Source organism: Pseudochaenichthys georgianus, chromosome 9, assembly GCF_902827115.2.
Source record: "Pseudochaenichthys georgianus chromosome 9, fPseGeo1.2, whole genome shotgun sequence".
In the NCBI taxonomy this organism is placed as follows: domain Eukaryota; kingdom Metazoa; phylum Chordata; class Actinopteri; order Perciformes; family Channichthyidae; genus Pseudochaenichthys; species Pseudochaenichthys georgianus.
In genome coordinates this window covers 10,511,099-10,633,827 of record NC_047511.1, presented here as the reverse complement: position 1 = coordinate 10,633,827, position 122,729 = coordinate 10,511,099, and the positions used below count along the sequence as shown (strand labels likewise).

The 122,729-nt window shown below is 41.6% G+C and overlaps 3 protein-coding genes across 3 annotated transcripts; all 3 read right to left on the bottom strand.

The window, feature by feature from the left end:
* Nucleotides 1-8,997: 8,997 nt before the first annotated feature.
* prkg2 (protein kinase cGMP-dependent 2) lies at nucleotides 8,998-54,141 on the bottom strand. The gene is made up of 19 exons (XM_034092070.2): nucleotides 54,031-54,141; nucleotides 52,300-52,814; nucleotides 42,101-42,267; nucleotides 33,896-34,009; nucleotides 32,121-32,226; nucleotides 31,265-31,328; nucleotides 26,803-26,880; nucleotides 25,081-25,175; nucleotides 22,945-23,013; nucleotides 22,547-22,645; nucleotides 22,293-22,443; nucleotides 17,284-17,420; nucleotides 15,978-16,067; nucleotides 15,543-15,684; nucleotides 12,358-12,521; nucleotides 12,023-12,145; nucleotides 11,375-11,437; nucleotides 10,431-10,497; nucleotides 8,998-9,543 (listed from the first exon to the last, which is right to left on the bottom strand). The coding sequence occupies exons 2-19, from the start codon at nucleotides 52,812-52,814 to the stop codon at nucleotides 9,448-9,450; spliced, it is 2,340 nt and encodes a 779-aa protein (XP_033947961.1). The 5' UTR covers nucleotides 54,031-54,141; the 3' UTR covers nucleotides 8,998-9,447.
* A 10,562-nt stretch (nucleotides 54,142-64,703) lies between these two features.
* rasgef1ba (RasGEF domain family, member 1Ba) lies at nucleotides 64,704-100,489 on the bottom strand. The gene is made up of 14 exons (XM_034090444.2): nucleotides 100,215-100,489; nucleotides 90,202-90,384; nucleotides 89,740-89,862; nucleotides 89,413-89,550; nucleotides 82,656-82,871; nucleotides 81,496-81,570; nucleotides 80,323-80,418; nucleotides 79,529-79,631; nucleotides 76,049-76,128; nucleotides 74,861-74,956; nucleotides 70,372-70,467; nucleotides 69,503-69,626; nucleotides 68,606-68,678; nucleotides 64,704-66,500 (listed from the first exon to the last, which is right to left on the bottom strand). The coding sequence occupies exons 2-14, from the start codon at nucleotides 90,376-90,378 to the stop codon at nucleotides 66,476-66,478; spliced, it is 1,422 nt and encodes a 473-aa protein (XP_033946335.1). The 5' UTR covers nucleotides 90,379-90,384; nucleotides 100,215-100,489; the 3' UTR covers nucleotides 64,704-66,475.
* Nucleotides 100,490-105,431: 4,942 nt separating this feature from the next.
* LOC117452031 (uncharacterized) lies at nucleotides 105,432-110,193 on the bottom strand. The gene is made up of 3 exons (XM_034090446.1): nucleotides 110,075-110,193; nucleotides 108,412-109,035; nucleotides 105,432-107,266 (listed from the first exon to the last, which is right to left on the bottom strand). The coding sequence occupies exons 1-3, from the start codon at nucleotides 110,121-110,123 to the stop codon at nucleotides 106,776-106,778; spliced, it is 1,164 nt and encodes a 387-aa protein (XP_033946337.1). The 5' UTR covers nucleotides 110,124-110,193; the 3' UTR covers nucleotides 105,432-106,775.
* Nucleotides 110,194-122,729: the final 12,536 nt, after the last annotated feature.

Below are 122,729 nucleotides of genomic sequence, written 5' to 3'. Positions count from 1 at the left end.
AGCTATGCAAATGGTGATCGAGGCAGAATAGAGGCAAGAACTGAAGGAAAAGTCTCTTTTCAGTTCAAACTGATGCCTCCGTCGTGGATCATTCTCATCTTTCTCTCCTTTACAGCTTGAAGTTGTCATTACCACCAAGTCTATGCTCGCACTTGCATGGTTTTTGTTACTATTTGTATCTATTTATGTCTGTACTATCACTGTGTTATTCACTATATGAGAAGTTATTGTATAATTATTGGCTTGGCTGCTATAGAGAGATATATTAGATTCCAAAGCCAGAATTGTGATGTAGACGGTACAGTAGATAGCCGTACATATTTGTGTTTAGCTCCGTTGTTGTACAGAACCCACATTTTTAAGAGTTTATTATATTCGGAAGTGTAAGCTACTTTTCATTCGTGGTCTTCGTTAACAGTTGGAATTGCAAATCATTTTCAAAGATATAAAGGGATACAGCATATCAAAAGGATACACATTGAACAAGGGATGTCATCGTGTGTTTTTCACAAGTGTGAAACCACAGGACTCAATGCTCAGAAAGAAGAGTTGTAACATCTTGGCAGACATAAGGGATTAATAAAAAAAAAGGTACATTTGAGTCTTAACCTATTTGTTGTTGGTATTCAGTTTAGAACAATATGCCTTTGCATTATTTTTAAAAGTATTTACAGAGTAGGATAACATTTATGAAAAAAACGTTCGTAAACTGCCAGAAACTACGTTGGCTGACCCATGCACGCGCGCTACAACGGCCCTATACACTCACACTATTAGAAAACGCGCTGCACTTTCAAAAAATATACAAATAAAAAATCACAAATACGCCAAAAGACGTGCAAATGAAGACAAATCTTCACCAACTCTACAACACTTGCCCAGTGTTAAGAACACATTTGCCAACTTGATGTGTTATGAGCACGGTTTACTCCAAATAACTGCATCAACGAAATTCTGTAAATTCAAAACGCTGGAAGAAACTCAACACACAACGTAAACCAGGGGACAGGAACAAGTGATGCACACAGCTGGGACTCAAGCGCTTGTTGATGGTCGGGGATTCTAAAGTTGGCCAACTGTCAATGTCAATGACTACTGTAGGTTAGCTACGTTAGCTAGCTAGCTTTCAGCAGATGCGAAATAATATCGGAAGGAATCGCACATTGTTAAAAAAAGGCAATAAAACTTATATTTTAGGGAAGCCTCCAGTGACACTGACAGTTGGCCAACTTCATAATCCCCGAAAGTCAACAAGCGCTCCGGTCCCAGCTGCGTGTCCCTGTTTCTGTTTGCTTTTGAGCTTCTTGCTGCGTTTTTATATATACCGCGTTAAGTTGGTGAAGATGTTTCTTCATTTGCATGTGTTTTGAGTGTATGTGTTTTTTTATATGCATAATATTTTTGATCTTTCAGTGCATTTCTCCTAATGGAAGTGTTTTGGGCTGTTATAACGCATTTGCACCCGTCGGCCACCGTAAGAATCCTTCTAGGAAAATCGATTTATAAATAAAAAAGTCTGTATCAAGTCAACACACACACACACACACACCGCTGAACTTTACATGACCTTAAGGATCCTTATTTATGGGTTGGGGTTAGATTTTGACCAAAAATCATTAAAAATGTCACTTACAAGTTTGAAATATCATTGTTTTTTCTGCTACCAACAAATTGAAGCGATCCTGTTTCTGCTAATTAAAAAGTAAAGATGACTATAAATACAAATTATGAGTAATACCTATAATATATTGAAAGATCAAGAAGATCTGATCTATATCTTTCTTGGTAGCATAAGCCTTTAATATTACTGTATAGAGCAGATTTATATAAATCATTAAGGGGGTCTTTTTCTATCACATGTACTTTGCTTCAGGTCAGCATTTGAGACGAAGAGCAGTTACTGTGTCATAATGTTGCGTTGGCGTGTGAATTATCTTCAGAGTTCATCAAACCAAATATTTATTCAGAGCAAATAGACTGAAATATAACAGCAAACCTTTTTTTCTATAGACTTGTACATTGTCTTTGTATATAGCTCACAATATGATGATGATATTCCAATGTGTCTTTGAGATAGAAGTGCCTTTTGAACGGGTGGATTCCTGTTTTCAAAGACTTTGATTTGATTCATGGCCTTTTCAGAGCTCAGTTTGTAATGACGCTGAAGTCAAAGCAAGCAGCCTGGAATAGTTATTTTTGATGGTACAAAATAGTCTACAATGAGTGAACATAGTGCATATTCTTTTGAAAAGTATGAAGTAGAATTTATTCCAAAATGTATTACAATAAATTCACTATTTTGATATTTCAGAGACATTTATTTTGTGTCAGGCAGATTTTGTAACCTTATATATTTTGTAATGACGCCTTTTCCAGTTTGTGCTTCTTCATCTTGTGCCAATACAGATGTTATCAAGGTGTGTTAGAATCAGATGGCTTCCACTGGTTGTGCCAGTACAACATTGCAGACTGCTGACAAGTCGTTTTCGGGGCCTTTCTTTTTACGTATTTGAACCCGTTTCTAAACCTCACTAATGTATTTTGGAATACAAATATGGAAGACCCTTATATACCGTACATATCAGCAGTTTATAAAAGCTTGCTCAATCAATCAATCAATCAATCAATCAATCAATCAATCAATCAATGTTTATTTATATAGCCCAATATCACAAATGTTACATTTGTCTCAGTGGTCTTCACAGTGTGTACAGAATATCAGTATGACAATACAACACCCTCTGTCCTTAGACCCTCACATCGTATAAGGAAAAACTTCCGAAGAAAACCCAGTTTAAAGGGAAAAATGGGAGAAACCTCAGGGAGAGCAACAGAGGAGGGATCCCTCTCCCAGGACGGACAGACGTGCAATAGATGCCGTGTGTAAATTGAAAAGATAATGCATTTGCAACATAGGTAGTCCAAATGTTTGGAAATGCATGTGTGTATAATAGGAAGATGAATCCACGAGGATATTCATCCAGGACCTATGATCCAGGACCACAGCCACGACTCAAGATCCAGCGCTCGCGATCCAGGACACAGGACCGCAGGATCATCCATGACTCCGGATCCCGGCGTATATAGACACCAAAAAGAAAGACATTTGGGGAAGCTGGGTTAATCGGAACATGAGAGTACACAGGTATAGACAGAGAGAAGGAAGAAGCAAGATGTCCCCCGACAAACTAAGCCTATATCAGCAAAACTAGGGGCTGAATCTAATCAGCCCTAACTATAAGCTTTATCAAAAAGGAAGGTCTTAAGCGCACTCTTAAAAACGGATAGGGTGTCTGCCGCCCGAACACAAACTGGAAGCTGATTCCACAAATGTGGAGCTTGATAAGAAAAGGCTCTGGCTCCCATTGTACTTTTAGAGACTCTAGGAACAACCAACAACCCTGCATTCTTGGAACGCAATGCCCTAGTAGGACAGTAGGGTATAATGAGTTCTCTAAGGTAAGATGGCGCCTGCCCATTAAGGGCTTTGTAGGCGAGAAGAATAATTTTAAATTCTATCCTGTGTTCTATAGGGAGCCAGTGTAAACCAGAACAGGAGTAATGTGGTCCCTTTTCCTAACTCTGGTTAGTACACAAGCTGTCTGAAGCTTGGGGATTTTTTGCGAGCAACGCGACCAACAACCAATCACATGAATCTCCCGCCCCCGACATACAAAGCAATAGCAATGTTAAAACGAAGTAAACTGGATATAAAATCCCCAAACAGGCGAAACCCTACCAGTTTCACCCACTGTCTCTGCCACCTCCCTCCATGCCTCGCTCCTCCGGTTTGTATCCCGGTAGATGAACAGAGACCGATCATTCAGCACCGGGTGATTCTCTACCGCTATAATGAATTTTCCCTCCATTTTTTGGAATATGACGAAAAGACCTGCGTAGTCTCTCCCAGCATAAACGGGATTTCATTGGCTGACGCTTCTGCCGAGGCGCCAAAAGTTGAACATTGCTCAACTTTTGAAGCCAGCAACGCTCCACGTCGTTTCCCAAAATGCAGTTCTGCTAAAAGTGACGTCACCCCATTCAAAGTGAATGGGCAGAAGCGTTGGGAGCTTCAACGCGCGCCGCTGTGTGGACGGGCATACCGTACATATCAGAAGTTTATAAAAGCTTGCTCACCGTTCAACACTATCTTGTAAATGTTATGCTGTAGGTAAAAAAATAAATGCTTGTACAATAAGCTTCATAAAATATATTTGTATATGGAAAAGACCTTTAACATGCATCTATTTATTTTCTGTATGTTGCATATCTTGTACAGGTGTGGCCTGGCCCAAGGGACAAACGCTCTGATATGTCGATGGTCTTTATATCTGTGAGGGACATCTGTCACCACTAAAGTGTGGTGAACCGCTTTAAAGGTCCCCCACCTGCGCTCTGACCATCCTTACAAAGCATTCAAAGACATGAATAAAAGTATGCAAGACTCAAATTTATCATACATTTTTTATTTCGGTTTTCAAACATGATTTGGAAGGTAGTCGCATAAAACAACGCACAATTCAGAAATTGTAGTTTATTTTTCTCTCCTATTTTACCATTCTGCAATGTTTCTGAATTCACTAGCAACATTAAGGAGCGTGCTCAATAATGGCCTTGGCTAGCCTGGTACCATTGAATTGCTACCCAAAAACCTCATTTATTTTCAAAATGAAGTCAGACATGAGTTCCCCATATAGTGGTGCAGTATTAAAATGCTAACATTACTATAAAATAACTACATCAAAGCACTACATCCGGGTCACATGACTGCGTGTCACCAGCGCTAAGCTAAAGGCTAACTCATGTTCTGATTGACAATGTTTTGTAGTCTTATTTAGAAACTTGTTAGCATCCGCCATTTTTGGGACACAGAAGTTTTAGACATTTTCAAAAACAATTGACAGGACGTGTTCGTGCACCACTTTTGAAAACTAAAGTGGTGCACGAACACGTCCTGTCAATTGTTTTTGAAAATGTTTCACCTGTTGTAGATTCAGAGCTTTGTGGGAAGGTTTCAAAATGTGTATATCATTTTTTGCTAAAGCTAGCACTGGAAATTACCATTAGAAAACATGTATTGATGACATTAGGGCTGTACCGAACAGCTTTGAACCTTCACTTATTAGCATTCGATATCCATATCAGCATGTTGATGTTGCAGGGATTTGTATTCTTTTTTAGCACGTCAATTCATTTTGTTTGCGTCTTGTATTCCTGCAGATAAATATAAGCCTGCACAATGGTTGCAGAACTAGATTCCAGTGGTGTCTGCGAGAGGATTGTTCCCAACTCGTGTGATACAAAGTTTTCCAATAACTGTCAAGTGGAAATGTATTGAAAGATGCTGTCTCACTAAATATTCTGCTTCAACCCATATGTGTTGGTTCTATCGCAAAGAAACCAAAATGTTTTATTATTTCTCTCGCACTCGAACCACACAAAGACTGACACGCACTGATATGTTATTTCCATTAAATATTTATTTATTATTAACCGTGGTGTTGTAAGTGATAAGACATACGGAGCTTCATTCTAACAACCTAAATAGAACTTTAACATTATAAAAATGACATTCGGTTTGGCTATTGCAAAACAAAACATAACATAACTTTCTGCCAAACATACATTTGCTTACATACATTAACATGACGTCATGATTATTTAGGTGAATTGAATACAAATATAATTTGATTGTCAGGCCTTGAACTGCAGCAATTATTAATGTCATTACAAACCTCTTTATTTGGCAAGTCAAAATGTCTATTGGTATTACATTTAAAAAAAACGATAATCTGTTGTGGCATAAAATAACATTTAAATGACCACCTAAAACCAAAGAAAGTCAAATAAAAAAAAACGAACTTAATCTGAAATATTAACAAACTTTCCTGAAGTAGGTTTTCATTATCTTAAGGCCACAGCTTACCCAGAAACGTCAGGCATCCATACACAGACATTATAACACACTGTACATACTGTACACACACATTCACCAGTGAATGTATACATATATGCGTTATTTACAAAACTCACTCACCCAGTTTTTACATAAAGGAACAAGTAGCTTGGATTGTATAAATTGTGTATTTTGTATGCTTGTGCTTTACAGTATATACAGTATATATATATACAAAGACACGTGGTACACAGTTGATTTACTGTAAGCCTCAATGTGTTGAAGGTTTACAGTAAATCAACTATACCCGTATTTTTAAGCATAAACTCGAGTTTGACCTCTTTGCTGCTTCTCCTCACGTCATCAACACCTCAGGCCGAGCATTCTGCTTAAGGAGCTGGGAACCACAGAGTTGACTCAGCATTGAAAAAGGTAAATATTTCTTCAGGTCTGCCACGGGTTGCTCACACTCTATAACTTAAGTGGGAAAGGTGTTCATGTTTTTATGGGTTCGAGTTTGGGCCGTGGAGAGACTGTTGGAACAAGGAGCTCTTGTTGCTTCGTCGCACAAATGTTTCATCATGGGAAAGTAATTCCTTCTGCTTAGATGCTGTCTCAGTATTTGAGTAGAATATCTTCTCCACAAAGTGTTTGTTTGTATCATCTCCACATATATCTCTTCCCCACATTCCTCTCAAGCCATACACAAACTGCACCCGTAATCACAAATTCACTCCGCTGTAAGAAATAAGAACTTTGCAGCTGCATCACAGATTTCCCTTAGGCCTACCACTTCTGGAGAGAAATAAACTGAATCTGAAATCAATATATTTGAGGTATCTGAAAAAGATTATTATATGGGCGTAGATTGATTAAGGAATGTGAAAACAAAATACTGTGACATGGTACCATGATCTGTTCCAAGACGTACTCCTTCCAAAGCAGTATGAGATGAAGCCTGAGTAACGTAGCCTGCCGGCTAGCTTAGCAAAGCTAAAGCTGTAACCAATAACTCTGCACACTTTGAAACTACAGCCAAGATAAAGCATCTATGTTGCATGTCTTAAAGGTCCCATGTCATGCTTTTCCGGTTATCACCCGTCCCCTTGCGTGTTATGAAGGTTTTCTGCATGTAAACGGTCTGCAGAGTCAAAACCCTCAAAGTACACCCTGTAGCGAGTAAAACTCTAACGCACAGATAATACCTGTCTGTGCTGCCCCAGAACGCCTCGTTGGAGATTTCTCTTTTTCTTCCTGGGTACAGTGACGTGCCCACACCCAAATGGACCCATTGGTCCAAATGGACCAATCCGCAGAGCCGTTACGTTAAGTCCGTGGATTAGTCCACATGGGCCAATTGCGGACTCCCACACACACACACACACACACACACACACACACACACACACACACACACACACACCACACACACACACACACACACACACACACACACACACACACACACACACACACACACTCACACTCAATATTTTCTCAGCTGCAGCTCCACCGATTTCTCCTCCCTGAGACAGCGGGACGCGGCGAGGCTGTGAGCACACACACAAACTCCCAGCCAGGCTGCGGGTGTGTGTTCGGGCTGGTTTCGGGCTGGGTTTAGCTGTGTCTCGCAGACGGCCACTGGGCTCATAGGGAGGGGGGGGGGCAGGAGCTCCAACAAGCCGTTTAGGACAGAGAGTGAATACACATACTTTACAGAGATGCTGTGAGAAACCAATGTGAGTTTGGAACATTGAACAGTATAAATATATTCTAGTAGACCTCAACGATGGAATTATGATCAGTAGAAATGACCATGACATGGGACCTTGTTGCTTCATTCTGGCGTTGGTCCAGTTTGTTGTAAATGTATTCTTGATGTATCTCTCTGTCCCTTAAGGGATTACATTGTACAGTGTTGGCCTTTCAATTGTCCTCACTTTTCCACTATTGCACCATTGCAAGCTAGCTCTCTTCTTGGCAACAAGTCCTCCAACAACAAACGACCAAATAGGTCGATTGTTCAAGCGAAAACAGTATTTCCGGGCCTCGAAGTTTTCATAATAAAACCGGAAGTATTCCCCTCACTGTCAAATGATTACACAGTGATATCTGCATTACTCATCCACTAAAAACATCAGTTTATCCTTGTTAATTACACAACATTTATTGGTTTAAATTGTGTACAATGCTTTTGTGTTTTTAACCTTCGATTCGGAGAAACAAATAGTTTTTTTGGTGTTAAGCAGCTACTCTCTTTTTGTGTGGACTTTGAGCTTCTTACCACCATATTGTTGACGCTGACAGAGGGTGGTTTCTATAACTGTAGACTAGGGTGACCAGGTGCCAACAAGCCACATGGACAAAGAGGATGTTTGTGTGGGACAAGTTACTGCGGTGCGAAGAGGTAGTTTAGATTTCAACATAATGTCCATCTAACCCTTAAACATTTACATTTTCTATTGAAACGTTTTGGTTTGAATTGGAGTTTTTTCCAACAAACAATCCTCCAAATGTTTTTGCAATCTCTAAGTCATGAATCATGAGTCACTGGAGCTAGCTTACTACCACTGAACCGTATGATTGCCATTGCCGCACAGTCTGGTAAACTTTTTGGTTATTTCCGCTGCCGTTACCTTATCTGTCTGATTATCCTATTTTGGTTAAAGGAGGAATGTATATGGGCATTTTCTCTTGAGTCTCGCATCGAGTGTCGCTTCAAATCAAAATCACCTCAATGTGCGATGGAAAAAAACTGAAATGTCACAAAAAACTCTGGGACACGCGTAAATACATATTTGTTGGTTGATTGACATCTGACACAGCCAATGGTGATTGCCCTCGTTTGCATTCTAAACAGCTATTGAATAGAGGCAAGTTTTAGCAGGGTCACTGTCGATCAGTTCTGACACCTGGTCATCCCACTGTAGACTAAACCACTTATGGACAAACTTTGCTATTGAAGAATTATCTTTGGGAATCAAAATTGCATGGTGACGAAGCAACATGGTTCATGAATTCTAGGTCGTGTGGTTTTTGGAACTGGTTACAATGCAGAGCTGATTTCTGACCTTCCTACAGTATGCTTAGTGCCCCAACCATTCAGAAAAGGGTTGTTTATTCAGCAACAAGGACTTGATACCTCACTGGTTTCCGACCCACAAATACTGCCAGCTGTGTTTGATTTAGGTGAGTGTTTATCTGCAACTCACAGGAGCATCATTTCTCAGCATCAGATTTTGAAGAACCCTCAGTAACGTTCAGTTTGACAGATGTTAGCTTGCTATGCTAGCGGGCCACTTCTACGGCTTCTGGCACTGCATTGTCATACAGGTTTAACAACCAAAAGGAAAGTGATGGTATCACAACAACACAGTCCAATTTAAACAAGAATTCTCCTGTGACTCTTCATTTGTGTTGAGACGGTAAAGTAACCAGTCTGAGGACTTCCACCACGGCTGTCTCGGGTGGTGTGAGATCACCTTTTCCAATCCAGTTTCTTTATATAGGAAGCAACGGAAGAAAATGATGGAAAGTTATGGCAGAAGGTCTCAGAAGTCGATGTCCCAACCAGACAGTTCGTCAGGAGGACTGTCCTCATCTGGAGGGTAGACGTCAAAATAGCTGTGATCTGTCGGTCCTGACAGCTGTTGTGGAAGAGAAGACATAAGTAGAAAAAGGTGAAATATGGAATTCTTAATATGCTTCGAGACTAACAGTCCAAAAAAAGAGGGAAACCTTTTATGGAGCACCTACAAATTGAACTTGTTGCTCTTTGCTGCATTTATAAGGCAGTTTATGTTCAACTGATATCCTCCTCTGAGAAGCCTTGAGGGGTCCAAGATAACAACAGTCTGCTGTCGTCATTGACACGTGCAAAGCAGAAGTTAGCAGGAGAATCTTTTGCTTTCACATGTTTATTGTAAACCCAATTATAGTGACCCAGGATAAATGTGAAGGGGTCTAGCTGCTTGCTCCAAGACACACTAATGCAACATTTTAAAGCTCAATGCAAAAATGGAATCACTATTATTATATGGTTTGAATTCACCTACATTAAGCAGGGTTTTTTTTCTATGCATCACTATTAAATGTCTTTTTACTTGTTACTACTCACCAGTCAGAAGGGTAACGGACACAAACTATAATACCTACTTTCATGACACTTGGTATAGCATAGCATTGAACAAAAAAAAACTAAAATCACTTTTGAACAGATCCAAATCTCGGGGTGAATACACAAATGGTGGTGAACACATTGCAATAGGGCATTTGTGCTGCAAATGATATGAAAATAGGAAATATTTAAGTAATAATCTTCTCAAGTCAGAACACCAACTCGGAAACATACTGTATACAATATTATTGCACTTTTTTAAACACATCTGAACAAGATAGAACATATTTCCTTTAAAGCTCTTCAGCATTCCAAAGTCTGAAGAAGGACTTCGCAGCACGTGAGATGGGATCATCGGAGGAGCATGAGATTCAATATAGTATTTGAAGTATATGAAAAATAACTATCTATACTTACTTCTCTTTTCAGTGGAGATGGTAAAGTCCTCACTTTTAGTCCCTCCCAGTTGAAGCCACTAAACCACCTACACAGAACAAAAAGACACATGTGAGTACATCTATTAACGTTTCTGTCTCTACAGTGTGGGTTACTTTCCAAGCGTCATTTTAACTCAAACACATAGGGGGGGAAAACATCAAGCTTAACTTAACTTTTTATTGCTGAACAATTTGCATCTTGGATGTTACAATATAACTGTAACTATATGAAGAGTAAAAGCCTCATCAGACCTAATTTAAAGTAACCTATGCTAGCTGTAATTTTTGACCCTAATGTAAACCTTCCTGTATCTCTCTTCAAATTCATATTTAAAAAAGGTTAAGAGGACATATAATGCACATTTTCAGGTTCATATTTGTATTTCAGGATATGTTAACATGTTTCAATGTTCAAAAAGGTCTTGATTATTCTCATACTGCCTGTGCTGCAGCACCTCTTTCAACCCACTGTCTGAAACCAGAGCCCAGTCTGCTCTGATTGGTTAGCTGGCAGGCTCTGTTTTGATTGGTCCACTGCTTAGCGATGTGTTAGAAATGTCCCACCCAATAGCATATCACGTACAATGGGTTGAGACTGGCCAATAGAAGTTTGAGTATTACATAGTGATGTCTCTATGTTCCGAAAGTAAACAAAGGAGTCCAATGGAGGCGTTTAATGCAGGGGGGAGTGTGTGGGAGAGAAACTCCCTCTGAAGGGAACTTTGGGATGTATCCTTTGCAGACCATTTACATGCACAAAAACCTATATAACAAACTACTTGAAAGTGAAAACCCCCCCAAAAAGAATAGGGCCTCTTTAGGTGAAAATAATGCCACCAAGAAAACAAGCCTGTTTGAATATGTTTTGAACCCACTGATCGTGTACACTGTGTTCAATCACAAAATGAGTCAGTTGCCTCTCACCTGTGCTTCTTGATATCTGTTATTCCATTTTTTAGGTTGCCCAGTCGCTCTGAAGGATTCCGTCTGTAAAGTGAATCAGGATTGGACATTATTGTTTCCCCCAAACCAACTTGGAATTTATTTGTCTGTAACCATGCTTGCTTTGCTCAAATACTGGACAATTATAAGTATCATTGATTAACATGTTGGTTGTTTGATTATATTCAAAGGGCTTAGACACTTATAGATACTAATAACTATAGTTCAACATAACTAAATAATATTCCTATTGCAGAAGTGATTCCTAAAGTCATGGCTGTGTCTTATCCTTTCATACTTCCTATCTTATCTCAACTTAACCATTTTATGTTAGCCCTCTTTCTATTGCCATACAGACCTAACAATCGTGCTGCTGACATTTTTGTCAGTTTTCTAGAAATCATTAACAGGGTCTTTGGCCTAACCCCAACCTTTACCCCAACCTCAACCTGAAGTCAGTGCAGTTCTTTATTATATACATTCCTCTACTAAAACACACATTTTCTTAAATGCACTTACTAAACATGTTTCTGTAATACCGAAACTCCATCAGCTTCTGTTCTTACATATGTGCATACCAGTGGTAAACTGGAGGAGTCTAACTTTGTTTGTGCCCATGTGACGTTGTACCTGCACAGCTTGCGTATGAGGTCATCGGGTCTCTTGGTGATCTTTTTGGGGAAGTCCATCTTCTCAATGCCTTTCAGGATGAAAGTGTATGTCATCATCTGGTCACTGCCTGAGAACGGAGGACTGTAAAGAGTAGGAGGACAAAGGCAGACATTTAGTTTCTTTGATCGAGCTGAGGTCTGTTAGACGGAAGCTTTTCAGCAGCACTCTGTTCAAGCCAGCAGCTGATTAGCACTGGAAGGAAGGAGATTGAAGTGATATCAAGAGGAAGGCTGATTATATGATGCCTGACTATGATACAGCCTTGATAAAGACTGGAAGCACAGATGTCTGACCTGCCGGTGAGGAGCTCAAACACCAGGATGCCCAGAGACCAAAAGTCCACACTGAAGTTGTGGCCCTTGTTGAGGATGATCTCAGGGGCCACGTATTCCGGTGTCCCGCAGAAGGTCCACGTCTTTTGGCCACATCTTATCTTCTTTGCAAAGCCAAAGTCAACCTGGGTAGAAGAGTTGAGCAGTTAACTCAAATATTAAGTCCCCAAATAAATCCTCCTTAATTGATCTAATTTGAACAAATGTTCCACATAAATACTCATCTGTGGGAGTATTTGCTAATGATGTGAGTGACCACTGTACTGTAGCCACAATTAGGGACACTAAGGTCCAAAAGGTTAAACCACGTATCATCACAAAGAGAGACAAAAAACACTTTGTGGAGCAGGGTTTTTTACATGAACTGTTTGATTTTGATTGGGGTAAAATCAATCTGTGTGCTGATGTAGAAACTGCATGGTCTTATTTTTATCTTGGTTTTATGAAAATTATAGATAGACATGCACCTCTGCATACATTTATAGTGAAGGGACGAAACAATCCCTGGTTTTCTGCTAAGCTGTCCAGTCTACTTCATGAGAGAAATAATGCTTGGGCTAAGGCTAGGAAATCAGGCTCAGTGGTAGAATGGCTACGTTTTAGGCAGCTAAGAAATAGCTTCACATCTCAAATAAAAAGTGCTAAATCAAAGTACTATTTGTCGGTTACCACAGAGAACCTGAATAATCCTAGGAAATTTTGGAAAGCCATACAATTGATTTCCACTGGTGATATCCCAAATGAGCTACCTTCGTGCCTTACCAAGGCATATGGCACTATATCCGACAGGGCTACTATGCTAAATCGCTTTAATAAGCATTGTGTGTCCTGTGGCTCTCTGTTTGATTCTGTCACTGACTGTACTTCTGCTTCTGTGAACGCTCCAATCCTTGACTCTGAACAATGTGGTCTGGAAAATCCTTTCAGTTTTACTCCTTTAACTATTGGTATTGTTCATGAAGCATTATCCAAGTTAGATCCTAGGAAACCGGCTGGCCCGGACAATGTAGAACCTTTCTTTTTAAAGATAGCTGCAGATTGTATTGCTCCACCTCTTACTTCTCTTTTTAACCTCTCCCTCAGCACAAATGCAATTCCAAAAGTATGGAAGTCTGCTTATGTCCTGCCTTTACTGAAAGGAGGGGAGGCAACTATTTTAAATAACTATAGGCCAATCTCTAAATTGTCAGTTCTGGCTAAGGTTCTTGAACGCCTAGTGAGTGAACAGGTAAAGGAGTTTTTATGTATAAATGACATCCTGTCTAAACATCAGTCAGGCTTCAGAAAGAAACACAGCACCATCACTGCCACAATGAAAGTGGTAAATGACATTACTAGTATTTTAGATAATAAGCAGAGTTGTGCAGCTCTGTTTATTGACCTTTCCAAAGCGTTTGACACCGTTGATCATCGCATTTTAAAGCAGAGGCTACTCAGTATTGGCATATCCAGCCTTGCAGTGGGGTGGTTTGTGAACTACCTCTCTGAAAGTCCCCAATGTGTTCATTTTGATGGACTGTCTTCTGAGTGGTTAAACATTTCTAATGGTGTACCACAAGGTTCTGTTTTAGGACCACTTTTATTCTCCATATATATTAACAGCGTAGGTGATAATGTGGATGAAGCTACTTTACATTTTTATGCGGATGATACTGTAATGTATTGTGCAGGTCCCTCCATTAAGGAGGCTGGTGTTAAATTACAGGCTGTTTTTAACACTATTCAGACTCAGCTCTCTGAATTAAAGCTTCTTTTAAATGTTGAGAAAACCAAGGTATTGCTCTTTTCAAAAGCAAAAAGGACACCAGAGCCTGTTTTAGATATTGTAACTACGCAAGGAACAAAACTTGAAGTTGTTGCCTGTTACTAATACCTTGGAATCTGGCTTGATGATTGTCTCACTTTTAAACGTCATGTCAATAACCTGCTTAAAAAGCTGAGGGTTAGGCTAGGTTTCTTCTACAGGAACAAATCCTGTTTCTCGCTTGAGGCCAGGAAAAGGCTAGTCACTGTGACCTTTTTACCTGTGCTGGACTATGGGGATCTGGTCTATATGAATGCACCTGCCAATTGCCTGGTCAAGTTAGATGCTGCGTATCACAGTGCTCTGAGATGTGTGACAAACTGTAAAGCATTAACCCATCACTGTACCCTGTATGCAAGGGCTGGTTTGCTTTCACTAACTGTACGGAGGCTCAGTCACTGGTACATTTTTATATACAAAGCCATGTTAGGGAAACTTCCATCTTATATCTGCTCCCTGATCTCTCGGAGAATTGTAAGTGGCTACTGCCTGAGATCGAATGCTGTGGTTTTATTAAATGTGCCAACTGCTAGGACTGTCTTAGGGAAGATAGCTTTTAGATGCGCAGCTCCTCTGTCTTGGAATAGTCTGCAAATTAAATGGAAACCGAACAATCTGGTGCCACTAAATGTTTTTAAAGCTCGGTTGGATGCTACTCAATCGGAAGCTATTGGTACCTGCTCATGTGGATAGTTATGTAAATGATGCTGTATGATGTCCTTTTGTTGTTCTGTTTATGTTTTTATGTTTCATGTGGAACTACTTGAGCAGGTCTCCCTTGAAAAAGAGATCAATGATCTCAATGGGATTTATCTGTATAAATAAAGGTTTGAAATGAAATGAAATTAAATGAAGTAAATTAGGCATCATGGGGTTTACCCTTTCTTATATTGTGTTATATAGGTTTATATATGTGCATGTCAATCGTCTGCAAATGCTACAATTCCAAAGTTCCCTCTCCAGAGTGAGCTAAGCAGGGCTCCTAACAAACTTTATAAGGATCCTACATACATTTTCGAGAGAAATCACAGCCTTTAACAGAATATTACAGTACTGTATGTTTAACTCAAAATGAAACATGTAAAATGATGAAAGGTATTCAACATGGTTAAAGAATCAGAAACAGAGAAAAGCCTTGATGAAATGTGGGGTTTTCCCTTTCCTGTAGTGTGTTATATACTGTAGGTTTTCCTGCATGTAAATGACCTACAAAGGCTACAATCCCAAATACAGAGGGGGTATCTTTTTTTTTTATGAGGCAAAAATAAAGATAGCATAGGGTAGTAGAGTATTTGATATAAACATGATCATTTTGTGGGTGAAGTATTCATTTCAGACTCACCAGTTTGATGTATCCCTCAGTATCCAGCATGAGATTCTCAGGCTTCAGGTCTCTGTAGAGAACACCTTTGCGATGGAGGTAATCGAAAGCTTCTGTGACGCAACCAACGCAGAATTTAGCAGTGGTCTCATCAAAGCTCCCTCTAAACACAAGAAAGACACATTTGAACTTGTTTGCTGACAGGCAGCGCCAGATCGCCCACTGTTCAGGAGGCAGAGAAGCAGAAGTGGTCTTATTACACAAATGCCCCTGAACACAGGCTGCCCGTGTTCAGTGAGTTACGACCACTGGACCTGCTTATCCAGGAAAAGGCGTCTCATTATGCTAACCTTAAAGTAATACCTTTGCTTCATGCAACGAGCCAGATATAAAATGATGGTTTTTCACAGACTGAAAGTAAAATGTGGAAATTGTGTAAGTGTCACTTTCTCCTACCTGTCTCTGAGCAGACTCCAAATTTCTCCACCCAGACAGGCCTCCAGCAGCATGTACACATACTTGTCATCCTTAAATGTGCGGTAAAGTCTAGAGGAAGAGATGCAAGGAAAAGGTAAAGAGGACATATTCTGATATTTTTCAGGTTCATAATTGTATCGTGTGCCTCGACTGTGATGTGTTTTTAATGCTTTAAAGTTCAAACCGTGCTTTATTTTTCTCTGTATAAAACGAGAGCCACTTAGAGAATTGTCGGAAAGTGTCCCGTTAAATGTAATTATAACATTAGAAGAGGGTGGTTACATTATATAATAATTTGCCTAAAATGCAGAAAGAGCTAATGATCATTAACAGAAAGCAAGATGCCTAAATGATTGAATACAGCTCCAGTTTTCAATATTTAAATTCACTATAGTATGTTTTGGGGGTTTTAATGAATTTTCTTTTAAGCAATTGAACATTATAAATGCATTTATATATCACTTATATAAATGGGGTTAGGGTTAGGGAGTTAGGGTTACCTTTCTTCTAAAAAAGTTTATGCTAGGGAAATAAACGTGAACACAACCTAAAGTTCTTTAAATGCCCTGAGCAATACATTACAAAATAAAGTACTTGTTGCGTCCATAACAGACCAAAGTCAGAAGAATGAATTCCCAATTTGGGAACGGTGACCATCCGACGAGTGACACGAATGCACCATGTGCATCAGAGGTTTCCCCAATACATTTTTTGTCCTAAATGAAATAAGGCACGTCTGCGTGTTTTCAGCTTAAAAAAACATCACTGTACTGCACTCCTTCAGAAAGTATAATAGAAGCAATGACTGCTCAAATTATTGTTATTGTAAAAGTGTCAACTTTAATTGACCCTCGTGGTAAATTGAGTACATTGCTAAAACAACCTAAGAGATAATAGTTCAAACATATTTTTTTCAAAAGTGAAATAAATACATTGAGTGTGAAGAGGAGTTCAAAAGCAGTAACCTTTCAGAAGGTGAAAAATGGCTTTAATATCTATGCCTGTTCCACTGCGTACAGTCAAATTGGATCATTGTAATCTCACAAAAGGCAAGGAAAAGCTACTGCTGCAATATTTCATGAGAAATAACTACATTTTCAAAGCGGACATCTTAATATCCCCTGCCATTCTACCCCGTGGAGAGGATGTCATCTGCTCGAAGCCTACACTGTGATCTCATCAAAAACTAATAAGCGGGGCACTGTTTTCCCGACTAATGGAGAAGAGCTTTATCCTGTGGGATAAAGAATGGAAATGTGTTCGGAGGCTGAGCGAGGGCACTGACTTGACGACAAAGGGCGAGCGAGCCTCGGCGAGGATCTTCCTCTCCGAGTGGATGTGCTCCTGCTGCCTGTTGTCCACCACGTGCTTCTTCTTGATGACTTTAAGAGCGAAGGTGACGTCCTTGCCCTGCACCTTCACCTGTCGATGGAAACACAGGGTGGATTGTCACAACAGTGATCTTTTTCATTCATTTGAACAATAAAACAAGTGTTGCTTGCTATCAAAATATGCTGATGGTCTTTTAATGTTAGGGATGAGGGTCCAAATCTACCAAAAAAAAATTTTCTGTGTAAAAATATATCATTACATTTTCAAAAAGTCATAATGAGGCCTTGAATACAGCTGATTTGGGCCAGTGTATGTAAATAAACACAACTGAGTCCGGGGAGGGGGTTATATTCTGGCAATAAGTTGGAGACATAAATCGACAAGCGGAAAATTACATTTGCAGGAAAAAGTCAGTAATTCTGTAAGACTGTAGTCGAAGTTATCCGCATCTTTAATGTATGAGTCATTCTCTGGAACAATTGTTTCATTTCTCTAAGCGCAACAAATATTACAAAGTCCTACTACTCACTTGATTTATAACCTGAGTAAAAATTGTCCTTGCACGTCTCAACCGCACATTTCTAGTATTTTTCAATACAGCACAATGTATTTCTTTGACTTCTAATAATAATAATATAATTATTTTGTTAGCGCTGTTACAGGTCCTCAAAGTCGCTTTACAAAGATTGTGAAAAGAAAAGAACAACAAATAAATATAGATAAAGTCAAATTAAATTCAAGCAATACAAGAACAATCACACATTAAAAGCCAGATTGAAGAGGTGAGTGTTTTGAAGGTGGTGAGGTCAGGGCAGTCTCTGATGGGTTGTGGGAGTGAGTTCCAGAGGGAGGGGCAGCGACGGAGAAGGCCATGTCCCCCCATGTCCGGTGATTGATGCGGGTGGGGATGGATAGGAGGTTGGCTTCTGATGAGCGGAGGCAGCGGGAAGGGTTGTGGTGGTGGTGTAGCAGGTCTGTGAGGTAGGGGGGGCCTGATTGTTGAGGGCTTTGTGCGTTTTGAGCAGGACTTTGAAGTGGATTATTTGACGGACGGGAAGCCAGTGGAGGTTCTGGAGGACGGGAGTGATGTGGTCTCGGGAACGGGTGTGGGTGAGGAGGCGGGCAGCAGAGTTCTGGATATGTTGGAGTTTATTGAGGAGGTTGGATGGTATACCGTAGAGCAGTGGTTCTCAAACTTTTTTCAATAATGTACCCCCTTTGAAAAAAAGATTCAGCCAAGTACCCCCTGATCAGCGCAAAAACAATTTGTTAGGGAATAAATGCCTATATAAAGAGGTAGAGCACAGCGCTGCACCATCAGTGTCTGATTTATTAAAACAACAACCTTGTAACTGAGAAACACTTAAATGCTACATTTCAAATGTTAACAATCCATCACTAAATTCACGGCAAACCAATTTTAACATCATGCAATAACACTAAGACGACATTAGTTGCATTGAACTGATCTTTTTAATAAGTTGTACTTACAATGTAGTGAGAAACATGGGCTTGTGCTTCACTGAGGATCTTTGTCATTCTGACAGGGAGGCAAACTGCAGTTATTACACTTCGCGTTTTGAAATGTGTAACTCTGTTCATATAAAACCCACACTGCTCAAACTTCGTTACTTTTCCTAAAATTGGTATATTTATTTATTTATTCATTTTGGGGTGTGGGGAATGAAGAGGAAAAAATATATTAGCATTTTATGAGCAAGGGATTTTGACCCCTCATATAAACATATGCATAATGCTGCGCTATACTTTGCGGCCACACGCCGTTGCCAAGCAACACTTATTGTTTAAGCAGGCAGCCATATCATTAGCTAGAACTAGCTAGATCTGATAGAGTTGGACATAAACGCAAGTGAAGTATAACTGGACGCGAGAGAGAGAGATCAGAGATCAAATCAGCTGCTGCTGACGGAGAACACACAGCTCTTCCGGATCAAAGCTCCCCCGCTGTGACAAACCGTTGAGCGGAGCAAAATACACTAATGCTGCGTTCACACCGGACGCGATGCGATGTTTGGGGGCGGCGCGATTACATGTAAAGTCAATGCAGAGACACGGACAGACGCGAATTCGCTCCGACGGCGAGCATGAAGCGGTAGACGCGACGCGAATCACGCGATTGAACTGTGCCGCATCAAACGCGAGAGTTCAATTTTTTAAACTTGAGCATCAAATTCACGTGACGAGTTCTCGCGGAAGCCAATCAGCGGTGAGGATCTCAGCCTGACGTTCAACCAGAAAACATCAGCCGTTAGCTGTTAGCAGTTAGCATACAGAGATCACAGCTCCTCATATCTGTTCAGAAAACACGCATTTTAAAAGGTTTTTCGCCTGCCGTCTGTCTGCAGACTTGTCAAGCATTCATTCATGGTTTTTACTAACCGGTATCAGTATGTTGTTACTTCGGCATCATTTAGAAACGTGTATTACAATTTAATCACGGTAAAATATGTTCATTTTGTTGTAGTTGTAGCTCCCCAGCCAGCGCGTCTTGTTTGAATGATGCGAGTAAACACAGCTGGCAGCCGCGGTGAAACTCGAGCTATTCGCATTGCGTCCGGTGTGAACGCACAATTAGACTAGAGCGATGCGATAGGAGCGATTAGAGCGAAGCGAATATTCGCATCGCGTCCGGTGTGAAAGCAGCATAAGAGTTAGACCTAACACACTTAGCTAGTTTATCTACTCTGGAACTAGCTAAACTAGTTATAAATATATGTATTTTTTACTGTCGGGTCACTTATTACAGGTTCAGCGAGCTGCACGAGACTGTCGGGCTGTCAGGAGAGGGAGAGGAAAAGAGAGCACCCCGTTTATTTTTCCCATTTTATTATCCAGAATTACTGTAAACTTTTGAATACAGTGGTTAATCTACTATTAGTAGTTTGTTTAAATGCATTAATTATGCTTTTTTTTCATTAACATAAAAACAAAATCACGTACCCCCTGCAGTACTCAACGTACCCCTAGGGGTCCGCGTACCCCCATTTGAGAACCACTGCAGCGTAGAGTATGCTATTGCAGTAGTCGAGTCGTGAAGTGATGAATGCATGAATGCATGGTTTCAGCAGCAGAGGAGGAGAGTGATGGGCGGGACGGGCAATGTTTTTGAGGTGGAAAAAGGCGGTCCTCGTGATTGATGTGGTGATTGAATTTGAGCTGTCTGTCGAAGATGACTCCGAGGTTGCGGATGTGAGGGGGGGGGATAGAGTGTTGCCGTCAAGGGTGAAGTTGAAATTCTGGATGGATTTGGTACGGGATGGGGGGCCGATGATGATGATATCTGATTTGGCACTGTTCAGTTGGAAATAGTTTGTTTGCATCCATGCTTTTATTTCTGAGAGACAGTTGGTGAGAGTGGAGTGTGTTGTGGGGGTGATGCTTTTTGTTGAGATATAAAGTTGGATGTCATCGGTGTAGCAGTGAAATTGAAGGTTGTGGCGACGAATGATTTTGCCAAGGGGGAGCATGTAGAGGATGAAGAGGAGGGGGCCAAGCACCGAACCCTGGGGGACGCCTTGGGACAGAGGAGCAGTGGAGGAGGTGCAGTTGTTGATGTTGATAAACTGATGTCTGTCGGTGAGGTAGGATTTCAGCCAGGAGAGTGCAGTGTCGGTGATGTTGAGTGATGATTCGAGGAGGGACAGCAGGATGGTGTCGTTGATGGTGTTGAATGCTGCGGTGAGGTCGAGGAGGATGAGGATGTTCAGGTTGCCGGAGTCAGAAGAGAGGAGGAGGTCGTTTGTGATTTTGAGAAGAGCTGTTTCGGTGCTGTGTTTTGATCGGAAACCGGATTGAAATGGCTCAAAGAGGTCATTGGAGCTGAGGTGGGATTTTAGTTGTGAGGCAATGACATGTTCAAGCATTTTTGACGGAGGGGAGATTTGAGATGGGCCGGAAGTTGGACATGATGTCGGGTGTTAGTCCAGGTCTTTTGAGAATGGGTGTGACAGCAGCCAGTTTGAGAGTGGGGGGAACTGATCCAGATCTGAGGGAGGAGTTAATGATGGTGGCGATGAGTTGGGAGATGTCAGGGAGGCTCTCTTTAACACATTTGGAGGGCATTGGGTCAAGTGTGCAGGTGGAGTTAATTCCAACTTATGGTCACATTTATAATAATTTATAATAATATAGACAATTAGGGTGGGGCTACCTTGTGATTGACAGGTGGCTACTACAGTGCTCAAGTTACATTTTTGACCTAAATCGCACTGACTTTTTATATTTCTCCTCCTCTCTTTTTCAACCTATAATCAATCAATCAATGTTTATTTATATAGCCCAATATCACAAATGTTACATTTGTCTCAGTGGTCTTCACAGTGTGTACAGAATATCAGTATGACAATACGACACCCTCTGTCCTTAGACCCTCACATCGTACAAGGAAAAACTTCCGAAGAAAACCCAGTTTAAAGGGAAAAATGGGAGAAACCTCAGGGAGAGCAACAGAGGAGGGATCCCTCTCCCAGGACGGACAGACGTGCAATAGATGCCGTGTGTACATTGAAAAGATAATACATTTGCAACATAGGCCTATAATGGCCCTTATACCCCAATGTACTAGCTTTGACAGGGTTTTTAACAAAGGGATTAGCTTCCAATATGCGTTAAAGATTCCTGCTATAACATTACATTATATTACATGTTACATGTTAGACGCTTTTATCCAAAGCGACTTACATACTCATTACTGTGGGCAATCCCCACAGGAGCAATTTTGGGTGAAGTGTCTTGCCCAGGGACACAACGACATGCTGACTGCAGTGGGGTTTGAACCTGTGCTCCCCTGATCCGAACACTAATGCACTAGTCCACTGCACCATAACTATGATTTACTTGCATTCATTTGTTTTGACAACTCTGTCAGTGTTGGCAAGAATAATTCATTGTATAATAGTATAATACAAATAATCTAAAACATTTCTTATCTTCAGGTCTTACCAGTTCTACTCGTCCAAAGCCACCGACCCCGAGAGTAGCCACGACCTCCAGCTGGTCGAAGGGCGTGGTTGTAGGAAACGTGGAAACCATTTCCTTCAGCTGGATGACGTCTGGTGACAGCGGATGGCTCTGGTGGCGCGACAATGACCTTCTGAGGGGAGACGGAGAAAGGGCCTTGTCTAAACCAACCAATCACAGGTATAGATGTTTTAATGTTTTTTTCTTAACATGTTCAACTTCAGCACTGCAAGTACCTGGCATGTCTCTTCTTGTCGTCACGATCAAGTGTTGCCACGTAGCCTTGGAGGTACTTCTGCAGCTCATTGAAGGTGCCCACTGTCTGATCAAATGTCCTTAAAGAACAACAACCACATGATGTCAACGCTGCAATGTTGGCTTTGGTTTAACTGATGTGTCTTACTGAGATAAAGAGCATTTGAGAAGAGGGGAAGAAAGTTTTCACTGATTCCACATTGTAAGTTGTTCTAATGTTTTACTTGTTATTGGAATTAGACTGCTGGGTAATGGGAGGACATTTGGCCCTCTCATGTGTATCTCTGCCAAAAAGCTTTCGTCATGCTAATAGCTGTGGGGAGGGACAACACTTTTGTGAGTGTCCAGAAAACCACAGTTCAAATGTCAGAATACTCACTCTCTATCGATAACGAGGCACTCCACACCGTCCTCATCTGCGATAATATTAGCTGATCTGACATCATCACTGAAAAAAGACAGAAAGATGTACACACACATAAACACACACACATTTTTTCTTTTCTATGATAATGATTTTGGGATTAGTACGTCTTTTTGCATTTAAAGTCAACAAAGAATGGCTCTGCAAAACAGTCACAGCTGTGAATCAATATGTTCAACATCTTGTATAAAAAAATATATTAAACCTAAAATACAATGTAAATGTATATTTGATTGACAGCTGCAATATTTTACCTGTAATGATAATAAAGGTGCTTAAACACAGTTACAATTAAATTGCACACTTCTTTAGTTGTACGATTTTAAAGATTTTGTTGACCAATATCTGATTTGTTTATGTATTAACGCATATTTGGGAATTTACGGTAATATCTGGAGCTGTTAGAAAGTGCTGGCTGTATGAGTTTAACAACAGGGGATTAAATAAAAATGGTAAAATAAATTATGAGAGCTAACAATTTGGCGATAACTAGATAGATAGCTAACATTTGTTATTTTATTTAGATAGGTAGCGGACATAAACTAGTTAACTTGTTAGATAGATAGCTAACCGGTCGCTAGTTAGCTTGTTAGATAGATAGCTAACCTTCGCTAGTTAGCTGGATAGATAGAAGGTTTGCAAGCTAACTTGCACTGGCAGGTTAATTGAGTTTGGTTTACAGGTTTACTTGTTTTTATACGTATGTCAACACTGTGGCCCTTTGCAAACCTTTGGGCAGAGATAGTTATTATAAACTGTGGACATGAGCTTAAGTATGGAGCCTGACAGCCAAGGGTGCTTTGGTACTTTCTTAGTTCTTCATAACGAAGCAGTTTACACCAAGACACCTTACAGATTTATTAAAAATGTGCTCTTATGAGATTTTGAACCATTTCATATGTCATCCTGCCAGCCGATATTAGAAGATGGATGTGTTACTGTTTAATCCATTCCAGTTTAACCGCAGTGTAGCTGTGAATAATCCCAAATAAAAATCATAGTTTACAATGCTAAACCGGAAGAACTAACACACTGTGTTTGAACCAGAAATGGGAAAAAGGTCAGGACTGTCTAAAGTGAATATTGGTATGCATCTGCATGAGATATTGAAAATAAGAGCAAAATCTGAATGAATTATTCAATCACATGTTGTTCGAACCTAGGCAGCCCTCAACACAGTCTCACTGCATTTCGTGTTATAGTCACGAAATTAATCTATTGATTCGTGTTCACCAACACGAGTTTCGCATTTTTTTCGTGTCACACAGAACAATTTAAAAAGTAATGTAAATAATAACAAATTTGAAGGAAAAAGAGATAGAAAAAAATACAGATTTTAGTATTCTGACACAGAACAATTTGAGAAGCAATGTATTTATATTGGTAGTATGTTTCGTGCCTGCACCAAATAATAACAAATTAGAAGGAAATTTTTTTTTTTAAATACAGATTTCAGTATTCTAAGGCTCTGAGCCCCATTTATTTTCCTCGCGGACGGCAAAAAAACTCAGACATTATACCATTTTAAATAAAAGGGTTAGGGTTAGGCTAAGGGTAAGATATTGAGTAAGAAAATGTGTTTATGAACCCCACAGCTTCTGGTCTTCCAAGACCCGACCGGACAAAAAGATGTGGTGCAGGCACGAAACATACTACCAATAGAAATACATTGCTTTTAAAATCGTTCTGTGTGACACGAAAAAAATGCAAAAATCGTGTTGGTGAACACGAATCAATAGATTAAATTAATTTCGTGACTATAACACGAAATGCTGTGAGACTGGGTTGCAGCCCTGCAAAAAATTCACAGACTGACATTTTTGTTGGTACGCCCACTATACATGTAGATCCACATATATGTGCACAAGCACTGAAAAAGTGAGTTTTTCAAATATGTCCCCTTTAAATAAAGTAAGCTAGTAATGCTAATGGCTGGGTTGTGGATTTTTGGGTATTCATGTTATCTGTGATACTGGGGCAATACTAATAAACATGACTGGGCTAATGGAACAGTATCTCTAACCACCCAAAAAATATCTAGAGGCATGAAATAAATGACAATCTATGGTGGTGTGAGATGTTTGTTTTTACCTTATAAGTGCTTTCTCTCCAAAGTAGTCTCCCTTCTGCAGCGTGTTGATAATCTGCGGGAGCTTGTGGGCCTCTGTGCTCTGGGTCACTTTCACCTGCACAACACATGTCAGCTGGATCTTTAAAGCACACTTCACTTATTCAGTCAGCAGCTTTTACAGGTGCTTTCAATTTTCTCCAAATATTTGTACATGCAATGTAAAAAGTTAGAATCCTAAGAGATTGCAATAATTGACACATTCAATTATAGTAATTGGAACATGATGGCTACAAGTGATTAAGTGGGGTTGATGATATTTTAGTTGACATTCTGTCAGATAAAACACATTCGTTGAGGTTTTAATTAGCTGCCTCTGTTCTGCTGTATAGAGCAGCAGTTTTTTTTTTACAAAAATCCACCAGCAGGATGTTGTGAAACTTCTCCCTAATTTGCGAGGCTTTAAAAACCAGTGGTCCGCCCCGGTCGAGGTCAAACATGCCACTCGTGGCACCACCCTGCCGGTAAAACGCCGCAATGATATCACAGCCATAACGGCCGGGGTGTGTTTTAGCTAAGTGTCCCGTTCGACCCAAGTGACCTTCACTTCCCCTGTTTTTCCTGGTAGCAAGAGCTCTCAGAGTGTATCCCCTCCCTTGTCAGGGGGTACGAAGGGAGCAGGGGGGTGGAACCATTTCCTGTATTAGCCCCCTTTCACCCAAACAACATGTGTTCCTCTCTGGTTTAGTTAGCTTAGCTCAGAGGAGGTGCTGTCCCGCAAAGCCTCATAATGGCATTTTGAAAGTCCCCTGTGGACAACTCTGGCCTCTCTCCATCTCCCCGGTGTCAGGTTGCTGACTGATCAGACAGACGAGCGGGTGAGTCATAGTCCCACACCCCCCAAACTCACATACAGCTTGACCAACATATTGTTTTGTTGGAGTATTGACCAAAACTGGTCTGTTAAAAAAGGGTAAGCAATTTAGTCAATGAATCAATGAGTCAATTGTTTGAATTTGCCACAAGGAAATTCCTCTTCTTTGAATTGCAGATTTGTTGCAGGATGACATACCTGATGTATTCACTGTGGTTTGCAGTTTTGTTTACACAGATGCTGCAAATCTTCTGTAAGGAAGAATGAAAGCAGAAAGGGTTCCAGTGTCCAGCAAGAAAGACCAGCGGTATTGCTGTAGCTCCCAGCACTCATGCTCACTGATAAGAAAAGCCTTTAGTGCTGGAGCAGCATCCGTATCAGTACAATAGAGACGTCATACAGAACTGTCTAACTGAGGCATGAGAGGATTTATCGTACTGTTGAAAGGACAGGATTAAGGGCTTGTGTCTCCAGCCCTAATGAGTGCAGAGTCTTATAACGGCTTAGAAATCTCTGCTGCCCATGTGTAACAGGTTTTCACAACCAATGGGAAACACTGCAAAAAAGGTTTTTAAATAGCTTGATTTGACATTTGCCTTGTCATTGTGATTAATATAGCATATTGACATTAGCATTAATTCAAAGCACTGTTGTCATTCGCCAAATGCTGCCTCCACATTGGGTAATGTTGGCCAATATTCGCAAGTGCCTTTTCAAAAGAGAGAACATTTTCGGTTAGTCTTTTGTTACGGTTAGTACCATACTGTTAAAATCAGCAAACAGTGTTGCAAGGGTAGCAATTGAGGGTCCTGACATAAGTTATAAGCTCAATGATGTGCTTGTGTGTTTGTCTGTGAATAACATACATTACCTTTCCCTGTGCGATGATGTAGAAGGTGCTTCCCTCCTCTCCCTCCCGGATGACGTGCTCTCCCTTGTCATAGTATTCCTGATGGGAGAAAGGAGGGTAATAATGGGGAAACAACAGTCAGAGCTGAAGCATTACATTGATTTAACCATTGAACCGGTTGGTCTGATTCCTGGTAGCCAGTCCCCTCGGGGATGAGAGCTGGAGTTCAGCCATCAATACTGCTCCGTCATTCAGAGCTTCTCAGCATGGAGGGGATTTTGGGAACCTCATGGGATTAATGATACATGAAGTAAAGCTTGATAGTCTGTTGATTAAGATGTTTTTTAATATCTGTCATGATGTCTCCGATTATGGTGATCATAGGATTTGACAATGGGTATTATCTAGCAGAAATAGCAAGAAAGGTTTTCACAAGAATAGATGGGCTTGGATTACAGGGTTTTAAAATGCAGACCTTTTTGGTATCAGGTTGCCTTGCACATAAATGTCACTGGTTATCTGCTCTCAGTCATAAAGTATAGAGAACAGCACTTCTCCCCATGCTACATGATATTATAAAAGCTGGGGTAGGCAGAATATTATTGGCATCAATTTGCCATGACAACCTTTCAGCATATTTTAATATATGTCTGACAAACCTCTAGACTTCTGGGCTCTGTTTTCAGGCCTTAGAAAAGCTAGCCAGTGACTTTGTTCAATCACAGGAAATTTCAGAAAGAGTTCCTCAAGACAGCTTTTTGTCCAATGAAAGGTCCACGTTCCTATTGGCTTTGCTACTAAATGTAGTTTGATAAACAGCATAATATCGTGCAGGAGAGTTGCTTACCCAGCATTGGCAACAAATGACTTAGCTGCAAAACAACGCTGCAAGCTAGCCTCCTCAGCTACCTTAGCTACGTTAGTAGCACCAGGCTAGCAACACTGTCCCTCCATCTTTCTAATAGTTTACATTCCGTGTCAACTCGCCATGGCTACTACGGTTAATGATGGCAAAAGGCTAGCTATCTTTAGCAACATTTCTCTCCATCTCTGAAACCCTTTCCCGATATTGTAGCAAGCTAGACGCTCAAATACCAGAATCAAATCTCAAAGAGTCCGACAGGGCCTACATTTTTTCATCAAAGGTGTCCGTTGTACTGAGCAATACAAAAAAATGCATGCCAGCCGATATGACTGGAAAGTATAGGTGCCCATAGCGTAACAAGGGGTATTCTGATATATCATGTTCTGGTAAGTCATTAAATGATGTGAAGTGAAGACCATCGCATTGCAAAGTTGGAACAGATTCCCTTATTTTATATATCATATTCAAATAGTAAGAGTGTATTTTCTTCCTCGCACCACATACACTTATCTCAGGCAAAAAGAAAACCCATTTTTATTGTTTTAATTTCATCAGTAGGAATTCAACGGTAACATAGCCTTCGGTATCAGTATTGTTGATTCCTGCAGAATATACCCTTTTCACAGAATCTGAATGTTTGTTTAACCTCAAAGAGTCTTGATTTGATGATAACGGACACCTCTCAGCCAATCAGAAACAAGTGCTTCCAGTAGCCATGGTATAGGCTCAAAGACTTTGCAAGAAGTCCGCTCTCACTCAGACACACTCCAGTTGGTGCTGCTCACACTTGACAGAGAAAGACTGTCTCAATGTTTAGATAAGTCTCACAAGCATCATAAAACTGAATGAAACCTTGAAATACTCTTGAACATCGAGGTGTAGTGTGTTCTCTCGCTCATTCAGACACATATTCCTCCACTTTATGCCACCAGTCATACAGAACCTGACGCACCATCCACAGCTGACTCAGCGAGCTGCCAGATCACCTTTCCTTTTAAAGCTTTTAGGTGAAGAAGGTGGAAATGCACAGAATGAAGGTGACCAGGAGGATAAGTTCTCTGGGGCATATGCCAAATTTGCTCAACGGCTGTAATCCATTCGACTATAGAGGATTTTGGCCGAAAGTGAACAAACAAATCAGAGCAACCATGCGTAAACATTCCCGGGTGTTTACGGACAAAACTCTTGACACAAGTGCCATTTTCCTTGAGCGTCCAAGCTTTTATTCGACACATTTACGCTTTATGAGAGCCTTGTTAAACACCTGTCGGTTACAACGGAAACAACATGCCAAGGTTTTGTTTATAAAGACTGTCTTGATGACACAGTGAGTGTGCAGGAGAGCGACACCATTTGAATTGTGCCTCGGGCAGGGCTTCAATTTGGTGTACTGATGCAGAGAAAGCCACTTATGCTCAGCTGTGTGTGTGTTTTCGGTTTGGCTGCACTATTTTTGGAGACTGTCAATCGACCAGCCACATCACATATTCGACTGCACGCCTCTCACTACTTCCAGGGACAGAAACACTACAACTAAACTTGTTTTTAAGACCACCACAGTCTGCAGCAGCCCCCAGGTGGACTAGTTGTCCTGTATTGTCCTTGAAAGCATCTCGCTGCCTTCAAGGAGCCGTTCAGGAGCCGTTCAGCACACATGAATGATTTAAAAAGACAGTGACAGATAAGTGATATTTATGGACCAAGAAACAACATTTTAAATACAAAAGGATTTATACATAGGTCACAAGGTTACACATTCCATACTGTATTTGTGTTCCATTTTATCTTAGGGCTGGCCTACACTCTTCACAGATGTTACACTTCTGAGAGACCTAGCACATAATGATATCAAGTCGTATATTTAGTATTTGTGTCCTTAAGGTGTGTCAACATTGTCCTTTATTGTGCTTAGGGTTCCCCCAACACAACAGGATATTTAGAACATGTTAAATATTTGCGATTGATTGTTTTAAATCAGTGTGGCTGGGATGGTTGACTACGCAGCTGCACACTAAGTAAAAGCTGGCATATAATCTTAATGGGGCCCTATTATGCTTTTTGGGGTTTTCCCTTTCCTTCAGTGTGTTATAGTTTTTGGTCTGTAAAGGCTAAAATTCCAAAGTTTACTCGAGAGGGAGATTCTCCCACTCACTTGCCCGCTGCCTAACATTCCTCCATTGGACTCCTTTGTTTACTTCCGTAAAATAATGGCATCACTATGTAACACTTGTTCTTCTATTGGCTAGCCCTCCAACACATTGTAAGTGATAGGCTTAGGGGCGAGTGAAAACCTGATGGAGAATCCTAAAAACACCCCCCCCCCCTCTCACACACACACACACACACACACACACACACACACACACACACACACACACACACACACACACATACCATGTATACATCACTTCAGGGGACATTACATTGACTTACATGCATTTCCTGGAGACTTATCCTAACCTTAACCATAACCAACACATGCCTAACCCTAACCCTAACCCATACCCTTAACCTTAACCTTAACCTTAACCTTACCCTTACCCTTACCCTAAACCTAACCAAGTCTTCACCCTAAAATTAATGATTCCCCTCATTGGGACCTCCAATTTGTCCCCATAAGGGAGGCGAGTCCCCACACGTGACTATGTAAACAGATGTAGGTCCCCACAAGTATAGTAATGCTAGTCCACACACACACACACACACACACACACACACACACACACACACACACACACACACACTAAGATACTGTGCAGGCCAAAACACACACACCAAATACCAGGCCCTCACTGTTTGACAAGAAGCTTCAATATTATCTAGCCAATTCTCTATGAACATCTGCACCACTATTGGGTTACTGTCAACAACAGACACCAGAATCAGCTCCTTTAGAAATGACTGAATAAGTAAATGATCCCGTAGTGGAAAGTAATGGCAGTACCAATGATTGCCAGGAACGTCCTTGAAGTTTTCATTGTGAAAAGACGCTGAGAAAGGCTTTCTCTGAAGCTGACAAGCCCCGCTCTCTGCTTTCTCTTTCCCCGCTGAAATACAATGCTCATGGAGGAGAGCAGGGGCGAGCTATTCTCCTGGATTGTTCAACATATACACACATTCACACTCTCACACACACACACACACACACACACACACACACACACACACACACACACACACACACGCACACACACACACACACACACGCACGCACGTCACACGCACGCACACACACACACACACTTGTATGTTCTCACACCAAAAGCCTGTCACTCGCACATCTTTAAGAAATCACTCGTCCCCCAGTTGAATAAACACTTTCTGGGGCCTTGGTCAAATAATTATGGTAACAATATACAGCGCCCAGCGATGACAGGAATAATATCGGCTCTGTTCATCAACAAGGTAATTTGTGAGTTCTTGCCGACTGGAGGTAAAAAGAATATGCTGACATGCAGTAATGGTATATGGTCAAATGGTAATGATATTTTGACAGCAGCTATCTGTAATGCTGGGGCTCCCATGAGCTTCGAGAGGGTTGTGAAATAACGAAGCAGTACATTGAAAAGTCAAATTGTCCAAGCAACAGAATGAAGATAGTTTGACAGAATTACTTACCACCTCGAGGCAGTCCACAATTTTGCTTAGCTTGTCTTCTGGTAGATTAGTCAAGAGTGAAACACTGACAGAAAGGACAAAACACAGGTAATGAGCATTCATTTCTGAATGTAATAATACAAATCACCATACATAAGATGCCAGGAACCATCAAGTAATGCACAAGGAAAAAAAAGAAACATGATCTAAATTCAATCTAATATATTTGTTGAGTTTTCAATTTTTTAAGGTTACTCATATCAACAATCTTTTCATACTTGGACCCCTAAAAAGAGTTATATTCCGCAATGTTTCCTCAAGCATATATCTGCTGTCCAACTCTGCAGCTCTTTGCAGCTTATAACTTATTTTAGACCCTGGTTTTTGAGAAGAAAACTCAGTGTCGACAGGCCTTCACTAGTCACCTGAATTAACGGAGTTGGCAGTGTAGAAAGTTGAACATCTTGGCAAAAAGTAATATATTGTACAAGACTAACCACTGGCAAAAAAAGTAAAGTAAATATTTGACTGAGTAAATGTATGCAAACAAACAAGACATCTACATTTTATTTGTTTAGAATGAGGAATTTGATCTTGAACATTAAACTATAGTTTGTATAGTGATAAACTGACCAAGGGACTTGTCGAGTAACCAAACCAAACTAGTAATTTGCTTGACGTTGGTAGACATGTTGTACTCTAAACATCCGGTAGTTTGATGTTTGATGTTATGTTTGGATTTTCTGCTGGTATTTTTCTACTACGTCGTTTTTACTTACCCATTACTTTCATTAGAACATGTTTTGTGTGTGTTATCGGTTACAAGAACTATAAGAGTGATGGGATGCTAGCAGTTTTGCTACTGCTTGGGACAAACCTTCGGAGGAAGTTGCGGTACTGTTCATGTCGCGTCTCAGCCGTTCTCCTCATGATGTTCTGAAACACCTCCCGGTCCAGAACCCACACCTTCACTTTGTTCACCGCTGTAAAAGCAACAAAACATGAGACCTGAGACATGGTCCAGGTTCTGACCCCACAGCCAAAAACCTGTGCCCCTGATTACTAAGTGCAGAGCCGCGGCTAGTTTCAGAGGGTCTAGAAAAAGAACCAATTATTTCCTCTCCTTTATCTTTCATAGTATTTTAATTTAGTTTAATCAAAGCCCTCTATCACCACGTATAAATTACATATTGTTTTATTTTGTCACAAGGAGAAAGGAGGGGAGAAAAACACTGTAATCTGTCTTGCATCTTGGTGGTGAGTCACTCCAAATCTACAGAAACTCTGAGACGGGCTTTTGTTGGTCCAAGGAGGAAGTAGCTGTGAAAGATTAACATGAACCAGTAGCAAAGAAAGGGTTCCCCTTTGTCCCACTCAGAGACTTGTCGAACTGTCATGGTTTTTCCAGTTTTACCCCGAATATTGAGGTCAAATAAGTGTCCCTACCCTAAGGGCCGCAAGTCAATTACTTGTTTAAATATACAAACCTAGACAAAGAGCACTCACATGCTACATGGTATGCGCTTTCCAATTCCAAGGAGGTGAAAACCAATCAGAATGCAAAGCTGTGGATATCATGGAAAGCCTTTGTCAACACAACCAATGCAAAAGCTTGTTTACTCGGGTCTAATGACTTATCTGATTCTACTTCCATCACTATCAGGTGATCCATTTAAGAAGTCACTGCGAGTCAGATAAAGTGTCAGATTACATTCAGAAGTCAGGATTGGACTGGGAAGATACAAGATAATTAGATGCTAAATGGTACAGGACATAATGGAAAACAAATTCTTGTTGAATACTGTGGCTGGTATAATAAAACAGGTATTTCATAATCTAAACAATGCAACCCATGTCATAGAATCAAAATATATATATATTTTAACGTAGCTAACCTTAGCATAAAAAAAAAAGAAATTGAAAGATATTTTTCTTTTTGCTTATGTTGGGGTTCTTGGCAGTCTTCTTCTCCAAATAAAGATATGTTGTATTAGAATGCATAGTTGACATGATCTTTACCTTGTCATTTTAAACATTTGCGACCCAAACCTGGAGGGTCTGGAGGCGTCCTCCCTGAGTTTGATTTTGTTCCCATATACGGCAGCTATTTGCAAAAATGTTCAAGGCACTTAATAATACCATTACCATCACCTTGGCTATCATTTGGGGGAAGCATGAAGGTTGCAGGACAATTATGCTGTTGTTATCCAGCTGTCCATATGTTCATCATCTTGAAACCTCAACACAGCAAATGTTGGGCATATCTCTTTTTCAGTCCTGCCAAAGAGGCAACCTTTGTTTAATCTTACTATTTTCAAATGACGAACTATAGGAATAAGCATTTGGTGTGAACAGCGTTACTTATCTTGAAACACATTTGTACACGTTAAGTTGACAAATACACATTTCAATTGATGCCATTATATACTGGGCTGCACTTATTTTTAAATCAACGATCCCCAACAATGCCAAGTAAGTAAGTAAGTGTGAAATACAAATGTTAGGCCAACAGAAGCACATTTACTATTATTATTATTTATATTAGATACGGATATCAAAATATTTAGCATAATAGCTCATCTGAAGAATGGCAACACCATACAATACAAAACGTTAAGGTACAATCTAATCAGGAGAACTACAAATCGTTACCTCGCACTGATGCTGTCCGTGTGCTGTTGTACAGAATGGCTAGTTCTCCAAAAGTGGTCCACACCGCTATTGATGTGAGCAGCTTGTTGTGCTGAAACACATCCAGCTTCCCATCTGTAAACATAAAAGACAGACAATCAGTTGTATTTAAACACATATTAAGAACATACACATGCTACAGGCAGAACCAATGCCATTAAACTTAAATTCAATTCAAAATGTATATATTTTTTTAATGAAAAATCAATAACATTTCGTAAAACAAAAAAACGACAACAAATGTACGAATTTCCATGCACCTTTATTCCTGAATTACCAATCTTTTTTTCAGTTTTCTGTTTATAATGTTTATAATGTTCGACTTCTCATATGAATTCTTGAATGAATACTTCAGCCTTTTACTGAATCAGCTGATTCCTGCCTGCTGTTTAAAAAACTCTGTTTTGCTGGGGTGAGTATTAAATACTTATTTGCAAGTAGGCCTACTGAAAACTTCATTTGCAACCATGACATATCTGATTGCGTCACAGTTGAGTGAGTTACACGTCCTTGTCCAGGGTGAGACATCTAAAAACAGAACAGCATAACAAACGGGACATCTTGGGCCTTTCTTATTTCTCTAATTTCCCCTCCTCGACTCCTCGAATCCTCGGTCCTCCGGTAGTGACCCGGAAATGGTTTTCGGCGCGCCATGTTGAAGGACATCTAATTTCTCTAAATGCACATTGAGGACCGAGGATTGAGCGTCGGAGAGGCTCTCTGGAGGAGCTATAATCGAGGATACATTGATAGTCTTTCTAGTTGCGTATTTTTCATAGTCTTATATTTCAACAGTTTTACGACAAACTATGACTTTTTTGACATGGAAATTATTTTTGAAGATTGACTAACATCATATGTGTAATTCATGGCACAATTCAAACAGGATCGAAAGATACGTTTTCTCTCGCCATTGACTTCAATACATAATTTTTCCGAAAATAAGGTCCCATGAGGTCCACCGGAAAGGGAGGGACTTCGCCTCTCTATAGACAGATGTATCGGGGGCGTGTACATTGAGGACCCATTGTTGACTTACCAGGAAATAAACATTTTGATCGCCTCTTCTGTCGTTTACATTCATATTTTGCTATATCTGCCTCCATAGGATCACTTTGACGCACATTCAGTACTCGTATGTGAGGTTGTGGGTAAGATGCAAAGTGACGCGAGCAAAGTGACGCGAGCAAAGTGACGCGAGCAAAGCGACGCGAACAAAGCGACCTCGCGAGCAAAGCGACCTCGCGAGCAAAGCGACCTCGCGAGCAAAGCGACCTCGCGAGCAAAGCTCCCACAATGCAGTTCGGCAAAGTGTGACGTCAACCCATTCAAAATGAATGGGCAGAAGCGTTGAAGCTTCAACGCACGCCACCGTGTGGACGGGCCGTTACAGGAAGGTATCGAAAATTACAAAGTAGGTGACTGTGTGGATGCCTGTTCAAAACATTGCAAACATGAATAAATCATTTAAATTATATATTTGGGTCCGACTTTCATTTTTACATAGTTCTTAATGTGATAGTAGCTTTGATAGCTGTCTATACCTTCAGACAGCCTAAAAGTAAAACTCAAGTTGTTTATTCACAGCCCGAAAGGAGCATCGAGATGACTGGATAATCTGTGACAAGTTGTGATCAGCTCCGATTAAATTGTGATATAAAAGCTGTAGCTATTCTCCAGCGAGCAAGTTTTTTTATCAACCCTCCGGTATTCGATTGGACTACGCAAATTAGTAATTCGAGACAAAAATGTCCACTGCAAAAGACTTTGATAAAAACATTATATTAAAAGGTTTTTTTCACAACTTTTTTTTTGGGTTCAATCTTTCAAGCAACTTCCGCCCTAATAGAAAATACCAAGAATGTAATCATTTTCAGGATTTTAACTCTTTAAATACCATTTTGAATACATGAAACCGCTGTTTTTTATCATGATGAAAACAGAGAAAAGTTATTTTCCATAAAATACATATCTGGGGACTGGCTCTTTTTTTTATAACAGTCTTAGATATGTCAAAGATTAGCAACAAAATTGATTTGTTTGCATTATTAGTTTTTGCACAAAATCAGATTAAACAAAAAACTCACACATTAGTAATTCGGGACAAAAATGTCCACTTCCAAAAACTGCTCTAAAATAACAACAGATTAATATTTTTTTAAACTCTTTGGGGTTAAATCTTTCAATCAACTTCAGTCCTGGTCAAAAATAGCACAAATGAAAAACAAAACGCCATGAGAGCACACTTACTCCTGTCTCATTCTCACACACAATCACTCACACACATAACACATCCAGACACACAAACACACAACATTTCTCAGCTGATACCACTCTTCCACATCCATACCAACACACCTACATCATATTAGTTGCATACATGTATTCCAATGGCTGGTAGGGCCCCATTACACACAGGGACGCCCCTCCCTACAGGCAAATCACGCAGGCTGCATGGGGCCCCACCTTGCGCAGGGGGCCACGCCCAGAGGGCCTCAGCTGCTGTGCTCAGTTCTCTGCCCACCCCCCGCTGACACGCGAGAGTGAGAGGTGACAAGGGGAGCATGTCTGTAACCCGACACCGTTGCAATTAATCGACATCTGACCAATCACGGCTTTGATACGGCCACTAGTGCAGGTGAAGAGATGTCGGTGAAAAGACAGTTTCAGTCCAGGGCAAGCTAGAGGGGAAAAAAACAAAACTTGAAGAAACTAGAGCATCACTCGAAGGTGGGTTATTGTATGAGTCAAATGTACAACTTGCGAATGTTGTATAAGACAAATTGCCAATTGCCATATTAAAACATCAGCTGCAATTCACAACATGAAGAAGGCAGTCTCTGCATAGCATATAGGCTAATGGAGATGGAGTTATTTCCAGCATTCTTTATTTAACATTCATTCAAGTATGTTATGCCTTGTATCTGCTAATGTACAGGAGGAAGAGAGATAAACTGTCTGTCTAGTTGGCTTACATAACAGTTAAAGTTTACAGCCTAAAAAACATGGAGCATTTTTTCCCCTTTTATTCATTTTATTCAGTCAATTTACACATTTCATGGTGATGCTCAGCCTCTCCCCTTAACTCCTAACAGTCATCATCATGTCAACCATAACACAGAGAAATACTGATATAAATGTGTGTGTAGTTGTTGATACATTGCTGACAGAGGGAACTACATTTGAATACAAATTTAAGAAATATCAGTTTTTGAGCATGTCATAAGCATGTTTTGTCTTGACTATATTACAACTATATTATAATAAAATAATATAGTATTTATATTATTGAATTGATCATGATTATGATTATTATTATTAGTAGAAGTAGTATATTTGTATTAATTATATTTTAATCTTTTTGAGGCTAGTATTTGGCAGGAAATGCAGACGTATTCACCTGTAAACGCATACTGAATGACAAACATGCACATTTACCATTTACCTCACTGTATAAAAAAGTAACTGTGTTGATAATAATAATAAAAAGGCATTATATTTGCAAAGTAGCCTACTTTGTTTCCAACATTATTTTGTTCACTCCTGTCGGTTGGGGGGAAGGGGGCCTCATCTCACAATGTTGCTTGGGGCCCCAAGTTGGCCAGGGGCGGCCCTGATTATACAACAGGCCCAGAAACCAAGAAATTACAAGCATGTAAGCAATGGTAAAATGTCACATCTAGTGATATACAGTAAAAAGGACAAATTGAACTATTTTCCTCCAATAAAACCCTGACATTACAAAATGCATGATTATATACCGGTATGGCGGAGAGATCAAAAGATGTGGTTATAATGGGAGTGGACGGGACATTTTTGTCCGTGAGTGGCTAATGTGAAAAAAGCTGACCCCCCCAACATTTATTATATGGAAAATAACTGCCTTTTTGTGCATGTTTTTCATAGAAAATGCAAATTCATGTTTTCAAACTGGCAGTTAAAAGGTTAAAATCCTGAACATAATTTAACATTTGGTATTTTTGACCAGGACTGAAGTTGATTGAAAGATTTAACCCCAAAAAGTTTTTAAAAATATTAATCTGTTGTCATTTTAGAGCAGTTTTTGGAAGTGGTCATTTTTGTCCCGAATGACTAATGTGTGAGTTTTTTGTTTAATCTGATTTTGTGCAAAAACTAATAATCAACCAAAATCAATGTCGTTGCTAATCTTTGACATATCCAAGACTGTGATAAAAAAAGCCGACCCCCCCAACATCTATTATATGGAAAATAACTGCCTTTTTGTGCATGTTTTTCATAGAAAACGCAAATTCATGGTTTCAAACTGGCAGTTAAAGGGTTAAAATCATGAATATCATTTTACATTTTGTATTTTTGATCAGGACTGAAGTTTATTGAAAGATTTAACCCCAAATATTAATCTGCAGTTTTTGGAAGTGGACATTTTTTTCCCGAGTTTTTTCAATTTTGTTGCTAATCTTTGACATATCCAAGACTGTTGTCCCCAGATATGTATTTTATGGAAAATAACTAATTTTCTCTGTTTTCATCATGAAAGAAAATAGCGGTTTCATGTATTCAAAATGGCATTTAAAGAGTTAAAATCCTGAAAATTATTACATTCTTGGTATTTTTTATTAGGGCGGAAGTTGCTTTAAAGATTGAACCCAAAAAAGTTGTGAGAAAAACCTTTTAATATAATGTTTTTATCAAAGTCTTTTGCAGTGGACATTTTTGTCTCGAATGGTCAATAATTTGTTACACAGTGAATTAAAGACCGATTCGAAAAATAGAAATTGGAAATCCAAAATAGATCGAGAAAATAGCCTTGTTACAAAAAATCAGGCCATTGGCACCAACACAACCAAAGTTATTGCAAAATGAAAAGTGAAAAATTACCCATGGACAAAAACGTCCACAGTGATACCGGAGGGTTAAATACCTGTATCCCTCTCATCACAACAAGACTCTACACTGTGCAGGAAAACAAATTCAATGCATGAAAATAACCTTGATGCATAGCTTGGAATGAAACAAACAAACTATCTTCCATGGTTAATACTGATATATCACAGTAACGGTAAACGACGGAAAAGTAAGTCCAGCGAGGCACAAGTTGAATCCATATAATACGGTAGTTCTATTATGCCTTTAAGCCTATACGTTAACCCATAAGAACCCGGACCCATTTCTACTTTTGGGAAAATTAAGGGGAACGTAATTTAGACTAAATAGACCAACTAGAACACATTTCTGACAAGTAACCCCCCCTAGTGTCAGTAACCCCCCCTAGTGTCAAATATCTGCGTTAACTTAATTAACGAGGATGATTTTTTGGTTTACATTTGTTTGAACATACTTTGAATTGAGGAATAAAGAATATATTAACTAAATATAATTTAATCAGCTTAATTAACTTGTTGTGATGAGAGGGATACGGGTATTTCATAAAAAACTTGCTCGCTGGAGAATAGCTACAGAACTTATATCACAATTTAATCGGAGCTGATCACAACTTGTCATCTCGATGCTGCTTTCGGCTGTGAATAAATAACTTGTGTTTGTGTGTCTGAAGGTATATACAGCTATCAAAGCTACTATACATCACATTAAGAACGATGTACAAATGAAAGTCGGACACAAATATATAATTTGAATGATTTATTCAAGTTTGCAATGTTTTGAACAGGCATCCACACAGTCACTTACTTTGTAATGTTCGATACCTCCCTGTAAGCGTCACGATATCGACATCTCACCCACAACCTCACATTCGAGTACTGAATGTGCATCAAAGTGATCCTAGGCAGATATAGCAAAAGATGAATGTAAACGACAGACGAGGCGATAGAAATTTTTATTTCCTGGTAAGTCAACAATGGGTCCTCAATGTACACGCCCCCGATACATCTAAAAATAATAGAATGACGCCAGTTGCCACGACTCTAGTTAAACTGTAACACCGGCAAGTGAAACCTAACTTTGACTCTTGTCATAATTCTCCCCTTTTATCAGGTATGCACTAGATAGTACAAAAACATAGCAAATCGGGCCAAACTATAACATAACATGTGTAAAGAGTGTTTTAAAGCGGTTGTGTGAAATATTGAGTGTGTTATTATATGTTTTATCAGCTTGGGCTGATGTGTGTGATAGCCGAGAATGTGTTTAGTAACGTCTCCATGGTTACATAAACAAACACTGCGTAGCGCGCTTGCCGCCATCTTGTGTATTGTGTATGCACACAGTTATATGTAATATGTTGTCTTTATCTTTTAGTTAAATAATTATGTGAGGGTTTTGCTATTTTGTCAATTATATTATCTTATCAATGATATTGTGGTAATTAAGGAGTGTCATGATTGAAATACAGTGTTGATAGACAAGTGTATGTACTCTTACAAGAGGCTTTGTGAATGTACTATTGAAAGGTGTTGTATTTGTTGACTCACTCGAGTAAAGTACCAGCAAGTGAAACCTAACTTTGACTCTTGTCATAATTCTCCCCTTTTATCAAGGGCATAGCATATGCAATACGTTAAGGGGTAGAACATCACTAAGTGGTTGACCAATCATAACAGAACTAGGCTCTGGTTTCAGACAGAGGGTGAAAAGAGGTGCCGCAGCACAAGCAGTATGAGAAAAGTAAAGAGCTTTTTGAACATAAAGCATAAGTCACAGTGGAGGCACAAAATACTGATATGAACCTGTAAATGAGCATTATAGGGCCCCTTGACTGGATGATTAAATTAAAATCGACTTTTTGTTCTTTCCTGTTAAGAGTTGATAAACCAGAGGAATTTGTACATCTACCAAGAATACTTTTCACAGGCCAAAATAATTATATAATCTGCATTTTTCAAAGAATAACATTAGGCTAACCTCTCAGACTGACATAACGTGTTTGATGCAAAAGAAAGCTTGCTTGATGAAGGGCTGCTGTTCGCTTTGATTTGATTGGCTCGTGGTCAAAGAAGCTGAACATATTTGAGAAAGTGCCAAGACCAAAAAAGTCATCTGAAAAAGCTACATGCCGTTGTGGCAGGTGACTTGGCTTTTCCTACCAAAATCGTTTTTTCTTTGTTAATTTCTGACACTCTAGCGCTGCAGTCAGCACTATTCCAACTCAATAATTGGCCACTTAAAATCTAGTCAAATGTAAGATGATACACACATTTGGAAGTATCAACATAGGGAATAGACGAAAAAAAAATCCCTGTTTAAATCACAATTTTCTTCTTTCATTTTCAGGATTGTTAGTAACAGAAGGGAATACGTGACAATTACACCAGATGTAGCTCCAACAAATGTTGCATGCTGGTGTTTGATCAAATAAATGTCATATAAGACAGAAAAAAGTCAATATTTGGCTATCGATTTACATCAGGTTGTACATTTTCAAATCTGCTCTAATATTCTCCCCTCTTTCAGCTTGGATACAATTATTTTTGCAACGAATCCAAACTCTACGGTGGCCAACAGGGGCAAACGCGCTTCAATGGCCCAAAACAATTCCATTTGGAAAATACACTGCCGTTTCCAAAATGATGCAAACATCTTGTCACACTTGACAACACATGCACAGTATTTAGAAAACATTCGCCAACTTGACGAAACATGCAAAGGGTTCGCACTGCATAAACCAAACAATTCACCGTCACACGCTGCAAGAAACTCAACAGAAACCACGGGAGACAAAAAAAAATGGATCCACAAAGCGGAGACTGGAGCTTGTTCGGGCATCATAAAGTTGGCCAACTGTAACTGTTGTTGGAAAGTTTCCTAAAATGTAAGTTTTATTGGGATTGTAGCCTTTGCAATTAATTCACATGCACAAAAACCTATATAACGTATGATTTCAGAAATTGTGTTCAGAAAAATGGTGACATCTACTAGATTTTGTACACTATTCACCTATAGTGTCTTTCCTTATTGTAAAACTGAGATGTGCCAAGAGGATAGGGGCCCTAATCATTTTGCAGGACTTTCTACATGATGTGCTTGTTTTTCAATATGTTGTGGCAGATGAAGAGCCAACAGGTTTTAATTCATTTGATTACCACCCAGCAAGCAGAAAATGAACTCATCAGTCAAATCACCTGCTTGCTTCTTATTGGTCATTGCCTGTCAGCCACTTCAGGCCACGGACAGGAAGAGTGAAGTACCTTATTTATTTATAGCATTAGAAAACTAGTTTGGACGTACCTGCCAGAACAAACAGATGGTTCCCAGGCTCTCCCTGCTTGATGACGTACTCTCCCTGCTGGTAGGTGCGCTCGTACATACACTCCACCATGTCTTTGATCTGCTGCAGCTCCAGCCTCTTCAGATACTGGTTCTTGTTCAGGGCGTCCGTCAGCACCCTCTTTACACTGTCACCGACAACAACAGAGGAAGAGTTCGAAATGTGAGCTTTTACTGTGAAAATAAGTGGAGTTTTTTTAATGTTGCTAAGGTCAGTTTCCTTTTGTTTTTAGATTTGTTGTTTTGCCTTTTTTTGTCCCTTAGGCAAGACCATAAACTGTATATTGGATTTAGTCATTTTGTTGTCAGCCATTGATTTGTGGACCAAGGTTTTGAAGCCTTAGCTTCAGGCCATTTCAGGCAACCTAAACACAATTAACTTTGAATAACTGAAAACACACTGTAAAGGGGTAAAGTTGTCAGATGAAAATCAGACAACACACAAACCTGGCAAAACAATGAACACTAGCAATCAGAAGGTAGCCACGTCCTAAACTATAACCTTCATTTATACAGTATTTGCACGGCAGTGTTAAACTGTGTGCTTTGTATTCATAATATTTCGAGCAGAAAGGACACGGTTTGGGGTTTGACACATTTGTTAACCCTTTGAAGTTTTGAGTTTTGGGCAATTGAACTATAACACCAAACTATAACAAGTTTAAACGATTGGGGGAAAAAAACTGTAACTAAAGGACAGTTCTCTCACCACAGCCATGTGGTGTGTTCCTGGGCCCACTGAGCCACCAGGACACCCGCATCCACATTACTCACATGTTTTAGTCTGAGTGATAAATACTTCTAGTGTCTCCTGTGAAAAGATGACTATTTGCAACCTCTGGGCTCCTTCCGACGATGAATCAAGTAAAACAGAGAAAACATAAAAATCATTATGAGCTGTCAAAGTTCACCGCTTCACATTTTAACAGCTGCAGTGAGAAAAAGACATCAGTTCCTTTGGGGAGTTGTAAAGGGAAAAGGTTAAGAGCCATGGTTGAATGTAAACTATAGATCATGAGACCGCGTCGCTGCTGGAGGTGGGTGGTCTGTTTATCCACCTTATCGTGTGTAATAAATTATCACTTTAGGCTTCATAAAAGCAGAGCAGATGACATCCAGTCCTTTGTTTTGAACATTCTCCCCTCCCACCTGGCTGTGTCATTACTCTGCGTCTGAGTCTGCAACATGTTACATTATCATTCACAGAAGATGAGTCTTCTGTTTCAAAGGGCCATTCTGCAGGAGGGTACCAGACCTGCCTCATTTACATTAGTTTTGGTTATATAATACATGCTGGGCTTATTAGCCACACATGTTTTAAACATGAGGATCAGGTTGAGAGGGGTGGACTCTGCATACTCACATTTATTCACTGCAGAGCACTGTATTCGTGTTGTACAATATGAACAACACTGTGACAAAAGACCATCTGACTTTCATGTCTGAAGATCGAAGAAGACTGCTCTCTGGAAATAACCTTTTGTGTTGTTTTTTGTATTATTGTGATATTAACTGTATGTGCACTAAGGGTACATAGCGGGTTCATCAATTTAATCTGCTGATGTTGTCTAGTTTGAAGATAGACAACTAGTTAATCGATTGGCATATAAAATGTCAGGAAATAGTGAAACATTTCATACCTTTTGTTAAAAGTCAAAGTTGATGTCTTTACATTGATTTTTGTGTCTGTCCAAGACTTTAAGATGTTAACTTTAATATGATAGGTCGACAGGTGCAAACGTACTAGAACGGTCCCAAAGATTTCTGTTCAAATTAAAAACACAAATGTGCCAAACACATGCAGAAACATCTTCACCATTTAGAAAAACTCAACCTCTTGAAAAAACATGTGCAGCGTTTACCCAAACTGCTGAATAAAGGACACGCAGCAAATACGAAAGCTGCAGGAAGCTCAAGACACAATGGACACTAAAAAGGGATGCACACTGGAGCGCTTGTTGGCGTTCAGGGATTACAAAGTTGGCCAGCTGTCACTGTTGATGGAAAGTTATCTATAGGTTACTTACGTAACCCCAGTTCTCAGAGTAACATGAAGTGAGATGTCTCACTATGGGATGCGCCTCAACGCGTATGCAAACAGAAGCATCAATCTCATTATTGGCTGGTGATCTTGACGTCAACATCAGGGAATCCACCCACCCTTTAAGTAGCTTGCGCTACGACGCAGCGTCATTCAAAATAAGCACCTCTTCTCGCTTCGCCTTAGCAAGAAGGGCCGTCTGGTGAGACATCTCACTTCATGTTACTCTGAGACTGGGGTTACGTAAGTAACCTATAGTTCTCATTCATAACACTCCGTTCGATGTCTCACTATGGGATATTGAAACTCCCGTATTGCTAGACATGCTTATCTCGAAAATCACCAAAACAACCAGAACTTAACAGGTAGAACTCTGTCTCAACACGGGACCCAGCACTGCGCGGGCCACACTTGGAGCAGAGACATCTAGCCTGTAAAAGCGGACAAAAGTGAGCTGCTGCACAAATGTCTTGGATGGAAACACCCTTGAACAAAGCCCAGGATGTAGCCAGTCCACGAGTAGAATGAGCCCGCAGGCCCGTTGGTGCCTGCAAACCCTGACTCGTATAAGCCAGAGCAATCGCTTCCACAATCCAGTGGGAGAGCCGTTGCCTGGTAACGGGCTTGCCCTTCTGAGGGTTAGCCCAGGATACAAAGAGTTGGTCATTACAACAAAACTCTTTTGACCTGTCCATATAGATGCGTAAAGCACGAACTGGACACAGCAAATTCTGCCGCTGTTCCTCAGAGGAACACAGCGGCGGAGGAAATGCCACAATGTCAATGGGGGTACATGAGCCAACCACCTTAGGTATAAAGGCAGGGTTGGGCTTCAGCAACACTCTCGTTTGCCCCGGGGCAAACTGAGTGCATGAAGGATGTACAGAGAGCGCATGAATGTCACTGACTCGCTTGGCAGATGCCAGAGCCAGTAACAGCACTGTCTTCAGTGACAAGTGTTTCATGTCAGCTTCTTCCAGGGGTTCAAATGGAGGTCGAGTGAGCCCATCTAAAACCACTGCCAAGTCCCATAAGGGCACCAGTGACCTGGAAACAGGGAGGAGCCTGCGAGCCCTTTTCATAAAACGCCAGACCAAAGGATGTTGGCTAGCCGTCTTTCCCTCAAAGCCCACATGGCATGCAGCAATAGCAGCCAGGTACACCTTGATCGTAGAGAAAGCTCTGTGTTTATCCTGTAGAAATTATAAAATCACCCCGACAGGACATTGAAAAGAGATGTGTCCTTTTTGAAGGCACCACTCCTCAAACACCCTCTCCTATCCGTTTTTGCGCTTAAGACCTTCCTTTTTGATAAAGCTTATAGTTAGGGCTGATTAGATTCAGCCCCTAGTTTTGCTGATATAGGCTTTTGTCGGGGGACATCTTACTTCTTCCTTCTCTCTGTCTATACCTGTGTACTCTCATGTTCCGATTAACCCAGCTTCCCCAAATGTCTTTCTTTTTGGTGTCTATATACGCCGGGATCCGGAATCATGGATGATCCTGCGGTCCTGTGTCCTGGATCGCGAGCTCTGGATCGCGAGTCGTGGCTGTGGTCCTGGATCATCGGTCCTGGATGGATATCCTCGTGGATTCATCTTCCTATTATACACACATGTATTTCCAAACATTTGGACTACCTATGTTGCAAATGTATTATCTTTTCAATTTACACAAGGCATCTATTGCACGTCTGTCCGTCCTGGGAGAGGGATCCCTCCTCTGTTGCTCTCCCTGAGGTTTCTCCCATTTTTCCCTTTAAACTGTGGGTTTTCTCAGGAAGTTTTTCCTTGTACGATGTGAGGGTCTAAGGACAGAGGGTGTCGTATTGTCATACTGATATTCTGTACACACTGTGAAGACCACTGAGACAAATGTAACATTTGTGATATTGGGCTATATAAATAAACATTGATTGATTGATTGACTTACAGTCATAGAGAGACCTGGTGGAGGAAGCTCTTGCACTCTGAATAGTGTTTATCACCTTCTGAGGGAGCCCCACTGTATTCAGATTGTACCGCTCACGGGTCAGGCCCATAGTGCCAAGCACTCTGGGTGTGGGTGAAAGATCGCCCCCCCGCCTGAGACAGTATGTCCCTGTGTAGTGGGAGCTGCCATGGCTGCCCGCACAGCAGCTGATATATCTCCGCCAGCCAGTACATTGCAGGCCATTGCGGAGCTATCAGGATAAGTGTGTGGCGTTGTTCTCTCACACTGGCCAGAGTTGGGGGTATCAGAGCCAGGGGTGGGAACGCGTACAGAAGGACCGGAGGCCAAACGTGCGCGAGCGCGTCCACGCCTAACGGTGCGTTTAAATCGCGCATTGAAAAGAACAGCTGACATTGAGAGTTTTCTTTTGATGCCAACAGATCCACCGCGGCTCAGCCGTAATGCACCCACAGCTGACTCACAATCATTGGATGTAGAGTCCAGTCTGCATATAGTGGTGCACCTCTGGACAGCAGATCCGCCCCGAGGTTCATCACTCCTGGTACGTGCGTCGCTCTCAGAGAGAGGAGACGTCCACAGCTCCAAAAGATCAGTTTGCGTGCCAGCATGTGTAACTGGAGAGAACGCAAACCCCCTTGGCGGTTCATATACGATATTGTGGTCGTGTTGTCTGTCCTCACGAGAACATGATGTCCTCTGAGAAAAGGCAGAAAGCGTTTCAGGGTGAGGAACACCGCTAAAAGCTCCAGATAATTTATGTGTGACCGTTGGAGGTCTCTGCTCCAGAGACCCCTCACAGGTCGACCTTCGTATATATCCCCCCAGCCCGTCAGACATGCGTCTGTGGTGACCACCTTCCGCGATAGGACAGCACCCATACTAGAAAAGTCGGGTGTAGCCAGTGGCGCAGAGCCATTACGCATTTCATAGTGACCATCACTCTCCGCGCGCCATGACGCGCGGGCTCCAATCTGAGGGCAGCTACCCAGCGCTGAAACTCCCTCATGTGTAAGCGTCCCAGTCGTACCACCAGGATGGCTGACGCCATGAGCCCCAGCAACCGCAGACATGATCTGAAGAGAACATATTTGCGTGGCTGAAAATGAGCGAGGCAAGCCCTGAAGGCTTTCACTCTCTCCGCTGACAAACGGGCTGTAAAGGGCACCGAATTCAGGCGTAGGCCCAGGAAGAGTACAGTCTGGGCTGGAGACAACATGCTCTTTTCTGGGTTTATTACAAAACCCAGGTCGAGCAGGTGTTTTACGAGGACATTCGTCTGCGTAATAGCCTCTTGCTCCGACTGTGCGAGAAGGAGCCAATCGTCCAGATAAGTTGCCAGGCGAATACCCTGTTGTCTCAACGGGGCTATCGCGGCTTCCGTACACCGTACACACACTCGCAGGCTGAGAGACAGACCGAAGGGAAGTACTCTGTACTCGTAACAGACACCCTGAAAGGCGAACCTCAGATATTTCCTGTGTGGGTAATATACTGGGATGTGGAAATACGCATCTTTCAGGTCGACTGATGTGAACCAGTCGTTTTGGCGCACGAGACGCAACAGAGATGTGTGAGTGAGCATTCTGAATTTGTATCTTTTGAGATATTTGTTCAGAGCTCTCAAATCTAGTAGAGGCCGAATTCCGTTCCCTCCCCGTTTGGGAACGAGGAAATACTTCGGAATAAAAGCCGCTCTGACTCTGTTCGGCGGGTATTATCGATAGCCTTCTTTTCTAGCAGCGAGAAAATCTCTTGCTCTAGAATATGGGCCGACTCTCCCCGGGCCTGTGAATACAGAATGCCCGAGAAGTGAGGGGGGGTGACAGCGAATTGGAGCCTGTAGCCCCGTGTTACTGTCTTGAAAACCCAAGCAGAATCTGTGAGCATCCTCCACTTGTCGCTTCTCAAAGCGAGCGGAGATGTCACAGCTCTGTCGTCTGCCCTCAGTGTCTCTATTTGTTGTGTTATGGGGCCCTCTAGTGTCTGAACACGGTGGTACCCCAGGTTGACAACCCCGGCCGACACTGCGCATGCGCGTGGCGGTGGTGCCTTCACAAACCCGTCTATTGTCCGCCTTTTGAGAGAGGCCGTAGCTCCTCTCTCAAAAGAGGGGCAGACGACAGACTGTTTATTGTTTTTTTATTGTTTTTCTTTTCATTTTTATTGACTGCGCCTTTGGCTTCAAGCCTGGAAACGACAGTGGAAAATGATTTATTCTGAAACAACAATGATGACATGTGTTTGTGTAAACAGGCAGTGGAACTTGCTGTCTTTGATGTTAAGTCCATTTCCCTGATGGCGCGAACTTGAGGATGACGTTCTGGCATCACTCGAGGCGGCGGGAAGATGGGGGCATGGTGGCAACCCGAAAACACATGAGCATCCAACACTGGAACGTGCTCTGGAGCTGGGGAACAGGGAACTTCCAGCTCCTTCATCGAGGAGAGGAGAGGAGGCTGTCAGGCCGCCCGCTTCTTCTTCCTCGCCTGGTGGCTGAAAGCCTGGTTCGGCTGCGCCTGAGCGGCAGCTGCCGGGACCGGAGATTTTCTTGGCCAGCTCCCTCTTGCCTCGTGCCTGGGCTGGGGACCCGGGACGGCCTGCGGTCTCTGCTGCTTCGGTATTTTGAACCGGGCAGGACGTGAGACAGCTTGGGTGAAGGCCCGCCGCGGGACCATTGGAGGTGGCGGCTGGACCCTTCGGAGGAGACAGAGCTGGAGAGCCTCGTCTCCCTTCCTTTTTGACTCGCACCTCAGCTGCATTGAAGCTAGAGCGGAGACAAATATGCCCTCGGGAACAATAGGCATGTCCAGAACATCCTCTTTTTCCCGGTCTGGAAGGTTGGTCAGGTTGAGCCACCTGGCTCTCTCCTGTACCACCATCATTCCCAGCGCTTTGCCCGTGGCTTGGACTGCACAGCGCTGCACACGGAGGCAAATGTCCGTGATCGCTGTGATCTCGTCCCACGCGGCAGGCTCAGGTCTGCTCGATATGTCTTTGCAGAGCTCCGCCTGGTAGGCGGTCAGCAGCGAGGAGACGTTGAGAGCCCTGGCAGACAAAGCTGCGGCTTTATAGGCCCGTTCGGTCATCGCTGACTGGAACCGGTCTCCCTTTGCCGGTAGCATGGGGTTCCTGCTTGGTGTCGAAGCCAGCCTCGGTTGGAGGTGGGCTGCCACCAGCGGTTCCATGGGCGACATGCGGAGCAGGCCGAGCCTCTCTATACCGTCACAGTCCAGGGAGGAGGCACCCTGGATTGGGGCCTTGTTGCTGAAGGGACGGTCTCTCTACGAGACCGACACCTCGTCCAGCATCTCCAGAAAGACTGGAAGGAGCTGCCTCTTCGTCCTCACTGCTTGGGGCAAGATCTGGAGGTCTCCTTGGCCACTTCAGGCCATGGGATGTCCAGCCTGGACGCAGCGCGTTGACACACGGCCTGCAAGTCCATGCTGAGGACGGGCGAAGCTGGTGTGCTCTTGTCCGGGGGAGCGGACATCGCTCCCGGCTTTGCAGCCTGAGCCGATGAAACGAAGATGTCATCCCCATCCGAGTCAGACAGGAGGAACTCAGAGGTATCCTCTTCGTCCTCCATGTAGTCCACTCCAGGACATCCTCCGTGGGTGGAACCATGGTGAGGTCCAATTGGGAGCCCCAGCTTGACACAGCGCGGGGCTCCGCTCTCGCGGCTCTTGCCGCCACCGGGTCCCAGCCTGAAACGGCGTGGGGCTCCGGTTCAGCGGCTGTCGCTGTTGTTGAGCCCCAGTCTGACACAGCGCGGGGCTCAATCTCTGCGGTGGACGCCACCATGTCTTGATTGCCGGACGGCGAATCAGCGGACATGAGGGGGTCCTGTCCCGACAAGCTAGCTTGGCGTGCTAACCGTCGGCGGAGGCTCTTCATGGTGAAGCGAGTACAATGCCCGCACGAGCCGGGGTTATTGATAGCCTCCCAGGCGTGTTCCAGCCCGAGGCAGGACGAGCAGACCTGGTGTGAGTCTGTGCCTGAAATCTGAAACCTGCAGCAGCATAGCCGAGCCTCCGAGTCCCTGACTCCTCTGGAGAAGGGTCCATCTTCGATCGCCGGGGTGTCGGCGCGGAGTGGACACGCCAGTAACAGGTACGTTACTGAGCAAAAATCCAACCTTGCCGTTAGTCCGAAAGGAAAAAAGGCGACGGTGTAGATTTTTTTTCTTTAAAGAATATTAACTGGTGTGTTAATACCTTTTTTTATCTCTGTCTCCTCTGGTGTGAGAGAGAAAAGAGAACGTCCTCTTTACTGTGGAGGGAACTAGCAACAGGTATGTTACTAGCTTGAAGAAAAAATCGAACCTTACCGTTATTTCGACAGAAAGAAACGGCGAGGCAGATTACAATATTAACTGGTGTATTAATATTCTTCTTGCAAAGCAAAAAAGTAACCGGCAAGCGCCCATCGACCGAATGTTAGCTTTGGGTTCAGTCTGTGGACCGTTAAGCTAGCCCGGTTACTGATAAATCGAGATGTGCTCTGAAGCGAGAAGAGGTGTTTGAATGACGCTGCGTCGTAGCGCAAGCTACTTAAAGGGTGGGTGGATTCCCTGACGTTGACATCAAGATCACCAGCCAATCAGGATTGGCGTAATGAGATTGATGCTTCTGTTTGCATACGCGTTGAGGCGCATCCCATAGTGAGACATCGAATGGAGTGTTATGAATGAGAACTAAAATGTTCTGTTGTGACGTGGTCAGACATTAAAGATCTTTCAGTCGGATTTAATTGTAATATTTGTTAAACCGCCAAAACAATTGTAAAACAGACCCTTTGTTTGTCTGGTTTTGTTAAAATGAAAAATACGCTCAGTTCTTAGTACTTGTTAAAGCAAACAAAAGCAGCTCAGTGCCCAAACAGAGCGGTCAGTAGTATGAGCTGTGGGCAGCATGTGTTGACTGGAGTGTTAAGAGTCAAATTAAAAGCTATCACGATTACGTGTTTCAGTCTGCCTAGAATCTGAAGAAACTTGTATTGGTTATTGCAAATCCAATAAGGACATATTGTTAAACAACAGAGCCAGCTGAACCTGAACTGAATTTAATCTATCCTATCTAAGGCTTGTTTTCAGGTTAAGGATGTACAAATTGTACCATTGCTTAATCGGACACTAGCTCCAAACTGGCCCTGGAACTGCTGGAAAAGGGCATGAGTAATTTGACTTTGACCATACTTACTAGAAACACCTTTACAGATTTTTGTTTAATAAATGCAATATTTTTTGTATCTATCTATCTAAATGGAAAAAGGTGTACAAGCCACTAGGCGGCTTGACCTACACAAGCTTACTCTCTAATCTCTTCGTTCTTCAGAGTTCTTTCATTGTTTCAAAGCTTAGCTTCTCCAGTTATACTTGCCTCCATTATTGAGCATTTATCTTATCTATATCATTCTTTATGTCGTTTATTGAGGCATGAAGCTTTGCAGTCCCCAGAGGCAGCATTTTGAGATCAACTTACTTCCTTAATTTGATATTCATCCTGTCGGGATGTAACATAGACAGCTGGAAAATCAATAAATAACAGCTGGGAGAAAGGTAATTGTTTTTTTTTAATGGGACGGGTAGAGCTCTTACATTTATTTCGAATATCGTGAGAGAAAACACTACATGGTCAAAAGTGTTTTTACACCTAAAGGTAACTCCTTTCTTTATAGTCCTGGCTTTTGTGCACAGAGGCATGGTCCCATTGGAACAGGAAATGGGAAAACACAAATTATGCTTTAATATATCACTTACACTGCATTAACTTAAGCTCTTAAGAGCACATCCATAAAGGGATTATCCACATACTTATGGCCAAATAGCCTAGAGCAGGTTTGAGTACATTAGTTACCACATGAAGAAATGCATTCATTCACCCAGACATGAAGTGAAATAGTAATGTTTGATTTTTGTCAGTCAGTTGTGGCACTGACAGTTGTGGCACTGACCAGAGGCTGACCAGAGGCTGACCTCTGGTCAGCCTCTGAACATTGAATAGTTTTGTTTACAACACATTTCGACCACGTCATGTCTCGCCCACCTCCATCTCCCACGCACCCCTGCTGCTTGCACCAGGCTGAGACGGAGCCTGAGGCCATCTTGAACCTTTCATTTCATTCTCCCTTTATGTGTGTTCAACCTTCCTAAACAAAAACAACTCACCTCGCATCCTTTGATACCCGGGCCTTGTCGAAGGAGAACTTTGGCAGGCTGCTGGAGTCGTAGGTCCTTGATGTGGGTTCGGCCGACACCCCTGCTTTGGCCCCTTTCCTCCTATTGAGAGACTCTTTGATGCGAACACTGAGGTTGGGGCTCTTGTGGCAGGCTTTGATGGAGGGGGCCCTTGATGGCAGAGGTGCCGGGGCCCCGCTCTGGTTCTTCATCATGTCCTGCAGCTTGTTGAGCTGGATGCTCTTGTTCTGCAGCTCCTCGCCCAGATCAGCCAGAGCTCGGCTCTCTTTTGCCAGCTGCTCATTGAGATGTTTGATCTGCTGCTCTCTGGAACAAAGCTCCTCATCCTTCCTCTTGCCCTCTCGCTCCAGCTCGTCCACTCGGGCCCTCAGGTTGTCCATTGACGAGTATTTGAACCCATGATCTTTGTAGCATCGGCTGTTGGACGAAGAAGTAGTGCCGTCCGCGTGTTTGTAACGCTTTGATTTCATCGAACCATTCCCCATCTTGTAATCAAAACAAACAAAAGACATCAAAGTCAATATTAGCTGAATTGATTGGAAAGTCCTTCAAAGAGGAGTACAGTGACATTTAGCATGAAATTGTGTTTTTGAGGAAGATTGCTGGGGTGAGGTTTCACACAAAAGAGCTGATGCTGTGAGGAAAAGAAAACCAGAGAAAGAGAGGAGAAACGGCAAATCAGTATATGACGATCAATGAGTGTCGTCTTCATTTATTATTCAGAGGCAGGAAGTATTACATTACATCAACAGTCCCTCCCACCACTCATATGCAGCGAGGCAGAAGCTTGGGAAGAATAAAAACTTAGCAAATTGTAAGAAGATTTTATTTCCAATGTCTTTTCTCTTGATTTTAATAATTAATGAAAATGGGTAAAGTATTTTTTTCTGAATTTCCCATGTCACTAAACACCCATTGGACCAAACAAAACACACAGGCAAACCAGCTGACCAAAGATCTATTGTAAATGTTTGATAAATAAAGTAAAAACTGAGAACATTCATATAATACACAGTTTAATATTAACAAAAACGTTGTGAAATAATTGAAATAGAAAAATAATAAATACGATAGAAAATACTCAGAGATAACTGTAATGGGTTTGGTCAAAAATGTCAAGAAGGAGACCCACACTTTTTTAAATGTTCTCTCAGCTCCCCTAAGTTATATGCTCTAGATTCATGCAGAATTGAATGTCTCTACGCCATTGTGAGGTGTTATTACATTATTAAGTGATATTTAAAAGCATGTTTCTGTAATGAAAGCAGGGAAGAAATGTCAGAGAACAGTCCTATTCTTGTCGTGTGGGACTTATGCCCACTCTCCCATACAGTACACTTCATTCAAAACATTCCTGCTGGGATACAGTGAGTGGACGTCAGATCAGCCTCTTCTCAAACAATGTTCTGAATACTATTGAAAATGAATGACATCATAAATAAACCTATAGAGAAGGATTATCAGCAAAATCTCCCCTTTTTTAATCTAAACTCCTTTACTAGCACTAGATATTCAGTAACAGATTCTCTGACGTTTTAAGAATATTACCGGACTATTTTTGCGTGCAGGTGATTAAGAATTAGTTGTGTTAAGTTAGAACCATCTCCTAGGAGGCTCGTGCACCTGCTCCTCGCGCTGCCTCGTCATTCTCCTCCTGAGATAAATGAGTCCGTGTTCAGTACAAAGAAAATCGTTACTCACCTGAATCACTTTTCACCCTTCAGACGAGCCAGGGAGAGGATTTAAAAGAAGAAATGCCGTGTTCGCACACTCGAGCATCCGCAGAGAGCACTGTTTGTGTCCTCTCTCTCTCTCTCTCTCTCTCTCTCTCTCTCTCTCTCTCTCTCTCTCTCTCTCTCTCTCTCTCTCTCTCTCTCGTCTCACGCTCTATTTCCTCCGAGGCAGTGCGCGTTCACGCGAGCGCGGCAACCGGTATGATTGGCAGGTGTGAGCAATGTCGTCGCGGTTTTTTAAACCAAAATCAGCATTACACAAACATGTTATATATCACAAAGGAAAAAAGTATTATTATATCCTAAAAACAAAACAAAGGTCCCCTTAAAATAACCAATAGTTAGAAATAATTGTATTGGTGAAGCATGCCAGACAAAACACAGCAGGTTGTATAGGCTACACTTCATAATCTGAACAAAATAAGAAAAGCGTTACATTTGGACAGGATTACATGCGAGATTGGGGATAATATGGTGCAGAAATGTATGTGTGGATGTGATGCGTTTGAGGTTTCTTATTAAGGATTGACAGGTTGATTTTGTATTCCTGTTTATAAAAAGGAAATCATAAAATGGACATCCAGGCAGTCTAGTATGTATATAAATAAATTACTAACAGTTTAGCCAAAGTTGTTTTTTGCATTTCTAACAGGCATTACAGAGTCAGTTCACTCGTAATGATTGTTATCTCTGTGTGCTACTAGCCTCTGTGTTAGCATTTAGCATTATCCTCCATAATGTAGCATCTGATTTCAATAGACTCTCTTGCAGTCATGTCAACATTTCTTAATATTCTACCCTCCACGTTGCGTTTCTCCAAGCGCTGTGCTCAAAGTTCAAATTATTTGAACTTTGACCTCGATTGCCAATGACTATGACTATTTTGAGTCCAATAGCAGGAGAACTATCCCTCCAAATTAAACATAACTAGCTGTTTTGAATACATCTCCAAACGATATCTCCCTTCATCCCTTTTAGCCTATTTAAGCTCTGGTGCTTTCTTCACCAGCTAGTTGCTTACTTGTTAGTCTGCTGTTTGGTACTGGGCAAGTATAAGTGAGTTTGTTCAAATGTGTTAACTAAAAACATCTGTCTGCTGCTGGAAAAAGCGTGGAAACTGATGTGAACCATGGGTGGATTACGAGACAATGGGCCCCTGGACTTGCAAAAGGCCCAACCACATGTTATCCATAAGAGCAAGAAACAGACTTTAGAGTTGGTTTGCCTGTTTCTGTGGTTGTATTTTCACATATTTATAGTACATTTGCATTTCTTTTGTAGTTTTTCTGTCTCTTTTTGTGGTCTTTTCTGTGTCTTCTATCTATTTTCTGTATCTTTGTGGTCAAACTGAGTCTCTTCCTGGTTGTTACCTGTCTCTTTGGATTACATTGTGTAGGTGAAGGCCCCTGATGCTTTGGGCCACTGGGGCAGTGCTTAGGCCTGTTCAATCATCCATCCATGGCCTTTTTATGTTCAGGTCAGAACATTTAAAAAACAATGAGCCAAAAGACGGTTGCACTGGAGAGCTAGGAGGGGTGCCCTGAGTTTGCTGATAAAATACTGTAGGGTCACTGCTCAAATCATACTTATTATTATTATAATAATAAGAAGTGTAATGTATTTTAAGCGCAACGTTTTATGCGTTTGATTTTTTCGGACAATGTCTGTCCCAAAGATGCTGTCTTTTTCACTCAGAAATTATTAATTGGTTTTCCCAGTGCGTATGTCTGAGGCAGCCAGGCCCGCAGCAGGTTTTATTGACGGGCACAGAACAATAATGGCAGGTGGCCAATGCTGATTCATCTGCAGCACTCACACCACAACAAAGTAATAATCCAGGTCACTGACTCCCAACCTGAATCTGAGAGCAATCGGAGATCCTGGCAAATGATCTGAGGACATCCTCCGAATGAGCAAACATGTTCACACTCACAGAGTCTGCTAAAAGCCAACAGAGTCATCTTTTAGCAGACTCTGTTGTACATTCTCCCAGCCGTGGGTAAGGCTGCAGTAACTTGCTCAGAGGCACTCTGAGGCAGGGTGCAGCCAAATCAGCCAATTATTCCGATATGAACCTCTGCTTGTCAGCTTTTAACCCTGTAGTTGGTCCTGCCTTTGTGTTGTAGTTTGCATAATATCCTTGTGTTTACCTGGTTTTCTTTTTGTTGTTTTTAGCGTTTAACCATCCCACAATGCTGGCTTGCTGACAGGATGTTCCAGTAGATGGTTAGTTAAAGTTTAAGACATTCTTTATTAAAGTCAATTATTACACTTATGTTATTTTAAAAAAAATACACACCAAGGCCCGAATACACAAATGCATAAACAGGACCTGTACACATGCATTAGTGAAGGGGTTTTAGAGCAGAGGAGTTGCAGGGTTTGGTGCATTGCTTATCAAGAGGCGATCTGGAACCTCTCCAGTCCACTGTTCTTGGTGCTGCAACCATTTGGTTTCCAGCCAGATTGAGCTACTGCCGGCCCCATGTTCAGTCCCAGGGTAATATATGGAACCCAAATCATGTGTGATTAATAGTGAGATGTTGATGCCTGGTAATGTATTTTGGAAATACATACAATTGTTCATATTGCAGTCTGCTTTTCCATAGATTTCCATCTCCAGTTGCCACAGTGTTATTGCTGTAGCTGCATTTTTCTGTTTGTGAAATGCCTGTTTTGTTCCGGTGCAGCTCAGTGGTTCATGACATGTTAGGCTCATCAAAGTCTTTTGCTTAGTTGGGAACCCACTTGTGATTTGCGGTGTTTAGCAGGCTAATAGTTATTTTTACAATACTAAAGTAGTGCATGTGGTATATTAACTCGTGTATCTTGCAACAGAAGAATAATAAGGATTATTTGTTCATTGATGTATCATTTTATATTTAAGCAATCATACACGAGAGGCCGTTCTTGAACGTCATTATTGGTACGACAGTACTGCGGCGCCGAGGTCCGTACGCCTGTACTGGAGAATAGTTTTTAAACCATGAAGACTTGGATAGTAATAGGCAAAATGTAGGATTATTAACGATTTACCTTTTTCTTCAGTTCACGACTGACCTGACTAGAGATGCCTGTAATTAGACGGATGCTAGGACTGTCACTCAAAGATAGTTTTAGTTATTAGGGACCGAGCACCGACAGAGTTTTAGCGAAGGACCTATTGAAATTGCTAGGATTATTATTAGAGCCCAGGCACCTATAGAGTCGGAACGGAGGACCTATTGTAATCTGTCAGGTTTTTATTATTATTTTTCCAAATATAAAATCTCTATTTTGAAGTCCTAAACGTTTAAAAAATGTGGTCTGGTCAGGTCTGTTGAAAAATATGATATTTTGGAGGTCGCGTTCTCAGGGCGTCTACTAAAATCTCTACAGCATCCGATACAAAGTCGCTCAGGTTTAACCTAAACATTTGAAATTTCGTAGGCATATGCAGCAACTTGAGACGCACACAAATGATTTTTTTAAGCATGGGTTACCAGTTGACACATATGACACAATGACAAAGGAAAGCGTTTGAAAAATATTTGTGGTTCAAATGAATTTTTTTCAACAAAAAAAAACAGTTATCAAAGGAAGCTCAAGTTTTACAATTCTTATGGGATATGTTGCTTTACATTGCATCACACTTCTTGCAATACGTGATGTTTATTCATGCGGTTGGTCTCCAGCGGTCATGGCATTTCACTGCTGCATCAACTCCCATCCGAGAAGTACCCCGACGTGCATGGTCCGTTAAAGTTGTACCTAGTAAGTAAGCTTGTTATTACTATACATATATAGAGCTTAATGACAGGTATTTATTCCAGGAAAATATAAATGTTGAATGCCATGAAGACACTATTCGTAATTCTGTCTCCAAGATCACAGATTATCACATAGGAATCATGCCACGTGTAACTTTTAATACATGTTAACAAACAACAGCATGTTTGCAGGATAGAAAGCCTAATTTAATTGTGACTACCTACAAAATTGTCCTTTACAAGAATAATGTATTTTTTTTAACATATCTGTCTTACTTTTTATCACCTCAAATCTTTAAAAGTTGTAAGTGTCATAAGTGGAATTCAGCAGCAAACCTTGTCCATTGCATTGACTTAATTTGGTCACCTGATGGAGCCAAATATACATTCTTATTTTCTGCATCAGAGCAGAAAATTCAGCCCCAACATCAGCCGGAAACACGATGTTGTTACTCCACTCTCACAGAACCTATTAAATATTGATCGTAAAGAGACCATTTTATCTCCCATAGCATTTTGTAATGTATTCCGACCATACATTTTTTATTTACCTCTGAGAAGGCTCTGTAAATGATTTAAAGAAACATTTAAGTGCCTTTTTTATTTCTTTATAGTATTATGAGATTTTTTTATGCTCTGTTTTTGATTGAGAGAAGAACTATTATACCATCAATAACTATGTTTGATTTGTAATACTTTGTAATACTTTGTATTCCGTTGAACTATTTATGATTCAGAATATCACATTATATTTACAATATGTTATATATGATATTCTGAATCAGAAATATAAATGTATTATTTATAATATATTGAAATGGTAATGTAAGGTGAAGTATGGATATTTGTTTTAGGTTTTACAAAGTAGCAACATTATAATCAGTTGTCCCCACCAAATACAGATTTGTATCTCAGTTTTGTCAGCTTTTGTTGTTTTGATGTCCCAACCCAATCCATTATTTGCTCATTGAGCTCATACACTGCTGCTTTGACAAGTTTTGAATTGTTTGTATGGACATTGTCATTGTCAAACTGGCAAATAATAGTGGAAATATTTAGAAAAAAACAATGACATAGTATATTATGTCCAAAATGTCAGAAAAATCTGAATAGTATAATTTTTGAGTAATATGGGGAAAAAGGAAAAGTGAAAATATGCTAAAAAAGGCATAGTATGTCGAAAACATCTTTTTTTAAAAACGTAGTATAGTATGTCGCAAATAAAAAATAAAAAACACGACGTAGTGTAGTATGTCGAAAATATATTTTAAAAAAGATCTAGTAAAGTATGACGAAAATATTTTAAAAAAATACATAGTATAGTAGGCTATGTCAAAAGAAAACAAAAATAAGCCAAAGTATAGAACGGGAAAATATGCAAAAAAAGAAATAGTATAAAATGTCAAAAATATATGAAAGGTCCCAGTATGTGTATTCACTCTCTGTCCTAAATGGCTTGTTGGAGCTCCTGCCCCCCCCCCCCTCCCTCCCTGTGAGCCCAGTGTGCTCTGATTGTTCGGGGACGTTGCGAGGCTCGTTGCGAGGCTCGTTGCTGCGATCTGCTGTGATCTGCTGTGAGGAGCGGACAGGCTTCCGGGTCGGCGATACAGCGAGAACAAGCTAAACTCATCCTGAGCACACACAAACACTCACAGCCGAAGTAAAAAGAATAAGTGTGGCTTGATATTGAGTAAGAAAAAGGTTTATAACGCTGTGAGCATGGGTCTGTGGAGAGCATTTCTATCGCACACCTATTTGTCAAAAGCAGGGACGCAGCCACATAGTTCAACCAAAGTAGGTCTAGCCTTTTGCCCTTTCAGTCAAAAATCACAAGACAAAGATACAATGGATAAGATCCCAAGACAGTGTATGGCTCAGGAATACCTAGGTAATATCAATCAAAACCTCAGAGCAGCACCCCACTTAATGCCATAATATGACTGGCTGGCTGTACAAGAACATAAGGAATTTTATTAGTTACAAACATTTAGAGTTACAAAACTAAAATATGTAGTAAAATGGTGTGGTTCCTATGAGAGCTGATCATTGGCGCATGAAGGTAAAATGGGCCAGATTTTGAGAGAGCGAAACGTCACAGATTACCCGTCATGCCTGAGAAGTACCCGTATGTGCGCTCATAGAGCATGCGCAACTTTAACCACGCCGCCCAAAAGGCTTGTTCACATTAAGCACGTCAATTTGCGTACACGTAACAGCACCGCACGTTCATGACAGCATGGTACTGGATTTGTTATGATGGATTTGATATTAACGAGGCGGCCGCGGCACTTAGTAATTATGCTAAGTTCCACATCAATCGTTATGTACTTTTATATTACGCTGATAACAGGATCTAGTGATATCCAAGCAACAGAGCTTAATTTAGCATGATACTTGTGTGGGTTGTACATGAAACCACTTGGTAATATATAAAAATGTATGTATTTTGAAGCCTGTTATGATCAATTGTGAGTTAAATCTTATCTAAAAAGTAAAAAGCTGATGATGGATTACTGTGGTGGATTTAAAATAACAATAGCCTATTTCTCTTTGAAATGTGATGGATTAAAGGCATAGTAACTGTGACTGTTGACGCCGGGTCTGAGCGTAGGGCACTGAAGAACGATGCTCTTCCTACTTTGTTTGGACCAGCGGGAGATTCGGGTACACAACCTGTAAGTATTCACTGTTGTTTGTGTATTTATGATGTTTAAAACAAACAAGGTATCTACCCAAGGCCGGATTAACCATGTGGGCAACCTGGGCAAGTGCCCAGGGGCCCTTGAGCAAAGAGGGCCCTCAGTGACAAGATGAACAAAACAATTATTATTTAAATTTTTTTTTCTTTTTTCGGGCACAACCTCACTCATCATACATTGTTTTAAATGACACTCACTCTTCGCCATAAATAACACAGCTTTTCTATAGGGTCAAATTAATATATTTTCTAAACCGTCTCTGTACTGTAAGTCTCACTCAAGCCCCCAGGAAGTGCGCCGGACTCTGATGAGAATATTCGTTGTGGCCAAACGGCAGTACTACACCTCCGTTAGGTTGCTGGGCCCGGAAACACTTTTCCCCATTGACTTACATTGGGAAAGAGTGGTCTGTAACTCGTTGGAAAAAATTGTTCAACTACCCAGTATGAACGTTTGTATAGCCCTTATTAAAAATATTCAATTCAATTCAATTCAAAACCTTTATTTATCCAGGTAAAATCCCATTGAGATCAATGATCTCTTTTTCAAGGGAGACCTGAAAAAGTCCTCAAGTTGTAAAAATGTGCTAATAACATTATTCTGAGAGTTATTTCCCTTTGCATTATGAATGCGTATCTAACCCACGGGACCGCGCCGCCCGGCACGTTCATGTTACGTGTTCAGTACATAGCCGCGGGAAGTAGGGGTGCTGGGGGTGCTGCAGCACCCCCTGTTGGCGAGTGGTGTACATTTGAAAAACTGAGTGACCACCTAAATAAAAATTATTAATCTACATAAAATAGTTATGATTTTACTTAAAATAAAATTAGCTGTATACAGTAATAGTCATAGTATATATATTTGTATCAGTCAGGTGGCTTGAATTTATTTTCCAAATAAATAAAATCTGAGTCATCTAGGTCGTAGGTCGTGGGAGAGTGACGTAATTGACGCGACACACACACTGCAGAGTGACAACTTTCTAGAATGGCGCAAAAAAGGATTTTGGATTTTTTTCTCCAACAAACAACCCAATAAAAAGAGTCGACCACCAGCTACTCCTCAGCCACCACCTCTACAACTAGAGTAATATGACACAGAAGAGACTGACACATCTGACTTTGATGCATGTCCACAGTAACATTTTGGACAATGTGGATGTATCTGCTGTAATGAGGGTCTTCATGAGTGCCACCCCAGGCTACATTTGGAGTTTTGTGAAGCCCCAACACAAGGTAAAACGATATTTTTCCTTTAATGCTGCTGCCGCTGTGCAGTGTTTTGCCTTGTCAATCAGTTAAAATTGAATTCATAGTTTTATTAATATTGTAAATAATATTTTCGGACTATTTGTAATGTTATGTAGGTTTGTAAGACCCATAGTTAGCATGTGGGCATGTGCAGCTGTTGCTAAGTGATGTAGGTCTATAATGGTAAACAGTTAAGGCGAGACCCCCAGGTGAATAGGGTATTTTTTTTAAACTTAAAGATATCAGCTAGAAATGTCTCCAGTTAATTACCTACAATAAGGCAATTGTTTCTTGTATTACAAGTATTCTGAATATGCAAATGAGCGATTATATCATTAAATTTGTGCATATTTTAACAAATTTCAGGAACCGAAATCTGAACTTTGGATAAAGCCAGGTTCAAAATTCTCGTTTCATTTTGTAGTCATATTAGCAACTAAGGCTTTTACAGAAGGGATTTTGGATATCTCTCTTTATCACTCCATAAATCAGAAAATACTGTCAACAGCCCTAAAATATCAATTTCGCCATGTTTCCAGGTATAAAATCTTATATAATTCAGGCTATGAATGACATATGAACAAACCCTTCTGTAAAAGCCTTCATAATATTGATAAGAATATAACTGGAAGGTTTGGTGTCTCTACGTGCTACTGAAGTTGAAATTTCGAACTCAGAGTAGGAGAAAAAACTCATTTTGAGAAAACGACCTTTAAAGATTGCAGTGAGGCGCTAACTAAACCCTCCTGTTCTTTGGATGACAGCATGCGCCTCGACACACTCCGTGAAGGTATTTCATGCTCGGGGTCATTTGTTTTTTGTATAATCTTGCTTCGTGCAAGTGACAATTGTTGTCTTCTCTGTGAACGTTTTTTTCGCCGTTCTTTTGCCATTTTGAGATTTCAATGTCTAGCGGAAAGCTAACCAGGAAGTGTTTTAGCACACCATGTGACGCTTCTGAACGAATCACGTTGTCAGAAATTGACACCAGCCGAGATTTCGTTTACTGGTTTAAGACCCTTTTGTACTTTCACGATTGGTTGCTGATACAAAGGATATGACCATATTTGGATCTGATGAGATTGTGCAGGAGGGACGGAGCTTTCCAACGATATCTCTGTTGACATGGTGCACACAGCGGTCGCGGTACTTTATGTTACGTTAGAATGCTAACTTTTGGTGAATTTAGGAGAAATTTACAGACGCAAATAGACAAACTATAGTAACATAAACACTTAAATGTGTATTTTGTACGTTTTCCTTCCAAAAGCCTGAAAGAAAACATGTTATGGAATCAAAATAGCACAACATCTCAAAATTGAACAGTGCAAGAAAAACGATGTTTTTGCCTGCGGTGTCTCGCCTTTAACAAACAAGTTATGCGGCTCGTATCGCTGACAGCCACCTTTTTTCTTTCTTTTTTAAGCGGCCTCCTCCCCACTTTTGGCAGCACCCCCTGAGCAAAATGACTTCCCGCGGCTATGGTTCAGTACTACATGCGTTTATCTTTACCCATGGATGCACAACAACAACGGACCCATATCGCTTTACTGCCAGCTGTAATAATGGATATATTGCACATGTTTGCTGTAGGATTTAGCAGCCTGGTATATTACACAGTTTTAGCGGCATATATATATATATATATACAAACATGGTTGGTATTTAACAAAAAGGGGTGTTATAGTCTGTGTTGTAGTGTGTGATATTGGTATTTATGGAAACATTTTACACATTTCCTTCAAGTGTTATACGTTTTTGTTACTTGTGGGGTACTTAACATGAATAGTCACAATAGGGGCCGGCCCCATGCTGTTTTAATCAGGGCTGAATACAACATTTTAATTGTTTTATTAATATGTTTATTGTTGTTATTTGTAGGGCTTTGTCCTAATATTTATATTTGTTTTAAATTATGTTGAAAGATTATTTTAATATAATTTTTTTATTTTGCTATGACATTCTGAATGAAAGGCTGCGCGCGATGGTTTTTCGCTGGGTTGAGTCGTTTGGGTTTTTGAGTGAGATGCGGCACAGCAGCCTGTCAGTTTACTCTTGCTAGGTTAGTTTGGCTATTATCATTTATATTTATCTGCAACAATGGATATCAGGAAGTGGTTCATGAAATGAATATGGCAACTCAGCGCCAGATGCAGGCACATTAGATGACATCAGTTACGTTACCAACGAGCGAGCAAGCCAGCCAGGGACAAGGGAGGCTGGCAATCAATTATATTGTGAAGAGAAATTGACTCTCAAGCCGACTCTCTCACAAATGCCCACTGCCATAACTCTGTACAACAAATCGCCTCTGCTCCATAGTTTCTCTTGTAATAAAACCACGTTGTACATTTTACACATATATAATCTGTTCAATATTTAATATTAATATTCCATGTCATATATTTATATATATATATTTGTATATATAATATCTTGTCAAATTCAACATGTATATTTTCTATTTTGTTTATTTCTAGTTTTGTTTTATTGTAAAATGCCTTGTCTTTTATGCTGCTGCAACAAAAACAATTTCCCAAATTGGGATCAATAAAGTACCATCTTATCTTATCCAAATCTGTAATCAGGCCCTTAGGAAGGCTTCAGCCTGTCTCTCTTCCCTTCTTCTCTGGGCTGCAGGTATGATCAGTGTACCTTTTTTGCATTGTGTACTTTTATCAGTTTCCTTTGTGAGAAAGCTGTTCTTATTTTGTCTTTATTCTCTTTATTGGCTGGTGAGCCCTCTTTATTTTTGATTAATTAAACAATATATTTTAATTTAGCAAATCAGTTTCCTCTTTCTTGTTCTCTCCCGGTTATTTGATATGTTGTTACTCCCCTTTCCCCCATAGATTATTAAGGAACATAACATAAGCTAGTAGTAGATTTGTTTTCACATGTTAACTTCCATGCTAAAAACAGACACAAAACGCAGTCAGTTGATACTTTTAAACATTCTTTTATTAACTTTCTTCTTCTGAACACTACTAATTCATTCATCATCCTGTAATCCATTGTGTACAGTCCAAATACAAATGAATGAAAGCAGGGTGGAAAAACTAAAATAACAGTATGTACACAACAAACAGCATTCTGTGCTGAGGGAGGAGCAGTCAAGGCAATGCAGACATCCGTCATTTAACTTCATACTCTGAGCCAGTACACCTTGAAAAATAATTATCTCATACAAACGTTTATATAAAAATAATAGTTCAACCAACATCAGAGAACTACGGTATGTTATGTAACCAATGCAAAATTAAATAACAATAAAATAATAGTAAATATTAGCATGAGGACATAGTGTGACTACACAAATAGATTTATAAATAAAAACAAATATGGAGAAAAGTCCACATTTTAACAATATCAAAAAATAAAAAGATATTATTTAAAATGTGTAGGGTTCAAACAGAAATCCTCAGTTTACATTATTCAACCACAAAAATGCATTCAATTTTCGGACTGAACCAACAGGGGGAAGCACAACCACACACTCATGTTTTACATTGGAGCAGGAACAAAAGAGAAGGTAAGAATGGTAGTAGTCAACCCAGCTTATCCTCCCAGCAGCAGTGGGGCTTTTTTAACACTGGAACAACAGGAAACACTCCATCATCACACCTTCCATTTAAGTTCACTACTTAAGGCCTTAGTACACTTCCAAGAAAGTCTTTGTCCGAGGGTCCAACAGCAACTAAAAGCCCAAGTAGGGCTGGGCAATTTATCTGTATTATTTCGATTATGATATCAGCCAAGATATAGTCTTAGATTTTGTAAGTCTTAATATCGTGTGTTGACTTTTCTTGGTTTTTAAGGCTGTACCACATTAGAGTAATGCATTTTCCGAATGTACCAGACTCATAGCTCATAGGTCAACCTACACCCTAAAAAAGTGTTGGAATATGATTTTTCTTCATATCGCCCAGCACCAAGTGGAAGGTTTTTTTTTTGTATGCTGTTTGCCCATACAAAAACACGTTGGTTGAAGTTTACTGATGCCTAGGTGTTCAAGATAAAGGAAGGAAATGTTGCTTCCTGCATAAGGAAATCACAAAATGTATACTACGCAAACAAAAAAACAGATCAGTTACAACTTTTAAATGCAACCAGTGCATTCAATCTTACACACACAACAAGCTCCTTAGAAACATGAAGCAAGATAAACTCAGGTAATGTACAAAAGGAAGTAGACGAAACAAAACGACAAATAATAGCTAGCTTAATCATAAACACTGATGCGGGTACGTTTTCAGTTTGTACAAAGGATACTGGCTTGTGGAACCAGTGCGAGTAGCTCTTCCGTTGAGTTAGCCAACCAGCGGCTAACTACGTAGCTTCAGTGGAAAAAAACAGGTTGAAAACTGGCGGGGGAACAAACAACCCCAACGACTCCTTTACGGTCAGAGAAGGTCTTTCAGGGCGAAAGGCTTCAGACAAGAAACCTTGGCACCCTTTGGCATTTAATGGGAAGGTTTGTAGCATTTCTCTTTTTTAAAAAAGAATACAAAGTGATACAAAGAGAGGAAAAAAACAGCCGTCTGGAAAAAACAGCACAAATAGCAAGAGGGTATATAGAAATATGTAGCTAGGGGGGGAACACAAAAGATCCTTGCCAGCCAAAGTAGAGATTGTCGGTTCCCTTATAACATAGGGATACTTGGTTTAGACAACGGCTCATTTGTCAATGATTTGTCTCGTTTGTTTTTTCCAGTTTAGACCCTGCTTAGCAGAGTGGATCTGTGGAGATAAAGAGAAACAGCTGTTAGTCTCTGGTTTATCCTTTGATGCAAACAAAAATAATTATCTTTTCAGCCGATTTGACATATTTTATTTTGATAAACGTCTTACATTGCAAGACGTTGGACACAACATTGTAATACAAAATAGACAATGCTCAGATGATATATGTGCAGTGGTTCTCAACTGGTGGGTCTCGACCCACTTTTGGGAAACGGACCCGTTTCGAGTGTGTGAGTGAAGAAGAAAAAATGGGGGGGGGGGGGGGAAATTGGAATTTTTCTTTTTTTAGGGGGGAAAAGTAAAACTTTTATTTTGAAGGCCCGATTTTCTAACGCTGTGCATGCAGTCGGCGTTGGACTGGAATTACTGGAGACCATAAACGGTTTTGAAAACTTCTGTCACATAGTGATCATCTTCTCAATAAAATATCTTTGCTGATGTTTTTTCGAGTCTTCTGGCCAATCAGAATCAAGATTGTTGCCGGAAGTCCCCACAGAGAAGCTAGTAATAGATTTATTTATGTTCTCCTCAGAGTGTACCAGAATGCATAGTTTATGTTAGTATTTCTAAAAATCTCCTGGGGGAGAATCCCCCCCAGACCCCCCTGCTGGGGTTGGGTTTTCAGCATGCTTGCCTTTTTATATAGTTCAGCTTTGATTCCATCATCTCATTAAACCTTTTTTAAAAGCATACTTTAGTTCTGTGAAGGGATATAAGGGATATATGCACTGTACTTCACTTTTATTAATATTGTATGCTGAAAAGCATATATATTACAGCACGATTTTTTGTTGAATAGATTTGAATGCTTCAAAATGTTGGGTCACGATGTATTGACCAAGTAAAAAGTGGGTCCCGGGGCCTGACCAGTTGAGAACCACTGATATATGGTATATCATCTGAGCATTGTCCTACTGTTTTTTTTTTTATTAAAAGTAAACAATTGGTTGACGCAATATATTAAATTCCAACTCAGAAAAAGTCAAGAAAATAGCTGACAATACACTATCATTTAACAAATATGTTTTGCTTTGTTAGCGGCTTGATAAATTAGATCATATTAAAATGTTGAGCTAACAATTCTTTTTTTACCTTTTCCCTCATATTACAAACAATGGACAACCCAATTATTCACTTGTCCCTCTCCAGCCATAATAATTAAGAAATTGCGATGTTAAAAAGCAGCAACAGTTTGTTTGTTTTCACTGGAGGAAAGTGACAGATCGTGTTGCAGCAGAGGCAAAGCTCAGGGGGATGCAGAGATCAGGAAACCCACCCCCAAATATTGCTTTATAAACTAACATAATGTTCTTTCAAAATGCACAAAAATGTCTTATTATGTGAATAAATAAAATGTCAACTCTTCACCAAAATAATCGTAATGATAGTAGTGATTGTTGGCACACACAAGCCTCAGTATCATCTGTAAGGAGATTCGGCTCCATGTGGCGGTAACAAAGTAACTCTTCACATACTTATTGTTTGCACAGCTAATAAAGCCTTTAGTGGCAGTTATGCACCGGACAGATCTCATGATTGCTGGACGACCCTTTTTGTCACTGCGGCAAAAAATAAACGCCTCATACTCTGTCTCAATTCAACTCCAGCGAGTGATGCTGAAGGAGGAAGAATTGTCCTTCCGTCAGCTCTCTGGGGCTTTCTTCAACGAGTCAGAGATAACTGATCAAAGCTGATTTTCTCTCATCCATCTTCAAAACACACACACACACACACATCCAGACTGCTGTGTGTTATGGGAGTACGGTGTGTGCGTGGGATGTAATTGTGTGAAAATGACTGATGGGCCTTGCAAGCGATGGTGTGACAAAGAAGAATGATGAGCACCTGTGTGTGTGTGTGTGTGTGTGTGTGTGTGTGTGTGTGTGTGTGTGTGTGTGTGTGTGTGTGTGTGTGTGTGTGTGTGTGTGATGCATTTTTTGAATAGCGCGCGGGTCAGCATCCGTGTGACCTACATCCCTCTAGGTCTGCCTGGTCAGGACAGGACGTGGGGTGACAGCCGTGATTGAAAGACTGCGGTGCCCTGCGGGTGAGTGTGTGTGTGTGTGTGTGTAAAGATATAGACAAGGGGGGTAAATGCACACCTCAGAGACTTCCATCTGTCCTTCTCCATGTTGTTCTCAGGACCTTCGCTCTCGTAGGATGCCACATACAATGCTGAAACCAGAAAAATAAAGAAACATTAGCATTTTATTGGAATTTCCCCCCCACATTTGTCCCTATAGACTCTGTATTTTTGCAGAATAAATATACATTTTAAACAGTTCTGATGAGGATATATATTGCTGAATAAAAATAAATAAATAGTGCCCGAGCATGGTCCTGGTGCGCTCCGGCAGCACTACACCTATGGTCGGTACACTTCAATGTCAGAAGATTTGACAGAACTCCTGTCTATCTCTGATAAGACAGCGAGTCAGTGACACGCGACTTTGAAGTGGATTAAAGGAGACCCAAACCATCAGAGCTGAGTCCAGGAGGTGATAACAAGGTGGGGGTGGATGTAAGGCTCAGCAGGAGAAAAGCCATTCTGATGACTGGAAACACGTCGTCAGTCCACAGCAATTCACTACTTTTACTGACGGTAACGGCAGCAGCTGCTTGGATGTTCACTTCATGTAGGATGGGTAATAACTAATCATATAAAAATCGCATTTTCTAATTAAAAGTCTGATCGTAGATGTCCCACATTTCCCTAAATGTACTATATTCACATTGCAGTAGGGATTACAAACTGTGGGAGTTGCACTTCTTTTCTCCTTCATTTATAAATATTAATAGCACCTAAACAATGTTAATCCTATGCACTTTAGCATGACTCAGAAATCCTTTAAAAGATGCTTACTATGGAGATTACAGCTTGTGTCATATTGGTAGAAAGTGAAAGCCGGATTTAAAAAAACATATTTTACTATTTCTTAAAAAAGTGGGGTTAGGATTTTTTTCAAGTTCCTACATAATGAATTAACTGGCACACGTACCATCTTCATTGAACACTGGAGCAGTCAGCAGGTACTGCAGGATCTTGCGATCTTTCTCGAACGGACACTCCACTTTCTTCCAGGCCATGAACTCACTCACTTGTTTTGCGAGTTCCCAGAATTTCTGATATAAAACCAAAAACAAATACATGTTAACATTCAGAGAAAATCGTCATGGTCATAGCTCTATGCTACGCAAAGTTAGCATAGGTATAGCCTACTCCCAGTTGACTGTGGATACAGCCTGTTGTTTCTGAAGGGCAAAAGAGGGGCCTATATTCTCAGTTTCAGGTTCGATTATATTTAATAAGAGTTGTATTTGTTTCATACAGCTGCAGCACCCCTTTTCACCCAATAGTAGCGTGAGTGTGTCCGATGTCACGGAATAATGGAGGGGTTTCAGGCAGGGGGAGTGTGTGGGAGAGAAACTCCCTCTGAAGGGAACTTTGGGATCTTAGCCTTTGCAGACCATTTACGTGCACTAAAGTCTATATTTCACACTACAGGATGGGGAAAAACCCAAAAAGCAGAATACGGCTCCGTTACTGTGATCTTATGTACTCTGTAAAAGTCATAACAGGGAATCGGCAGAGTTTCCCAGAGCCTTTTTCAGTGTAACCGTGAGACCAGTGGAAACGCTCGAGTCTTTGGTCATCTTCTGTGTTTGTTCCATGGAAACACACAGGTCTCACTTCTTCTTTCTATAACACTCTTTAGGGAAGTGGAAATAAATAGCAACAAACCCGTCGCCATGTGTAGTAAATAGTGACGTGTTCTGACGATTCAGCTGTGGGAGGAATAAAAAGGAGAACTTGTGTTCACGAGGGGGGGGGGGGAAACCCCTCTCGGGAATTTTAATTTCACTATACCTCAAAATTGATCTGTCCGCTCTTCAGCCTGTTGGCACATCCCTCGTTGAGGAAGTAGAGGTCTTTTATGAGCAGGCTGAAGAAAGGGATGACAATCTGCAAGACAACAGAAAGAGAAAGGGATTTCATTTTGTCATGTGGTTTCCACATGACTCAAGGGGTGTCATCTCTATCAACATTGATTGAAAGAGAAAAAGGATTACAATAGAAAAAGACGATAGTTTGATATTAAAACCTTTTCATACAAACTCACGGGCCTGTAGCAGCGAGTACTAATACAACCTTTAAAGAGGCCCCACTATGCTTTCGGGGTTTTCCCCTCTCCTCTCCTGTGTTATAGGTTTCTTTGCATGTAAATGTTAGGCTAAAATCCCAAAGTCCCCCCCCCGCCTTAAACACCTTGATAGGACTCATTTGTTTACTAATAATGACATCTCTATGTATCACTTGCGCTTCTGTTGGCTAGTGTTTCAACACATTGTAAATCTTAGGCTAAGGGGCGGGACATCACAACAGAGCCGGCCAGCTAACCAATCAGAGTAGACTGGGCTCTGGTTTCAGACAGAGGGTGAAATGAGGTGCTTAAAAATACAGACCTTTTTGAACACTAAAGCAGAGAAACATGTCACAGTAGAGGCACGGAATACAGATATGAACCTGAACATTTGAACAATAGGGCCCCTTTAATAAACACAAATAAATGACCTGGGCAAAGTGAGACTAAAATAGAGTTTTACAGAAAAAAAATCCCCTTTTAAGTGCCTGAACTAATACATGCCAACTCATGCAACGAGTTTATTAGGTGTTGTGATATTGGGCTGTATAAACAACATCTGACTCGGATAGGGTGTTTTGTGTGCTCTGTAGGGACAGGATGTTGTTTACAAGGACATGCTAGCATGTTCTAAAGACTGTTGCCATGCATACACACAGGTCTGTACACACAAGTTCTGCTTTGCGAGAAATAAGAGCCTAGAAGGAGCAGAGAGGCAGTCGTTGTCACAGCTGGAGGGTCTGGAGCCAGAGGGGGGGGGGGGGGGGGGGGGGGTCTTGAGAGGTGGCCAACAATATATATTAGAGGAACTGTATATCTAAAAGATGGTTTGAACGGGTGAAGAAATATGTTTTTCTTTTAGGGGTTTCGTTACAAGTAATTTGTGGGCTTTAAATACTTTCTCAACATATTTTGTGATGTGATTTGAAGTAATAAGAAGCATGATCATTAGTGAGTTAGCTTGATAAAAACTATTTTCAGCAAAAATCCCAAAAAAATTCACCGAAGGCTCTTGCAGACTTCTGATGAGCAGTTTTCAGTCTTGTTTTATTAAACTGTTGGTTAAAAAGACCAAACACTAATAAGATTAACTTAAAATTGAAATATTCATTAGCTGCAGCCGTACGTCTCAGTTAACCTTTTTTTTTTAATGTCATTAGCGTCTCTTGTTTAATTCTTGTTACCTGATAATAGACTTCAGTAATTTTACAATTGTTTTGTTGCCTTTTATAAAGTATTTTAAGATCACTGGTTCTATTATTAATATTAATCAAAATCATTGTTATTATTATTATTACTGCTACTTCCTGCTGCCTTATGTCCAGAACACAACGTCTCTGTGTGTGAGAGCTTCTATTGTGATTAAAAACAAGCATCAGCACTAGGGTTGGGTACCGAGAACCGGTTCCGAACCGGAACCGGTTCCAACATTTCGATTCCAACGGCATCATTTAGAAATGTGAATTTCGGTTCCGCTTTTCGATTCCTGAGGAAATGTTTCTCGCCGCTCTCCGTAGCCTACTGCATGACTGCAGCGGGGCGGGAAATGTAGCGTTGTATCTACATTTCCTACAGTGTAACCTGAGACCAGGGCCGGCCCGTCGCACTGGCATTATAAATGTTCACCTAGGGCGCCAGATCTGTGGAGGCGCTGCGCTAACAGCTCTGGGAGAAAAAAAAAATGTTTTGACCGTTGGTGCTCATCCTAATTTTCGGCCTTGATGTAACAACATTCATAATTAAGTAAATGTAACACCCTTTTCATCCCGGTTACACTTTTCATTTGCCCTGTACGATGGGCGCTGCAAGTGATGAAAATGGGGGATGTTGGCTTATCTGGCAACCGCAGCTCACAGCCAAAGTGCGCGTGAGCGAGGGAGAAAGGGAGGGTGCACTGGAACCGGCGCTGTTGTTATTAGCATCTGGTGCTAGCTGCTCTAACGGAAGAAGAAGATGTGTCTCCAATGATGTGGAGGAGAGTCCTCTCCAGTCAGACTGAGGCTGATAACTTCAGCTCAGTGAGGTAAAGGACTCGGAGTGTTTAGATAGTTCACTTTAGTCTAAGTTATCTCAGTGGGTCTCAAACGTTTTGATCACAATTTATGTAAACACATATTTCCAAGGCACTCTTTTATAATTATTGGGATAAAACAGGTTTGAAATCATTCCAATGTATATTATAGGACAGTAAACCAGACATATCGTTTTAAACTGGAGAGATAAACAAATATGCATAAATAAAATAGTAAAATAAGATATGAATGAACAACAAAAATAAAATGCTTTACATGTAGGCTATTTGTTATTTAATTATTAAAATGTAAACCGATCTTTTTCATATGGGTGTTTAGAGTTGTACCCCCTAGATCTAGTCTCTAGTAATTCTGCGTGTGCACCAGATTGAAGCATTTTACTTCAAAATGTTCAAACATTTCTTCCCGGTATGCCTGAGAAGGCAGATATGCTTGTTTTTCTCAACAAGAACTGTTCTTTAAAAGTTGGACTGTTGCACTGTTGTAGCTTCAGTGGTCAGGTTAAAGTTACATAGCAGTGAATATAAACAGACTGATTAATGTGAATATTACTTTAAACTAACCTGTGTAAAAGTTTCTCGAATAAATGTAATTTTTTTGGTGGAAGAAGCATGTATCATTTTTTTACCCTGCCCCTCAAAGAATCGGAATCGAGAACCGTTAAGAACCGGAATCGAAAAGTAGAATCGGAATCGGAATCGTGGAAATTCAAACGATACCCAACCCTAATCAGCACACACTGTTATGTAACTGCGTTTAAAGGGCAAATTCTTCATTGTAAAATGTCTGAGATCTGTTGCTGCTCAAACACACACGTGATACTCCGGGTCTGCTTTCAGATCAGCGCTTCGGCATTTTGTTAAAATGTTATTTCAAGCAAATAACTCAAAATAGCAACGAATGATTACACTTTCTGTCCTCGCAGAAAACTGCAGCAAAACGGGATGAATGGAGCATAAATAGTTGCGTTGTTCCTCTGACAAAGACAACATAACAGTGGATGCTAATAAGAGATCATAAACAATCCCCTCCCCCCTCTCTAGAGGTCACAAGGGGGCGAGAACATGCCACAATTCTTGGGAACTTTCCATTTCAGGACCTCGACCTCTGCGGTTTGCGTTTGCATTTCTGAGCTCCGAAATAGCATCCCTAACAAAGATACACACTGACGGTACACTGTGTCTCTGTGAAAACACACATACTGAGGACGAGACTGAGCGCTTACAGGCTATTAACTGGTTAAATGCGGTCAGGGAGGCATCTCCAGAGGCCAGGGAACAGTATGTGATCTGGCAGCCGCCGTGTGTTCTTTTCCCTCCCTCGCCGAGGAGAACACAACATGTTTGATGAGGAGGAAACCAAGACCCAACTCATATCTTGACCCACTTGTAACGCACCCTCCGTGTCCCCTCGGAGCCACACTGTTATGTAACCGCTGTCCCTCGTCCAGGCCCAGCGCAGCCGGCTGCTGATGGCGTAAACACTACGGGAAAGCAGCTCCCAGACGATAACAAGGCCCAACGGTTTGTTTTCCTTCTCCGCCTCCCTTTTCTTATACGCTGCAGTGCATGAAGATAAAGGCTGTGTGACAGCCATCTTACATAATTGTAATCCGCGCATAGTGCTCCATCTGAAGAGGTCACTTTAGATTCCTCCAGCAGCTGTCTAGTACTCAGATGTTATACTTAAAGAGGGCCTTTGTGTGTGTCTTTACTGGGACACGTTGACATGCTTTAATTTTCAAATAGTGCTTCATTTTCCCTCATAATGCCTGAGCTGCAGCACCGCTTTTCACCCTCAATGTGTTGGAGCACTAGCCAACAGAAGGGCAGCTGTTACATAGTGATGTCACTATGCTAGGGAAATTACTACAATCAGGCAGGAGGGGGGGGGGGGACATTATGAGGAACATTTACATATACAAAAACCTAATACAACGCACTACAGGAAAAGGAAAACCTCAAAAAGCATAATACGGCCCCTTTAAGATATTTTGGTTACCACCCGACCCTAGAAAATATTGTTTTTGATATGGTATACTCCCAGATGATGTCCCCCAGCTCTTAAACACAAGCGTGTGTGTGTGTGTGTGTGTGTGTGTGTGTGTGTGTGTGTGTGTGTGTGTGTGTGTGTGTGTGTGTGTGTGTGTGTGTGTGTGTGTGTGTGTGTGTGTGTGTCTCACCTTCTCTCTGCTGCTGTTAGCGGTGATGGACCTCTGTGTGGCGCCTCTCAGTGCTGTTCTGTAGTTGTAGAAATTGCTTGAAGGGTCCATCTGGTGCTATGGAGGGAAGAAAAAAAAAACAGAGTCAGTTTGAGATGAAGCAAAAAAACGTTTTACAAGAGCCACTAAATGAGGAAAGGAATCAAAAAGCTCTCAATTGAACATATTAAGCTGTTTTTTATCCCGTTGAAAGTCTTGGTTTTCGGAAAACTGTCTGTGTTGTGACAGAAGCCTGTTGGAGCTTCGAGACGCAGGAGAAAGACTATGCTATGGAGTCCGTGACCTCGAACAAACCGAGGAGCACATGAACTCCCTGCAGCCATTGCAGAGAATGACCACTTGGGACAGAATGTTCAGCGTTCAACTCAACGAGGACGGAGGAGGAGAGTTCAAGTAAATCCTCAAAGGAGCACAGATGAGGAGGTGTGTGATGGACAGAAGCAGAGGTGAACTCCGGTGAGACATGAGGGGAACCTACATAACCGAGTCTGTGAAAAGAAACCCAGCCTGAGTCGTCTCAGCCTCAGATATCTTCTTTCAAAAGAACCACTGATGTCCTCCTGCGCTCAGAGAGCAGCCCCCCTGCTGTGTCTGTGGATTCTCCTCCAGTACCAACACCCTCTATGCATACACACACACATGGGCATAGAGCATGCTGGAAGGAAAGGTACACTCTGCTTTCATGTACTTTACTTCTAGGGTTGCTTTTGGAAAATTGGCGATTAGTCAACCGCTTAGAGATGTCCCACCCCTTAGCCTATCACGTACAATATGGTTGAGCGCTAGCCAATAGGAGCGTGAGTTACGAGGTGATGAAAGCAGAGGAAACTCGACAGTGGTTGTCAACCCATGTGAGTCAGTCACATGTCTGCTCTCCCACTCAGATCAGTGTTATTCCCCCTACCGCTTTAACGGTGTTCATCTGCCTTCATCATTGCACTTAACCAAACAATTGACTGACGAAAGAAGAAGCTTGCCCACACACACACACCGTGGTGAGTCATCAGTGTTGAAAACAACCAACCACGGAGTTGCTAGTACGCGTGGGCATTCAGGAGAAGCGAGAATTGGACGATGAAAACTGAAAAGAAGACGACATAAATGTTGAAAATGCAACTGCTTTTTATTGATTTTTTAAAGCAAACTTACTTCCAAGATGTCAAACTTGGCCGTTTTGATTTTACTCCATGTCTTCTTTAGCCGAGACACAGGACTCATGTTCATCCCAGCTGCCAGGTAGACACAAGAAGAAGAACAAAAAGACAATGAGAGAGATATCACACATTCGAGAATACACCCCAACATGATCGCATGAACACATGTTATTTTCCCATTGAACCAGACAGACGCACATCCCCCCCTCGCCGCCCTTCCTCCCATGTCAGTCATCCTTGAACATCTCTTCCCCCCCCCCCCCTTTCTTTTTATTTCCCACTGTTGTTTCTTCTGATGCAGCGAGGCAAAAGGCCGCAGGAACAATAGAGTTAACACACGCCTGGTTTCCCCTCAGGCTCTCTGCTTCCCATATGGTCATTCTGTGTGTGTGTGTGTGTGTGTGTGTGTGTGTGTGTGTGTGTGTGTGTGTGTGTGTGTGTGTGTGTGTGTGTGTGTGTGTGTGTGTGTGTGTGTGTGTGTGTGTGTGTGTGTGTGTGTGTGTGTGTGTGTGTGTGTGTGTGTGTGTGTGTGTGTGTGTGTGTGTGTGTGTGTGGCACCAAAGGTCACCGCCAGAGCAGAACAACACAAAACAACCCTCCAGCACACACAAAAGAAGTCCTATCCACACAGAGAAATATAAAACCCTACACCGCTAAATCTCATTTTCTTCCTGGATCTATTCAACTTCCCAGGAGACACTTTGAGTTGGACACAACACTTCAGAACAGCACAGGCAACATTTCACATCACGTCATGCCAGGAGAACAGCTCCATTTACTCACAGACACTAGTGTGTGTTGTGGATAGGTGTGGGGTGTGGTAGTCGCCCCGCTGGGACACACACTCCCCTTTATGGGAACAATAATATACCGTTTATGTCTTCTCCTTTTCAACACAATGTTGCAGACGCAATCAAGAGACACTAACAGTGGGTATCTTTTAATATTGTATTTAAAAAAAGAGTAGGCTAAGCCCTTCCAAATCTACTGTTTTTCTTATCGCTTCTATAGATATCAATACACATTCTGGCCAATTTGAACCTGCCTGTATGCCTATTCCTCTTTTCGAGTATGTCACATATTCTCTATTAATATTATTCTACAAATTAAACATATTTTTATAAATGTTGGCCAACCGGAACCTGCCTTTAAAAAGATTTTCGTGGGCAAGTCATATACTGTAAAACATTTTCATATACATTTGACTAAATTCTGGATGCATCATTTCAGTTATGCTACCAAGCCACACACAGTTTCTGTTTTTTTTCATCCAAGTTTTGACATTTTCCTCTAAACTAAAGGCCGTTACTGATCCTGGCCTGTGATGGGTTGGGTCGAGAGAAAAAAAATCTGTTCATCTCTGCTAACAATAAAAGAATCCAAGCAGACTTGCTCCTCCAAGAGAAACACAGAACAGCCTGGCTAAACCCAGATAAAGGTGTGGTTCGTTAGCTTACATCATTTGTGCGAACTAACCCTTTAATTAGATCCCAAACACATCCTCTAACCCTGGTGGTTCCCTGGAGGTGGGTTTAGCCTGTGGCTCTCTTTCTATCTCTCTGGGGAGAAGGAGAGAGGACAGCTGGCACTCCAATATCCTCTACTCTCCCTCAGTCCCTCCCTCCTCCCTCGTGGGCTCACTCTTTCTGGTCAGTGCTGACCATCTGCCTGTATGGTTTGTTCTGCGTCAGCTTCCAGCTTCAACTCCCTCCCTCATTGATCTGGACACACAGGGCCTCCCCCCTCTGGCCTGAGAGGATGACCAGATGCCCTGTGCAGCAAACCCTGGGACATCTCTTGGATCCCAGAGCCCGTCCTGCAGCGAGGTCTCTAAACTGTCTTAAGGTGCTTTTGGACTGCTTGGAATATTATCATGTTTAAGGTACATTTTAACACACATGTACGACTCAAAGCTGCTCAATACAACTCAAGAACCCTTTTTCTTTTGAGAATACAAGGCGGCATGGGGTGAATAATCCTTCTATACATGGTCATTTTGTGGGTGATGCATTTCTTTAAGTAGCTTTGGCAAAGGTGAAATGAAAAATTACTTTAAGGTTTTACTTCATCACTAATAATTATCCAGCCATAAGTCTAATTCAAAGTTTACAAGAGGACATATCATGCAGTGTTTCCCACATCATTTGATTCTATTTGTGGGGGCACCGCACCCCACCCTGGCAGGACAAGCCAAAAGCCCCTTAACCTATTCGGGTGGCCCACGGATCCACCACCCCCCTCAAATAACAAAATACATGCAAGTTCATGGCTACTGTAGCAGACAACGTTCTTGTTGCTCTGTGTTGCGTTGTCAATGAGTGCCACACTGGAGTTGAGGATGTGTGGGGTTTATTCTCCCAAAAATATCATTTACAATTTAGGCATTTAGCAGACGCCTTATTCCAAAGCGACTTACAACGACCAATTACAGGGACATTCTCCCTGGAGCAACTGAGGGCTAAGTGCCTTACTCAAGGGCACACTTAGTGGTGGTGTTCCAGGCGGGATTTGAATTCTGAACCTTCCGATCATCAGCCCACCTCACTATCACCGGGGGTTACTTTTTTTTTTTTTTTCGAGATCTATTTGTGGCGGCCCGCGACAAATGAATAAATGTATGGGAAACACTGTTACGCTCATTTTCAGGTTCTTATATTGTGTCTCTACTGTGACATGTTTACATGCTTTAATGTTCCAAAAGTTATTTATTTTGCTCACACCGCCCAGTTTGCTCTGATTGGTTAGCTGACTGGCGCTGTTGTGATTGGTCAACCATTTAGAGATGATTCAACCCTTAGCCTATCATGTAGAATGCGTTCAAGAGCGAACCGTGATGTCACTATGTCACGGATGTAAAAATAGTTCAATGGAGGAGTTCCCGGCAGGGGGGGGGGGACTTTTGGATTTTAGCCATTGCGGACTATTTACATGCACAAGAACCTATAACAATACGGGGAAGGAAACCCCCCAAAAGCATAATAGGGCCCCTTTAAACAAATGCTGCTGCTGCCTGTCCGACTAAACCCTTGGATAGTTCTCTCTCTCTCACCACACATGTTGCAACAAGGCCAAAATGAAACCAAAAAGAAAAGCTTTTCGCCCGAGTATTAGTCACTTGCTGACCTCACAGTACCCATAATTGGGTGAATATGTGTCTGTGTTTGTAAGCAGTGGAATGCCAACGGCAGAGGCCACAGAGACAAACAGACAATTATCTGCATGAAGTGCTGCAACGTTCCCTCTGTTCCTGAGCCTCACTAATATCATTAGACGCGAGTACATTACGTTCGTTATGAGCGGTTGCTGCTACAAGGGAAGGATGAATAGCAGACATTCTAAATGAACAACAAATTGCATTTGCACAGCTGATCTAAATCGCTGATGTCCAGATAAAGGAACACAGATCGGAGGGAACAAGTGCAAAGAACACGTCCTATGGTCCTATTTCATGGGAAGAAAGAAAAACACAACTTACATATGATGGCCATGAGGGAGTTAAAGTTTCCGATGTTGAAGCATTCACGCGCCACGTCAATGAAGAACTCCATGACCCGAGCTCGGTGCTTCTTCTTCACGGGCTGTTAACAAAATGAAGAGCATTGGAGAACACCGTCTGGTAATTGTTCTTTTTTTATCAGCTTGTTTAATAAAAGTGTGTGTTACAAAAAGGTTTATGGAAAAAAATAGGAATTAAATATGGCTAGAGTCACAAAAAATGGTCCTTAGGTGGTTTTATTAATAGCCAACAGTTTGCTTTTACTTAAAGATACATTTGCTAAGGTTTGCTTTTGATGTATTGGACGTTTTTGTGGCATCATTTCACTTTGACTACCCATTTGATGCTAAAACAAGCAATTTATTAAAAAAGAAAACATTAACTAGTTCCAGTTTCTTTAATGTGAGGCAGTTTTCTCAGTTTGAAGTAATATGATAAGAGTTGAGGTCGCCTCTAACACTGGAATGACTAGTTTATTTCCAGAAAAAAAAGATTAACAACAACTTTGATAAAGAATTAAGCATTCAAGTCAATTATTGAGGAAAAAAATGCCAAACATTTAAGATTTGAGCTTCTCAAGACTGAGAATTTGCCGTTTTCTCTTCAGTTTATAAATGGAAATGTGGGTGTTTCAGATTTGTGATTGGACCATACAAGCTTTGTCACTATTTTGTTCATTAAAAACAGTCACTAATAGCAGCCTAATGCAGTCCTCATGCATAGCACTGTTTTTTTAATTCAAGAGTGGGGTTGGCCTCATGTTCATTACTCACCATGCAGATTTCTGTAGCCACCAGATAACTGAGTCTGTTGAACCATTCCACATAAGCTTCCAGGTTGCTGGCCTTCTTGTGATCACTGAAGCAGCTCTAAAACGACAACAGACTTTTTAATTAGCATTTTAGCTTGTCGCAAAGCATGAAAAGTGATGAAGTGGAAAACATAAAGCTGATATCTGCTTTCCCCCCCCAACTACCCTCAGTGAATGCATACAAATTAAACTATTTGGCTAGAAAGACCTGTAGCCAATCACGGTTAACTTCATGCTGCTTCTATACGCACAATAGTGGTCAATGTTATTCACATTATGCATGCTGGTCCTTTGTGTGGATTCCTCGATCCAATTCCACACATTCCTCTGGCCTTACGCCACTCGCCAGTGGACACGTCAATACACACACACACACACACACACACACACACACACACACACACACACACACACACACACACACACACACACACACACACACACACACACACACACACACACACACACACACACACACACACACACACACACACACACACACACACACACACACACACACACACACACACACACACACACACACACACACACACACACACACTTATTCCTGTCTTTTCCAAGTGGCTCGTTGCAATAGAAGGAAGGCTAGCCTGAGGCACAAAGGCAGCCTTAACCCCCCGTCACCTCACTTCCAAAAAAATGGGAGACTGTTGCCTAGCAGCCGAATGCCAGACAAGAGAACCCCACGGCCAGACACACACATTAAGAAACGAACACTCCCCTTCCCTAAACAAATGCTTGGCAGCAGCGGTTGCTAGGAGATGAGGGTGCATGCATGCACATCCAGCCGCTGGAATGATTTTAGAAAATTGTCGGTGAGGTGTGCCCGAGTGTGTGTTTCTGAACGCGTGTGAAGAGCGGATATTTGGTCTGCTGCTACGGTCTAGAAATCCGGTGCCCTCACTTTGACCTGTGCGGGGGCCGATCTGTGTGTTGTGTAAACGTTACATCTGTCTGGAACAGAAACTAGGCCGCCTGTCTTCTAACCCACATCAGGCGCAGATTGATCAGGTCTGCACACAGGATTACAGCCAAAAGAAGATTGCATAACTACTGATCCGTATATACTCCTCTTATCTGCCGATTTGCTGATGGAAAAGCATGCAGACATTACCTTATCGTTGTCCAGAGGGTCTTTCTGGACAAAAGCCTGAACAAATTCTTCAGGTCCGATGTAACTCAGTCTCTCCTGAGGAAAGGAACACACATTTAGTTTGCCGGACGATGTGGCCAAAATCTTTTATCCTGATATAAGTAGATTCTTAACTGGATAAGGATATATATCATGATAAAGCATGTTTGTTGGTCATACAATCAATACATTTACATGGAATAACCACATGGAGATGCCTTAACTCATTTGGCTGAACACAGAAATCGACAACATCTGTACTGTGTGCGTCTACTGTGACATGTTTCAATGCTTAAACAGAGCTTTGAACATTGAAATGTTAGCCTTTGAAGACCATTTACATGTAAAAAAAACCTATATATAACACATTACAGGAAAGGAAAAAACCCCAAAAAGCATAATAGGGCCTCTTTAAATCTAAAGTAAATGTTCTGACCTTACTGCAAAACCAAACATAAAACAGTGTGTTTCCAACAGATATATCCAAGAGAATGTGACTAGGTTACATACTTATTAAAGCACCAGTAATTATGCTACATCACAGGATTTCGTATTGCTTTTTTAAAACCCATTTTTCTCACAAGTAATTTTCAAAACTAATAGGAGGTTCATCTTAGCTTGAATTTTTGTTTTACAATGCACATGTTAAAGAAGTGCATGGGAACATGTCAATTAGGAGTAAACGTTATACATCTCGGTAGACAACCTTGATGTTTACGATTGACTGATTTGTTTTTTCAAAGACAAACTGACATGTAATGAATATAAAGCTGTGGTCAATGAGAGTGTTTAAAATCAATGCTGTGATAGGTCAGATGTGGGAGGAAGCGTGGCGTTCGATGCACCTCGACGACCACACGGATTATAAACCATCATTCATGTCAGCTCTCCCGTCTCTCTCACATGTTCTCCTCTTCAGCATTGATTTATTCTCTTTGCCACAAATGTCTATATGAGTTTAAGTCATTGGTTTGACAAATCACAACAAATAATTTAGAGGATGGATTTCAGGACGAGGCAGATGAAAATTGGTGTTGTGGGCCAGGACTGGCTCCATAACATGTTTCCGTAGATCAATGGGGATTGTCCTTGACGTAAGAAAGGAAAACAAAAAAATATAAATTAAGAATATAAAGACTCACCAGTTCTATGTGTGTGAGCTGTTGGGCCACAGTGAATGGGTCGTTGCAGATGGACAGCATGTCTCTCTGGGTGGCTGCTTGGGGCTTCGCCTTAACAGCCGTCAGCCGCTCAGCAGCCGTGGCGTTGATCTTGACCAGCGCCTCCTCGTACTGGCTGAGCACCGTCAGCCTCCTGATCAGACCCTGGCTCATCTGACCGACCGCCTTCCTGTAAACCTGGTGGATGGAAATAGTTGAAAAGGTAAAACAATCTGTAAGAAGTCAAGGTAAGGAGCTTCAAAAGTTGTATTGATTAACTCGGGCCCCAACATAATCCCTGATGCACACCTTCAGAAATGTTTATTGATATTTCCATAAAGCTTCAGCACATCAAGGTTCCTTACATGACAACACTCTTTTGATCTTTGAGAAACCCTATAGTACCACAGTCTCTTAATCACAATATCAAGATGGGTGTAGGTCTGAAGCGCAATGGAGACACTTGAACAGGTACAACATGGACACTACAACGAATCTGTTGTATTTGTTTGCTAAGAGTGTAAAAACAACCCTTCAAGATCCATTTCTGATTGAAACAAGAATGTCCGTTATGACTGTTAAGGTGAAACACAATTAGTTTATCCGCTCCATGGTTCTGATCTGCTCCAAAAGGTAGTGGAATCTTTCTCTCCCTCATGCTTCTACCATGTGTCATGAAAACCGGGCAAATTCTTTTAATGTATTCCTGCTGACAGAAAAACAGCTCAAGCCGTACATAACCTCATTGGCAAAGGTAATCGAGTGGTTCAGTGATGACATATTTTCGTAGACCAACGCGAATGTAAGCATCGCAAGGACTACCTCGACAAAAAGCGAAGGGATTAGCTCGTAGGATTTTGGAATATTGCAGAAAATAAGATCTGTTGCAAACACGCATTTACGAAACTCAACAGGTTTTGCTCAGCAGGATACTTTTTTACATATTAGGACCACTTTATGATTGTGTAAATGAAGCATGAAATGCAATTGGCAGTAATACAAAGCTAACATAATGCTATAAACTAACAACATCACAGTCACATGGCTGCAAACTGGAATGGTTAAATGCCAATTTATTTCCGGGGTTCTATGAGAACAAGAACAAGTGTTATATAAAGTGACCTAAACCTCCGGTAGCATGCGTGCGGCCACTTTGTTGTGCTCAGCTGTAGGCATTTAGGTTAATCCCCAACCACTCATCTTTGGCAGAGAGTGATAACAAGCTCACTGGAATGTACAACGCTCCTGTTGACTACATGTCAGCTGAACTAACTGAGGCAAGCTTAAAGCTTTCGGCCCAAACCGCAGAACGACCCTCAAATCAGACGCCTCCAGAATTTATTTTGTTCATGTACAGGGAGGGTCAGTCACAACGTTATGCAGAGGCTAGCGGGCACGTTGTCCTGCTAGCCTCATTTAGCCTATCGGCTCAACAAGTGGCAAAGGGGGGAGGGGACTCAGAGCTCTTGCCTCCTAGATTAATACATCGTCCTATTTTGAACCTCGAGTCCAAACTGACCACGATTAGATGATTGTTCCCTCACTGACAGCAGTTGCGAAGTTGGCAAACAGAGGGAATAAGGACATGTGTATTTGATTATGTACATGTAGAAGAGTCTGCGTGTTATTGTATGTACTTGGAGGATCCTGTCCATGGCCTCTTTCCATACCACCGGTATGTGCTGCTTTTCTCACGACCACATCCCTCCTCCCTCAGCTTTCTGTCAAATAAGCCTCCAGGATCTGGGTTTTACAAACAAGACTATTTCAACAGGGTGGGTAGAAACACAGCAGGGCATTATAATTGATGTGGAGGCCCAGAACATTGTCAGCATCAAGTTTGAAGAGGAGCTGTCCGTGGGGGAAAATGGGCAGGCGCTCATCACTCTGCGGGAAACAGCCAGGGCAGGACCCTTTCTGAAATTCACTTCCCAGGGCATGACTAATGGATCTGTCTGGGTGGTGCTGGGGCTGTGATAGGTATGATGGAACATGAACAGACACTTTCGCATGTCAGCCAAGCAACTGCAGCTCTCTGGATATTGCATTTTTGGAAAGGGTTGATTGAAAAAACACTTCACAGAGTTGAGAAAAATGAAGCGGTGGAAGAAAAAATATCTAATAGTAGTAGGCACCAAGACGGATTGGAGATCAGAGAGAAAACATCTAAGACATTTTTAACAAAAACCAACTAAGGATACTACTTAAGACTATTACGAGTAAAGTAATGTATTTGAAGTTATAATTTTTTCAAGAAATGGATTAAGTATTTTAAATGGTGACGACCAAGTCTATGTTGCTCTTTTTTCAACCAACTATCTAAATTCAAATATATTCCAAGATAATCCAAAGAATGTACTAGAAAAAAAGCCAATCCTAACATTTGAAAAGCTATAATCAAATATGTTTGGCATGAAAAGCAAATTAAACAATCAGAATTGTCAGTTTGTTTGTCAAATCTTCTTCTGTCTTTCAACCAATGGTTTTGGTATCAGATAACTCTCCTTTGAGTCCTGTACACACTCCGCTAAGGCTTGACCACACCCACAGTTGGTCGACAGTGAGACAAGCCACCAGTGGAAACCGCTCCAGTTACCACACCAAAGTCAGCCATCTGCCGAAGCTTCTGTCCCCACCACAAACAGAGAACATGCCAGGGTCAGATATATATAGTCACCAATCTTGGAGACAACAGCCCGTCTGACATTTCTGAGCAGAGGGCTTCACACTTGTTCATTAAACTATTGGCTTTACGGATGAGAGTGCCTGGTAGGGGCATGTGGTTCCCTACGCTATTGACCCTGGCAGTGATCCTGAGATGGCAGACGGCTGCTCAGTACAAGTCACAATGACTGAGCGTGTGGTTGCATCCTGCCATCATATAGCTGGAGGTCCTGTTTTCTTGGCTACATGTTTTTAGTTCCTGTGGAGTTCCACCTGACCCACACAAAAAGCCTCACTGTTTTTAGCAGGTTAGCCAAGCAGCACTAATGAACAGATAGTAAAAATCTGCATTGAAGGGAATTATCTACGAACATATCCCTGTTGCCAAGACACGATCAGAAAGAAATACCACCCAACCGCCTACCAATGATGCATTGGCATGTAGCATTCGGTTGCTTCAAGTCCAGGTCTCTTCTCAAATCATTCAAGCCAAGTCAACGTAAGCAATTTGCAAGTCATGGAGCTCTCTGAATGCTGACTATTTTGAGTCAAGTACTTGTTTTTCATCATTTAAGTCTACCATGAGTCATAATACTCAAGCCTAGAGCTCTGGGAAATTACCTTAAGTAAAAGAAAGGAATCTGCCTCAATGTCATTTATCCACAGTCCAATGAGAATGTAGACTGTGTTATTTTTCTATGTTACAGTGCCTTGGTGTTCTTAAATGGTGCCAGATGTTTTTGACTTGCCACTGTTGGCTCTCTGTGACTTAGAGACAATGTCCCACCCAGGTAAACAATAAAGTTTTTTTTTTGTATCCTTTTAGTTGTTCAAACCTAATCAATTATGTTACCCTGAAGTTGATGTTCCTCAACACTTCGAACAAACCGTGGCACCTGCCATGAAATGGTAACGTGCATGCACGATTTGTCATAAATAAATTAATTTCTTGCATCAACTGTGCCAGGCATGCACGCTGGATTTATAATATGGGAGCTGTTTTTTATAATAAAGCAGAAAAAATAACTTAGAAACTGCACATTTTGAGGGAAGGCAAGAACCCATAACCATCAAATGAGGTCAGATGAAGATCACGGCACTTGTTTTCTTCTTGACTGCTGCTTCCCTATATATCCAACCACATCCATAATGACAGTCTTGCAGCAGAGATCAAAGTCCTGGAATGTTTTGAGTGTGGTCCGGACACGACTGACCAGATGTTTGGGACATCTATTCTGGACTCAAACCCTTTCCCGGAGCGCTGCGGTCAATGCTCTTAAACGCTGTACTGAAGACCTGCTTACAGTTGGACGTCTAGGTTAAAGCAGCGTTCAGTTATTATGCTCCAAATATCTGGAACAAACTCCCAGAAACCTGCCGGTCCGCTGCAACTCTGACTACTTTTAAATCCAGGCTGATGACTTCTCTTTTTGTCGCTGCTTTTAATTGAAACTGAGCCGTTGTGTTCATCAGTAAAGTGGAACTTCTGTGTGAACTATTCATATCTTAAACTACACTGTAACTTTTTATTCATGTACAAAAAGTATTCATGTATTTTTTTTTTTAATGTTTCTTTTATTATCTTATTTCTGTGAGAAACATTGAAGCAGATGAGTTCTGATCACACTGTTGGACTGTGCCATGGCGTTCACACTTTCCAGAGCAAGGAATCATGCGTTATTATCACGGGGTTATCATAAACGGGTATGCATGACAACTTTACATCCCTTAACGTTTGCTTGTAGCGATTTTGTCAATGTTCTTTTCTTTCTTTTAATGGCATAAGTCAAAAGTGCTGTTCATTCAAAAGGCAGCATCCACATTGGTTAGGTTTCCCACACAAAGTATGTATCGACTGTCCAGACTTTAAGGAAAGCTCATGTTATTTCTTAGAAAGCACACAATTGGGCAGTGTGAGAAATTATAGCCGAAGGTATTTCACAATTCTCCTGTTAAACCAACTTTCCGGTTGAACTTTTAACGCACTTTTCTTGCACAAATATGTGTTATGTAATGAGTAAATATAGGCAACTGTTTGGTCGCTATCACATTCATTTTAACCTACAACAAGCTGGAGACGTAAAGACTAAACCTGAATAAAGTGGAGAACTGCAAATCAACGGTAAAGTGGCCCTCTATAGACGATTGTTCAGAATATAAAGACACTTCTTGTTGCTTTTTCCCATAATGTGTAACCCATCAGTAGCTGAAATATCTAAGCGCTTGTGAAACAAAATGTCTGCCGTTATATTGATTATTTTAAAACACCTGTGGCTTTCAAAAAATGTATGGATGCACTTAAACAAAGCACATGTTATCTTATGTTAAATTAACCGAGCATAAAACATCACGCAAGGTAAAGTACAGAGGAATCTTCCGCCACATGGCTTTCTGTTGCCTTGGGGGCAAGAATAGATGTTTCCATCAAAAGTCTCTTTGGAGGCGTGGTGTGAATGTCACCTGCAGCCAATCTAGTGTGAAATCAAAGATGTTTTTATGACCAGAAAAAACACAGCATCTATGTCTTTGATGGACGGCGACCGACGGAGAGTGTATTACTGGTGGTGGGTGTTTTATGTGCAGAGGGGTATAACAGAGCAGACGTGGGAGCTGTTAATGTGTCCAAGTGTCATGTGAGAGGGGTATTGATTTGTAGATTAAATTGTGGATCAATACTACGGCTTGTACTATCGATGAGTCATGTGAAACCGACATTAAAAGTCTGGGGATGGGGTGTTTCTTGTGTTGAGCCGTGGATGGGGGATGTCTATAGTAAGGATAAATGGATGTTTGTGTCTTCCATCACCACCCTCCCCCAAAGATACACACACTTGGTACGCATTACCGAGCAGAGCACAGCAACACGCGTGTGAAACCATCAGGACATGCACTGAAACCACCCTGATTCATCATGACTAACCCAATACTATGTCTAGACGGGAGAAAAGTGGAGTGGGAACGCTTCCACTAGTGACACGGCGGGGAAAGAACATTAGATATGAAGTGTAATTAAAGTGGTAACAGACGAAGGCGGTTTGTGAAAACTCCCTGAGAAGTACAGAATAGGAAAACTTTAACAAGGATTTTTATTTGAGGGAAATTATTAGCGTATCCTGGGACCCAGTTGGATAAGTCGTAGCAGCAAGAAATAGTTGCACCTGATAACTTTTAAGACTTAAATGGTCATTTGACAGGTTGTGGTCCATGTGTAAAATGGGAATAATAACAGTGTAATTATGGTGCAATATGGGTGTTATATTGGTTTTACATGGGTGTAAATTAAAAAAAAAGAAACCAATTAATTTTCTAAATATGTATAGGGGAATGCCCATTTAATGGCTTAAACCACAAATAGATTTTTTACATTTCTAGCTGCAAACTTAAACAACATTTTTTTAAATCTCTTTACAGGCTAGCCGTTTTCCCCTTACTTTTAGTATTTATGGTGACTAATCGACAATCAACCATCTCTCATCTAACTCACCAAGAAAGCTAATAAAATAATTTCTCAAAAAAAGGATCTATTTGTTTCAAGAGTTTTATTTGCCATATTAGCATTTCCCTTCATGGCACACAATGCATTAGTCACTTGTTTTTAAAAACAACTCTTCTGAATCAAACCCAACATGTGCAACAAAGATAACAGGGTGTGAGAGACGAACACAGTTTTACCAAGCTAAATAAACGTTGATCCAAACAGCGCCGCAGAGGCTAACAGGACGCTAAGCCGTGGAAATGCAGCTCTGCAGCAGTGAAACAATTAAAATGCTGCCTAGGAAGGATCACCAAAGAGGCAACAAAAAAGGCCACCTAGCCCATGAACAATGGGGCTTTTCTCTCAACTCAGCCAGCCTAAAGAACGGCTTTGTTGCCAGAGATACCCCTTCACCACTATCTGCACAAATCTGCCTGTGCCTGTAGCTTTGCGGCACGTGCAGTCTACAAAACAGCATCCATTAGCTTGTGATAACACCCACACATATTATCAGCAGACAAGTCTTTGGTTACATTTCTAATTTAGTACGAAGAACTGTTTTGTTGCATCTTTACAGTGAACATCACGAAAAAGACTGACCTCGTCTCCACTGGCCAGCCGGTGGGTGAGCTCCTTCAAACTGCGCATCATCCGCTCATCCCTGAAGTCGTACGGGAACGTTTCCAACCACTCACTCAGCAGCTGGAGGATCTTGGGAGCGATCTTTCTGACTCGTATCTGAAAAAGTGCAAGATAACCAAATAAAGAATTTGACTAAACAATAGGGAAAATAAAGTTTAAGGTCTAGATTTGTTAAGTAGGAGTCGGAGTCCTGTTGGAACACAATATTCTACACAATATTCTACACAATATTCTACACAATATTCTACACATTCCTAAACTTCATGCAGAGGAGCTAGAAATGACCTTGTCAGCTTGGGAGTCGCTGAGTCGTTGTTGCTCCATGCAAAGGTGACACACCTTCGACATGAGTTCGTGTGGGCGGATAAAAATACGTGAGCTGAGCAGGAAGGTGAAGATGAATGTCCTCTGTGGAAATAAAATATACAACATTTACCACAAAACTAACCGCGTGATGTTAAATGGAATGTTTTAGATTTAAAAATGGGCTATTAATCAACATGAAATTAAAATGTTTACATAAAGAACACAATATAAACATTCCAAGGAGGGGGAATTAGAACTTTGAATCCCTGTGCTATGGAAAGTAAGAAAGGAAAGTACGAGAAAGCCACTTTGGCATCAACAGGGTCAAGACAGAACAAAAAGAAGAAATGCTATACTTTTTAACTTTGATGAAGCAGCAAAGAAAAAGAAAAACACCATTGGTCAAAATAACAGGAAAGAAAATGTAAAAGCAATACTCACATCTGGATAATAGTCTAAAGTTGGGACCAGGTGGTGAATGAGGGCCTCCAGGGACCCAGACGTTAGGTTGTTGTCATGATAATAGAGGCCGGAATAGCCTTCCTCTTTGGTCTGGTACAAATTCTTGTTGTAGCCGCTGGTGTTCAGCTGCCCCGTGAACGGTGGTGTCTGAGGCATGTTGTCCTGCACAGAGGACAAACACAAGAACGGTCAACCATCAGACTCCGATAGATATCTCACCGCTGATGCAGAGTGGCCAGACAAATCCTAAATAGCTCTCAGACAAAAACACAGAGTTTGGACGAGGTCAGTAAACACCCTTCCGCCTCTGGATCTCTGCGGTTTCTGGTTTGCATTTGGTTTATTTGGAACACCAAGGGTTGACTAACAGTCTAGGGTTGAAATGCAAACTGTGGTTGAGTCACAAAAAGCATGAGAGAAAAGAAACATAGGAAGTTCATGAGTCAGCCATACAATGAAATCATTGAGAATAGACGCTTTTAAAAACTTTGAAGTGAGCTGTCCACGGAATTGAACTCTCCAGAACTGGTTGCAGCCAAGTGCAAGGCAAACCTTTGAGCATCGTCTCATGAGAATACCCCGTTAACTAAAGGAAATGACCCAATTCTCAGAAAACAAACCAGATCAAGGTTTCACATATACTTTCTAGAAATCTGTATTGGGACAATACATTTATTCAGGAGGCCGAACTAAAAGATAGTCAGGGACATAAAGGAAGTTCTGTGTGGAAATGCGCAGACGTAGAGATAAGGACATGCAAGAGATGTAGCCCTGCAGGATGTCCTGACACTTGGTTTACCACTTGGTATGATCACATTGCTTGTTTACTTCCACGTGTGTGTGTGTGTGTGTGTGTGTGTGTGTGTGTGTGTGTGTGTGTGTGTGTGTGTGTGTGTGTGTGTGTGTGTGTGTGTGTGTGTGTGGTGTGTGTGTGTGTGTGTGTGTGTGTGTGTGTGTGTGTGTGTGTGTGTGTGTGTGTGTGTGTGTCAATGAGGCACAACAACTCATGATGTAGGGAAGAAAAGCGTCTTCCCTACATCATGAGTTGTCATCAGTGCTAGCGTCTCATAGCACTGATCAAAACATAGCCATAGTCTTGTCAAAGTGCTTCCGCAGTGTAATCCACTTCTAATTTAGTCTTAAATTCCACAATTGTTACTTTCAAGGGTGCGGTTTTTGTATATTACAAAATAACTATTTTTGGAGAAGTTGTTAAGAAAGTAGGAATGATTTGTAAGCCTCGGTAAACAGACCTACTTTTTTACCGAATGAAAAATCAATCAGTCTAGTTATACAGCCCAATATCACACATTTGATGTGTCTCAGTGGACTTCACAGTTTGTACATAATAGGAATAGGACACCCTCTGTCCTTGGACCCCCACATCGGACAAGGAAAAACTTCCAGACTTCTCTGTATTCGGAATCCGTATTAATTTATTCTTTGATCAAACTGATTTTAAACTGTTTTCAAATGTTGTACAGTATAAGATTAGGCATAGCTGTAGTCGGGTTGCATGAGTTCAGACATTTTACATTTGAGAACATTTATATCATTGGTCAAAGGAAAAAAAAAAAGGTATTTTGCAAATCAAAACATGTTCATAATTCTCCCTTAAGTTACCAATGTTTAAGTTACCAATGTTACCATTGTTTGATGCAGGATTTGTTTCAATGTTTCATCAATCATATTGGATCCTTGATCATTGTATGAATATATCGATCCAGATTTATATATTGTTACAAACATTGTTGAACTAAGCAAAGGTGCATTTTGCGGCTCATTAGTTTCACTTTCCATTTGCAAGAAAAGGGAACCCTCAATCTGCCAAACATCCATGTCATAATTTATCAATCTCAAACTGGTCCTCACAAAGATAGAACAACAAGCTCATGCACACTTTCCTCTGTCAGCCTCCTGACCTCTGAACCTGGCACTTTGGCTCAATCCAATGCCAGGCAGATTTAGGGCTGGGGAAACACAAAGGCCTTTTCACACTGAGAGTGGGGGTCGCACTGGGTGCCACCACCCCGCCCCCACACCCCATCACAGCCCTCCACACCTCCCGCCTTCTGGACAATATGCCGCCCCGTGGCAGCCTGCAGTCAGGAAGCCTTCCGGAGCTGCCAGGGACGGATACAGTGATGCCAGGAGGAATCAAATGCACCTGCCCACACACTGCCACAAGGTTCAAAACCATGTAGGGTTTCACCGTGCTGTGATGTAATGTGGGTTGCAGAGGCGGCTTACATAAGGAAGAAAAGAAAATCAGAAGGAGTGAACATCTGCTGAACAGACCGGAGGGGAGATGTACAGGAACTATTGAGTAGCTTTTAACACCTTGACACAGAAGTCCTGGGGCCTCATTTATAAACGATGCGTACGCTCAAAAAAATGGCGTACGCCCGTTTCTAAGCAAGCGATTTATAAAAAACAAACTTGACGGGAAAATGTGCGGTCCTCCACGCAGACCCATGCGTACGCACTACGCACTAAAACGGGAGAGACGAGAAACCGCGACACCGTTGGCAGAAGGACGAATGGAGAGAAATATGTGAAAAAAAATACATAAATAAAATGTTACCTCTCATTTATCATATATGAAGAATTCATTCGCAAACATTTATTGAAGCCAATCTTAAAATGATTAAACAAACGCCTGTTTGCGACTCCTCAGTGCACACAAAAACGTAATTGGAGAAATAAATATATACGGATATGTTATTGCAAACTACCTCGAATATGTTGTGTTAATGTTATGACATGTTTTCTCATAAATGATGCGGTAAGCAGGAGGACAGAATTACGTCTAAACTGAGGCCGTTTTGCATTTCTATAGGTTGTATAGATACGAGCATAGTTTGATATACCATCATGTTTAATCGTGTTTAATGCCGTTTGCTAAGACTTGATAAGTCGCTCATAAAACACAGCATGTATGGAAACTAAGAACACCATATATTTGGTAGATTTGGCAGCTGATATAACTCAATACATTAGTTGTATTTCCTTTAACAGGTGGATATAGAGTTGCTGCGGGGGGTTGAGATGCACAGGCTGCAGTGGAGATGCTGCACACAGCTGATCGACAGCTGGTCGACAGCTGGAACACAAACAACCAAATAAAAATGTCTGTGCGTATTTATTTGCGTTGTCCTACGTAAGCAACCTTCCCACGTGAATCCTACGCAAGGCTTTATAAATGAGGCCCCTGAGCTCTAAAAATCACAAAGCACCGTTATGTGTTCTTTGACCGCTCACTACAACTACCCAAACTAGCCCCGTTTATTCATAAGTTGCCTTAAAAAGCCTCCAACCACGAGACAAACCTCCCAAGCCTTTCACTTTCACACGCATGCCGGCCCATAATGCACGCGTGCACACACAGACCATCGCTATTATTCAGCCAGACAACCGTGGGCATTTCCATGAGAAAGGAGAGTTTGAGGAGTCAGAGCAGCGGCCCGAGCATCTGCTGCACCATGTGGCTCCCCTGCAGACAGGGAGAGGCTGCAACATCATGCGTCTGGTGAAGGGATACCCTGGAAACTGTATGTGGAGCTTTGTTTACTCCACTGAGGGTTTCTTGCTGAGCCCAAGTGCTCTTTTCTTTGACGCACGGAACCACAAGTTGGTACTTGGTGGCATCTAAGTACAAACAAATAGATGTACTGTCCACAAAGCAGCTCTTCACATACCACTGGGGTTCAGATGGAGAGCACATCAACAGCAGCAGGTGATGGAGGACTGAGAACAAGCATCATTCACTTTTCCCAGCTGGGATGTAAACCACCAACGCCCCTTATCCCACGCTCGCTGTCCTGATCATTGATGTGGGGGTCGTTTTGCTCAGACGGAGAATTAACAACTATTTTAACACTGTAATTTTTTGTAAAACAATATTATTTCTTAAAATAAAGTTGATATGTTAATCAATTCAGAATATATACAAATAATTCTTATGACATCCTCCAAGTGTGGTTTGCTGAGTTTTTAATTAAGGGAAAACTGGACTTGTGGAATCGGGAATCTGTGTTTTCCAGCATAAGTGCACTCCTGGTTGCTGCCCGACTTTAACATTTAATGTTGGCTCCAGTTTTATCATCCAGTTCAGTTGGACTGGAATTGATCTCAAGAAGTCTGACTCGTTGGTGTTTTTGCAGATCTGTTGAGTCCTCAAACCCACACATACTGTAAAGGTGAAGTGGACCTTGGACACAGTTGAATTTAACCTTCACCATTCTCCCTCTAGGATGTCTTTGAAAAGCCACTCAGTTTGGATTCATCTTGTGCTGCCAGGGCCATGTGGGCCTCACAGATAAAAGCTGTGTTGCTAATACAAAGACAAAAATAATATGTCTTCTTCCCTTTGTCTCCTATAGTTGAGCAGAATATTTGTCAACCAGTTCATGTAGGTCCGTAGTGAGCATTTTAAATTTAAAAAGACAAACCTGTGCATGTTGTATTGATTGTACTTTACTCTTTGTATCCATATAGGGCTTAACTTAAACTTAGGTTAGAGATTTCTTCACGAAAACTAAAGAAAGACAGTTAATGAAATGAACCTGTACTTTGAAAGATAAGGGACATGTATGGCAATAACTAAGACCCTAGTCACAGACCTAATGCCCCTTTCACACCAACGTAGTTCCCGTTCTAGCTCCGTGCTAGAGCTTTTCTGGTTTGCAGGTCTCCCTTGAAAAAGAGATCAATGATCTCGGGATACACCTGGATAAATAAAGGTTTGAAATTAAATGAAAGAACCGGTTCTTCTTTTCATCCCCTGTTTTGTTCACACCGCCCAGAGCCCGACTGGTGCTGCTGCGTCATGACGTCACCGTTTACATCGCTGATTTTCTCCCCAATGGCGCTCACTACAACAACAATGGGGGACTGCGTCGGGTCGATGATCGTGTTGCTTTTAATCACACGAAGCCAGATTAGATTAAATAACGACTTCTCCAACCTTATACTTTTCTCCAGAGTGCCGTGGTTCAATGTTTATTAATGTGTTTCAGCGGCATTTACCGACTGCTGCAGTGCTGGCTGCTCTTCCACCGGAGTTTATTCTCCCGTTAGCTCACGTGGCAGCGGCCGCTGTAAAGTATTCACTGTCTGACTGTCACACAAGCAGCTGATACACGAATTCCCCTTAAGTGAATGTGTGTCAGTCTGAATTGACGCCGTTTGGCATCACAACGCTGTTAGGAAAGTTTCTCTGGTATAAATTGGGCGATGTTAGCATAGCAACCGAAGCTAAACTGACTTTCTTGACTACTTGTTGTTGCTATCCCATTGTGGCATAAGCCTTTTTCTACAGGCACATTTTACCGGCGTATTATTCATTATGATTCTACTTGGGATAGTCGGACATGACAACCTGTGCAGCTCATGTATTGATTCCATCCCATAGCTGCTATAATACAAAACAAAACGTCTGCCTCTCTCCACAATGATCAATAACAGCGAACGGATGGTCAAAGTAAGGTACAAATAAACAGACTCACACGAAGCCTGGTTAGTGTTGTCTGACTTTATAAAGTGTTTTTTTTAATAAGTGTGTGGTTGTGTTCTAGTCACTTTGCTCAGTGCTATGGCTTGTTACACATTGAAATGCCGTAGGCTACTCGCCATAAACTGTTAGCTCAGGTTAATCTCGCCCCCCTCCGAGATAAGTGTGATGTGTGCGGTTCTTGCTTCTAGGACGACAATTTTTTGGGGTGCTTGAAACTAACCAGATTCTGGAGCTTAGAGGCGGCTCCGCTGCGGTGTGAACAGGAGAAAACTGTGCATTTCAGGCTCTAGCTCCGAACCGGCCCTGGAACCGCGTCGGTGTGAAAGGGGCAAAATAAATGCTATTTAACTGGTTTAACAGCAAGACGACACCATCACCATCACCACTGTTATCTCCGCATTAGAACCAAAAGTGTGTGTTCTCAGCAGCTGCAGCCTTCCCCCTAATCCTAAAACCAAAGTGCAGCATGCTTACAGGCAGCAACAACTGAGTCACATGGAGGTATATTTGGCTTCCAGGTGGCGTGTGGAGAGTAGTATTAGTAGTGAGGAAGGGTGGGGGGGGGAGTTGGGGTGCAACATGTCCCCTGACCTGACAAGAGCAAACTCTTAACACGTTGCTGTTGGTTTAGCGGGGCTGCAGGCTGGGTGGCAGTAGAAGGTAAACAAACAAAATGCCACAGCTTGCCTTCCCACTTTTGGGAGGAGAGTGTTAAGGTTGGATAGATGGTTTTCATTATAGCCTTGCTGGCTGTGTGCATACTGCATAGCGACCTGCCTTAATGTGTGAAAAACAGGTCTGGTTAATCTGGATTTTAAACATTGTCTGTCGGTTTCTGCTCATCAATAAAGGTTTGTGTACTGTAAACTGACATACACTTTCTCACTCATTAGGCGCTTTCACACCAAGTACTTTGCCATACTTAGTTCCGTACTTAGTTTATCGGAACTCTTTAGTTCCTGGAACTAGTCCCTGAGGGAGGATTAGGCAAATGAAGCATGGATGTATAATAAGAACTGGATACAGCGTGGGAGGCGGGGCCTCGTTCATTCCTATAGCCGCTTTCACACCAAGTACTTTGCCGTACTTAGTTCCCAGCACTTAGTTCCCCCATGGAACTAAAGAGCAGATCGCGTTCACACTGGAATAAGTCCTTGAGGGAAGATTAGGCAAATGAAGCCGCTGACGTCACTTCTTCTTCTTCTGCTTTGGGTTTACTGGTAGGCCGCAAACCACTTCACGGCGTATACTGCCACCCGAAGTCCCCGGCCGGAAGTCCCAGCAGCTTCTACTGAAGCCTTCCGATCAAATGGCCAGAATGCCGACACCTCATCATCTCCACCGCTCCCATGTTTTTTTTTGTGTTGCCATAAGTTATTCTCTCTCCGTTGGTGCATGGGGCTAATGCTAATGCCAGCAAATAAAATGGCGACTTCACAAAACTTTTCCCAGTTTTACGGGGCGTGGTTTACAATTCGCCCAGCCAATCATAAATTGGAACCTTTTCCTCCCCAGGAAAGTCCCTGCTCTCTAGCAGCGACTAAAAAGGGGTGAAAAGGTTGGCAAAAAAAGTTCTAGTTCTAGATCTTTTTGGTGTGAACGCAAGTCCCAGGACCTATCGGAAGTATTCCTGGAAAAAGTACTCCGGTGTGAAAGCGCCTATTGGGTCAAAACACCAGGAACTAAGGGATGACGACTTCAAAAATATATACCATGTTAAGATTGTTTTAGCTACCATCTTTAAATCATGTTATTATTAGAATAAAAGTATATTTTAACACTCTTTTAGTCACTGGTCCTGCTTTTTCCATTGGCTGAAGACCTAAATGCTGATTATCACATGGCACTGAGTCTCTGAGAAGATGTAGGTATGTCTCGTGGTATTCTTAGGGGTGGGGACTTTCTTCACTTCTTCCCAGTATTTATACTCTGCTAAAACAGGAAACTTGGAAATATTGAACTGAAAGAAACAGGGGATTTTTAGTTTCAGGCCATTATTAACGTAAAGGTTACAGACAAGTCAAAACAAATTCTCCGTTTTTCCTGGATGGGGACTTTCAAAAGAGCAGGGCAACAGTTTAAAAAGCACATAACCTCCTCGAGCGCATCTCACATCAAGAGAAAAAAAAACTGCAATTTACGTGAAATTTCCATCAGGAGGCCTCCAATGACTCAAGGTAATTTTGCCTCAGAATGTTAAGGTTGGGCTGCCTCAGCAGAGGGACACTGAGGGACCCTGGGCTATCAGATAGCCGACGGAGGCTCTTCCCACCCCGCCTGCAATGTTAACAACCCCTCATGATGAGCACCCATCAGCAGTTCAGAGGCTGTAAAGAAAATAAATCCGTGAATACACAGAAAATCAGTCCTGTGGCTCAAAAGACGTACACAAACAGCCAGACACTCACATTTACTGCTTTGAGCACTTCCCTGGTGCCTTATTACTGATTCCAAGCACTGCACAGACCTGCAACCACTGAGTCAATGCAATACAGCTCTGAGATTTGTGACGTGATAAAACATCCATTGCAGAAATATGCTTGAGAAGTTGTTTCAACAGAAAGAGGAAAAGGTAAAGGAGGTATTTGTCTTTCCTTCATTGGGGCTGGATAAGGAGGCTACAGCAGTGAGGGGCAGGCACAATTTTAGACACTTTAAGGGACCAACAGTAAATCAACAGGCCCCCCCCTTCTACTGCGTAAACACTTAAGGGCATTAGGAATCTCACTCATCCATGGCTTGAGGAAATGAGGGTGAGAGATGGCTGAGTGGCTGCACACCGGGGTGAAGAGGCCATCATGGAATACTGGAAGTAGTCTAAATAAAGATGGCAGCTTGGTATTGTTTTTTGGAGCTGGCTTGAGGTCGGAAGTACTTAAAAGTAGACTAGGCTTAAGAATATTAAGTCAAAATGAACCTGTCTTCAAGGGATGCAAGAACTAGGGGGCTGTTCTGCCAAAAGTGTTTTTTCTATTGGTGTATACAATAAAAAGAGAATAGTTTTTAGCCTTATCCCCAAAGTTTTGAAGACACTTTAGCAATCTTCAGTGCAGGTGGGGGATAGCCATTTATGTTGCCTCAGTCAGGTACCTTAACAGCATCACACGGTTGGTGTGAGGGTTAGGATTACACATTTAATGACTTGAATTAGAATAAAACCATGATTGAACGTAGGGTGTGGACAGACTGGTACATCTCTGCCATTTGATCACATTCTGAGATTACTTTTGGCATTTCTTTCTTTGGCCCAGCTTAACTTCACTTGACTCAGGATAGTGTTTGCAGCTGTGGTACTGAGCAGTAAAAATCACAGCTTCAATATCGACTTTGTCACCTGAAGTCGTACGCTATGACAAAAACAACATCCCTGTGGCAATCAGAGTCTTCAAAGTCATCTTTAAGAACTAAGAACCGCAAGCTTCAAAAACAGGTATAGTTTGGGATTAGATACTGAAAACTAAATCCACAAAATCACCAAATTTAAAATATGGCTTTCAATATAGTCAGGACTTCCTCCACAGTCATTTAAATACGACAGTTACATACAGCAAAGCTTTCACTTTTCCTGTAAAAATGAAATAATAAATCCCCAAAGAACCATTTTAAATGTTTCGATGCACCTTTTGTATACAACAACATCACATATCAGGTAACTGTGACTTCCAATACCCATTTCCACAAAGTATCCACTTGTCTGCATTCAATCAGGGAACCATAAACACTACACGACACCAGAGTACATTGCATTAAGCAATCATGTAATCCACGGTCCACCGCAACAATAACTCAAGGGTTTCCATAGGAGGCCCTCTCGCATTGTCAGCCATGCAGAGTCCTGCCAAATCACCAATACAGGGATTTAACTTGTCAGCACATTAGGGTAACCCCAATGCATGCTTGTACTACAGAGCAGTGGCACGGAGAGCCAAGGAGAGTCGGCCAGAGGTCCTCAGGAGAGATGCCGGATTAACTTCACTGATCCCTCACTGTCTTGCAGGAGAAGAAGCAGGGAGAGGGGGAATCCTCTTAGCCAGAAGATATTGGGGAGGTGGGGGGGGGTTAAAAATAGTCTGTTATTGACACTGCTTAAAAATCCTATTATTACTGCGATGCATTTAGGAGTCACTTAGGGGGAATACAAATACCGACACATATTGACAGTAAATGTGGGGTATAATTTATCTGGTTTGTTTTGTTTCACAGGTTTGGATAACTCAATGAAAGCCGGCATTCACAGAGCAATATATGGCTAATTTAAACACTATACATCAATTTAAAAAATGTGCATTTAGGTTTAGATTTAAGGATATATCAGGGGTGCATTCGTTCACAAATGCTACCTCTTAAACTGGCAATAAAGTGCGCTCCTTTACCACCTGCGCGCATTTTGGACAAGCTCCACCGCAGGTCTCCAAACAACATAGCATTCCATGTAAAACCCTTAGACACAAAACGTTCCCACATCCACTCGGCTCACCTCAACAGGTCAGTAATCCAAGTGCGAATTCCCTTCGTATCCTGCCAAAAATGTGTCTTGAAACAGCAGACTATCTCCTTTACATGTGAATAAACCCAGGCGGTGAAACTCAGCGCTGGCTGCCCGCTCCGGCCACTCACTGCAGCATTATTCAGGTGCAAATGAAGAAGAAAGAAAACGTGTATTCTCGGTCTCAGAGCAGCGCGTTGGTTCGGAGAAGAAGGCTCCGCTGAATGAGTGACAGCTCCGGCTGTGTTGCTCCGCAGACGCCTTCGCTTGTGAGAATGAGCCCGGAGCCGCGAGCAGCCTCAAGACTTCACTATGAGGGGAGAGGCAGCAGCCAATCAGAGGAGAGAACTCCCCCCCTCCCCCACCTATCTCGTTTTCAATTTAATTTCCCTTTCCCTTTCTCCATCTAAATTTCCCTCTGACTCTGATGTCTCTTCCATCGGTCTCACTCTTCCTCTTTTAAGTTTCGATTTGCATGTCCGTGTGCTTTATTTAGCCTCCGGGAATGCCCGTCAGTGTTACCAAATAATTCAAAGGATAGTACATGAAAAACTATTTTAAACCTTTTCTATATTCTCAGGTTTAAGATAAGTTTCGGTCTGTGCGTGTCTACGTTTTAAAAAATGTTTTTAGGTAGGTTGGGTTACTCTTGTATTATGTTACCTATACTATGAGCATGTGTTTTTCTATGCATTTTAAATGTAAGAACACTGAATCTTCTAAATAAACTCTTGTTTTTGTCTTTCTTAATACTGAGCCATGTTCATGCTCAACTACAATTTGCCAATTTTTGCACACATGTCTGCACAGTCCTCCCCTTTAAAATAGAATTCACTGTAGTTTGCCATTGTCATATTTTCATTGTCTTAAAGGTGACATGTCATGCTTTTCCGGTTATTGCCCGTCCCCTTGTGTGTTATGAAGGTTTTTATGCATATAAACGGTCTGCAGAGTCAAAACCCTCAAAGTACACCATGGAGGGAGTAAAACTCTAAAACAGAAAATACCTCCCCAAAACGCCTCGTTGGAGATACGTCACTGTCCATTTGATTCTTCCGGGTACATCATGATGTCATGTCGTCCCCGGAACATGCCTTCCCGTTAAGGACAGAGAGTGAATACACATACTTTACAGAGATGCTGTATGCGAAACCAATGTGAGTTTGGAAAATTGCACGGTATAAATCTATTCTAGTAGACCACAACAATGGAATTATGATCAGTGGAAATAGCCATGACATGTGACCTTTAAGTGTTTTTGTTTTATTACCTTTTTAAGGTTCTTTGTATATTTAAGTTTAAATTATAAATATATATATAAATTGAAATACTTGTCTTTAGGTTCCTTTTTTTTCAATGCAAAATTATTTCTTAAAAATACTTATTTTCTATGCTTAATGCTATCTTCCAGGTCAGGTTGTAGCTATAGGCCTAATTGTACATTGGCTAACGGCCTGACGACGACTTAGCTTTCTTTTAGCTTAAAAATGTGCAGGACATCAAGCCACGCACATAAAATAAAGTTTTGGCCAAGATTTTTGCTGGGTACAACATAACCAGGGCCGTCCCTGGCCAACTTGAGGCCCCACGCAAAGTTATATGATGAGGCCCTCTGTTTCGCACGCGTCAACAGGGGTGCTAGTGGAGCCTCGTAGCGGCAAAACCGTTCTTTGCCACACTAATTGCGCCTCATAAGCTCAGTTGAGGCTCCCTCCGCAAATTGAGGCCCCCTCTGCAAGGTGAGGCCCCCATCTTCCTGTAGGGAGGTACGGCCCTGAACATAACCTCACAAATATCACTGCTTTTCCCAGAGGTTTATCATAATAATGACTGATAACTATTGGGCTCTATCATTGGGAATTTATATATATTAACCCTCTGAGACCCACATAGGACATTTCCGTTTTTGTATATTTTTGTGTTTTGCCTTATTGTAATTTATTTACAGTATAATCAAGTTTTACACATCCCAGAAATCAGCACAACCTCAGTTAATGATATATGTCACTCATTAGAGACTTATATACAATATAATCTGGGATATTTGCCCATAACATTTTTTTTCTTTTGAAGCGGAGCTTGCATTTTTTACTTATTTCATTCAAAATAACTGCTAACCATAACATTGAAAAAAACATTCAACACAGACGATTGCACACATTTATTATCATTGTATCAGAAGAACTGATTAGAAGATTCTAACTTATTCTGTTCATTATGCCCATTCTTTTGGGCAGTGTCCATGGGCGTTTTTTTTGGGAATTGTCTTTTTTTTGTCAAGACTACACATCATGTGTAGTTCCTGTCCACAATCAGACATGGCATGCTGAGCAGATTCGTCTGAATTTTCATCAACATCGTCCCCTCGATAAATCAGCCCCAAAGCCTCAGCCGTAGTAAACTTCCTTGCCATACCTCAGTTTACTTTCAAAACACAAACAAAATGTATTCCAACTTTTATTTTGTTGTCGCGCGTGGAATTATACCGGCTCTCGTTTCAGTACACAAAACAACGGAACTGACTCTGAATCAGACCCCGATTGGCTGTGACTGCATCCACTCAGAGTGTCCGATTCAGAAACGTGACTCTTACACTATTTACGTCACAAACAAAGATGGTGGATGAGAATAGACCTATAAAACAGACAGAAAAGGATAAGCAATGTGCCAAAATCAAGGTGAGACTATCTGCATCTTTTAAAACTTTACGCACATTCGTTTCACCGAAATAAGTAAACTTAATCCTCTTGTGTCAATGAATCTCTGTAGGCTACCATATGTCATGAACATCCAACAGTTGGTTTCAGTTTTGACAAAAGTGGTAGACCAACAAGATGACATCATCAGCCCTAGACTATAACAATAATAACAATAACTGCCATAACTATAATAGAATGCTAATGTGTGTCCTGCAGCGTAAGATATGCTCTGAGCTAACAAGGCAATTTCATGCTTACCCATAAATATTTTAAATGTATTCTCTTTATTTTCTCTTGTACCCTTCCCTCCGCCTTTCTCCCAGTTGTATCTCCATCCATCCCTCCCCCAGCCTCTCTTTTGTTTTCCTACACGCCTCATTCTGAGTTCAAGTCATGTAATCTGAAGCTCCATAACCAACCGAAAGAAACAAATTATACTTGTACAGATTACATCAGTGGGAAAAGCTGTCGCTGGAAATTAAACTGAACAGCTGAGTTGCTTTCTTTGTATCGCATCAAAATGTCCCGTTTAGTTCTTAAGACCAATAGAGATGTTCGTTTTTGTCCAACTAATTCAAGGTGACAACAGATTCTGGTGGCGGACACATGAAAAAGAAGCTGCCAGGGAAACAAAAAACGGATATACGGAAATAGACCTGAATTGGGCTGAATTATTGGATTTTTACAACAAAATAAATGTGAAGGGATTGAATGAATTAAACATACAAACCACAAGCATTAAAAACGAAACCAATTTATGCAATGTTCTCAGGCAAACCCTAATCTTGGCAGTGTCACCATTTACTTTTTCCCAGGCAATTAAGACTTTATTCTGATCTAAAATGAAAACCTAAAAGAGAAGGAATTTGAGTTATGATACAGAAAATACTGCTTTTATATCTGAAGATAGTCCTGCATCATTCCCCAGACTGTCTTTCTCAGTCTTAATAAAAAGTAGACAACATAATTGTTTCCTCTTCTTTAAGGCAACATTCCTTGTAGTATACTGTAGTGTCTTACACAACAAACAAGGGGTTTGTTTGGCTGTTGAATTGTTTCTGCTTGGCTGACTTTCTGCGTTTCCAAGCGGAGTAATAAGCCATGGTAAAATAAAAGCGAATCATTCCAAATCTCGCCACGATCCAGAGGTATTACATAATCTGGAATTAAGGCAGATTTACGTATATGCACTAATCCAGCTTTTCTCTCGCTTCAATGATCACACGGAGTCTGACGATAAAGACCAGGATTGCAGTCATTATGTTGGACACAATCACAATATACGTATGCCCGCAGACACCACAAACATGGTCGTGCTTGAACCAGGATGTCATTTAAGGTGGACATTTTGGGTATCGAATTAAAAATGTATAATTAGAATCAAGAAACGGTATGCATTTGGCAAGGGTTAACAAAGCTTTTAACCACACATATTAGCTCATTCACTTTGAGGCTGTGGTGACAACTCACTATAACGAGAACACTAAATTAGACAGAGGAAGAGGTTTATTTTCCAAGTTACCAGCATTAAAGGACATTTTGCAGAAGAACAAGACCTAGAACATGCAGGCTTTCTTATATATCCATACCATTTTCTGTCTATCAATACTCCCTGCTTTCCCGACCCTGTCCGATAGTGAGCTGACCATTTTTGGAATTTACTAAAAATATTAAAGGGGCCCTATTATGCTTTTTTCCTTTCCTGTAGTGTGGTATATAGGTTTGTGTGCATGTAAATGGTCTGCAAAGGCTAAAATAAATCCAGAAGTTCCCTCAAGAGGGAGTTTTTCTCCCACACACTCCCCCCCTGCCTGAAGCACCTCCATTGGACTCCTTTGTTTACTTCTGTAACATAATGACATCGTTATGCACTACTCGCAGTTTTATTGGCTGGTGCTCCAAAACACTGTACGTGATAGGTTGAGGGGCAGGACATTTCGGAATCATCTTTCAGCAGTTGACCAATCACATCAGAGAAGACTGTGCTCTTATTTCAGACAGAGATGAAAAGAGGTGCTCAGCACAGGAAGAATGAGAAAATAAGAGCTTTTTGAACATTAAAGCATGGAGACATGTCACAGTAGAGGCACGAAATATAATTATGAAACCTGAAAATGAGCAAAATAGGGACCCTTTAATTGACTCATTTTAATGGGACTTTTTGTTTGTACTTTTAAAATAAATAGGGAACATCAAATGATTAGACTAATAGCGCTTTTTTATAAAGAGGATAATATGTTATTTACCGGCTCCTCGTCTCCTGTTATTTTGCAAAAGTAGCAGTCTATTTATTTTCAGTGGTGGATGAATTCACATGTGTGGCTCTATCGAATTTTGAAAGAACTGTGTGTGTGGAAGTGAAAATAATCCATATTGTTTGTGTTCGTGGTAATAAAGAAACAGCCAAGAGAAAGAGTCCGCCGATAACAAGCTGTTGGCTTTGAAGCTCTATGGTAGGAAAATGGTAGAGAGTACCAGGCTTTGATACACACAAAGTAGGATGCATGAAGAAGAAGAAGATATACTTTATTAATCCCTCACATGGACATTTTCTTTTTTTTCTCCATGTATAGTTAGCATTGGTCTTTTCAAAGGATTTGTTGGCAGTAAGAAAGTCATATCCTGTAAGTACTCCTACAGAAAACCAGCCTGACCAGTGTTGATTACGATCCAGTTTCTGCGTATCAAAAGGTGTTCCATTCCAACTCGTTCACGCTAGCTTCAGGGGCAGCCTGTGTTGGGTGGCAGAGTGAAAGACTTCCTGTTTGTCTATTCAGGTACAATCAGCCAGGGCAGCTTTCAGCCTGGGGGTTTAATACATAGGATTCTTGCGAGTGTAAAGCAAGGCGTCGCAGGAAGAAACTCACGGTCAAAGCTTTGACAGCTAAACGATATGGCAAATCAGACCAGTGTCCACAGCGTATTACCATGCTGTGTGACTGAAGTCAGAACGGTGCTAAAGGTCTCTTATGCAAGCAAGCATGACATCCAGGCTGATGTGCTGGATATTAAATGACAAACATTGACTTTATGCTTTTTGTGTGCTACATTCCTGTTATAGCTCCAACACAGAGCAGTGCAATGTTTCCCATTTGCCATCCCTGTCACAGTTCACTGTCTCGCTCACGGAAACCTGTTTAACAATTATATTTTTGACACCGAGGGAAATAAACTTGAGATTTTCTTCCATATTGGCACTGATGACAACAAAGAATACTTGTTATAGTCAAGATATTTACATTTGATTTCAATAATATCTTATTGAATATGTGTTCCCAGGTGAGGTCATGAAAAGCAGGGTTAGAAAGCAATGTTGGTGCTTGATGAATAGGGCAGATACATACCTGTGACTACTGTAGTCTATTGTCCCGGGACAAAAGACAAAAGCCACATGTTATTGGGTGTTAGTGGAAAAGGGAATTAACAGGAGTGAGGGATTCTTCACTAGGGCTGTTAAGACCTTTGCAACGTGTCAAAATGGCCAACTATCGGAACAGATTCCATTAGTACCAAGAGGCAACATACAGATTCCAGTGGAACACAGAATGTGGTTGAATATTTCTCAGTTTTTTATTTATTTATAGCAAGTGTATGAAACAGTTTTGTTTGATTAGGTGCAAAGAAATTCCCTCAAAGACAGAGAACTGACATGGCATGGGACCTTTAAATGTTAAGGGCGTCTTCCGTAATTCGGTTGAAATAACAATTTCACTCCGTATTCCTCAGCGTCAAGGATTATAGTTAGCTGCCTTAAATATAGCCGTTTCTTTATTACAAGTGCCATTATTTGGTTCTTCCTGAGTTTGAAAACTTTGGGTAAACCGCTGTAAGAAATCCTTGGTGCGAGTGCCTACTACTTTTCGCCTTTGTTGCAAGTGTGATTTGGTGCCTCTGCTGTCTTATTGCTTCCACTTTTACAACCTCCGTCTCTGGCTAGGCTTGTGAGGAGCTCCAGGACTCTGATCTCGTGCTCCATGCGAGCTTTCTCCCTCCTCTCCTCCCTTTCGGCCGTCTCCCTCTGCGAGCGCTCCTGCCTCTGCAGCCACTGGGAGAGGAGCTCCTGATGCCAGCGGCCCTGCTCCTGCCGCTGGCCCTCCAGCTGCACCATCAGGCCCTGGGTCTGCGACACCAGCCCCTGGAAGCACTCCGACAGGTGCTTGAGGCCTGAGGACTCAGAGTGAAGGTGCCCACAGGTAGGGAGTGTGTCGGGGCTTGGATCTGAGGGTGTGGGGAGAGGAGAGGATTGGGTAACAGCAGTTGGAGGAGGAGGAGGAGGAGGAGGAGCAGCTGGAGGTTGAGGTGGTACTACATGTGTGGAAGGACTGCTGTTTTCCACTAGTGCACCTACAGAGGATATAAAACAGTACAGGTATCTGATTATCGCTGATGACAGGAAATGATAACTCAATGAATCACCAGCAGAAAAATAACCAAGTTTTTTGTTTTATTAAATCATATTTTAAGCAAAAATGCTTATTTTGGCTTCCATCTTCTATAATGTATCTTTTATTCACCTAATTTCATAGTTAACTGAATATCAAAAATGAATGTTCTCTGCAGTTGGTTAGAAGAAACCAGCAATAAAGATATTTACTGCAGTGTCTTTAATGCGCCTATGTTGACATAATAATAATAATAATAATACATTACATGTATATAGCGCTGGTGCTCAAAGCGCTTTGCAAGCAAGTAAAGAAGAAAAGAAACAATAGACAGAGTGAAGGGCTGATGAGGAACTTCTTTACTTTATGAACATAACAAATAGCTGCACTCACAAAATGACACTTTAATTGTGTTGTCGTATTTGGTACCAAAATACAAACATCTGACTGCAAGAACTTAAAAAGCACCAATAGTGGTGATGTTGTTGTTTTTTTTTTTTTTTTTTTTAAATATCCTGGATTTATACTGCTGTAGAGTTGCTGACCTTGCTTTAATACAAATGATTGAATGACAATACTTGTGTTGCTCATTTAATAAAAGACTACACTATAATATTGTAATAATAATGTAATGATTTAAATCTCAGGTTAGGTTATAAACTAGTTGTCTACATTTTTTTTCAGCAATGCGTACCTGTAACAGATAAATCCTGTGATTTCTTTTTTACTAGGTGAAAACACAAATGTGACAAATGAAGAAGCATCTTCACCAACTTGACGAAACATGCGCAGCGCTGACTTAAAGCACTGCATAAACAAAACGCTGCAAATAAAAACCTGGAAACGGAAACATACGTTTTATTGACTTAGTATACCCATGTGATCGCATGATAACTTCTGTTATTATTGCAGATTGCACAGGTCGGCCACCGTAGCTCAGGTTTGTAATTCATCATAAGTAGCAACATAGTAAAACTATAGGACCATAATAAAATCCCAGATTCAAGATGACTTTATGTTAAATACGTGTTTTTTTATTTAACATGTAGCATTTGTTGAGTGTTATTTTGACCCTCTTATGAACGACATAATAAGCACAGTACATACCGGTAATTTCCCGATGGATGGATGATTCTGTGTAAACTTCATGACGTCGCTGAGGGAATCCTGAATTGCTGGTCTCAAACTCATCCGTTGAAACTTCTCTGTCCTCCAATTTGACTTCAGAGTCAAACTGCCAAGACTGACCGCCTGCTCTCTCCTCTAAAGAGCTCACACTTTGTCTTACTGTCCTGCCCGGATAACTAAAATTGTTTTCTATGTTCAAATTCAAATCTTTTGGGATACTTCCTGTCCTTTCAAAGGAGTCAAGGTAACGCCCTGCCATGCGTCCTGGAGAACCAAAATATGGCCCTCCGTCCTCTGCCTCTGACCTCCGGCCCAACACAGCGTCCATCTCGGCAAAATATTTAAAAGTGCAAGGCTGCGAGCTGCTCCTTTGTAGTTTGGCTCTCACGTAGTTAGCCTTGAGGGTTTTGACACGGAGCCGGCATTGGTGTGGACTTCGAGAGAAACCCATTTCACTCATGCGGACAGAGAGGTGTTTGAAGACATGGCGGTTGCGAAGGTTTTCCGCCAAACTCTTCTGGATGCGCTCGTCGCTCCAGGCGCACAGCAGCACCTGAGTCTCCTCCACCGTCCAGTTTACTGAGCGCTCAGCTTCCCGTTTTCCTGTGTAAATAGAAACACAGCTGAAAACAAGGAATGACTTCACAATTGATCCTGGTGTTCTTGGGTAATGGTTCATAAACATTTAAACGTAATTAAATGCACATGAACAACACAAACCCATTATTTGATTTGAGGAGAGGATATTAAACACTCTCAGTGAGATGCCATACCATAACACCTCTCCAAAATGAATTGGTGTAAGCTAGATTTACCGACACATCAATTGCTGAACATCAAGAGTGGCAGTCATAAGGCAACATTATTTAAATTATTATGAAATATGTTATACAATCGAGAAACAAAATACATTTATGTTTCCGAAACTGCATATTAGGACCCTAATATGCAGTTTCGGAAACATAAATGTATTTTGTTTGTCTGGTGTGAAAAGTACATTTTAATAAATCATCCTAAACTTCAAATTCTGGACTTAATGATCTTATTAGAAAGTCAGAAATAAAGGGATATCAGCTAAGGTAAAGATGGATGTTGGGTCACCATGAGATATGATACATTAGCAGCTACGTTTACATAGTTATTTAATATACATCCATAACAGTGTGCATGTATTTGAAAAGTATGGATTACATGTACTAACAAACGTATCAAATGGCTTAAAATGATAGGAGCACACATCTAACTAAGCTGTCCTTAGAAAATATCACATCCTTAAAGGACGTATGCTTGCGAATGGCCAGATAGCAAGCTGTTAAAAGACACTGGGTGTTAATACATATATATGTCATCTAACAGTTAAGAAGTTGGGCGTTACCATTTAGGCTAATTGATTCAGATACATACATAATGATAATACGATGTATACAAAAGGGTGTCATTGTACAAGCCTGTCAATTAGCAGAGTGTTTCGCAGCGGAATAACTGAGTGAAACCAGACCAGGAAGCTAGTTCTGCTCGCTGTAACAAACACAGCGAGGATTAGCGGCTAACAGTTAGCAGACCTAGCTAAATGAATGATTCTGCCTCTCTGCTGTCTGTTAAACAACACATAACAGATGTCGGTTAATAGAATGGTTCTTACTTTTGGTCGTTGAAACAAAGCTGTTCGAGTTTATCATCGGATGATTCATTTTAACGGGCTGTAGAAAATGTAAACAATCCTCTCAGGCACCGACAGTGCTCTCTTCCGGGTTGAGTCGAGTCCATCCCGTCACGTGGTGTGACGTGGCCAGAGTCGTGTGATAATATAAAAATCATTTACAGAAAATGCAGAAACAACACGAATAATGACAGTTATAACATCTCCCACACAACACACATTTAGTAAAAAAAACGTATAACATAACTTAATATTGCCTTCAATGTTCCCATGTGCCCTATATATTTAAATGTGTACAGAATCAGATCCTATGAATATTCCCTCTGTGATCATTACATATTTATGTTATTGAGGTAGAAGAAGAATACTATGATCTTTACACTATTAATCTATTTTAGTATGCAGCATATCAATATTTTCATTTGTGTTTAATATTTAACTAGTGCACCATCATTTTTGTAAATATAGTGTTGCCCTAGTAGTTTTATTTAGTGCAATAAAAATGATCAGGTATCAACTGAATACACATATTTATTAGATCGATTATGTTATATAATGCTAGAGGAAAATATAAGTGATACTTGTGTATGATAAAGAAATGTACATCTGTTTGATTATTTTTACGCAGTTCACCGACATGTGAATATTATTTAAAAGGAGTCAAAAGTCAAATTAGACATGGAAAAAAAATGCCATTATTGATAACGATGTAAGAACAAGGCTTACATTGTTAAACAGAAATGTCCTAGTACGCAGCAGCTGGATTGTGGGAGTAAGGGTTAATATCCTATATGGTAAATATTGCTAAATCTGTGTGTCAAGATTCTCACAGACAAACAGCGATGCCTCAATGAATGCAGGCACCTCATTCATTTGAAGTAGCCCAAGGTGGCACATCGGGGCAAAACAAATGCAGCCTGGGATAGCTTCTGGTGCCACATACCACGTAATCCAAGTACGTAAGTACAAGTAAATACATCCTACTCTTTACCTTTTAATGATACATAGTATGACAAATATTGTTCTCCCTTGGCCAGAACCTTTATTGAAAAAAATGAACACCACAAACCAAGAAATCTTGTGAATAAATGTAAAATTGGGAAAGACATATCCATATTTAAAGCTGTCCACACGCGATCAAGAGGCTTTTTAACAGCCAAGTGTGAACACGTCCTCCAGAGGCCGCACATTTGTTTAAACATTGAATAATAAGTGGGAAACATTAAGAGGAAACAGCTCCTAAAGAGGCTGTGAGGTGCTAATGGTTCGTCGTGTGTGTTCTCTGGATGTCTGCTAAGATCTCTGGTGTCCCTCCCTCTATTTCACCTCCCGTCTTTCATCCACAAAACAGAGCAATTAGCTTGGGGGAGTCTTAAAGTGCTGCTAATGCAAATTCAGTCTGCTTTCCTGCTGTGACCTTTGCATTTTGAGCTCAGTCTTTGTTCTGTTATAGAGTGACTTGGGATGAGTTTAACTGTTATCTTGAAGAGAATGCCGGTGTCATTTCCAGTTAGAGACAATTCTCTTCTTTAGAAATATGATTTTGAAAATACACACGTTTCAACAACCTTAATAAAGTTGTGGTGACAACAGGCCTGAGAAAATCAGATGTTGTACTTCTAATGTTGGAAAACGCTATATATATATATATATATATATATATATATATATATATATATATGAAAGTGGTAAATTACATTACTAGTATTTTAGATAATAAGCAGAGTTGTGCAGCTCTGTTTATTGACCTTTCCAAAGCATTTGACACCGTTGATCATCGCATTTTAAAGCAGAGGCTACTCAGTATTGGCATATCCAGCAATGCAGTGGGGTGGTTTGTGAACTACCTCTCTGAAAGGTCCCAATGTGTTCATTTTGATGGACTGTCTTCTGAATGGTTAAACATTTCTAATGGTGTTCCACAAGGTTCTGTTTTAGGACCACTTTTATTCTCCATATATATTAACAGTGTAGGTGATAATGTGGATGAAGCTACTTTACATTTGTATGCGGATGATACTGTGATGTATTGTGCAGGTCCCACCATTAAGGAGGCTGGTGTTAAATTACAAGCTGTTTTTAACACTTCAGACTCAGCTCTCTGAATTAAAGCTTCTTTTAAATGTTGAGAAAACCAAGGTAATGCTCTTTTCAAAAGCAAAAAAGACACCAGAGCCTGTTTTAGATATTGTAACTACGCAAGGAACAACATTTGAAGTTGTTGCCTGTTACAAATACCTTGGAATCTGGCTTGATGATTGTCTCTCTTTTAAACTTCATGTCAATAACCTGCTTAAAAAACTGAGGGTTAGGCTAGGTTTCTTCTACAGGAACACGTCCTGTTTCTCGCTTGAGGCCAGGAAAAGGCTAGTCACTGTGACCTTTTGACCTGTGCTGGACTATGGTGATTTGTTGTATATGAATGCACCTGCCAATTGCCTGAGCAAATTGGATGCTGCGTATCACAGTGCTCTGAGATTTGTCACAAATTGTAAAGCGCTTACACATCACTGTACACTGTATACCAAGGCAGGTTTACCATCACTCTCTGTACGGAGGCTCAGTCATTGGTACACGTTTATTTATAAAGCTTTGTTGGGTAAACTCCCGTATTATATCTGCTCTCTGATAACACAGAGAGTTGCAAGCAGCTATTGTCTGAGGTCACATGATGTAGTCTTGTTAGATGTGCCAAGAGCAAGGACTGTCTTAGGTAAGACAGCTTTTATGTGCGCAGCTCCACTTGCTTGGAACAATCTTCAGCAAGAATTGAAACTGAGCAATCTCATTCCTCTGCATGTTTTTAAAGCTAGGCTAAATGAAATGCTTGCTGATACAATGGGCACTTGTAAATGTCTATAACTATGTATCCTGTAAATATAATGTATAATGTCCTTTATTGTTTTATGTTTCATGTGGAACCTATATGCTGCAGGTCTCCCTTGAAAAAGAGATCTATGATCTCAATGGGACCAATCTGGTTAAATAAAGGTTTGAAATGAAATGAATATATACAGTGGGGCAAACAAGTATTTAGTCAGCCACCAACTGTGCAAGTTCTCCCACTTAAAAAGATGAGAGAGGCCTGTAATTTCCTAGGTACACTTCCACTATAAGAGACAGAATGGGGGGAAAGAATCCAGGAAATCACATTGTAGGATTTTTAATGAATTAATTGGTAAATTCCTCTGTAAAATAAGTATTTGGTCACCTACAAACAAACAAGATTTCTGGCTCTCACAGACCTGTAACTTCTTCTTTAAGAGCCTCCTCTGTCCTCCATTCGTTAACTGTATTAATGGAACCTGTTTGAACTCGTTATCAGTATAAAAGACACCTGTCCACAACCTCAAACAGTCACACTCCAAACTCCACTATGGCCAAGACCAAAGAGCTGTCAAAGGACACCAGAAACAAAATTGTAGACCTGCACCAGGCTGTGAAGACTGAATCTGCAATAGGTAAGCAGCTTGGTGTGAAGAAATCAACTGTGGGAGCAATTATTAGAAAATGGAAGACATACAAGACCACTGATAATCTCCCTCGATCTGCGGCTCCACGCAAGATCTCACCCCGTGGGGTCAAAATGATCACAAGAACGGTGAGCAAAAATCCCAGAACCACACAGGGGGACCGAGTCCATGACCTGCAGAGAGCTGGGACCAAAGTAACAAAGGCTACCATCAGTAACACACGACGCCGCCAGGGACTCAAATCCTGCAGTGCCAGACGTGTCCCCCTGCTTAAGCCAGTACATGTCCAGGCCCGTCTGAAGTTTGCTAGAGAGCATTTAGATGATCCAGAAGAGGATTGGGAGAATGTCATATGGTCAGATGAAACCAAAATAGAACTTTTTGGTAAAAACTCAACTAGACGTGTTTGGAGGAGAAAGAATGGTGAGTTGCATCCAAAGAACACCATACCTACTGTGAAACATGGGGGTGGAAACATCATGCTTTGGGGCTGTTTTTCTGCAAAGGGACCAGGACGACTGATCCGTGTAAAGGAAAGAATGAATGGGGCCATGTATCGTGAGATTTTGAGTGACAACCTCCTTCCATCAGCAAGGGCATTGAAGATTAAACGTGGCTGGGTCTTTCAGCATGACAATGATCCCAAACACACCGCCTGGGCAATGAAGGAGTGGCTTCGTAAGAAGCATTTCAAGGTCCTGGAGTGGCCTAGCCAGTCTCCAGATCTCAACCCCATAGAAAATCGTTGGAGGGAGTTGAAAGTCCGTGTTGCCCAGCGACAGCCCCAAAGCATCACTGCTCTAGAGGAGATCTGCATGGAGGAATGGGCCAACATACCAGCAACAGTGTGTGAAAACCTTGTGAAGACTTTCAGAAAACGTTTGACCTCTGTCATTGCCAACAAAGGGTATATAACAAAGTATTGAGATGAACTTTGGTTATTGACCAAATACTTATTTTCTACCATAATTTGCAAATAAATTCTTTCAACATCAGACAATGTGATGTTCTGGATTTTTTTTATTTTGTCTCATAGTTGAGGTATACCTAGGATGAAAATTACAGGCCTCGCTCATCTTTTTAAGTGGGAGAACTTGCACAATTGGTGGCTGACTAAATACTTTTTTGCCCCACTGTATATAAGGGGATAAAGGTTTTTCTAGTGCCAAAACACTGACTGCTCGCAGCACACACACACACACACACACACACACACACACACACACACACACACACACACACACACACACACACACACACACACACACACACACACACACACACACACACACACACACACACACACACACACACACACACACACACACACACACACACACAGAGTTGTATAAATGATTAGCCGGCCAGAGCACAGGTAATTACAGAGGAAGAGGTCAGACAGTCAACTGGACCTCCGCGTCATTACTCACACATTCCTCTGGGCTGCTGAGGAGCGTCACACACTCCTCTCTCACACAGAGGCTTCCACGTGCACATAACACACAAACAAAGGTAAATCCTAGAAGAATACTGTCCCTCTTTGACCCTGACTGTACACTCACATGGATGTTTGATTGTTTTGTAAGGATGAGTGGTTGATTTTCTTTGATTCGTACACGGTATTTGTCTTTTTAAATATTTATATTATGTGTGTATGTTGTATGTTTTTATTATATCATTTATTTATTTTTGAGCAAGTGCATTTTTGGTTTCATGTTGACTGCAATATAATTACTCAGTCAGTGAAAAAAAGGCAAACAATTGTAAAGAGTCAGCTAACATACCGATGTTAATTATAGAGAAAAGATACACATTAATGCATTAAACATAGAGACAAATAAGTCCACAGGTAAAAATGTGTATTTTAAAAGCGTGAATATGAATATAGTGAAAATTGTATGTGCACGTAACAGTGAATAATGCACAGTATATTTGCAAAACAAATTATATACTGCACATCGAAGGTTTAATACACAAGTTTGTAGCAGTCTGTATGATGTGGTGGTCTACCAAGAGCCGGTATTTGTAAAGTCTGATCGCTGCAGGAAGGAAGGTTCTCCAAGTGCTACGAGTTTCAAACCTCTGATCTGTCTGGTAAGATGTAAGCTCCATTTTCAGTCTTTGTTCTCTTGGGCTTCAGGGGATGAACACGTTACAAAAGAGTATGTGAACAACGAGAAAAAGAGCCAGACCTTTAATATATGTCTTCTTCAAAAGGGAGAGACAGGCTGTAGATCAGGATATTCAATTAGTTTGGACTGGGGGCTGGTTGGTAATGATCAAAAATAAGAGGCCAGGAAAAATGTGGCTTGAAATATAAATATAATATATCAGCTGCAGATACAGTAAAGTACTACAACAGCATAGTTATTGCATATATTGTTGTGAGTAAAAGCATGAAAGCAACATGCTGCATTGCATTGAAACAAGAGTATATACCTAAAGCATTTCTGCATTTATAAGGCATGTTCAGAATTAAACAATATTGCCTCTCTGAAGAACCAGCACCTTACCGTGGTAGAGAGGTTTGTGTGCCCTGATGAACCTGGGGGCTGTGTTGTCTGGAACCTTGTGTTCCTGGTAGGGTCTCCCATGGCAAATTGGTCTCAGGCAAGGGGGCCAGACTAAGATTGGTTCAAAAGACCTCATGAAAGACGACACAGGAAGTGAGGATACCCGGCCCGGAGGAAGCCCGGGGTCCCCTTCTGGAGCCAGGCCCAGAAGGAGGACTCGTCGGCGAGCGTCTGGTGGCCGGGCTTGCCACGGAGCCCGGCCGGGCCCAGCCCGAAAAGGCAACGTGGGCAACACCTCCGCTTCTCCGTCCCGCGGGCCCACCACCTACGGGAAACATCGATGGGGTCGGGTGCGCTGCCAGAAGGGTGGCAGTGAAAGCGGAGGGTCTCGACGGACCAGACCCGGGCGGCAGAAGCTGGCTTTGGGGACGTGGAACGTCACCTCTCTGGGGGGGAAGGAGCCGGAGCTTGTGCGGGAGGTGGAGCGGTACCAGTTGGATCTGGTTGGGCTCACCTCTACGCACAGCGTCGGCTCTGGAACCTTACTTCTGGATAGGGGTTGGACTCTATTCTTCTCCGGAGTTGCTCAAGGTGTGAGGCGCCGGGCGGGTGTGGGGATACTCACAAGTCCCCGGTTAGGTGCTTCGTTGTTGGAGTTTACCCCAGTGGACGAGAGGGTCGCCTCCCTACGCCTGCGGGTTATGGGGGGGAAAACTCTGACTGTTGTGTGTGCTTATGCACCCAACAGCAGTTCAGAGTATTCGGCCTTCTTGGAGGCCCTGGAAAGAGTCCTGTATGGGGCTCCTGAAGGGGACTCCTTAGTCATGCTGGGAGACTTCAACGCACATGTGGGCAATGATGGAGACACTTGGAGGGGCGTGATTGGGAGGAACGGCCCCCCTGATCTGAACCGGAGTGGTGGTTTGTTACTGGACTTCTGTGCTAGTCATGGATTGGCCATAACAAACACCATGTTCGAACATAAGGATGCTCATAAGTGTACGTGGTACCAGAGCACCCTAGGCAGAAGGTCCATGATCGATTTCGTTATCGTATCATCGGACCTGAGGCCGTATGTTTTGGACACTCGGGTAAAGAGAGGGGCGGAGTTGTCAACTGATCACCATCTGGTGGTGAGTTGGGTCGAGTGGCGGGGGAAGCCTCTGGATAGACCTGGTAAGCCCAAACGTGTAGTTCGGGTGAACTGGGAACGTCTGGAGGAGGCCCAAGTTCAGGAGGCCTTCAACTCGCACCTCCGGCGGAGCTTTTCGGGCATTCCTGTGGAGGTTGGGGACATTGAACCAGAGTGGTCGGTGTTCAAAGCCTCTATTGCCGAAGCCGCGGCGGGGAGCTGTGGTCTCAAGGTCCTAGGTGCCTCAAGGGGCGGTAACCCTCGAACCTCCTGGTGGACACCGGTGGTCAGGGAAGCCGTCCGACTGAAGAAGGAGGCCTTCAGGGATTTGTTATCCCGGGGGACTCCCGAGGCAGTTGCAAGGTACCGACAGGCCCGAAGGGCAGCAGCCTCATCCGTGGCCGAGGCAAAGCAGCGGGTGTGGGAGAAGTTCGGAGAAGACATGGAGAAGGACTTTCGGGCGGCACCAAAGTTGTTCTGGAAAACTGTCCGACACCTCAGGAGGGGGAAGCAGGGAACCATCCAAGCTGTGTACAGTAAGGATGGGACGTTGTTGACCTCAACTGATGGAGTGTTGGGACGTTGGAAGGAACACTTTGAGGAACTCCTGAACCCGACAACTCCACCCTCTATGTTAGAGGCAGAGCTGGAGTATGACGGGGGATCAACGCCAATCTCCCGGGGGGAGGTCACTGAGGTCGTCAAACAACTCCACAGTGGCAAAGCCCCGGGGGTGGATGAGATCCGCCCAGAAATGCTGAAGGCTCTGGGTGTTGAGGGACTGTCATGGTTGACACGTCTCATCAACGTTGCGTGGAAGTCGTAAACGGTACCGAAGGAGTGGCAGACCGGGGTGGTGGTTCCCCTTTTTAAAAAGGGGGATCAGAGGGTGTGTGCCAATTACAGAGGCATCACACTCCTCAGCCTCCCCGGGAAAGTTTACTCCAAGGTGCTCGAAAGGAGGGTCAGGCCGATTGTCGAACCTCAGATTGAGGAGGAACAATGCGGATTCCGTCCTGGTCGTGGAACGACGGATCAGCTTTTTACTCTCGCAAGGATCCTGGAGGGGGCCTGGGAGTACGCTTATCCGGTCTACATGTGTTTTGTAGACTTGGAGAAGGCGTATGACCGGGTTCCCAGGGAGTTACTGTGGGAGGTGCTGCGGGAGTATGGGGTGAGGGGGTCTCTACTCAGGGCCATCCAATCTCTGTACTCCCAAAGCGAGAGCTGTGTCCGGGTCCTCGGCAGTAAGTCGGACCCATTTCCGGTGAGGGTTGGCCTCCGCCAGGGCTGCGCTTTGTCACCAATCCTGTTTGTAATATACATGGATCGGATTTCGAGGCGTAGTCGTGGGGGGGGGGGTCTGCAGTTCGGTGGACTAAGGATTGCACCACTGCTTTTTGCAGATGATGTGGTTCTGATGGCTTCATCGGTCTGCGACCTTCAGCACTCACTGGATCGGTTCGCAACCGAGTGTGAAGCGGCTGGGATGAGGATCAGCACCTCCAAATCTGAGGCCATGGTTCTCAGCAGGAAACCGATGGACTGTCCACTCCAAGTAGGGAATGAGTCCTTACCCCAAGTGAAGGAGTTCAAGTATCTCGGGGTCTTGTTCTCGAGTGAGGGATCAATGGAGCGTGAGATGGGCCGGAGAATCGGAGCAGCGGGAGCGGTATTGCAGTCGCTTTACCGCACCGTTGTGACGAAAAGGGAGCTGAGCCGGAAGGCAAAGCTCTCTGTCTACCGGGCCATTTTCGTTCCTACCCTCACCTATGGTCATGAAGGATGGGTCATGACCGAAAGAACGAGATCGCGGATACAAGCGGCCGAGATGGGTTTCCTCCGCCGGGTGGCTGGTGTCTCCCTTAGAGATAAGGTGAGAAGTTCGGTCATCAGGGAGGGACTCGGAGTTGAGCCGCTCCTCCTTCGCGTCGAAAGAAGCCAGTTGAGGTGGTTCGGGCACCTAGTTAGGATGCCACCTGGGCGCCTCCCTAGGGAGGTGTTCCAGGCACGTCCAGCTGGGAAGAGACCAAGGGGTAGACCTAGGACCAGGTGGAGGGATTATATCTCTTCGCTGGCCTGGGAGCGCCTTGGGGTCCCCCAGTCAGAGCTGGTTGATGTCGCCAGGGAAAAGAAAGTTTGGGGCTCTCTGCTGGAACTGCTACCCCCGCGACCCGACCACGGATAAGCGGGAGAAGATGGATGGATGGATGGATGCACACAATAAAACATTGAAGAAACACATCATATTTTATAAAGTGAAAATATAAAGTGCATCGGACACCTAAAATTACTCCATCATTAGAATTTCAATCAATTAACTAAAGTAATGCAACCTAAGTGTACACAACAAAAATAAGGCATGCTTCATAACATTTCAGTGAAGATCAGCATTTTATCAATGGACAATTTTCTATTTTGAAATTGCATCAGACCTGAATGATCATTCCATGTGAGCCATGGATAATTAAACTAACACAAAACAGCACTTTAAAGACGTTTCCTTTGCTTAGCCATGTAATGTGGAAGGTGAGGTACAGACGGCTCACACACTGGAGAACATTTACACCAGCCCAGGCTGCAAGAGAACTGAAGTATCCCACTGTGGAAGCTCAGCATCCCGTCCCCCCCTTTCATGTGTCCTGACAACCAGCAGCAGTGGCGTTGATTAGGTCAGTGGCAGTTTGCCAACTTTCAAACCAGACTCCAAACAATGACTCAACATGGCAGCCGTGCAACAATATGTGGAATCTGTGTTTTTTTTTCTTTTTTTGCTTGTGGCCTCAGAGTGATGTCAACCTGGTTGCAAAGCACTCATACTGACTTCATTTCATTGTATTGTTCATCGGCTAAATTTTACACAAATAAAAGCTCAACAGAGCAAAAGGAAGTATAACAAACACGCTTCTTGAGCAGCCTGCCTCGTAGGTTCAATCACTTTGACTTTTTGTTTATCCTCGCTACTGGAGAAATGAACCATGTCTTGTAATTTTTTGTTTTGTGTATCGTTGCAGTGATGGGACAGGCCAATGACGACGGCTGCTAAACAACTGTTGTGTTTGAAACTGAGTATCTGTAAATGGTGCACACTAAAATGTCTGCTCAGAGATGTAAGGTTGATACATTTGAAAACATTCACTTTTTTAAACAATAAATAAAGAAACATGTTCTCCCTAGCATCCATAGCAATAATACTTAATTTACAAATTAAGTGCTACTTTTAACATGAATGCCAAGAGAATCTTGTGCCTTCTGGTTGTAATTGTAAGCTACTCGTTCCCAGTTGATATTTGCAGCTTTAAAGCAAATGCCTTTTTCCCAGGGTAGGTTGCTGAACCACAGACGTATAAAACCCACATGGAGGAACCACGCCAGGTCATTTATCAGCCATAACATTGAATTTCAGAGCTGTTATGATGTGGAGTTTTGAACCCCTCTTTTTTTCAAAGCTTTGCTCCAGTCTTTCAAATTAATTACAGAACTCTTGGTCACATGCGTGGACACCCTCTAATTTGCTCTCATTTTTTATAATAGCCACCAATTTGTAGAGGCCACTTTGACCAACAGAGATCTTATGGCAGCGCATCAGCGTTTCAAAACACATCCTACGAGAACCAGATGCTTCTTCGTGGCCAATGTAATGAATTAATCAACAACAGAGATAATCGGTAAAAGTGTGTTGTAACCAAAGGCTGATTGTAGTATATCTTCAGGATATCTTCGGGCTGATTTTTAGTCCCAGTCCGCCCCTGCACGTAAGGCTAAAATTATCTTCAGTCCAGACCAAACTTCCTGTACGTAAGTCACAGTCATTTGCAAATCTGTGTGACTCTATGGGCATTTCCACCTTAAATTCCTCTTTCCTTTGTTCAAACAGGAACTGACAAGCTAAAAGTTAAATAAAGAGTTAAAAGACTCCAAAAATACCTCACGCTTTGTTGTTCCATGTATTTACGTCCATAGATAACAACGTGAAATTCCACAAAGTTATTCTTTACCAAAAAAGGTAGGGAATTCTAAATGGTAAGCCAGTGATATCTGTTCACTGTCCATAAGCCAGACACTGAAATCAAAGGGTCGGATGGCGTCAACTTCCCCACTGGACGAGGCAGACTAAGACTGAACATGTTAACAGCTGAATGAATGATTCCCTTGTCATGTTTCTACACCATTGACCGGCCATAGTAAACAGCTGAAAACACACCTCCTCTTTGGTTAATGATATTTGAAGTGTCCTGAATCAAGAACACTGCATTCCACAATGGATCCTCATTGATATATTAATCTTGAGGCAACATATTTAGGTAAAGACTGAGCTGAATTGAATTGAACAAAGCAGTGGTGGGCAGTCCAGAAATGTCAGTACAAGTTTCCTTTTAATGCCACTTTATAATCTACTCGATAAATCATAATTATACAGAAACGGAAGCTGTTCATCCAATACATTCACATTTGCCAGCATTAGTTCGGAGAGGACATCTCATCTCATCTAAGGCCACACATAAAATGTGCCTTCTATTCATCTATCGGCAGCATTTATTTATTAGTTGTATTCCCTTTACAGATGTATATTTTCCACACAAAACATATGTCCAGTGGATATTGGCACATGCTTACTGACACTTTGGCCTCTATGGAAACTTGCGGCAAAGCTGATAAGGACACAATTTGTCAACTTGGATGAAAGCCTCTATTCAATGAAGGAAATTCAACTCAAATTCTTCCAGAGATTTTCAATCACGTATGGATCAGTTTTATAGGGAAACACCTTTTGACCTGCAATGTATTGTTATAAGTTCTAATTGATTGAAAATCATTCCAGATGTAATGTTGCGTGAATAATCAATCTCTTTGAATTCAGTGCTCCAGATCCCAGCATCAGACCCCACCTCCCCCTGCTCCCCCCTGCGTTTGGATAACAGGGATTGTTAGGAATGTGTCCCTAAGTTACCCCCTTTTGGTGGCCGAGGAATGCCTGGCGTTTCCCTGGCCAGGCATTCGTGCTGTTTTCACAGTGTGCACAAGCATCCACATTTCTTCTGGTAAACTGATCCCGACCACACAAGAGGATCCCCCTCTCCTCCCCACCTCCCCTGTACAGCCATCTCTCCCACATCTGACCCCCACTGTCAATCAACACCTAACACTCAAAGCACAGCTGATTGAAACCACTTGGAGGGACTGCTGGTTCCAATTGAACCAAGAATGTGCTTGTATAACAGTAAAAACTGGGCCAATTCCTTCTGATGTGGGAGGGGTATTCCTATGGCTTTGAACATATAAAGGTCCTTACACACCAAGCCAATTTTCGGCGTCGATAGATGTTGATAGATGTCGATAGATGTCGATAGCATCATGTTGCCCTACTCAGATTGGTGTGTCTTAGTGTGTACTGCACCGTCGTTGTTCGACATGTTGAATTGGGAGGCTGACGGCTAAAGGCCGTCGGCAAAAGAAATCACTCTGATTGGCTGTTCAGCTAGCGAATCAGTGCATGAGAAGCGAAACGGAAGTGAGGG

What these genes read in the sequence shown, in the direction of transcription:
- rasgef1ba (XM_034090444.2), bottom strand. Translation starts at nt 90,378, where the DNA reads ATGCCTCAGACACCACCGTTCACGGGGCAGCTGAACACCAGCGGCTAC. An exon ending in TGGCTACAGAAATCTGCATG is followed by an intron (nt 79,632 to 80,322) that starts GTGAGTAATGAA and finishes TTTTGTTAACAG; the next exon opens with CCCGTGAAGAAGAAGCACCG. An exon ending in CTCCCTCATGGCCATCATAT is followed by an intron (nt 76,129 to 79,528) that starts GTAAGTTGTGTT and finishes TCTACCTGGCAG; the next exon opens with CTGGGATGAACATGAGTCCT.
- LOC117452031 (XM_034090446.1), bottom strand. Translation starts at nt 110,123, where the DNA reads ATGAATCATCCGATGATAAACTCGAACAGCTTTGTTTCAACGACCAAA. An exon ending in CTTTGTTTCAACGACCAAAA is followed by an intron (nt 109,036 to 110,074) that starts GTAAGAACCATT and finishes CTATTTACACAG; the next exon opens with GAAAACGGGAAGCTGAGCGC. An exon ending in CATCCATCGGGAAATTACCG is followed by an intron (nt 107,267 to 108,411) that starts GTATGTACTGTG and finishes TATCCTCTGTAG; the next exon opens with GTGCACTAGTGGAAAACAGC.
- prkg2 (XM_034092070.2), bottom strand. Translation starts at nt 52,814, where the DNA reads ATGGGGAATGGTTCGATGAAATCAAAGCGTTACAAACACGCGGACGGC. An exon ending in ACAGATATCAAGAAGCACAG is followed by an intron (nt 10,498 to 11,374) that starts GTGAGAGGCAAC and finishes TGTTCTGTGTAG; the next exon opens with GTGGTTTAGTGGCTTCAACT. An exon ending in CATCTCCACTGAAAAGAGAA is followed by an intron (nt 9,544 to 10,430) that starts GTAAGTATAGAT and finishes CTTCCACAACAG; the next exon opens with CTGTCAGGACCGACAGATCA.